This window comes from Glycine soja, chromosome 10 (genome assembly GCF_004193775.1).
Source record: "Glycine soja cultivar W05 chromosome 10, ASM419377v2, whole genome shotgun sequence".
Lineage (NCBI taxonomy): Eukaryota > Viridiplantae > Streptophyta > Magnoliopsida > Fabales > Fabaceae > Glycine > Glycine soja.
Genome location: NC_041011.1, coordinates 44,867,085 through 44,981,730, shown reverse-complemented (window position 1 = coordinate 44,981,730; position 114,646 = coordinate 44,867,085). Strand labels below are relative to the sequence as shown.

At 31.5% G+C, this 114,646-nt stretch overlaps 7 protein-coding genes, 3 long non-coding RNA genes and 1 other non-coding gene across 20 annotated transcripts; 7 read left to right on the top strand and 4 right to left on the bottom strand.

Moving 5' to 3' along the window:
- The first annotated feature begins 2,091 nt into the window (after positions 1-2,091).
- LOC114370847 (pleiotropic drug resistance protein 2-like) lies at positions 2,092-17,369 on the top strand. Of its 2 annotated transcripts, none has more exons than XM_028328238.1 (20): positions 2,092-2,612; positions 2,935-3,055; positions 8,383-8,471; positions 9,073-9,157; positions 9,701-9,991; positions 10,084-10,174; positions 10,312-11,212; positions 11,595-11,755; positions 11,889-11,992; positions 12,072-12,237; positions 12,309-12,404; positions 12,870-13,018; positions 13,177-13,509; positions 14,181-14,471; positions 14,560-14,643; positions 14,713-14,846; positions 14,959-15,186; positions 15,872-16,043; positions 16,149-16,403; positions 16,806-17,369. In XM_028328238.1, the coding sequence occupies exons 1-20, from the start codon at positions 2,206-2,208 to the stop codon at positions 17,073-17,075; spliced, it is 4,428 nt and encodes a 1,475-aa protein (XP_028184039.1). In that variant the 5' UTR covers positions 2,092-2,205; the 3' UTR covers positions 17,076-17,369. The 2 variants fall into 2 exon arrangements, with proteins under 2 accessions (XP_028184039.1, XP_028184040.1); XM_028328239.1 differs by having other exon boundaries at positions 12,891-13,018; positions 16,806-17,075.
- A 2,381-nt stretch (positions 17,370-19,750) lies between these two features.
- On the bottom strand, positions 19,751-25,031 carry LOC114372215. 2 transcript variants are annotated; one of them, XM_028329672.1, is made up of 4 exons: positions 24,740-25,031; positions 22,272-24,657; positions 20,708-21,018; positions 19,751-20,471 (listed from the first exon to the last, which is right to left on the bottom strand). In XM_028329672.1, exons 2-4 carry the CDS (start codon positions 24,527-24,529, stop codon positions 20,104-20,106), a joined length of 2,937 nt encoding a protein of 978 aa, XP_028185473.1. In that variant the 5' UTR covers positions 24,530-24,657; positions 24,740-25,031; the 3' UTR covers positions 19,751-20,103. The 2 variants fall into 2 exon arrangements, with proteins under 2 accessions (XP_028185473.1, XP_028185472.1); XM_028329671.1 differs by having other exon boundaries at positions 22,272-25,031.
- Positions 25,032-28,047: 3,016 nt separating this feature from the next.
- LOC114372216 lies at positions 28,048-30,048 on the top strand. Its single transcript, XM_028329673.1, has 4 exons — positions 28,048-28,556; positions 29,187-29,297; positions 29,625-29,705; positions 29,823-30,048. Exons 1-4 carry the CDS (start codon positions 28,314-28,316, stop codon positions 29,904-29,906), a joined length of 519 nt encoding a protein of 172 aa, XP_028185474.1. The 5' UTR covers positions 28,048-28,313; the 3' UTR covers positions 29,907-30,048.
- A 16,009-nt stretch (positions 30,049-46,057) lies between these two features.
- On the top strand, positions 46,058-49,216 carry LOC114372679 (RING-H2 finger protein ATL38-like). Of its 2 annotated transcripts, none has more exons than XM_028330364.1 (3): positions 46,058-46,690; positions 47,175-47,369; positions 48,410-49,216. In XM_028330364.1, exons 1-3 carry the CDS (start codon positions 46,641-46,643, stop codon positions 48,840-48,842), a joined length of 678 nt encoding a protein of 225 aa, XP_028186165.1. In that variant the 5' UTR covers positions 46,058-46,640; the 3' UTR covers positions 48,843-49,216. The 2 variants fall into 2 exon arrangements, with proteins under 2 accessions (XP_028186165.1, XP_028186164.1); XM_028330363.1 differs by having other exon boundaries at positions 46,063-46,690; positions 47,272-47,369.
- Positions 49,217-54,522: 5,306 nt separating this feature from the next.
- On the bottom strand, positions 54,523-56,475 carry LOC114369565 (cytochrome P450 77A3-like). Its single transcript, XM_028326793.1, has one exon. It carries the CDS (start codon positions 56,447-56,449, stop codon positions 54,839-54,841), a length of 1,611 nt encoding a protein of 536 aa, XP_028182594.1. The 5' UTR covers positions 56,450-56,475; the 3' UTR covers positions 54,523-54,838.
- Positions 56,476-62,006: 5,531 nt separating this feature from the next.
- On the top strand, positions 62,007-65,682 carry LOC114370566. Of its 4 annotated transcripts, XR_003657869.1 has the most exons (9): positions 62,022-62,384; positions 62,468-62,512; positions 63,337-63,385; positions 64,198-64,350; positions 64,448-64,599; positions 64,822-64,881; positions 64,958-65,016; positions 65,154-65,243; positions 65,498-65,682. It is a non-coding gene; the product is annotated as an uncharacterized LOC114370566 (long non-coding RNA). The 4 variants fall into 4 exon arrangements; XR_003657867.1 differs by having other exon boundaries at positions 62,010-62,384; positions 62,468-63,385; XR_003657868.1 differs by having other exon boundaries at positions 62,011-62,384; positions 63,337-64,350.
- A 4,030-nt stretch (positions 65,683-69,712) lies between these two features.
- Positions 69,713-72,722, bottom strand: LOC114370514 (trihelix transcription factor PTL-like). The gene is made up of 2 exons (XM_028327875.1): positions 72,140-72,722; positions 69,713-71,156 (listed from the first exon to the last, which is right to left on the bottom strand). Exons 1-2 carry the CDS (start codon positions 72,703-72,705, stop codon positions 69,995-69,997), a joined length of 1,728 nt encoding a protein of 575 aa, XP_028183676.1. The 5' UTR covers positions 72,706-72,722; the 3' UTR covers positions 69,713-69,994.
- Positions 72,723-86,957: 14,235 nt separating this feature from the next.
- Positions 86,958-87,031, top strand: TRNAR-UCG. Its single transcript has one exon. It is a non-coding gene; the product is annotated as a tRNA-Arg (tRNA).
- Positions 87,032-89,610: 2,579 nt separating this feature from the next.
- LOC114372199 lies at positions 89,611-95,400 on the top strand. Of its 4 annotated transcripts, XR_003658172.1 has the most exons (6): positions 89,611-89,850; positions 90,358-90,455; positions 91,531-91,600; positions 91,689-91,758; positions 93,712-94,113; positions 94,676-95,400. It is a non-coding gene; the product is annotated as an uncharacterized LOC114372199 (long non-coding RNA). The 4 variants fall into 4 exon arrangements; XR_003658170.1 differs by having other exon boundaries at positions 91,531-91,758; XR_003658171.1 differs by lacking the exon at positions 91,689-91,758 and having other exon boundaries at positions 89,612-89,850; positions 93,701-94,113.
- Positions 91,292-103,021, bottom strand: LOC114372198 (transcriptional activator DEMETER-like). Its single transcript, XM_028329649.1, has 20 exons — positions 102,337-103,021; positions 100,430-101,133; positions 98,476-100,044; positions 98,050-98,394; positions 97,215-97,305; positions 95,663-97,091; positions 95,504-95,583; positions 95,029-95,113; positions 94,843-94,934; positions 94,698-94,766; positions 94,575-94,611; positions 94,364-94,446; positions 93,663-94,100; positions 93,403-93,439; positions 93,258-93,315; positions 92,908-93,044; positions 92,743-92,808; positions 92,518-92,632; positions 92,385-92,423; positions 91,292-91,738 (listed from the first exon to the last, which is right to left on the bottom strand). The coding sequence occupies exons 1-20, from the start codon at positions 102,357-102,359 to the stop codon at positions 91,635-91,637; spliced, it is 5,601 nt and encodes a 1,866-aa protein (XP_028185450.1). The 5' UTR covers positions 102,360-103,021; the 3' UTR covers positions 91,292-91,634.
- Positions 100,044-101,292, top strand: LOC114372200. The gene is made up of 2 exons (XR_003658173.1): positions 100,044-100,215; positions 100,415-101,292. It is a non-coding gene; the product is annotated as an uncharacterized LOC114372200 (long non-coding RNA).
- Positions 103,022-114,646: the final 11,625 nt, after the last annotated feature.

The following is a 114,646-nucleotide window of genomic DNA, read 5'->3' as shown; positions in this document are numbered from 1 at the left end:
TTTATAGTGCGATAAGTAGAAATCCTTTGTGTGCACTTGTGTTGTTATAAGGGAAAAAAAAAAATTGGCTATTCAACGAGTGCGGATTTTTTTGTTGTTGTTATAAATAGCTAAAAAACCAACAAAAAAAAAAGCAACAAACTAGAAACTGCAAGTGAGGAAAACAAATGTGAAGATATTTTTTTATATGCAAGCGTTAAATATTTAAACTAAAAAATATATATTATTATTTATAATAATTTTATGTATTTTAAATAAGACTTCTTCAATGAAATATCTAAACTAAAAAAAATAGAATTACATTTTTTATTCTTAACTTTTAAATTCTTGACAAATTTCATCCCAACAAATTAATTTAAGTATTTTATCCCAACTTTAAATATCGAGACTATGAATTTAAAAAAAAAATTGATTTTTTTCACTAACATTATATTCTGTCATATATTTTGGAAGATCTACAATGAAAATAAATTGTACAAGATCTATCCGTGTGTGATGTACGTGTTTTTTTTTTAAATAATTGGTTTACCTAATTCAAATGAAATAAATATATTAAAAATATTATTGTAGAAAATTTTGATCAGAAATATTGTAGAAAGCGAATTAGATAGTGTAATTGATATGATAATTTCAATAGTATGTATTAGATGACTTGTAAAACTAAACAAAAACAGACATTTAAAAAAATAAATTATCATATTTTAACTACTAAAAAATTAGAAAATAACTTTAGCCTTTGCTACGGGATAGTGGATAGTCATTGTACACTCTTTTTTGTATCCTCTGTTGTGATTTTTGGAACACATCCTGTGGCCCAAATCAAATTCAATAATATTTTTTATTTCAAGAAAAAAAAAAAAAAAACTTTAGCGTCACGTGATGTTCCGGGAGTGGGTGGGAGTGTGGGACTCCTTAACCTTACAAGATTGAATAGATTGTTTGTATGCTATGTAAGCCACTACGCATCACTTTATCTATAGTAGCGTTCAGATCTCAATCGTTTACATTTTTTTTATCTGTAGTAAGATATCTATCACAAGTTTTATAATAACTAACATATATTTTTCAACTAATTGAATTACATCTCTTTAATTTTATTTTAATGATAAAATAATAAAAATCACATAATTTAAAATCATGATTGTTGAATTACATTTCGGTCCAGGATAAAATCGTACCTTACATTTCAGTCCGTTAATTTCATTTTTGGTTTTTGGTATTGGTGTCTGTAATTTTATAAAGATAATCACTTGTTAGTGTCGGACAAATTAGTGATATTTTTTTTAGTATTTAACGCAATTATATATAGTATTTATATTTAAAATTAATTGTTAAATGAAAATAACTGTTATCTATATATTTCATAATAATTTTATTCTTGGTTTATTCTAATAAGTTTAGTTTTTATATATAAATATTTTAAATTAGTACTTTTAATTTACTAGAAGTAATACATTTAAAAAATGATCTTACTATTATAAATTTGTTAAACATATATTAGTTAATTAAAAGTATTTTTCTTAAAACAGAGAAGCAAGTCACGTATAAGACTTGCGAACCACTTGTTTTAGTTTTGTATGGACAAAGTAAGGAAGTTTCGTTGAAAAATCTTCCTAATTAATTACTAAAACCACCCGTACCCTGATTTGTTTTGTTTGGGACTGTGTGAGAGGGGATCGAAGGGTGTTATGCTTGTGCCTTCAAAATTAATGTCCATTTAATTATCGACATCTAAAACCTAATTTTTAAAATCTTTGAAAAATATTTTTCGTCATATTTTTAGTTATAAAATATCGTTTTATTCTTTTTTAAAAAACTATATAAGAAAAATTAAAATAAAACAAATATAATTTATTTCTTATTATAACTTTGAAAATAAGAAATGAATTAAAAGTACTAAGATACTACTTTTATAATTAAAAGAGAAAGTACAAAATAAGAATAAAAAATATGAAGTATATTTTGAAAAGAAAATTTCCTGTACAGAGTGCAAGAATTACAAATCAAAAAAAAAAAAAAATAGTTTGATCTAAATTTAAGTGAAGGGAACCAATCATACAACTTAGCTATCCAAACAGTTGGTTTGAAATTGAAACAATACACTAGAACCCTTCAAAACTTCCACACATAAATAAATGATTTGGGACTTGTGAAAACTTCCCATCATTTAGCTTCTCACACAAGAATTTTGAACTTCACTCTATCATGGAGGAAGGGGTGGAAGCAGATGAAGTGGTAAGGTCATTGAGCAGCTTGAGGATGAACATAGGGTCTTTGAGCAGGAGGAGTTGGGTCTCAGAAACTGTTCCAGAGATGTGGGGTGCTGGTGCTGGACATGGTGGAGATGTTTTTGAGAGAAGCACTAGAGTGGATGATGATAATGATGAAGAGGAGCTCATGTGGGCTGCCATAGAGAGGCTTCCAACATTTGAGAGGCTAAGGAAAAGCATAGTCAAAAGGGTCTTAGAAGAGAGTGGAAGGTTCAATTATGAAGAGGTTGATATATCCAATCTTGGTTTCCAAGGCAAGAAGAAACTCCTCCATGCCATTTTAAGGAATGTTGAAGCTGACAATGAAAGATTTCTTCGTAGAATGAGGGAGAGGATTGATAGGTTATTTTATTGTATTTCATTTTATTTATTATTGTCTTATTTCCTCTGCTTCCTATTATATATCACAAAATCTGGTATTCATCATGTCACCAAGAACATAAACCACTTAGTATTTGTTTATTTGTTCCTGGTTTTGGTATGAGGCATGGACACATGACATGGCAGTTCTTAATTTGCATGTTTGGACTACCAATTCAATTCATATTCATATTTTAATTGTGTATTTGACTCTGTTTTGGATTATGTTGTGTGATCTAATCATCTAAAAGGCTAACTGATGATGATTGTGGAAGTTTCATGTTTAATTTGTTTTGTTGATTAGGGTCGCTATAGAGATTCCAAAAGTTGAAGTCCGATTTGAGCATTTGTTTGTGGAAGGAGATGCATTTAATGGAACCAGAGCACTGCCAACCTTAGTGAACTCCACCATGAACGCGATAGAGGTATTCTTTTATTCCTATATATGTGTGTGGTTGAATATGTTAAATTCCAGGCTACCACCCATTAATATCTGTCCTTTTAGTTTCAATACAAAGCTTGCTAACCCAGCTTTTAAAATATTAAATAAAATTAAAAACCGTCCACAATTGTGTATTAAAGGCAAACAAATGTTTTTTTTTGTTACAAGGCAAACATATGCTAATGAGTGGCGTTTTATATTTAATTGCTACTATATTTATAATATAAGTATTTAACATTCATTAACTTAGGTATACTTATGGTGTTTTTAGCCACCATAATTAAGATATTTAGTTGCTTGATGAGATTTTGAGATATTCCTTTAAACTATATATATGTGATCTCTAAGTAAAAAAAATAAAAAAAAAGAAGCTAGAGCTTACAATTAACTATTAGGTGGGAGTGCACCATGTTAAAAAGAATTGATGTCTGATATAATTCCCCACAAATTAAATTTTATTACTTCCATACAATATATATTCTTTCCACCCCTGAAAAGAAAAGAAGAACAGAGTAAATGTGATTTTTCTTCATATAAGGCCAAAATATTCAACTTTCATATTGCAGGTTAATGATTGGTTTCATGCTACATATTATTATGTTTTTGGTAGTAATAACAATAATAATGGACTGATATGATTATTCTTTTTTTTTTTTTTTTGCGTGCATGTAGCCACAACATTACAGTATGACTTTTGACGTTTGCAAAAGGTTGTTGAATTTTATTCTTCCCATTTTGACTTCTCAATCTTGTGAACAATAATATTCCATATTCTTGTGTAATAAATTATAACCTGCAATATGAAAGTTGAATATTTTGGCCTTATATGAAGAAAAATCACATTTACTCTGTTCTTCTTTTCTTTTCAGGGGTGGAAAGAATATATATTGTATGGAAGTAATAAAATTTAATTTGTGGGGAATTATATTAGACATAAATTCTTTTTAACATGGTGCACTCTCATTTTTTTGCATACAAAGATTAATTTTCAATTTAGGATTTAGTCACATTTAAAATTTTATTTCCCTTGAATGATGTATTTTATGAAAATTTAACTCTGATCTTACTCTATAAATTCAACCTGTGTTACTAACTAAAATATATTCACTGGGTCGTATACTCTTGCTTCATACTATTAATTATATAAATTATTTTAATAAAATAACTTTTTTAACTCAATTTTTTATTTATTAAAAGGGTTAGAAATTAATTAAATATTTAGGTGATATTATTAAATGGAAAATAAATTTTTGCTTTTGAAGTGATAAATATTTTTAAATAAATAAAAATCTTAAAATGATAGAAAATATGGGACCAAAGGAAATAATTAAAACCTTAATAATATGTAGTTGATGTTTCTCAGTTAATGACATTAAATTTAAAAGTCTAATCAACACGACACCTGATTAAATAATTAATAAATAAAAATACAAATAATATAATGAAAAATGAAAATGCATTGCTAACATTATTTTTTGTTACTTACAATTCTTTATTAAGTATCTTCAAGACGTTGTTTAATATTCTCATTAAATTAGTGAAAAATGCTCGATACACACTGTTTTTTAACACTTATTTATGAGAGAGTGATTTTACTCGCTATATATCAAATCTAACACCACAAAATATATCAAATTTAACACCACAAAAAGAAAATCTAATTCAAATGATTTTACTCTATTTTTAACAGTTGACTGTAAAAAAATGACATCACAAGGTTGCTTGAAAGTTTTGTTTCTATCTGTCTTAATAAATATATTAAATAATTGATATCTTACAAATATTTAATATGGAGAGAAAAGGATATAAATCAAACTTATATATCTATTGAATTATATGAAAGCATATATATATATATATAACATCAATTGATGTAAATGAAATAAAAGTAAAAAGGTTTTATTAAAAAAGAATAGATAATTTTATATATAGTAAATTATTTTTTGAATAAAATCTTTTATTTTTATCTTCTTAACATAAGTCGTTAAGACTGACTTAACAAAGATATATAAAAATAAACAAATTTAAATAAAATTATTTAAGGGAAATAAAATGTTGATTATGTTGGAATTATAAAACTAATGCAATACTTATTTTTAAGACAGTTAAAATATTGAATTGAATATATTAAAACCTTCTTAATTTCTACTATGATGAAAACATTCATTAACAAGATAGGCTATTATTAGGTGATAAATTCGCATTGAACCGAAAAGAGTCTGATCGTATTTTTTTTAATGGGATTTGCATAAAGGACAAAATTAGTTTTAGCATTTTTTTAAAAATTAAAGTTAGAGTCTCTTTTTGATAATTTTTATAATAAATATTACCATATAAAATGTTTTTACATTCATTATTGTAGGTGTTTTTAATATTATTTTCTAATTTAAATTAAATTTTCATCGTTGTAATGTGTACGATAAAAGTTAGTACTACCATTAAAGATCAATATATATTAATTGTCAAGGTAAATCTTTATTTACCAAAAATATTTTAGGTATTGAACTTAAATTTTGTCTTTATATAAAAGAGTTTTTTATTTGTTTACTCATAGACATTTATTAGTGTGAAAGACACCAAATATAATCATTTCAATATTTTAAATTGCTTTTAAAGTATATGTACTGAACGATTTTTGTGTTTATATAATAAATATTAATTTTTCCAATAAAGAATAATTTTTAATTTTTTATCAACTCATAATATATTTTAAAAAAATCATCTAATAACAAATAATGGGTTTCATATAAGGCGAATTCTAATCAGTTTGATAAGTAAGAAAACGAAAGTAAAAACATTTTATTAAAATTTTCCATTATATAAAATATCCATCCAAAATGGAGAAGAGAGAGATTATTAATAATATCTGATAGAGAGAGTTGTTCATAAAAAAAATCTAAATGAGAGAGTTAGGAAAATGGAAGTTTTATTTTAAAACTAATAAGTATATGCATCTCATGTACGTGTATGGTTGAAGTACGTTGGGTGTGCAGTGTTTTATTTAAGTACTTGAACATTACTTGTTCCTAACATTGAGCTATCAGGTCCTCCAATGGGACCCACGTGCACCCGAACATCTGTGTAGTTGAAGACTTGTGGTGGTAGCTACCTACCTTGACACTTTATTTAATACTCGGTGCAAAAATACGATTTTGATAAAATTTGGGGGGGAAAAGAGAAAGAATATGAAATATACTAACTATTCATTGGTTAACTTGTAAGAGTTTGTTTGTTTTGCGTTAACAATCAACTATCTATGGCTACAATTAATTAAGATACACATCTTAATTTTAGTATTAAAAATAAATCATACTAAATTAATTTTGAACATAGAGAAATGGGTTGACTTGAGTGAGGTACTTGATTGGGCTTAAAGTCACTACCCTTTTTTTGTTGCCTTCAAGTATTACTAACTTGTATCATAATAAATTTTTTAGTTTTAATTTTTCATTTTTGTACTAATATAGATAGGATATTATAAAAAATTGACGAATGCTAGTCACTTGAATATGCAATGACTAATATTGCAAACGAAAAGTCTTATCGCCTCTTCCTTCGAAGTCTCAATCATGCAATATTTTTTCTTCTTCTTTTGACAGCCTCAATCATGTAATAGATAAACTTTGATTTTTTTTTTATTACTAGATAAACTTTTTTTTTCAAAAAAAATGTACTAGATAAACTTTGATTTTAGTAAATTTTAAGAAATGCAACGTTTCTAATTTAATTTCTTTAGAGTAAAAGATGATGCTTATGCATCGAAAGAGATTAGTTCCTATGGATTAGGAAATACCTTTCTGTACACCAAAAGCAAGATATTGTTTACTACTTTATATAGAGACGTAAAAAGTTTTAACTGTTAATAATAAAGTAATATTTTAACTGTTAATATTGTTTTAACTTTTAATAGAATAAACAATTACAGTTGCCATCCATAATAATTTTATTATTTTTTAATACTTATCTTAAAATTTATATTATAGATAATATTTTATTGATGAACTGTAAAAAAAATTATTCTGAAAATGTATGTCTATTAAAATTTAAATTTAAACTATTAAATTTTCTGCATTATATGGATATTTTTAAATTTAAATACAATTTAAAATTAAAATGAAATAAAAACAAGATATAATATATAAGAGATAAAAACATATTAGTAGAATTACATGTTTTAGGAAAAAATATAAGAAAGAATTTTCATTGTCAATAATGTAACTTCTATTTTATTATACAAAAAAAATAATTTAAAAATAATTATTTTGAAATTAAGAAATATATTATTTTTTTAAAAAATATAATGTTTATACCTATCAATCTGATATAGTATGTAAAAAATTAAAATTTGAATTTAAATTGCGATTGAGTAATTTAAGTAATAAGATTTGCTAGACAAAAAAATGGAAAAAAATGTTACCTAATGCAAAGTCTTGAAACACTCAAGAATTTATAATATATCGATACGGATGGATAATTTACAGGGAAATACTATTAGAATTACAATGTCTGACACACTTCTTTTTATTAGATGAAATTTATTGAAATTATAACATTTTGTAATTCTTATATCTTATTGGTGTCTCTTGAGATTTTATTTTGTAATTTTGAATAAATTTTCAACGATATAATGTATTGTTAGTACTCCTTATTTTTACAATATAATGTACAGATACACGTTATGTGACAATTAACTTTTGAAGTATAGTGAAACAACTATTAGTATCAATATAATGTCACCTTACCAAAGGATTTGTGACGCAATCAATCTCGATATTTACATTTCTTCTTTAAAGTTCCTTAAGATGGGTTTGGATAGAGAAATTTAAAATTCTGAAAAATTTTAAATTCTAAGAATTTCAAATACTTCAATTGAAATTCTTTTATTTTCAAAATTTTGTGTTTGGATAAAAAAAATTAAAATTATGAGGATGAAAAAAAAAAGAATGAAAAAAAAGAGAAAATATGATTGGTGTGCTAGTTATACGTGTTCCTCTATGCTCACATCCGATCAATATTTTAGGAGCTCGGTGTTTCTTGAAGAAGACGATAAGAAGAGAATTTCAATTTCTCACCTTTTAGAAGGAAATTGAAATTCCAGATTTTTAGTTGTTTAAAATTCTGTTTTAAAATTCCAAAATTTTAAATTCTTCATAAAAAAACATCCAAACAATAAATTTTAAATTACAGAAATTCAAATTCTCTGATAAATTACTTTTCTCAGTTAAAATTTTCTATCCAAAAAACGTAATTGTTTAAATTTCTATAGAGCATTTGTCTAATGATATTTTCTTCTTGGTTTGTGGCAAACAGAGAATTCTTGGATCAATTAATCTTCTTCCATCAAAGAAAAGTGTTATCAAGATACTCCAGGATGTTAGTGGAATTGTCAAGCCTGCAAGGTAATTGATAGAAGATATGTTTGAGTAAACTTCTACAAAAACATTTCAAGAAAAAAGTCGGAAAAAAAAAGTTTTTTCATAAGTAAAATTGAGGTTATGATAACATAATTTGTATAAACTATTTCATATTAATTTTTGGTAAAAGATGATTTTTAATATATGCATAAGCTAATTTTAGCTTATGATTTTTTTTTCTCCTGAAAGTATTTATAAAGAAGTTTATCTAAATATACCCAATTTTTTTTTTATTAAATTGGTGTTACATAGTAAATTTAGTAACTTAAAAAGGAGTATAAATTGGGAATGTGCCTTTAAGATTGCTTGGAGGAGGGACCAAGTCTCAATTGAACCTTACCTCATAGCAAATAAGAAAAACAAAACAAAATTGGTTATATAAATGCCATCAGAGTTCAATAACAAAGTTTCAGTTGTTGACCCTGGTTGAACTCTGTACAAAATTACTTGTGGGAAATGTATTCTTTTTTGTTTCAAATGTGAGAAATGCTTTTTCAAAAATGCATCAATGTATTATTTTAGGTATGTTGCTAACTTGTGTTTTTTCCTTTTCCCTATCTATTTATCTTTCTGAAACACTGTTCAGATTGACCTTGCTTTTGGGGCCTCCAAGATCAGGAAAAACTACACTGCTGCAAGCACTTGCTGGGAAACTGGACAGGGATTTAAGGGTTGGCCATCCTCTTGCTCCATTTTTAAGGAACGATGCAATGATATCTTCCTACATGTATTTTTTCATTAAATGATAATTATGCATGATTTAGGATTTGCTTTTAACTAACCAAAAAAAGAGAGAAAAAAAACCTTGAATATTTCTCCACATTTGGTGTGTCAGTCAGTATCAGTACGTATAAAATAGTGATACTTCACATGTTAAGTGAATTTAAGAAACTTATCATCATGTCAGACAGCATATATTTCCTATCATATCTGTCATATACTAATGCTTTCAAGTTCTCACTCGCTGCTTTTGAGTTCAACTCATTCCAATCATGATCATGTTAGGAATATGGTGAATTGGAGTGTTCATTCTTCTATCTTTATCTCAGTTGCATTATTTCTAACATGGTGAATATGATTCATTTTCCATTATTGTGATTATAGATTGTACTTCTCACCTAAGGATCATAGACAAGGAAGTTCGGTAAAATGAACAATATAAAATCCAAGTTTCCTAGTTTTGATCATGCATCATCAAATTTATACATCAACAGGTATCCGGAAGAGTCACTTACTGTGGTCACGAATTATCAGAATTTGTTCCTCAAAGAACATGTGCTTATATTAGTCAGCATAATCTTCATCATGGAGAGATGACAGTCAGAGAGACGCTGGATTTTTCTGGGCGCTGCTTGGGAGTTGGAACAAGGCATGAGCTACTATTAGAATTGATAAAGCGAGAAAAGCAAGCAGGACTCAAACCAGATCCAGAGATAGATGCTTTCATGAAAGCCACAGCAGTGGAAGGTCAAGAAACAAGTCTCATTACAGATTATGTTCTCAAGGTTTGATGCCTCTATTTCAATTTGATTACTGTCCTTTCAGCCGCTATACCAGGTTTCTTGCCATCTTGACATATCAAAGAAAATGAATTCAGGTTCTTGGATTGGAAATATGTGCTGATACTTTGGTGGGAGATGAGATGAGGAGGGGAATATCTGGTGGAGAAAAAAAGAGGTTAACTACTGGTATGGGAAAATGGTTATAAGAATTTTTTTTATCTTACTAAAGAAAATGTTAAAAGTCTCCTTCGATTACTGCTTTCCATTTCCAAATCTCCTGTTTGTTTAATTCTCAAGTAGTGACATTCATATCATGGATGCAGGTGAAATGTTAGTAGGACCTTCAAAAGTTTTCTTAATGGATGAGATTTCAACTGGTTTGGATAGTTCCACAACCTTCCAAATTGTCAAGTTCTTGAGGCAGCTAGTGCATGTCATGGATGTTACAATGATAATCTCTCTTTTACAACCTGCACCAGAAACATTTGACCTCTTTGATGACATTATCTTGCTTTCAGAAGGCCACATTATCTACCAAGGTCCACGAGAGAATGTTCTCAATTTTTTTGAGAGCGTAGGCTTCAAATGCCCCGAAAGGAAAGGAATTGCAGACTTTTTACAGGAGGTTACTTCCAGAAAGGACCAAGAGCAGTACTGGTTCGCAAGGGACAAACCATATCGATATGTCAGTGTGCCCGAGTTTGTAGCTCACTTCAACAATTTTGGCATTGGCCAACAACTTTCCCAAGAGCTTAAGGTTCCTTACGACCGTGCCAAAACTCATCCTGCTGCATTGGTTAAAGATAAATATGGGATCTCAAAACTAGAACTCTTCAAGGCATGCTTTGCAAGAGAGTGGCTACTGATGAAGCGCAGTGCTTTCATATACATATTTAAGACTACTCAGATTATGATAATGTCTTTGATTACTATGACAGTGTTTTTTAGGACAGAAATGAGAAGTGGTCACCTTGAAGATGGGAGAAAATATTATGGTGCATTGTTCTTTAGCCTCACTAATATAATGTTCAATGGAATGGCTGAGCTTTCATTGACTATTTTTAGACTTCCCGTTTTCTTCAAGCAGAGAGATTCATTGTTTTTTCCAGCATGGGCTTTTGCAATTCCTATATGGATCTTTCGAATTCCTCTCTCTTTTGTGGAGTCAGGGTTATGGGTTGTCCTTACTTATTATACCGTAGGATATGCTCCAGCTCCAAGTAGGTATGAAAGTGCACTAATTTCTTAACTTATATAAAGAAATCAACCATTCCAAAAGTTTATACTGCTACATGTAGATCTACTATAATTTGTTTTTATTCCTCGCGTGAAAATTAATAAGTGAAGCATTGCATGTTTATGGTTTGTTATCTGAGTGTGCGTGTTTTATAAAAATCTAAGCAATCATCAATGAGCATTAAGTATTAGCCCCACCACCTTGCATGGTACAATAAGGTGCATGCGTAGGAATAATTTTTTTATGAACAGTTTTGTATTTAGGGAGTAATTTTTTGCTAGTGTCACTTCCATAGTTCATTTGTGTTATTGACTTGCAAGTAGCAAGGAATTAACTGTGTTCAATAATAAATTTAAACAATTATTGCAGATTTTTTCGTCAGTTATTAGCATTCTTTTGCTCTCATCAAATGGGTATGTCTCTGTTCCGATTCATTGCTGCTCTTGGAAGAACACTAGTTGTGGCGAACACATTTGGTTTCTTTGTACTGCTACTTGTTTATGTGCTTGGGGGGTTCATTATTGCCAAAGGTGAGCCTCAATTATTCTTTTGCACTCTCTACTCAATTGGTAAAATTAAATGCATGACAGAAAGCAATAATTCATTCACTCAAAGCAACTGAGTCAAAAATGGTTCATGCAACTTCAATAATTTCCTTTACAGAAAACCTTGAACCCTGGATGAAATGGGGCTATTATATTTCTCCTATGATGTACGGTCAGAACGCCATTGCCATCAACGAATTCCTCGACGAGAGATGGAGTGCTGTAAGATCTTTAACATGTGGAAATTTTCTTTCTCTATTTAATTTTCTTGCAAAACTGCATTCATTTATCTTCTTTGCAGCCCAACACGGACCATAGAATTCCTGAGCCAACAGTTGGGAAGGCTCTTCTCAGGATTAGAAGCATGTTTACTGAAGACTATTGGTACTGGATTTGCATTGGTGCTCTCCTTGGCTTTTCTCTGCTTTTCAACATTTGTTTTATAATTGCTCTTACATTTCTGAATCGTAAGTTCCCACACTGCTGCTTGTTTCTCTTATTGACATAAAACTGTATCTAACAAGATCTTAAATTGCAGCATATGGAGATTCTAAATCTATTATTCTAGAGGAGGAGAATGAGAAAAAGGGAACTACAGAAGAGAGTTTTGCTTCAACTGATAAACCATTTGAAGGTATTAAATCTTACCTTCTTCGTTCTTGTTAATAATATACTTTAGAATTTGAGAAAACCTTTTCTATTTTCACTTTATTTTCTGTTTTCTAGATTTGTACAGGAAATAATGAAAATAACTTTTATTGTTTTCTTTTTTCATATTCTTTTTTCAATTTTTCATGTATAAACATTAGAAATCAGGAAGCAAAGTGAAAATAAGAAATGTTTTCTCAAATCAAATGGCCCCTAAACTTTCTTCCTGGTAATGTTCAAACACACCAACTTATTTGGTTTCTTCACTTTTATCGGAATGTATACTTTGCCCTGGATGGTTTGAAATGATTTTTCTATTGGTGATCTGCTAGGACTTTGTCGTGTTTTCAACCTTAATTTCTTTGCTTGAATGTTAAAATTTACACCAAATATCTGTCAGCTATTATAATGTATTCCTTTTCAATTACAATTTACAAACTAAAATGTTTAGATGCCGACATTGACATGGCAGTAAAAAACACCCGAGAGAGTTCAACTCCCAAAGCAGGCACTGCAACAACCAAGAGGGGATTAGTGTTACCCTTTAAGCCTCTATCACTTGCTTTTGATCACGTGAATTACTACGTCGATATGCCAACTGTAAATTCTACACACTCTAGTCCTAATTTAATCATCTTCAACTGTTATTTCAGCATTGTTTTTAGCCACTTTCTTTTCCTGTCTGTGACAAGTATCTCTGTTGATTAAGTTGTATTAATCCTCCCATGTATGATGTCTTAACAGTTTTTTCATACCAGGAAATGGAAAAACATGGAGTTGAAGGTAGTCGGCTTCAACTACTAAGAGATGTCAGTGGTGCTTTCAGGCCTGGAGTACTAACAGCATTAGTAGGTGTAACTGGTGCTGGAAAAACCACATTGATGGATGTTCTAGCAGGACGGAAAACTGGTGGTTATATTGAAGGAAGCATCAGCATATCTGGTTACCCAAAAAAACAAGCAACTTTTGCTCGGATTAGTGGATATTGTGAACAAAATGATATTCATTCTCCACGTATCACAGTGTATGAATCTATTCTGTTTTCTGCTTGGCTGCGTCTTGGTAAGGAGGTCAAGAGAGACATAAGGAAGGTGTGTTTTGTTGACCAACTCATATTGCACTTCAACCCCCCTGCCCCCTCTGCCCCCTTTTTCTCATGAATTTTTTCTCTATTTACAAAAACATTGTATCGGCCAATCTCCACAATCTGAAACATGACAGTGACCTTTGTTTTCATGAACTCTTCATCCTTTAAGAGCATGTATAAAGCCAAAACCATGGGCCCAAGTTTCCAACATTTTTCCATTATTAATGCCCAAGTACTTCGCCCAAAACCTACCTTAATCATTCCAACTGCCTGAGCTTATAGTCTAGGTGTCTCTAAGAAACCATTGAATGGATAGCCAGTCATTCTTGTAAGTTGGAACAACCATTTAAGCTGAGATTTCAGTTGTTTAGTAATAAATGAATATTATTCTGGAAGAGTATGTCTAAATGTAGACTGATTGAACATGGTTTTGATCTGTAAGAATCTTATATTTTCATTAGAAAATAAATTAGATCATATGATGTTCATTTGGGCCAGAGCCTCATATAACTATTGTGACTGGTTTAAGCAACTGTAGAACATGCCTAATCATACCATTTTACTGATATTTCAATTCTAGTGCCATGCTTTACCTAATGAAGTATGTAACTAAATTATCTCCATCAATGTAACTGTGACAAAGAATTATTCTTAGAACAGCCTCTCTTATGGCAGATGTTTGTTGAGGAAGTTATGAACCTTGTTGAGCTACATCCAGTGAGAGATTTTCAAGTAGGCCTTCCTGGCATAGATGGTTTATCAACTGAACAAAGAAAGAGACTCACCATTGCAGTAGAATTGGTTGCCAATCCTTCTATCATCTTTATGGATGAGCCAACCTCCGGCCTTGATGCTAGAGCTGCAGCAATTGTTATGCGTGCTGTTAGAAACACAGCGGATACAGGGAGAACTATTGTCTGCACAATTCATCAACCAAGCATTGACATATTTGAAGCTTTTGATGAGGTAAGACTTCCCAAGATTTGGAAGTTGAAATTATTATTTCTGAGAATTATCAAGACAAAATTCTCTCTCAACTTAATCTTTCCTTCAGCTGCTTTTGATGAAGAGAGGAGGACAAATCATATATAATGGTCCCTTAGGTCAACAATCTCAGAAGCTTATAGCGCACTTTGAGGTGAGTACGACTTCTACACTGCAAAATGTATACATTCTCAAAACCATTAATCTTGTAAACTATTTGCAGACTATTCCGGGAGTTCCTAGAATCAAAGATGGTTATAATCCAGCCACATGGGTTTTGGAGATCACTACTCCAGCAGTTGAGAGTCAGCTTAGAGTAGACTTTGCAGAATTCTACACAAAATCAGAATTGTATCAGTTAAGTATTGATTGAAGTTGCATTCCCAGAATACTGTCACTGTTCCCCTTTTTTTTATCTGAAATTAGACATGGTCTTTATCTTTTCATTTTTGACATCAACTCTTTTCAGGAGGAATCAAGAACTTATTGAAGAGCTAAGCACACCTTTAGAGGGAACGAAGGACCTTGATTTCCCTACTAAATACTCCCTTTCCTTTATTACTCAATGTATAGCTTGCTTCTGGAAACAACACTTGTCCTACTGGAGGAATCCACAGTATAATGGCATCCGGTTATTCATGGCAGTAATTATAGGTGTTATTTTTGGACTCATTTTCTGGAAAAAAGGAAATCAAACGTAAGTTCACATGTTCTCCTTCTACGTATGGTACTTACAGAAAAAGTAATTTAACTTTTGATTGGATAACCCATGAATCAAATAAGATCAAAAGTACCATACTTCCTGGTTGGACAGTATTGGAACAATTTAAAGCTTTGTTGATATTGGATGATACTTCCTATTGTAATTTTAAAATTAAGTAGAAAATAGGTCAAGTTGAAATATTTGTAAGAATCATCAATATCTTGTCAACTGTTATTTAATGCAACATAGTTTACCATAAAACTGCAGAACCATCTACAAGAACTCTTTGTTGATCTTTTTTTTTTTTTTGAAAAAGACATCAACTATGTATTTTATGAACATAGTCAAAAAGAAAATATCATAGCTATTTTCATGATCATGAAAGGTGACTTCAGTGCTGTGCTTACAGTAAGGCCAATTAGGCCTTTGCCTTAGGCCCATAACAGATGATTTATATCAATTTGTTGCAGTTGAAAATATTAATAAGTAATTGTCTCTATTTCTAGGTTATTTCACCATTTTCTCTTATTTATTTTTTATTTATAATTTATATTGAATGGATTAACTATTTATCTATTGAGTGCAAAATAATTGAATTACTTGGTTATAAACAATTAAACACTGCTAAACCCTGGATGACTTGGTGACTTTGGTGAGGATAAATTATTTTTGTCTGCAGAGATACGGAGCAAGATCTTATGAATTTAATGGGAGCTATTTTTGCTGCTGTTTTCTTCCTTGGAGGCTCCAACACTTCCAGTGTTCAACCCATAGTTGCAATAGAAAGAACAGTCTTCTACCGTGAAAGAGCAGCTGGAATGTACTCAGCTCTACCTTATGCAATTGCTCAGGTAAATGAAGATGTATCCTTTCACAGAAAACAAGGCAAAAACAATTGATAATTTAATTCTCAATGACTGAGCAAATTTATGATATTTGTATGCATTGTGTTGCAGGTGGCAATTGAATGTATTTATGTTGCAATCCAGACATTTAGCTTTAGTCTTATCCTTTTCTCAATGATGGGGTTCCTTTGGCGAGTTGACAAGTTCTTGTGGTTCTACTTCTTCATGTTCATTTCATTTGTCTACTTCACACTTTATGGCATGATGACTGCGGCTCTGACACCAAATCCCCAAATTGCTGCAATTGTTATGGCCTTCTTTCTAGTGTTTTGGAACATATTCTCAGGTTTCATTATCCCAAAATCGGTAAGTATAGCAAAGCAATAATTAAATACATTTATAGCCAAGGAGTAACATAGCAAATCGTTCATTTGCCTGTATGCATTAAATATAGTTCACACATGACACATTGAGTGCACTTATTGAAATCTTTTTGCAATCCATTCTATAACTCAGTTTGGATAAAAAATTTAATAATCACTTGTAGGAAAAGAAAATAAAATGCATTTCTCACATGAGGACCATATTGGTTGACAGTTGTTGAAGGCAGGGAATAAATTTGCCTTTCTGTTTTGTTGTATTAGGGAATAAATTGATTGTTGGTGCTAACTTTAGAGACTTGATTGATATTTTATTTGTACTAAATCACAATTGCTTCAATAACAGCTTAAACAAACTATAACTATTGGCTGCTTCTCACTTTTGTAGCAAATTCCAATATGGTGGAGGTGGTTTTACTGGGTATGTCCAACTGCCTGGAGTTTATATGGCCTAGTGACATCCCAGGTGGGTGACAAAGATACTCCAATTCTGGTACCTGGAACAGAATCAATGACAGTAAAAGCATTCCTTGAGGAAGAGTTTGGCTATGAATATGGCTTCCTTGGAGTTGTTGCTGTGGCTCATATTGCTTTTGTTGCATTGTTTCTTTTTGTTTTTGCATATAGTATCAAGGTCTTTAATTTCCAGAAGAGATAAGTAACACATAATAAATGAACAAAGTAAGCACAAATAATAATAATAAAAAAAAGCATAGAGAAAGAAATTGAAAGGTTTCTGTAGAATCTGGATTTTTCACTTGTGTAGTTTTGGTCATTGTTCAACATCTGAAAGTTGGCATCAACATATCCTTCCAAAGTGTACAAATGATACCGACTGTTGTGCATATTAGCAAGAGCAATGGACCATATTTAAGAGAAGCTGATGTTCTTCCTATTCAGGAAAAATATTTAACCAGTGAAGAAGAAATAATTGATTTTTGTCCTTCACCTATCTCTCACTGAGTTTGAATATACCGATACTTTCATTTGCTTCATGCATCCGATACCGGTACCCTTGGATATTTTTCATTGAGACATATTTGTGAAGTATCCAACTATCCAAGCAGTTAAATATTTTTATAAGAAACTATTATAGAATCATAGAAGTATTGTCCCTTAATAAATAAAAATTGAAAATTGTCCCCTTTATCTATAATCTCTATAAGGGAATGAGATCAATATTATTCCTTTATTTGTAGACAATAGGAAGTGATTTATGATGATAATGATTTATAAGTTTTTTTTTGTTTTAGAATAATGGCATAGGATTTAACAAGCAAAATGTTAATTATGAAACTGAATACAAGGGGGGTATTCTAATCCATAATTAGAGTCTTGCAGGCTAGATCAGAGGGATAAAGAGAAGCAAACTAAAGGCTTATTGCACCAATTGAAAAAGGAACATTCAACATTATTCATCTTGGCCTTAAACCATGTCCATGATCTAACTTTTATCAAATCTAGAGCACGGTGGAAGTTAAAAGTATGACCCTGGAACACAATACTGTTATGCATAATCAAAGTAGACCATACCACGGAGTTACAAATAAGATTTCATACAGAACACAACTTTTTTTTCCTTTTAAAGATAAAGCTAAGATAAACTAAACATAATGAACAGAAATATCATTTAGCAGAATTCCATAAAAACCAAGCAAGCATGGTCTACATTCCAATTTTGATTTGTCACTGGACAGGATATTAAATGTGATGACTATCTTCCTCAGAGGAGAAACAAAACATGCAAGATATTCCCTGTATTTGAGATAGAATTCCTCTTTTATGCAAATTAACTCTAGTTGACAAGCTATCCAAAATTACCCCCCAAAATAAAGCAAACACTTTGAGAGAAACATAACACTTCAAAATAAAAATAAAAATGGGGGGGTGTGATTAGAGCAAGTTACCTGCCGGCAGTTGAAACTATATGCATCATATCCTTCGGCTAATTCAAAGCAAGGAGAGATTTGTCCCTGTCAAAGGATTCAGTCCCTTTGGTCAGTACCGGTGCAACCCACGGGACATAATTTTGTAATGAATAAGAATAATAATATGTACATAAATATTTCTTTTGTATTATTATTTGTAATAATTGTAACCAAAAAAAATATTTGTATAAAATAAACTAAATTAATTGTTTATATCTTGAAACACATAATGTTTATAGAAAAAGACTACAATAGTCCATTACAAGAGCAAGACATCCTCTGTGCAATTAGAATTATTCAGATTTGAAGACCAGTGGCCACCATGTTTTAGATATTTTTGTTCTCTTGAACTTTTGTGTTTCAGTTATAAAAATCAAAATCATGAAATCGGATAAGAAAGAAAATGACGCCGATTTCGCTTTCTTCTCCGCGTTTGGTTTCAATAATCATTGCGTGGAGGAGGCGCTGCTCCTTCGAGCCGTGGTTGCCGCATTCTCCCTTCAGGGAAGTGGACGCATATGCCGACGAGTTTGGAGACGACGGTTCAGGGGAGTGGAGGAAGGTTGGTGACTGACGGTGGCTTTTTGTGGCGGTGATCGGTGCTAACTGGCCTCAGATGACGGTGGAGGGAGCGACCGGAGAGGGACGGAGATTAAAAAGAGTAGAACTATGGCGTGGAAGGTGTATAATAAAAATGTATGTCTTAGATTTTAATCTAATGGCTATTAAAAATGCTTGGATCACTTAATAATGTAGGGACAAACATGTCAAATACCTAACCACGATTATAAAACATTAAACTGTTTAATAAGGTCCCGAAGATGCTATCTGCACACGTTCAATATTAAATTCATGTATCTAACCGTCAAGGTCACTGTTCATTTTTGTTTTTTTACCATCAAACACAAAGAAAATTCCTTGATCAAATTCCTTGACATTTGATCACAGATCATCATAATATATGTTAAATTTATTGACGATAATAACTATTTTAAAAGTTATTAAACTTGATTTTTAATTAGTTGATAAAGTAAAAACTTTTATACAAATAGTACATACTCATCAAACTCTTTGACAATTTAAGAAATTGAGTCTATGAACATATTACTGGAAGTGAAAATTTGGTACAATGACCAGAATTTATCTCACTCAGATTATGATGAACCTGAACAAAGGGAAATAAAGACCTGCTATCTTTGGAAATCTGAATTCTTTGTTTACCTAATTAGAGGCAGAGGTCCCACATGGCACATGACATTGTTTCTTTGAAACAAACTCAAGTCTCGCATTAATGTCTATATATTGCTTGTAATAAGTTGAATCATTTACTGAGAGTTATCTAAATATACTATAAACGACAAGCAGAAGCTAATAAGCTTATAAAAAAAATATTCTTAAAGATACATTTAATGTAAATGCCAAATAACTTTGACAGCTTACCTTCACCTTTATAGTTCGATAAAATATTAGTATTTCAGAACATTGGTGACATTCATCCTGAGCAATCATTATAACAAAAGCCTACATTGCTCATTACAAAAGCTCAGGATTCTGCATCAGCTTTGAGTCAAATTCAGTCAAAACATTCAGAAACTGAAAATATATCTCTTACAAAGGACTTTTAAATAAAATTCCAGTTCCTGAACTATATACATAACATAAACTAGTAGCAAAAGCATAGGGAAAAAGAGATTATGCAATTAGAACACTGAATATTAAGCATCAAGGGACCATGAAACTCCTGAAACGATACTGTAACTATCGCTTTTCATCGGTTTTAACAGGAGCTTTATCTAGGTCGTCGATCTCCTTCCTACTCTTTACCATACTCCATTTCTTACTATTGAAATCTAGTTTGTCCAAGTCCTCTGCGATCCCCACGTAACCATAAAGAATATTCTCCACTTTGTCTCCCTCATCTGTCTCTCCCGTGTTGCAGCTTTTAATACCTTCAGATTTTACTCTCTCATATTCAGCTCTACTGCAATTATTATCTGAAAGATATTTATGAAGCCTCTCTGCATCTCCCAGCCCACCAAACGTGCCAAGGAATTTCACCAATACAATACTTTGATCTGCAGGTTTCCCTAAGCATAATTTAATTCTTCCTCTCACAAAACCTTTGCCTGAAAGTTTAAAATAAATAAACAAAAATTGCCCAATGCACAGTTTTAACAAGGCAACAATTAATGAGTAAGTTCCAAGGAGGAATAAAAGTTTCATGATGTATAAATTAACATGCATATTCCAGTGGTTGATTTATGCTTATAATCAAACTAAGTAACATTTGGTTCATTATAAATTATGTTTTAAGTTGAATAACTACTATAAATAGTATCACAACATCTAAAGACAAACTCACCTCTTAGAAAAGCCTCAATTGTTTCCATGCTTACAACCTTCCAGTTTTGCGGATTGTCATCAGACATCGATATGTTATGGATGATAACAATAGGAGGCCAAAGAATCAAATCCTCCTTTTGAGCCAGAGCTTCTGCCTGAGGCAAGACCTGGGGAACCCAAGTTACTGTATCTTGAGGAACAACAGTATCCCATCCCATCAAAACACAAATTGCTTTGTGAAGACCCAAGTGCTTTGCTCTCAACCCAGTCTTATGGGACATAAAAGCATGAGTTACTAGGCGTTGAGTGTCCATGAATTCTTTCGACGAGCTGTTACCATTAAGATAAATGGGACAAATAAAACATGTTATGAGTTGCAAAGCATAAATTACACTTCATCTTAAAAAACAAACTTGCATTATGATTTTTTTACTCAAACATAAAAGAGTACAGAAGGAATTCAGAAAGATAGCAATACACTATTTTCATCAGAATGTAACAGACAAAAAACGGCAAGCATTAAAATAAAATAAAATTTGGTGGTAATTTTCAAGACTAATTAACCGAAGTCAATCAGAAAAAAAGATAAAGAACACACGAGAATATCATAATATCCAACAGTTATCAGAGAAATGGTAGCATATACCCACTTGCATGCCATTGACTTGCTAAGAGTACTTCAGATTAGGAACTTTTTTTTGTTCAATCATAAATTCCCTAAAACATTAAAATAATTATAAATTTAAATTCCCTAGATTAATGTCTACAAGAAAAATCATTAAACCTCATTGTATAGAATTCCAAATTCCTAATCACTACACAAATGCAGCTTATCACTGTGAACACTTGAAGCCTGCATCCTCTTCCTCTAAAATCTAAAACCCAAAAATCACAGCCTTAGTTTACCAGGAAAATCTATCTTCAAAGCCAGTAGTCCTCAAAGGTCTAGACAATTTTAAGCTACCAGTGTTCTCCTATAATTACTATGTCATGACAAGTCAGAGCAATCCTTTTTGTGGCTGTAGATGTTAAGTCAATAATTCAAAATCATTTACCCTTTGAAGATCAGAATTCAGAAGCCACACAAATTATCTTGTCTCAGGTTATCATAGCAGTCTTCCCTTTCTTCCTAAAAGCTAAAATAAATACCTAAACAAATTATTTACATTTTGAAAATGCAGTTAGATGCCAGTTCTAACAAAGGTTCTAACCTAAGGTACCTAACTTCAAAATCATGCAACATGGAAGAAAATTTTAATTATAACTTTCACCATCATTCAAAAGCAAAGACACCAGTTCAGAGCTTTGAGACTCATGTTCACCCACAAAGCAGTTTACCATATGTTTGGTCCTATTGTCATGGGATTGGTGCTATTCAAACCGTCCACATATCTGCCTTAATAAAGTACAACAATTATACAACCAACATGTTTTACTTCCAAAGTTTGGGAACCTAAAACATGATCCCTGGAATAATAGCACATGTACTTGACTCCACCTGTGAGTTAAATACTAGAGGACTCCTTATTCAATATGTGAACAGAAGTGCTCCATTTAATAAAACAGCATAAAAGAAAACAGACCTTCTGCCACATACGATGCAGTACAAACTACCCGCTTTTCCCTGGTCCTGGTACCTTCTTTGCACATATAAGTTCAGATTTAACTTCTTGGAGTACATTAAGAAATTTTCATGTACCATTTGATTAAACTCCTCGGAGCCCTCAGTTGGGTCAGATTCTGCAGCACTTATCCAATCTTCAGATGATTCATCATTAGCTGCATGTTTATTCTCATCATATCCATGATACTTTTTCCAAACTTTAGGCTGCTTTTGAATTGCATTTCTCTTAGAAAAATGCTGGGGTTTATACCAATTTGAAGAACTAGACTTTGGGTGATGCTTTATATTTTGATTGGAATACTTCCGAAATTGAAATGAATGCCTTTGTACATGTTCCATAGAACCTTGAGGTATAACCCACTCATCAGATGGAAAATCTTCTCCATTCTCCAACTCATCATATTCTTTCTTATACTTCCTGTATATCTTAGGGTTAAATTCAACATTACCAGATGAATACAACATATCCATATCTTCGTCATCTACCCACTCTTCACATTCATATGCATCTTGAAATTCTTCAGTTGCACCCCATTTACTTGATTTTATTGTTCTCAAATCATGCACATCTATTTCATCATTTGCATTGTATTTTCTTTTCATAAGTCTATCTGAATGGTCATGAATGCCAAGATCCTGTCTCATTTCCTGCACCCTGACACCTTGTCTGTAGGTTTCTGAATTATGTTTAGACAAAGGTGGACTTTGAAATCTTTCTTGCTGGAGCCCAGGACCTCCATCTCTTCGAGATTCATATTCTGTTCTTAAATTTGGTAATCGATCAGCCTCAGGTGCACCCAAATGTGAAACTTCATAGTCTTGTGGCATTCTCTTCCCATTTTCAAAATGACTATATCCAGATCGCATATAAGCCTCACCTTGAATCGATGCAATTGATGTTCTTCTCACATCATGATAGTCAAAATACTTTGGCTTCTGTAATGCAGAATGATTGTGTACAATAGCCCTTCTTTGATTGCCATAAGAATCTTCACTCTTACCTGTTCTATGTAAATCTGGATGTGGAATATAAGGTCTGGAAAATTCCCTATTATCATATTCTGTTACAGATTGCTCATAGTCCAATCGACCATGAGGAGCTATCCTTCTAGGTAAATCATCATACTGATACAAACGCTCATCCTGTGTTGCTCTTACCTGTAATTTGTAATTAAGATAATCCTCACGCTCAGTCCTGGTAGGACTAAACTCACATCGTTGGTGACATGTCATATTCCTTGGCCCAATTTCAGGACCTCTAACAGTGTCTATAATTGCCCTTTGCCCAGTAAACCCTACAGGTTCTGCAAGTTTCCTGCTGTTCCTTGATAGATCATAAGATGCAGGTATACAGATGCCATCACCATGTGAACATAGAAAATCACCCCTTGACATTTCTACGGAGGAGCCTCCATAATCCCTCATGTGAGAAGGGCCTGCAAAATCCTTAGCATAAGAGGGAGATACAGCAGAATACGAAACATCCCTAGCATGTAGTATAGTTTTTTCAGCCCCACTGTGGGATTCTGTGATGGGCATCTTGTCCATAGGTGGACCATCTCTGTGATGTAGTCGCTCATGCTCAAATCTCCCTGCTGGCACACCCCTTGGCGGTGGAGGCAAGTGCTCACTAGCTTCTTCATACCGTGTTGTCACGCTTACACCCATATCTGATGGAATAGACCGATATCTATAGGATCCTCCAACTTCATTTTCACGTACCACAAACTTCTGATCCACCATACTACCCTGCCCACCACCCAACCTGCCCTCATTCAAGTCCTTCTCTCTATCAAGGTATACGCGCTTTCCATCCAACTTTCCATCATCAACAGAGTAATCCGTGGTTTTTGACAACTCATATCTTGCTCTCAAGCCTGGTGGTGGTGAGCAACTTCTATTATGGCCAACCCCATCATCAAAGTGTGACCTTTTCCTCACTGGTTCAGCAGGAGGTGACCTTGACCGAACCCTAGCACTCCTTCTACCACCACCCACGTGCTGCCATTCATAGTCCCTCCCTTCAAACCCATCAGAAGCCCCTTTGTTCCCACCACCACCACCAACCCTTCTCACCCCATCCACCTTCAAAGGACTCACCTTCCTCTGCTGCACCGGGTCCGACCCATCTCGACGATTTCTCCGAAACGGGTCGGGTCCCGATTCGAATCGGTGCGGTGCACCGTGCTCTTCCTCGCGCCGCCTATTATATTGCATGCTTAAATCAATAAACAAACGTAAACCCTAAATACCCTCTTGGTCGAATTAGGTAATTCCCAAACGGGTCTTAGGAGAAGCGAGAAACCCTACCGATGCACAAACCCTAACCCTAGAAATATGTTGACCTGAGATTATTGCAGATAGAGATCAAGCAAAAATCTATGAAGCGACCAATGAATGAGATGAGATTTATTGTTGTTGCCAAACCTTTTGGGGAGAAGCGCGAAGTTGCATCGACGCAGAGACAAGATGAAGAATCATAGCCAGTGTTTGAGTGGGTAATTTAGGGATTGCTGTTTGTAATAGTAAGTAAGAAAAAGGAGAAATTGAGGATTAGAATTGGAAAGAGGAGAGAGTGTTATGGATAGCTTCTTGCGTGAAGCACTGAAACTGAAACTTCAAGGTTGATATTTTGGATTTATGGTCTTTTCGTTTGTGCTCGACCTGGTTATGGTCAAATGCCAAATTTGATCATTGATATGGTCTCAGTCTGCAGGGTTTAATTAAATTACTAACTAATTATTAATTAACAATGAAAGTTTATTGGGTTAGTTCAGTGTATGACAGATTTCCATGTGGACTTAGATGGCAGTACATGGTCTACTTGCAAATTAACTACTCTAATTAGCTAAAATATACTTTGTATAGTATTTAGTGTAAGATACTTTTTTTAACAAATATTATTTAATTGGATGTCACATCATGCTATGCACTGTACAAAAGTTGGCATGAAGGTTAATTACATTTTTTTATTCAAAATTTTTAATTTTTAACAAATTTTATCACAAGTTAATTTAACTTGAAAAAACTTATAAATTTTATCATTTATCATTTTATTCTAAACACAATTGTATTTTTTTCTCAATTTTTTTTTATAAATTTTACATGAAACTTTTTATTTTTTTGCAAATATTATTCCAATTTTTTATTCTTTTAAAAATTTTATTCTCAATTTTTATATTTATTAATGGATAAATAATGAGATTAAATTCACATTTTCTTAAAAATTAAAAGTAAAATATATCAAATAAAAAAGTTAAAGATAAAATTTACCAAAAATTAAAAAAAGCAATTAAGCTTATATACAGTAATGCTGCCAAGTTTAATTAGGTATTTTGCTGATTACCAAACAAATTAAACAGTTATTTTTCTATAATCTAGTTCGTTTGTTGGTGAGATATGTTAGTTTAATCTTATCTTACACTAGATAATAATAAGATGTAATATGAATTATGTTTAAATGCTAAATTTTAAATGATGTTTCGTTAAAATCACATAATTTTTTAAAGGTTTAATTATTTATTGGTTTTTATAATTGTACAAAAATTACTTTTTAGTCCCTATTAGTTTAAATGTTAGGAAAAGAGATAAATGATATGAAGAAGGATTAAAACAGATAATTTTTAAGACTATAGTAACTAAATCTTTTCTAAAAAAATGACTTTTAATTTTTTTTTAAAAAAGTATGAAGTTAAAATAATTAAATACATAAGACTTTAAAATTATATTTTTTATTCAAAGGATTCTTAAAAATACTTGAGCAATAATTATTTGATTTTGAATAAAAATTAATTTATATTTAAGTGTCAAAATTATTATATATATCTATAATAATAATAATAATAGGCTGAATAAAAAATTATAATATATATATATGTGTGTTATATAAATTAATACATTGCTATATATTATGTTATTAATTATTATATATATAAATTAATATATTTCTATGTATTATATATAAATTTAATACTTGTTGCATAATAATATTATATATAAGTTTTTATAATATTCAACATATTATATAGAGAGAGAAAAGAGAGCGAGGAAAGTCTGACATATTATTTTTTAATCCAATTTCTCTCTTAGGATAAAAAAAATAATATTCTAGACAGATAATAAGATGAGAGATTATCAGATAATAAGATAAAAGATATAATAATGTTATGATATTCTATTAGTTTAATAATAAGAAATTATAATATGATATAATACTTATAATATTTTATATGGACTACCAAACGAGTCTCTAAAAGAGTAAAGGTTCTATTTTAAAATTAATTGGTTTTAAATGAAGGTGTTGGTTTTAAATGAGGCATGAAAGATTTTACAACAACACCCCATTCACATATACCTACAGAACTATGCAATATACTGTAGAAACTATGGGAACATTGCAAAATCCTTCAACAAACCATGGAATCAAATAGCATAAATAGGCTGTGGGTTTTGACAGTAATTAGCTTTGAGTGAAACTGTTTAACAAATATACTGATCCTACTGAATTTTTAAGGACTAATTAGATCCTTGTGGTTAATTGTTCAAAATTGCAGTTAGATGAAAAACCTAATTAAAAAAATATAAATTCAAAAATAAGTAATAATTTAGGAACCTAATTGAAAATTGTCAAATAGCTAGGAACTTGTAGAGTAATTTGAGCAATTGAAATCAGTGGCAACTTGTAACACATTTTTATTAAAAGGAAAAAAAAAACTACATGTAAAATGAGAGACAGAGAGCAATATTTAATAGTAGCATTGAGTGAACTATTTTGAAGGAGTGGATTGTTAGAATCTACACAACCCATATGCTTCTAAATTCTAATGGAAATAATGATCTATATTCAACAAACATGACAAAGTTTGGTTAATAACATAGAAGAGGATCTAAATCCCAACACATCCAATTAACAAATTGTAAGTAATAATTGAACGACTGCAGATTCATTAGCCAAACACCAGCAAAACCTTGCCAACTAAATGGTATTTGTGTTCCAAATTCTCTTTTTGTCCAGTTTAGAAAACGAAAGCTGTTTGCATAATGCTATTTAGCTATATTCTTTTATTTATTTACAATTGTGTCTTGTTTTATCATAATAGTTTTAAGTGGGGCTACCTTAATCACTTGCCATGTAATTACCATTATTTCGAGAGATTAGTATATAGCTCTTTATACCTTGAACCTACACACATAAAAAAACATTATTCAGTGCATGTTTATTTTATTGTTGCAAACAAACTTTTGGGATAAAATGAGGTTTGCAAAAGCATTCAGACCTTTCCTTTTGTAAAACAAAATTTGTGGACTATTAGATTTGTCTTGAAATTTGTGCACCGTATTTTGAACGGAAATTCAAACACAGCCTCAACCATAGAGTTTTAATAATTATGGTCATTTCTAAGTTCAAATTTACTTAACCAAAATGAAAAGTGATTCAGAAAAGTTACATGGTATAGGTTTCCCAAATGTATCTTATGCATGAAGGAATGTAAGTTGGCATCCCAAACACGTATATTGCTTTCCCATTCAGTCTCCACTCTGCCTTGTCCATTATCTGACTTTGGATATAAGATTGCAACTTTGCAAGTGCCTTTTGAAAAAAGCAAAGATTCTAAAGCATATCCGTTTGACAAACAACACAAAACCACATCATAATCCATCATCAAGTGTTTGTTCATTGTGGATGCAACATAATATTAATTATTTTCAGTTTTACTACAAAAAACTTGAGTGCCATTATCATTTTATCAGTGGCTCTCTTAAGGAATCCCCGGGAAATAATAATAATATTCCTCAAATGCATCCAATATTTCTATTAAAGAAACAAATTTCTCATAAAAGCAAGGGGCTCCTGGTAGTGTCTTTACTGCATTTAGAAGCCAAGAGAGAAGCAGTTGTTGAAATGGGAAGAAAGAGTATTGAAGTGAAAGCAACACAAGCAAGCCTCAGGTTGAAATAAACACAACACAATAATTGGAGGAGCAACTTTGTGTGGAAGCATATGGGCCTAGTTTGTAGCAACAGAGAGGAAATGCAGAAAATGAAGAACCTTGGTAGCATTGGAAGCAGTGGGAGGCTATCAGCAGAAGAGTATGAGGATGAGGAGATTTCAAAACTGGCCATCTCCACATTTCAATCTAAGGAAGAGGAGATTGAGAGGAAAAAGACGGAAGTGAGAGAGAAAGTTGAACTTCAACTTGGTCGTGCTGAAGAAGAGACTAGGCGCTTAGCACACATTTGGGAAGTAAGTTTCATCACAAGGACAACATCATTTTCTTTTTCAATGTTATAAATAGAGATAATTTATAAAAAAAATTTGGTTCGATAAAGTGAAGGCTAAGTGATCTAAGTGGATTCTATTCCAAGATCTAACAATCCCCAAAGTAGCTTGGTGTTACTTAAGCTAAAGTTCTTGGGCATGATCATCATTTTTTGTACAATGTAGACCTTAGTGTTACTTCTTAGAGTTACTATATAATTTGATACCTGAAACTGACATCTTGTTTATCTTTAATCCTTGAATTTGTTAACTTGATCATATTTTAGTATTTTCGGAGACTAATTAATCCTCAAAAGTGTAAATACATATAATTTGATCCTGAATGTAATACTTTTTTCTCACATTTTGATTATATATTTGTGATGAAAGGACTAAAATAAGAACAAGTTAACACATTTGAAAACTAAATTATACAAATAAGCATTTTCAGGGACGAAAAATAAACATGATGTTACGTTCAACGATCAAATTATATTAACTCTACTTATTACCATGCTGTTGACAGCAGAGAGCTTCAGTTGTTGAAGTTAAATTCTAACATCAGTTATGCTAACCATCAATGTCACGTGTTGTTTTTGTCATATACAATACTAGGAGCTTGAAGTTCTGGATGATCCCATGAGGAAGGAAGTTGCAATGGTACGCAAGAAGATTGACTTGGCTAACAAAGATTTAAAGCCACTGGGACTTAACTTCCAGAAAAAGGTATAAAGTACCCATTAATTAGAGGCTCGGGGTACACAAGATTTTATCCCTTCGTTATAGTTTTGGAGAAAATAGTTTATACACTGATATTAGAAAGTTTTATACTATCATCTAATAACAAATTAATATTTATATTAAATTTTTTTACTTTTGTAATAACTATTAATTAGTTGACTGATTAGTACGTCGAAATTAAACTCGTAGTTTTGAGATAGAAAACTAATCATGAATCCCCAAAAAAAACACTTTGAAAATGCATAATTCGCGGTATACCAAAGTGTTAAAAATGACAAGAGTGAAAACTAATCTTTGATATTTTTCTGATAGGAGAAAGAGTATAAGGAAGCCTTGGAAGCTTTCAACGAAAAGAACAAAGAGAAGGCTCATCTTGTAGCCACACTAGTTGAGGTATAGTACTTGAACAGTTCGAATTTCAACGTTTTGATCTTTTCAGTGTCTTGTTATCGTTTTTAACTGTCTTGGTAACAAATGTATCTCTTGTCATATTTGAAATTTTATTAATAGATGCTGACGGAGAGTGAAAGACTGAGGATGAAGAAACTGGAAGAGCTATGCAAGATCATAGAGTCTATGTCACTGAAACAATAATTTATGTGTGATGAGTTTACTAGCTTGGTTTATTAAATTTTCAGTGGCTTGTGTTTAAATGTACTTACATTCTTATTTTGCAAAATGCCTTGTTGATTGAAGCATGTGAATAAAAGAAAAAGAAAAGTAAACTAATTTTTCACATTGGATTAATTGAAAAGAGGCAATCTGCAGCCAGACATTGCTAGTGTCTCTCATCTAAATCATTCGTCAAAATATAAAATCAATAAGTTATGCATGAATCTAAAAATGTTAGGATGAGATTATTTTGCAACATTATAATGAGAGGCATAAAAAAGTTAGCGGTGATAATGTTCAAATGTGTTTGGTATTTTAAATTATAGTCTACAATTATAAACTTAACAAATAGAATATTTTTTATGATAAACAAAATTTTAGATATTATGATTAAAAGTTAACAGTTTGTTTTTTTTAGTTAATTTTAGTTTTTCTATTTTATCTTTAACAATTAATTTAAGTACGAAACCAACCGCTAGATATCATGATACACAGGGCATACACTCGCAATTTTTTGTAGAACCAAATTCCTAACTCAAGCAGATAAAAAAAAATCTTAAATAGATATTCAAAACATAATATCCCAAAACATAATTTATAATAGAAGAAGAAAAAAAAATGCGGCGAAGCCAATTGCTCTCTAGGTTTTGAAATTTGCTTATATCTTAACTAATCATGAAATTGTAGGTTCGAACATGGCATAAAAATGTTGAAAATAGAAAAGCTACATGTCAGGATATTAATGAAGGTCGATGTACAATGAATCATGTATTGTTGGGGAATCATATAGATAGCTGTTTGTACTCTGCCAAAAGTTTTGGAATATCATCCATGCGCAACTGCAATAGGATTAACGGGAGACCATGGGAAAAAAAAAAGGTATTGTAATTAAACATAAAAAAACGGTATCAAAACTACATTTTCAGAATATCTTCTTTTTTTAAAAAAATGAAAAAACATATCCAAGAAGAAACAAAAAACACAGGTAAAAATGAATATGAATATCCATTTAACCACAAATGTATACCTGAGTAGCATTTTTGACATGGTAAAGTTGATGCATCATTTTTTCACTAAATCCAGGTTGTTGAGCAGATGCACTCCTTTGTCTAATGAAGTTGAAAAACAAGCAACATAAGCCAAACTATTCACCAGTCAAGTTCATAAAGAAAACGAATTATCCATAAAGTGATAAAAATATATATATGAAGCTTCTTTTGTCGAATAAATTTTCCTTTTCTATAAAAAAAAAATTCTTTTCCGCAATTTGTTACAAATCCCTCCAATTTTATTTCTAAGAAAAAGGTTTATCTTCTATAATTAATTGACATCTACCAGAGGGTTCTAAACCTTCTGCTAAGATCTCCAAGTTCCACTCTCTTCAAAGATTTGCTCAAGCAAGCTAACAAAGATTGCCAAATGCTCAGTGGATCAATAAACTTTAGAAAATGCCATCTAGCAACTTTGATGCCAACAAAGACTGAATTAATGATAAAATTAATTTTATAGAATTAATATTTTCTTTTATTTATTTATTAGTTTTTATTAGAATGTATAAAATATGTTAAGATAGCAATTATAATGAAACAAAGATAGACTGTCATATTTTCATGATGATATTTGTCAATTTTTAAGTATTTTTGTTTATTAATTTTTTTACATTTTACATACCAAAAAGGACATCATTTTTAAGACTCATTAGCACTTTATTACACATTTTAGTAATAAGTGAAAATTAAAAAATGACAGTAAAATGCGAAAAAATAAAATTCATAAAATTATGATAGCTGGGGTAGTTTGGGTCTATGGTGTCCTAGAGGAAGAACTTTCCATCGTCTCTTCAGTTCCTCATTCCTCAACTCACCACAACACAACACCCCACCCTTTATTTTCTGTTTGTTCAAAACTAGCTTCTCTTCAATTCACTCCCAATTTTTCACCATATTAATCTTACTATATTTAATATTTCTTTCTTTTTCTTCAATTTCTGAGTTTTTTTGCTCCAGCAGCTTCGTCTTAAGAAGCTGGTGTTGGAAGTTTGCTCGCGATCATGCAGAACTGCGTGCTCGATCCACAAGATCAGAGGTATTTTCGATTTGCCCACTAATCATTTTCTGAATTTTTGGTGTTCTTCGTGTTTATTATGCTGGTTTCACCGATGGTTTTGTTGGTATACTTTCTTTTTCTGGTTTGACTGTATTGAAGTTCTGTAACAGTGTTTTCTAGCTTGGTTACTTCTAGTTTGCTTCTCGTTGTGGAGTGTTTGATGATTTTTAAAATGTTATGTTGAGTTGAGGTTCCCTTTTTCATTGTGGTTTTGTGTTTATAAAAACAATTTTGTTACATATCAGATAACAAGCTGTGTAATTTATTGTTTTACGGTAATTGTTATCTGATGTGTGATAAAATTGTTTTTATTTGTTTTGGGATTTAGTTTGACCCGACAGTACTTTTTTGGGTTGGTTCTTCTGACATGTTTTTACTATTCAAAGTAATCCAGAGAAAGTTAAAGATCTATTTGAGATTTGTGAACCTAACTATGAGATGGTTCTAGAGAGACATGTCGTGTCTGTGTTTGAGAATACTAGTCCTCTAATTCTGGAACCAGGACCTAGTTTAGTTGGGTTTGCACTTTTGTTGGCTTGTTGAATTGTTAATTGTTTCTGACAGATGGGTGAGAATGTTCCCTTCCCTGGGATTTCAAGTTAGTTTAGAACTCTAGGACTAATTGACTTCAGCTATCCTTGGAATTCAATTTTCTGGACGTCTATTATATTATGATTCAAATATGTAAGGAAAGCCAATGTCAAAAGACTAGCCTATTGGGCAGGACTGTGGGAGAATCACGTGGCTTAAATACCACATTGAGCTTCCATGTTTACTTATTCTGGGACATAAAATTACATATCCCTTCCAAATCTGGGATCCACAGTGGTCAACTGTAGCTACCCACTCAGAGTAGTCCTTCCCCTGGTCATTCCTTTGCTAGTTGCCTCTTCCACTTTGCCCAACTCTCTAGTCTCAGCAAAAGCACCAACTTTTATGACTCAAGTTGATGTAGGACAAGGCTTCTAGATGGAGTTTTACCGAGTAGTAGATAAGGATTGAGAGATGACTGGTTAAACACAACCAATGGGATGATTCTTCAGGTGTAACTAACCAGGAAAAGAAAGTTATTAATAAATTATCAATTTATGATTCTGGAAAAAGGTCTGCCATACAACTGTTGAGGTTTTGCTTTTATAGCGCAGGCTAAGCCCTTTAAGGTTACATGCTTTCCTGCGTACATCTCTTATGATTTCCCGGTTGCAATCATTAAAGTGCAACTTCCTAAACAGAACATACAATCAAGCAAGTTACAAGAACTACCAAATGTGATCCTTGACTCTTACTACTAACCCAAACACGTGAGGAATCCTTGGACTTACAAATAAGCCACTAGAATACTAAATCAACATAAATATGATCTAAATACCACCCAGTACCCATAACTTGAAGCTACAAAAATTGAATAAGGGCTGGTTTGCCTAAGTTTAATAAAAACTGATTTTATAATACACCTTATTTTAGAGGCCCCCCCTCCCCCCTTTCCAGAACCTTTAATTATATATAAATCCATATTCTGTTTGAACAACACATATTCACATACATATACACACTGACACACATGAGACACTGTTCAACCATAGTTTGACTTCAGTTGAACCATCAAATTGTAAACCCAATTATTTTATCGATTCAATAACTGATCCAGCTTTAAAAACATTAAGATAACTCTGCTAATAATTATTTACTTTTTTATTGCTCTTGCATCACAAACCTGTGAAGAGAGCTCATCCCTCCAAAATGCTAGCCTCTTTGGTGGGTGATAGATCCCGTACTCAAGAGGAGGGCCCTAATGAAGCCTTAGCCCATCACCATTCCACTGTGGGCCCAAAGGTGTGGTACGTTTATTCTAGAAGGAAGAAGAATGTTGCCAATCCAAATGACAGTTAGAGCCAAGCTGACGTGGAGAGCAGAGATTGGTTGAATGCAAGAGCTACTCACGTTTTTCCTCAATAAAAGGAGGCTAGAGTACGAGGGAAGATTATCTGGTTAGAAGTTTGTTAGAAATGATTAGGCAGGTGTAACCTGGCCTACGGAGCTGAGCTCTGGTTGTAATTTTCCCTTTGTAATCCTCTTTATTTCAGAATATAACAAAGCTCTCAAGCATTCTTATTCACAATCCCTTATAACATTACTGTTTTATTACATTGGTTCCTAACAATTTGGTCCGACCTGCCGGATTTAGACGAGACGGAAAACCAGTGAATGCCACCTAAATCAAATCAAATTACCTTGATACGACGGATGGACGAAAGAATCGCAGCTCTAGAAGGGGAGATGGCCGGAGTAAAGGCTTCCTTGTCGTCGTTAGAACAGGGCCAAGCTACGCTCATAGCCATGTTCGAAAAGAGTTTAGGCAAGGGGAAGGAGGGAGGAGTCATTGTTAATGGAGAAACGCCGGAGACGGAATCTGGGCAAGGATCGAAACCTCATCCTGAAGCCTCAAAAACGGGACCAAGCAACGACGAAGCCTTGTTGGAGTTTCGTCAAGCGGTGAAGAAGGTCGAGTTACCCATGTTCGACGGGGATGACCCTGCAGGATGGATTGCTCGCGCAGAGGTGTACTTTCGCGTACAAGGGACAAGACCGGAGGTGAAGGTTTGTCTAGCTCATCTCTGTATGGAAGGAGCAACCATTCATTTTTTCAACTCATTAATCAATGACGAGGAAGAATTGACATGGGAGCAGTTGAAGGAGGCGTTGTTGGAGAGGTATGGAGGGCACGGTGATGGTGACATTTATGAACAATTGACAGAGTTAAGGCAGAAGGGTAGTGTTGATGATTATATCACTGAATTTGAGTATCTCACAGCTCAAATTCCTAGATTACCAGAAAGGCAGTTCCAAGGGTATTTTTTGCATGGGTTGAAAGAAGAGATAAAAGGGAAAGTACGGAGTATGTCAGTCATGGGAAATTTGTCCCGTGCGAGGCTTTTACAGGTAGCAAGGGCGGTAGAACGAGAGACGACGCGTGATGGGTCAAGTTCGTCCAGATCTAACAAATTGGGCTATGGGTCAAACCGATTTGGGTCGTCTGGGCCCAATAAGGGAGGGATTTCTGATTGGGTATTAGTGAAGGGGAGTAAGGAAGCAACACCCAGAACAAATGGACCTGTGCCTCGTGGTGAAAAGCCGGGTCAAACCGAAAGAAGAAACGGGCCAAGAGATAGAGGATTTACCCATCTTTCTTACAGCGAGATCATGGAGAGGCGAAGGAAAAATCAGTGTTTCAAATGCGCCGGTCCGTTCGGTCCAACACACCAATGTCCTGACAAAAACTTGCGATTGTTAATCACCGAAGATGGAGGAGGCGAGGAGAGTGAGCTGCTAGCGGTGGAAGTGGAAGAAGGAGATGAAGAGGTCGAAGGAGAGATAAGCTTGATGAGTTTCCACCAACTCAGTCAGACGCAACAAGCCAAGCCCCAATCAATTAAGCTGAAGGGTACTATCCATGAGGTACCAGTGGTGATTTTAATTGACAGTGGAGCTACCCATAACTTCATCTCACAACAATTAGCCCAAAAGATGAATTTAGTTACCACCAACACTTCACCTCTCAACATCAGATTAGGTGATGGGTCCTTGTCCAGAACGATGGGGGTGTGTGAAAATTTGGAGGTTGATTTAGAAGGATTGCAGATAAGGGTTGATGTTCAATTATTTGAGCTAGGAGGAATGGATGTAGTACTGGGAATAGAGTGGCTGCGTACACTTGGAGATATGATCATCAATTGGAAGCAACACACCATGAGTTTTTGGTTTGAAAAGAGGTGGGTTACTTTGCAAGGAGTAGATGGTAATATGAAGGGGATGGAGACTTTGCTTAGTGTCATTAGCAAACCAAAAAGAAGTCAGGAGGTTTGGGGGAGAGAGGTTGGTATTAAGGTAGATGGTGTCTATCTTCATGCCTTAGAGGTGGAGCAGTCAAGGAAATTGGAACACTTGTTGAATTTGTGTGCAGATGTGTTTCAAGAGCCTAAAGGATTGCCACCCAAAAGGAAGAAAGAGCACGTGATTACCTTGAAGGAAGGGGAAGGGCCAGTCAATGTGAGACCTTATAGGTACCCACATCACCACAAAAATGAGATTGAAAGGCAAGTTAAAGAGATGCTAGAGATGGGTGTCATACGGCCAAGCACTAGTTCTTTTTCCAGCCCAGTTATACTTGTAAAAAAGAAAGATGGATCCTGGAGAATGTGCATAGATTATAGAGCTCTAAACAAAGCCACTGTACCAGACAAGTTCCCAATACCAGTCATAGAAGAGTTGTTGGATGAGCTGCATGGCGCTAAATTCTTTTCAAAGCTGGACCTTAAATCTGGCTACTACCAGGTGAGGGTCAAGGAGGAAGATATACACAAGACAGCTTTTCGAACTCATGAAGGCCATTATGAATTCATGGTGATGCCATTTGGGTTGATGAATGCCCCATCAACCTTTCAAAGTTTAATGAATGAAGTTTTTAGGCCATGGTTGAGAAAATTCGTTTTAGTCTTTTTTGATGATATATTGGTCTATAGTGATGACTGGCCAACTCACTTACAACACTTAGAAGAGGTGTTGAAACTACTGCAGCAACATGGTTTGGTGGCTAACAAAAAGAAGTGCTTGTTTGGCCAAAGTACAGTAGAATATTTAGGCCATTTGATTTCTGGAGAAGGAGTAGCTGTGGACCCCAGCAAGGTAGTGAGTGTGACACAATGGCCTACCCCAAAGAATGTGAAGGGCGTAAGAGGCTTCTTGGGACTGACAGGATACTACAGAAAATTCATAAAGGATTATGGCAAAATAGCCAAACCTTTGACGGAGCTTACCAAGAAGGATGCTTTTGTTTGGAGTAAAGAAGCACAACTAGCCATGGATAAACTAAAGACTTGTCTTACCTCTGCCCCAGTATTAGCACTCCCAAATTTTGACAAGGATTTTGTGATCGAATGTGATGCCTCAGGACAGGGAATTGGAGCTATTCTTATGCAAGAAAGGAGACCCATAGCTTATTTCAGTAAAGCCTTGGGAGTTAGAAACCTCACCAAATCAGCATATGAGAAGGAGTTGATGGCTGTGGTGTTAGCCATACAGCACTGGAGACCTTATCTGTTGGGAAGGAAATTTATTGTCTCTACGGATCAAAAAAGTCTGAAACAATTGCTGCAACAAAGGGTGGTGACTGCTGAACAACAAAATTGGGCTGCAAAATTATTGGGCTATGATTTTGAAATTGTGTATAAACCGGGGAGCCTTAATAGAGGAGCAGATGCCTTGTCAAGGGTGAACGAGGATGGAGGGCTGTGTCAGATACATACAAGGGTTCAATGGGAGGAAGAGGAGTTAGTGAAGCAGGAGGTAGCAGCAGATCAGCATCTCCAACAGATAATCAAAGACTTACAGGAGGATGAAACGTCTAGGCCTGGCTATGAATGGAAACAAGGAGTGTTGTTGTATGAAGGGAGGTTAGTATTATCAAAACATTCTACATTAATTCCTAGAATGTTAGAGGAGTTTCATACCACTCCACAGGGCGGCCATTCGGGATTTTATAGAACATACAGGAGGTTAGCAGCGAACTTATATTGGGTAGGTATGAAAAACACTGTCCAAGATTTTGTGAAGGGATGTGATACTTGTCAGCGGCAGAAATACATGGCAAGCTCTCCAGGGGGACTGCTTCAACCCTTACCAATTCCAGATCGTATTTGGGAAGATTTGTCCATGGATTTCATAACAGGGCTGCCAAAATCCAAAGGGTATGAGGCCATTTTGGTGGTGGTTGACAGGTTGTCTAAGTACGCTCATTTTGTCCCATTAAAGCATCCTTATACAGCAAGAGTAATAGCAGAGACATTCATCAAGGAGGTAGTTAGACTGCATGGGATTCCTTTAACCATTGTAAGTGACAGAGATCCTATATTTATGAGTAATTTCTGGCAAGAATTGTTCAAGCTCCAAGGAACCAAGCTGAAGGTCAGTACTGCTTACCATCCAGAGACAGATGGACAAACTGAGGTGATCAATCGTTGCTTAGAAACATATTTGAGGTGTTTCATTGCTGATCAGCCAAAAACATGGAGTGTGTGGATGGCTTGGGCAGAGTATTGGTTTAATACTAGCTTTAATGCCAGTACGGGCAGAACTCCTTACGAAGTGGTATATGGAAGGACCCCCCCTTCTATTACACGTTGGGTACAAGGAGAGGTAAGGGTAGCAGCAGTACAAAGGGAGTTAATTGATCGTGATGAGGCGTTAAAGCAGCTTAGGGAACAGCTATTAAAGGCACAGGATAGAATGAAACAGCTGGCGGACAAGAAAAGGTGTGATAGGAGCTTTGAAATAGGAGAGTGGGTCTTTGTCAAATTGAGAGCCCACCGTCAGCAATCTGTGGTGAGCAGGATACATGCCAAACTGGCAGCAAGGCATTTTGGTCCTTATCCTATCATAGCTCGTATAGGAGCAGTGGCCTACAGGCTCAAACTACCTGATGGGTCTCGAGTGCACCCGGTTTTTCATGTGTCTTTATTGAAGAAGGCTGTGGGTAACTACCATGAGGAGGAAGCTTTACCCGAGTTAGAGGGGGAAAGTGGGGTATTGATTGAACCAGAGGAGGTACTTGCTAGCAGGACTGTTCAAGTACAAGGAGAAAAGGTGAATCAAGTACTCATAAGGTGGAGAGGGCAGATGGTAGATGAGGCTACTTGGGAGGACAAGATTGCTATGAAGAGTCAATTCCCAACATTTTGTCTTGAGGACAAGACAATATTTTCTGGAGGGAGTATTGATAGATCCCGTACTCAAGAGGAGGGCCCTAATGAAGCCTTAGCCCATCACCATTCCACTGTGGGCCCAAAGGTGTGGTACGTTTATTCTAGAAGGAAGAAGAATGTTGCCAATCCAAATGACAGTTAGAGCCAAGCTGACGTGGAGAGCAGAGATTGGTTGAATGCAAGAGCTACTCACGTTTTTCCTCAATAAAAGGAGGCTAGAGTACGAGGGAAGATTATCTGGTTAGAAGTTTGTTAGAAATGATTAGGCAGGTGTAACCTGGCCTACGGAGCTGAGCTCTGGTTGTAATTTTCCCTTTGTAATCCTCTTTATTTCAGAATATAACAAAGCTCTCAAGCATTCTTATTCACAATCCCTTATAACATTACTGTTTTATTACATTGGTTCCTAACAGTGGGAGAGTCTTATGGCTTAAGTACACATTATGGCTTAAGTACACATTGAGCTTTCTTATTCGTTCAATGTGGGGCATGCCATATTTTAGAACATTTTCCTTAAGGAGAACACTCTTAAAATAAGTGACATTTTCTTAAGTAGTGGGTCAGGGATGTTTTTCTTTCTTTCTTTTTTAATATGTATGAACTCCTCTATTTCCATTTCGTTATTGGACTTCATTGTTATTTTTATTTGGCTGGAGGGAGAGGTTGGGACAAGGTAAAGCAGTAAGAGGAAAGAAAAGAAAGGAAGAATATAATGAAATCACCATGTAGGTCCTCCCTCCCTCCAAATTTTTTCAACATAAATTAAGTGAATAAGTGATAGTTGTTTAGGATTTTTCAACTACCAATTGGCATTAGTGTAATATTTTTTTCCTTTTCCTTTCCTATCAGATCTTCTTTTAAGCTATATTAATTAGATGTGTGTCTATCTTAGGGTTACTTCCTGCATGGAGGATTCCTCTGCAATGACTATTGAATTCCTGCGGGCAAGGTTGCTTTCTGAAAGATCCATCTCAAGAAGTGCTAAACAGAGAGCTGATGAACTGGCAAAAAAGGCATGTTAAGTTTATGTTTGCTAGATTATGGAGTCAAACTTGCTTGATCTTTCTTTATGTCCTCTTTCTAACTTTAAGGTTTTTCCTCATGTATGTCAAGCAGGTCATGGAATTGGAGGAACAACTTAAGACGGTGATTCTTCAGAGGAAGATGGCAGAGAATGCCACTGCTGATGTTCTTGCCATTTTGGAGAGTCAAGGGATAAGTGATGTATCTGAAGAATTTGATTCAGGCTCAGACCTTGGAAATCCTTGTGATTCTAGCGTGAGTAACGAGTGTGCAAAAGAAAGTGGGGAACCTATGAGCTCAAAAGGAAGACAACATGGGTCAGATGAAATGTCTGGTTCCAATGTAGATTCTTCACCAGTATCCAGTAAAAGTTTGTCTTGGAAAGGACGCCGTGATTCTTCCCATTCTCTTAAAAAGTATAAGACTTCTAATTCGAGGAGGCAAAGCAGTTTTTCATCTATCAGTTCTTCTCCAAAGCATCGCCAAGGAAAGTCATGTCGCAAGATAAGACATAGACAAATCAGGTAAGTCTAAAACCTTTTTTTTTTCCTCATAAATTTTGTTTTTATCCCCATTTATGTTACCAGGTTCCGTGGAGAACAATGATCTTTTCCTTCTTCTTGTTCTTATTCTCTCAATGCAAGGTAGCCAACAACTAAAAAAAATCTGCTTGTTTCTAGTTTGAACTTGGTTCCAACTCTTAGGCTTAGGGCCTCTGGCTTACCAAGGTTATACCTCTGGCTGCTGACTTGCTGTATTGCTATAAAACCTAATTAAAAAAAGTTGTGCCTTAATTTCTCAAACATGTGATAAATTCAAAGTTGTTTGAGCTCATACATTTTTTATATATAAATTTTTTAAGTTTCTTACTTTCTTTTGATAAGTTCTTGATGCCTCATTTTCGTTTTACATGTTTTGAGAAAGTGTCTCTCTCAGAAAATCATTAATGTTTGATGAAAAGTGAGAAGCTGGACAAATACTACTGAATTAGGTTTTTATGCTCCAGAATGGAGTGTTTTAGCTTTTTACTTCTTATAGTCTTGTTTTATCTGCTCCAATCCTTGATATGCATAACCAACAACTACAACAACCAAACCTTATCCCACTTGGTGAGATCAGTTACATGGATCACACGCCGCCATATGATATGTATGAGATTATGTTTTGATATTAGTCCCGATATTATATTTATTATTAGAATATTCTATTTCCTATTAACCAGTAATTGATTGATCCTGTAATCAATATCGATTCCCTTTTCTATACTATAAATAGCATGAGGTGTGGTCTAAATTGACACATAACATTATATTAAATAATTCTTATAATATACATAACCCTTGATTGTAATTTATATGTTTGTATTTATATTTATTTTCTCTTGTAACACTTATCTTCCTGGTTGCTTGTGAAGTTGATAAATAAGTTGTGTTTTCCCAGGTCGGTAGTGGAGGAGTCTAGAAATAAGTTTGCTAACCATGAAAATGAACTTGCATCCTCGTCTGAAGGATTTCCAAATTTCTTAGATGGTGGGTCTAACATGCCGAAAATAGAATCTGAAATTCAAGAAGAGGGTGGATCAGAGGCAAACCCACTTAACAAAAATCATCATGTAGATGGATATGTAAGAGAGAAGGACATGGAAAAGGCACTTGAACACCAGGCCCAACTTATTGACCAATATGAAGCAATGGAGAAGGCTCAAAGAGACTGGGAGGAGAAATTTAGAGAGAATAACAGCACAACACCAGTATGCTTCACATAAACTTATCATTTACTAAGTTCTTTTTCTTGAAACTTGATGTTTGGTTGTTGCATGTATGAAAATCACAAGAAGGTTAAAATGTGATTTTAGGCATAGTTTGATTTTGATTTTCATGAAACTGCTTCTTTCATTAGACACAACAGGTAAGAGTTGTTGTCCTAGGATCTTTAATTGTTACTGTTTCAGATTATTAGGAGTTTTGCAATACTATGTTCTGTTGCACCTCGTCTATTCTGCATAACAATGGTATTGGAGGCAAAGGTTTGTAAAATCAAGAAGTTAGTTGAGCAAATAAGAAAGCAACTTTTCCTGATTCTTAAATCTTTTAAGAAACTCTGCTTTGTTTTGGAAAGTATCTGTGTTTCATACTGCTTTGAGGGTACTATACTACCACTTTATTGTGTTATTTAATGTTTATATTCTTCTTTCTTACAAGAGTTTGGTTAAGGGAGGGAAGGACAGAGTAAATGACAACATGCAAATTGCAATATACTAATTGTACAGTGTTAGACTGTTACTCAATGTTTATTAAAAGTTACTTTTTGTTTATTTTGACCTTAGTAGTTAAAATACTGGAAGTATGTGCACAATCCTTATATTATATTACATAGAAATAATATTTGATACACAAAACAAGAGGTACATTCAACAATCCTTTAGGTCCTAAAACTGTTATTTGTTGAAAAATACATATATTTTTATAATTTGATTTGCTTTCCCAGTTGAATTTATTGTCTGTCAAGGATCAACTCTCCTGAAAACCATCATTGGAGTGCATATTAAAATTAAAATGAGGACAATTGACAATGCACAGGCTTATTGTACCTCGTGTTAAAAGTCAAATTTAATTAGAAAAATCTAGTTGACAAGAATAAAGCTCGAGTCTTGACTGATTAGTCATGTAGATGTTTTAATATTATGTTCAAGACTTAGTCTTAAAAGTTAAGCTGAAGGTTCAAGATTAGTCTTATATCTTTTGTTATTACCAATGTCTTTTGTAGTTGTTGCTGTCGTTTAGAGTAAGTAGTGAAGCAACTTATTTGAGTAGCAAATTAGGAAAATTGTTTTTGATCCAAAGATTAAAGTTAGCTCACATGCAAGAATTTGTAAGATCTTTCTTTTTCAAAAGGGAAGTAGAGAATAAATTGAATGAAGCACTTATATGAAGCTCGGTTTGAGCCAAAATGTTTGAGGTTAAGTGTTTTTTGTCTATTATATGTCAGCTTTTTAATCTTTGCTTCCACTATATTGAACAAGTAATAATTACATTCTCCTGATTATTCTGTTAATATAGTTCAGGTTGTTTTTTCTATTAGCTTTGTACATCAAATGGTTTTATGATTCAAAATAGGTTTTTTACTGCTTTTCTATTCCATGTAAAATCACCTGAAGTCTCAAACTTAGTTTTGGGTCATAAATTATCCAGGATTCGTGTGATCCGGGGAATCTCTCAGATATGACTGAGGATAAAGATGAAAGCAAGGTTCACATTCCATATGCTGCTAAGGTGGTCACCTCAGATGCTCAAGAGAATAAAGGAGGACCAAGAGGTGTTCACTTATCTGAAGAAAAATTCAAAGCTGAGGCCAGAGATATTATGCCAAAAACTCATGATGATACAGGAGGTTATAGCAAACAGAAGAATACAACTTTTAGCACTTCTGATCTGCTTGGTCAACAAAACTCGCATTCCCCACTGAAGGGAAACGAAAATGAGAGCTCAGTAGACGGCCACTTTCAGTCTTCTGATATGAACCGTCAAGATCCAGGTAGGCATGGTTACCATGATTCAAAGCCTACTTATTCCTTTACAACTGATATCCATGGTGTTCAGCACCAAAATGATGCCTCAAGAAACAAAAATGACCTCTATGCATTAGTTACTCATGAACAACCTCACAAGTTCAATGGTGTACTTGAATCACTTAAACAAGCTAGGATATCCCTACAACAGGAACTCAAGAGATTGCCACTAGTAGAGGGTGGGCACACTGCTAAACCCTCTGCTTCTGTTAGTAAAAGTGAGGATAGATTTGAAGTTCCTGTTGGGTGTTCTGGTCTCTTTAGACTACCAACAGATTTTTCTGGAGCAACTGCTAGTTTCAATGTTCATGATTCAACTGCTGGATTTGGTTCAAACTTTCATGTTAATAGAGCCATGTCTAGAACTTCTGATGGTCACTTTTTCTCCAGTCTTCCTTACTCTGGCACACCATTGAGCTTGCCTGCTGATGATCAATCTCTTGCCATCCAATACGTGGAAAACGGGTCAAGATTTGATTCTAACAAGGCCCTTATTGATCCTTTCTCAAATGGAGGTTCACTCTCTTCCAGTAAATACACATATCCCACGTTTCCCATCAATCCATCCTATCAAAATGCAACACCACAAATGCCATTTGGTAATGAACTTTCAAGACCCTATTCAAGTAGCACAGCCAGGGTTCCTCTTGCAAATCGTTTCTCGTTTAATGGCGATCATTTAAGATGAAACATGTATATATAATATCATTAGGTTGCTAGCAGCTACTCTTGTTGTAAAAGTAATGGTTTTTATTTGTCATGTACTTTAAGGTTATTCTCTCTAGTTGTGTTGGGAAGAGATTTTTTTATGACAAAATACACTGAAAGTTCGTCCTTTCATCTGGACTGTGTTTACTTTAAATGTCGCACTATCAATCTTGGTCATCAAGATTGCTTCTGGACTGTGTTTACTTTAAATGTCGCACTATCAATCTTGGTCATCAAGGTTGCTTCCATGTCTTAGATTTATCTCTAGATTGATAATTTTAAACTTTGAGATTGACTTTGAAAATGTAAAATATGTTTCTCTATTTTTTTAGCAGGAAGGATCTAACATGCAATCTTTTCTTCCTTTCCCACCTTCTTGTGTGTTGTTGGTCTTGGGTAATTTGAAGAAAAAATATTAAATAAGTATTATCTTAGTGTTTTATTTGTTTTTAAATCTGGTATAATTGAATGTAATTTGGGATGCGTGTTAAATTAATCTCAATCACAAAAGGAAGACTGTCATTACATTTATCTGGTTTTGAACTAACTCTTAGTCATTCTACAAAGTTGTTGAAGAGTTTCTTTAGATAGAATGCATATAAAAGTATTATGACGTGGTGGAAATTGTCATGACAATAATTAATTACCGCATCTATATTCAAATTTTCATTACCAATTTTCTAATCTATGAAAGCAGTGTGACTCGCTTCTAGAAGCATTATTTCCTTTAGACTTTTTTTTAAGCCGTTTGTTTTAGACTTGTTAAGCAAACACGTTTCTTCAACATTATCTAGCCTCTTATCCATCACTCCCCCACCTATGTCTCGGAGAATTTCAACATCCTTCTCAGCTTTGCTTCCTCCATATCATATGATTCTTCCCACTAGCAAGTTTGTAATTGAAGATTTCGGATCTACTGCCAAAAGTAATAAGACAGGATTTGTTTTTATTCACTTTTCACTTCTTTTTTCGCTTTTATTATTGTTTCACACCCTGAAGTTAAGTACAAAATAAAATAAAAGATTGTTTTGGAAATATTCAAAATTTAATAAAGTTTAAATAAATATCCAGTGCTGAGTAACATAAAAAAAAAAGTAATTCAAGATTTTTGGTCGTAACCTTCCAATAATAATTCAAGATTTTCTCTCTTAAAAGTCATAATTTCATACCTTACAAAATCATTTGAAATTAATACAAAATCTCCTTATTTCCTTTTTTTACGAAAAAATCTCCGTATTTCCTAAATAGTAATACTACTATAATGACAGTGCATTAGAGTGTCGTATCAATATTTTCATTAAATATCATATATTAAATTAACATATGAACCAAAATTGTACAACAAAATAACGAGAAATCAAATTTATAAAAAAAAGGACGAAATACATCAAAATGAAAAGGTCAGAGGACAAAAGAACAATTAATTATTACATATAATTTCCGAAAGAGGCTTTCGATTATTAAATTTAAACTTGATTCTCACGTGATCACCACTGTCTTATTAAATTAATTAATCAATCTTCACTTTCTAATCCATTAGCTAATTATTTAATCACTAGCCTCTGCCTTGTTTGGATCAAGAAAAGTGAAAGAAAGAAGAGAAACATCTTATTTGATCCGAAAAGAATGGAGAAAAATATAAGTAATATATTACAGTACTAACTTTGATTTTAAAGTTTGCAAAAAAAAGAAAAAAAACCTTTAATTTAAAAAAATATTTAAAATAATTTGATGCGAGAATTTAAAAATTACAAATCATTTCTTTTTCTTCTCTCTTTTTCCTGTAATCAATGGAAAAACAAAAATAAGAGAAAAAACTCTTCATTATTTTACTATTTCTTTCAAAATTTTAAACTAAGTTAAAATTTTAAAAAAATCTTATATTTTTTTATTTTATTTTCCTACAACAATATAAATTAGATGATAATAATATCATCGCAATATTCTACTAAAATCCAAATAAAAACACAGCTAATGAAATAAAAAGTCTACTTCCCCATTGAGAGAGTCATCCCTCATCTTCTCTGTTCTATAGCAAAAAAACAGTAATCATAACTTGATTTAGATCTCAAAAATCTTGATCATCACCATCATTACCTTTAGATCTTTCTCCCTTTTGCTCACTATCACTCTCAGTCTCTCACCTATCCACCCAACATGCCTTCTAGGGTTTCCATTCTCTGTGTCACTGGGACAATACAACAGTCCCAATTCTCACCCTTTCACACCACCATTCTCTGATTCACCCTCCACCCTCATATCCACCAAAAAAGCATGCATCTTTGGTGCCACTGCCTCAAACCCACTTCAGATTCTCCTCTGAAACCCACTGAGGGTGTTGTTGGCGGTGTCTCTTAGTGTTCATTGGTGTTCACTGTTCAATTTGGGGGTTTTAATCTGGAATCTGAAATTGGATCAATTTGGAGTTTATTTTTGGTTGCAAAATGATTTCTTCTGGGATTAACTTGGTGATGACTGTGATTGGGTTCGCGGTGAGCACCATGTTCATTGTTTTCGTCTGCACCAGGCTCATATGTGCACGAATTCACCTGAATGCTGCAAGGAGATCCTTTCCTATTGCCTCCAGATCCAATCTCAGCATGGTGAACATTTTTTCACTTTTAAAGTTATTCTTAATAGTTTTATTGTTTGGGTGATTATTTTTTGGAGTTCAAGTTCTATCCACTGTCAGTGTATTTTCACACTCTCGACCAATTAGAAATTATGACTTTTAAGGGACATATACTGTAAAGAGTTTAATTTCTATGCAATGGTGTTCATGACATGACTTTTATGGTTTTTATGGTAAAGGTTAACAAATTTACTGTGAATTTGTGATTGGGACTTTACACTGTATGCTGCATAGACTATTTAATAAAAATAACAAAAAATAAGAGAAAATACAAAATAGTCTATATACACTCTCGTCTAATCACAAATTGTCGTATGTTATAAGTTTATTTATTTTTACAATAATTATCTTAAAAAGTCATACCAATTATGATCCCTGATTGGTTGACAATGCAAAGATTTTCACACTTTACATTAACACTGTATAGAAACTAAACTGTTTTTTTATATACGCAGGCTGATTGCAGTGCAAACTTTGTGTTGTTTACCCATTGAATATGATGTCATTTTGTATGTTGATTTATCAATTGGACATTTTTTCATCCATGTTCAGATGGAGCGTGGTTGCCATGGTCTTGAACGCGTAACTGTAGCCAAATTTCCAACAAAGAAGTACAGTGACAAGTTTTTTGCTGCAGCAGAAAATTCTCAGTATGTTCACATCTCTGTTTCTGATTTTTTTTTTTTTATCCAACCTGTCTATGACGTTAATTACTGTTTAATACTCTTTTGGAGGCAAAATAATATAATGTAGACGTAGTTTATGCCTAATTCTCTTGTTGAGTTAAGAAGAACTTCACTGTAATGAAGGTGTCAACCCCAAATATTGAAAGACATTTAAACTAAAGAAGGTTGTGCATCTTATAGGGAGGTTATGGCCATTTGTTTTGTGGCTTCGGATGGCGCATTTGATCCCATGTTCTTTAATTTGAAAATGTGTGTATCTCACATGAGAAAGTGTTATGATGATATGTTACTTTGGCTTAGGAGTTAGGACTAACTCTTGTCAATGTCTTGATTGGGTTGTGCTATCTTCATTTGTTTTGTTGATTTCTTGCAAAAAAAGCTTATATTAGAGTGGATTTCTTTTGCACTATATGTGTATGCCATGGGAATGGATCCTCTCATGTCTAATTTTTTCATGACATGGCCAAATTTTGTGTCTATCTCTTTCTTGGTAGACAAAATATGTGGGAACTATCTAATGTTTGTTAGGAGGGAGAGAGACACAAATTTTAACATGATCTATCATATACTCCATTGAGGGTCCTTTAATATTTTACACATACCCCCTTCATTATAACCTTCCAGACATTATGACAAAGAGGTAGTTATGCAGGCAAACCTTGTGGGAGATCAGTGCAATTTATTCATGTCATAAATGTATTTTTTTTTGTTCTGTGTTGTTGCTTCTAAATTAATGATGAATATGATAGGACATGTTAAACTTTGTTCTTGTTGGAAATTTGAATACAGCTTGGAAGTAGTTGGGACCATTGGTTTCTTGTAATTCTTATAAAGGATACAAAATCTGAAGTTTTTATGAATGTGGTTTATGTTGTCACTTGTCAGTAACTTTATTGAGGGGAGTGCTTTAGCTATTGCAGTTTTCTCACATGATCATTTATGACAGTTCCCATTCAGATAGTTATTTTCCTTGTTTTGAAGATTCATTTTCATTGTATTTGCAGATGCACAGTCTGCCTCTCAGAATACCAAGGTGAGGATATGCTGCGTATCCTCCCCTATTGCGGACACTCCTTCCATGTGACCTGCATAGACTTATGGCTGCAGCAGAATTCCACTTGTCCTGTTTGTCGAATATCGTTGCGTGAATTTCCTGATAGAAAGCGGTTAATGCAACCCCTGTTCAGCTCTGCTTTGCAACCTCACTATGACATAGAATCCTTTGACAATCGTCATTATCACTGTATGATAGCTGATAATGGATTATCATCAAGAACCCCTGACAACCATGCGGTGAATCCTATAGAAGAAGATCATTTTCCATCCGAGGGTGATGGAGCAGTTGCTATGGACAATATCACCTGTTTAAGTGAGGGTGACTTCATTAAAGATGAAGGGAAGAAACATGTAGAGAGCCCTTCAAACTTCCGGATTTGATTGGTTTCATGGAAGTTGAAGCCTCAATATGATACTTTGAAATCACAAATTGAGTATAAAGTTAATGTTCCAAAATTGGAGTGAAAATGTGAAATGCATTAGCATGCTGAAGGATGGTTGATATCTTTTACTGTATATATAGCTGAGAACACCCCCCACCCCCCGAACTGCACTTTACTGTCTTCTCCTTTGTTCTTTTCTTGATCTTCAATACTAGATAGTATTTGAAACTCTCTCTCTCTCTCTCTCCCTTCCTAATTGTAATTGTTGTAAGACTAGAATTAGTTGAATACCCCTTCAAAACTTTGTATTAATGCAAATCCGTACAGTGCAATTAATGTATCTTGTTTTTTTGTCCAACGATTGGCTTTTCATAACACGAGTTATTTTAACAAGGTTCCATTGGTGCTTATTTTCCCTTATTTTTGAAGGTATGGTCCATAGTTAGCTAGTTTCTTGTGAAAAGATATGGTAGTTATCTATTTGGGATTGGGGAAAATGGAGCCTAGAATAACGGTTTTAAAAGAGGAATGTGATATTTTTCATTGTTTTCATCACTTTTGGGGTCCACTTCTCTCCGGTAGAGAAAATCTTTTGTTACGTGACTTCGTTGTTTTACTTCTCTCTTTCATGAAATTTTGAGTCTTCTTCCATTAGAGAAAATTGCACTCCGGAAAGAGATTTTCGGAATCCAATGGAAAGTGTCAGAAGTAATAGTGGGAATGCAGAAAGTTTTTTTTTTTTTTTCTTTCATTCATAGGACTTGAATTCAAACCAATTGCCTAAAGTATTTAGGTCCACCATTATTTATACTAATATATTTGTATATTTTGTAGAGTAAACATTGATATTTCATATTTTTAGGATATTAATTAAATATATTTATTTTTATTTGATATTTTTCCATGGGTACTTGATGTTTTTAGTCCCTCATATTTAAAATTAGTTTTCATTTCTGTTATCTTTTTAAAATACTCACATTTTAGTTCCTAAACATAGCAACCTTTTTTTTTCATCTATACAAAGACAACGTTTAAATATTTCAAATCTAAACCTAATATTTTAAAATAATAGACTAAAGATACCATTAACGCTAAAAAGATTTATAAAAAATAATATTTCTGCATGTACATTGTAAAAAATATTTAAAATAATTTATTATAAATTTTAATTATATAAATCATATTAGAAATAAATTTGAAAAAATAAGTATTTTTTGGACATAAATTATATCTTAGATTTATTATAAATAACTTATATTATGATATAATGTTATTTTAATTATTTCTATTTGAAAAATATTAAAATTTAAAATAAAAGTAAAGATATTAAAAATGATAGGTCGAAAAAAATAAGATATTAAGAAAAAATCTTAAAAAGCCTCTCATTAAAGAAAAATCATTAAAAATATCTCGTTGAAAAATACTAACAGCTAAACATATTTTCTGTGATTAGTTTAATTTATTTGTACAGAGGAATATATAGCATTGCTCAATTTTAATATTTGGTTGCACATTTCTCTTAAATACGAACGAAATCCCTAGACCACCCTATCATTTAACAAGATTAAAGAAACTTTTGGATAATCAATTTGCAAAAATCATTATTCTGAGAAAAAGAAAGGAGTTAATGCCGCCGCCAAAGTTAGGAGAGTATGGTCCACATACTCAATGAACAAGTTTCTTCTCGATAATTGGACATAAAATTAAAATCACAAATATAGACTCACTTACGCAACAAAAAATAAAATGGAAAAAATAAAATTCGAGAGCAAATAAATTCTACACAAACTCACTCACACATAAGAGAGGAAGAGACTTGAATTTTACAAACTAAAATTGATTTCACTTTACAAATATTACATGATGGTGGCCTTTTATAGGAAAGCAAATGGTGGTACAACAAAAAATAATGACAGTATTACTAGAAAGTAAATTTTTAACATTGATTATTCAAAATTTTCAGCATAAGTTATTAATCAATGTTGAAACTTTCTTTTTAGGTTGAGTGGAAAAAAATCTTGAAAGTAAAATTACTAGTAGCTTAGTAATGTTATTATTTTTAAAAGCTTGATTTAAATATATTGTTTTAACCAAAATTTCTTCACTCTTTGAGCATTAATTGACTGGTAAATGGCTCCATAGCCATAGGTTAACAATTGCTATGCCATCGCTCCGACCAACAAGAAGAGCAAAAGGGATGGAAAACTTCATTGTGGACAAAGTAGTTCCACAGCCCACAGAATTGTCGTTAGTTGTATAACTTGTATTAGAGTATTTTTAATGCATCAGTTATGGCAGAGTTGGTTTTTTTATGTATAAGAACTCAACACAATACTAGTATTAGATGAAATTATTAATCATCAGGTCATTTATGATCTCAATCAATAATTATGTAATAGGTAGATAATAATATTTTAAATTGATTAGTATCTCTTAAATTAAGAAATAATACAATTAAAAATTAAATAATTGTTAAATATATCTTTAATTTAATAAATATATCTTTAATTATTCATATGTCACATGATTATTGGTTAAAATCATAAATGACAGTTGGTCCCAAATCACCTAATAATTTTTCCTAGTTACAATAGTTGTTTAACTCAATTTTAATTGTCCTAATAATTCTAAAGAAGGCAAAAATTTCTTAAAAAATTGTTTGCTATAATAGTAAAATTGTATAAAAAAATTAAAAATTAAGTAACTCACATTAAAGATGTTCTAATAAATAAAAAATCAGTAATCTATATTTTAATGATTATGATTGATAAAATAATAGTGTGACTTTAGTGTTAGAAACTACATTAAAAATTATAGTGAAATGTACTGTATATAAATTATTTTTTGTTAATTCCTTAATTAATGGTCTTAGTTAATATTTTCTTATAATAACACCCTATTCATCCGTTAAATACAGATGAAAGAAAAATAAGGAGAGAGAAAAAATTAAAATTTCAATTTAAGAGAAAAAAAAATCATTTTTGAAGATATTTTTTCTCTTTGTAATATATTTTATTTTCAACCAAATAATATATATATATATATATAATTATTTGTATTCTCTCTGTATTTTTTTTTTCTTTCCTTTCTTCCAAACTATTGAGTGTGCATTAAATTTGTATGACACCATCTTTTGATTTGAAATTTTGACTAATCTTAAATATTTATGTTTTTTTTCTAGTCACATTTTATTGACCTTTTTCAACTAAATGCTACCTCGACCACAAGTCCTCAAACGTCCTGTGAATAGCCTAATACAAAGCATACCACTCCTTCCATTTTATCTATTTTTTCTTCTTCTTGAAAATAAGTTATGCTTATATTCATACTCAAAAGTCATGTTATGAAATTAATTTCTTGAAACACAAATATCATTAAAATCCCTTTTAATAAAAATAATTTCATACACATAATCAATCAGAAAATCACATCTATTGGAACACAGTGTTCTTCTTCACTCAATTACACGAAATGTAATTCACTCCCTCACACATTCATTCATATATCACTCACTATTTCAAGCAAGGAATTGCATACCTACACACTAAAAATAACACTAGAGACAAAAAAATGATAGAATGAAAAAAAAAAGTGTTATTAAGATATATGTATGTCATTTTATACAAACAAAACAGAGTAATGATACTTTACACTTGGGCTAGACACTTATAACAAAATTTTATGTTATATTAAATATACTATCAAATTTACACCACACAAAACAAAATTAAACTCTCATACCATCTTTAACGATATAGTTTAAAAATTTAACAATCTATTAGTTTAATAAAGATATTTTATTAAATTTGTTTAGCATTCCATTACAATAAGAAAAAGTGACGACTGTCCACTATTACATTTACGGTTATTTATTTCACATGTTTACTAATTTCCAATCAATTCTTACATTTTTGTTTTGTTAATGGTGTCGTAGGTTATCAGTTAAGAAACTAAAACAAAGAATTATTTAATATTGAAATCATAAAAAAAGCTAGCATAAAAAAATCATAAACAACATAATTTTACATATTTTAATTAAAATATTTATTATTTTAATTTTTATCAATTTCTCCAAAGACACTAATTAGCATTTCCTTTTTAAAAAAAAAAAGAAAATCAATTCTTGCATTTGAATCATAACAATTTATTATATCTTCGGTTCTCCACGTGACTTTCATAACAATGACACACACATGATTCGAAAAAGAAAAAAAAAACAATGACACGTATTTTTCCTTAACTTTTTCACCTATATCACGCTAATCACTTATGTGCTCGAAATGAATGAGGTTATACATGGCATGTTTGTCTGATTCTAACATGTTTAGTGAATTCTGATTTATAGGGCGGGCACGGATATACATCGATTCCATCACCCCATAAACCTGAGAGTAATAACGGTTTGGTTCAGATTATTACTCTTAACTTAAATTTTAAAATTATAATTTCGGTGATAATTATTTGAGTATCACTATATCATTTTTAATTTTTGCTAGTAATTTTATAATTTTGATTTTTAAGACAGTTCATTAAATTTCTTTCATCTAAACATAATTTCTTACCAATCCTTTTTATTTTATTTTATCGGAGGAGTCAGGTCTGGACCATTCTAATTCCATTTTGTAAAAGGTTTTATTATTCAGCAGTGGTATGGTATGGTATGTTTGTCCACGTGTATAAATGAAAATTTTCTCTTTTTTTATATACAATAAGGTCAACTATGTTTTAGACTTCATAAAAATTACGTACTTAAAATCTTTATTGTGAATGTCATCTTTAATATTTCCTTGGTCTTAAAATAAATGTTATTTTAAATTATTTTACAAGATAAAAAAATAAAAAAATAAAAGAATAATTTTATAAAATTAATTTTATTAAATAAATAAAAAATAATATTTAAAAATTAAATTAATATTTATTAAAAGTATTAATGGAAAAAAATAATTAACATTACATCAAAAAATTAAATATAACATTTATTTTAACATTTTTTTCCAAATATAACATTTATTTTAAAATCAATGTGATAGGTATATCCGTGTGAATTTGGACCAAAAATGATATATACTACAGAACTTACAAGTTCTGGATATAATTGTAATAGTAAAAAAGTTACATTTTTTGTAAAATTCATTTATTTTAAATACTAAAAAAAATTATTTATTTTAAATAAATGATTCTGAATTAATAAAGAAAAATTTCAACCACTCCTTGTACATGAACGCTATTTAAGTTATATTTTTCCTGTATATAGGAGTATTATTTTTGTACAGTAAATTTTGTTTGTTAAATAAATTTTACAAAACTCAAATCAATAATGTGATGTAAAAGGAAAAAAATAATGACTGCAAAGACAGGTCATTAATTATGTGCAATACTGTTTGTGTTACGTGTGTATGTATATTCGCACAGAGTTACGTACATCACATCTCACTGCAAAACCTTTAACATGCGAGTTTAGATGTCATCTTCAACGATTGCTATCGGAGTCCATTTTTGTCTCAGTATTATAGTATATTTATTTTTTTGTACATCACTTTACAGGCTAGCCGACACGAAATAAAACAAATGATGTGACAAATATATAAATATGCATACTTTGCCTTCCTTTGCCATTTTTTTCTTTAACAGCAAATTAGAAAAAACAAGAAGAAGAAAACTAATTAATTCATTCCCAATAGAAAAAGTTATGCCTACCACTAGATATATATCTATGGATTTCTTCAAAAAGGGATATGTTCACATAAATAAACAAGATAACAGAAAATGTCCAACAAATTAAAGATCCATTTTTGTCATCAAAACAAATATTTCTCCAACAAACCGGACCAATTAAGAAGGCAATATAATGATGTGATGAAACTTGCAGTACTCTGTATGCAAATCCACCACAAACCACGATGATGTATCCATATATAATAATAACAATAGCAACAATAATATTTATGTTATCTGTGAAATTAAAAACCAGAAAGGAGGAGGAGCAACAAAATTTTACAAGTGCACTTTTTCTCCTCCTCCTCCTCTTGGTTTGATGGTTGCTCTTAGAGACTCTTTCATGACCACAGTGAACTCCCACTTGCCAGTGAAATCCAACTTCTTCTCTGGTGGGTAAGCATCCCACTCAAACTCCTGCACCATCCTAGCCATCATGAGGTGAATATGCACTGTGGCCATAGCCAAGCCAGGGCAAATCCTTCTCCCAACACCAAAAGGCATCATCTTCACCCCAGTTACCCCGGTTATGTCTGCTTCCTCACCCCCAGAGATGAACCTCTCGGGGTCAAACTTCTCAGGGTTTGACCAATTTTTCGGGTCACCAGCAATGGCTGGTGTGTACACCTCAACACTTGCATCAATTGGTATGTCATAACCACCCAAAGTGGTGGGTTCAGTCACAGCATGTGTTAGCACAAAGTGTGTTGGAGGGTGCTTTCTAAGAAGCTCCTTCACCACAGCGTGTAGGTATGGCATTTTCTCAACATCCTTTTCATCCACTTTCTTCTCTCCCACCGTCCTCTTTATTTCTTCATAGAGCTTTTTCTGAACGTGAGGGTTTGCTATGAGCTGTGCTATGCCCCACTCAACCGCTGTTGCTGTTGTGTCTGTGCCACCGTTGAGAAACTCTGAGCACAGTGAAACCAATTCTGCATCAGAAGGTGCTGATTTCTTCCCTTCAACTTTGAGATCAAAAAGTGTGTCTAGGTAGGAAAACGTTGTGGCGGTGTGATCTGAACCCGGGTTTTGGATTGCTCTTCTTCTTTGTTCTATAATTGGAACTAAGAACTCAACTTGTTCTCTACGAACCTCCAAGGCTTTCTTTCTTTGCTTTGAGAAAAACGGACTTAGAATTGGAAGATAGTCATCAATTCTCGGATCCAAGGTGATGAGAACACTCTTCATAACCTGATCGATTCTCTCAACTGTCTCCTCATCCATCTCAAGACCAAAACACATAGCCACAAGTATGCAAAAAACAGCAAACCTAGCATCTTTGAGAACCCAAACCGCACCATTATTATTCTCGGCTTCGTCCTTGAGCCTGTTGATGAGCTTGTCCATCGCATTGTCGCGAACGCTGCGAAACTCCTTAAGTCTTGTTGAGCTGAGCATGTTCTGCACCATGTTCCTCCTGAGAGACTTCCACACGGGGCCATAGGTGGCAGCATTCACGGTGAACTTGTTTTCGCTGAAGATGGTTCTGGTGGGATTCTCTGGAGGCCTGGTGGCGTAGGTTGCACCCTTTTGTATCATGGCCTCGTGGACCAGTTTTGAGTCGGTGAGGATGATCATGGTCCTTGTCCCCATCTTGAGGGTGAAGATTGAGCCATATTTGAGTCTCACATCGTTCACGTATTCAAAGAAAGGTTTCCCGGAACGAGCAACTTGGAAGAGGTTTCCAACAATAGGCCATCCAGGGGGTCCTGGAGGGAGGTTGAATTTTTTGGATTTGGATTTGGATTTGTGTTTGAGGAAGAAAATAAGGCCAGATAAGAAGAAAGCTAAGGCAGTGAAGATGAGGTGGTCGTAGGAGGGAAGAGTGGCCATTTTAGGGAGAGAGGGAATGAGATGGTTTATTAAGTGAAGTGGATGAGGATGATGCATAGAGGCTATAAAAATGGAAGGGAGCGTGAAATTGTAGGTGGGGTTAATTAAAGCATTCAAGAGAGAACATATATAAGAAGGTGGTTGTGGTGGTGTCACTACTTTTTCTTTTGATAGTTAATAAGTTATCTCTAAAATGTAGTGCAGTGATAAATCAACTTTTAAAAGCTAAAAAATATATATTTAATAAAGTATAACAAATTAATTTTAGGGAGCACTAAGTATAACAAATTGATTTTATTTTTAAATTTGTGAAATTGTTTTTATTAAGTTATAATATTTAAAGCTTAATTTAATAATATTTTTTATTATTTTGGAATCAATTTGACGTTAAATTGTAACGTTTAAAATCATATTATTAATTTGGTATACTTTTTACATATTTTTGTAAATAAATTTGAGTTTTTCATTTTCTTTAAAAATTAATTTATCAACACTTTACATTTAAAAAAAACATTTATCCTCTTTTTTTTTCAATGATCATAATTATATTTTTTAAATTTTCAATAAAAAAATAAAATATTCCTATAAGTTTTCGTTATTTTGATTGATTGCCTATAAAATTAATTAATCGTCACATTAAAACTTAATTATACTTAAAATTTCTCGTTATATCTAAAAAAAATGTATTATGTTAAAATAAAAATCAAATTCAATATGTGAACTACACCCTAATTGGATTGATGTGAGCACTTTTTGGTTACTGCTACAATTGTGTTGAGGGGGGGTTGAGAGAGGGTTCTGATGTTGACTGCTACTTAATGGACTCAACTACTTTGGTTGAAGAACTTGGCCAACAAGATGGCATGCATTTGAATGAGAGGTGATGGGGGAAAATTTATGACTAACCACAAGAAAACAAATGGTGCGGCTCACAGTTAAGAGGTTAAAAAACATTAAATGCATCATCACTGACTGACCATTATAGTAATTGCGTTCCATGCACTGAATATGAAATTTGAGAAATGAAGAGTCAACGACAGCTTCTTTGCTTTTAGGCACATTATACGTAACATGGTCACCTTCAACACTTTTAAGTTAGTAGGGTCGGCTTTGGGGTCTGAATAGTTCACATGAAAACTTTAGGTTTAAGCTTCATTCCAACCATTACACCAAAAAAATAAAAATTATACTCCCTTAAGATCACACTCTTGTTCTGCGGGGACCATGGTCAACGAGAAATTTTGCTCAAACACGGTTCTTAAGATAAAAGTCCACGACATCTCGTCAATCATAGCATGTAAATGTTAAGATTGTTTGCTTTGAAAAATGTTAGTATTGATCGATCAGAAAGAGTAAATTAACTACTATTTTGATACTCAAAGTTTTTGCCAATTTAGATTTTTTCCAAGTGTTGGAAGCATCCCATAGAGACTGGCCAAATTTGGATTTCCCGAAATCATATTTTTAAAGTTTGGAGTTGATATACGTCACTTGTTCAAGTAATAAGGATTTCCATGAAAGGTCAATTTGAGTTCATGTCCAAAGCCAAATAAATAGCCAAGTCTAGTGAAAAAAAATTACTACGTAGCAAGTAAATGAAGATAGCTACAAGCTAATACCGAGTGGCTATTGTATCGAATCAAACCTCAACATCTTAAATAGTTGATCCTAAACACCTCAATATGTGATTAAATTTGACTTTATGATAGATAAAAATATGAATCTAGTTAACCACTGTCTTAGGGTATTAATTAAGAAATTAAAAAGAAAAATATTTAATGTGAAAATTATAAGAAAACATAAAATGATTATGAACGATATAATTTTTTGAATTCTAATAAAAATATTTTTACTTTGATTTTTTAACTTGTGTCATGAGGATACTACTGATTAACATTTATCTAAAATTATATAAATGGAATTCTTTGTAAGCCATTTTCGTTATTAAAACACGCTATACAAAATACTCTGTAACACCTACACGTTTCTCACATCAAAATTACTGTTGATTCAAAGTTTAATAAATGTCAATATTTAATTATAACAAAAATAATATATATAAAAAATTACATTTTTTTTTGCCGATTTTTCTATTTTTTAATTTGTTTATTTATCTTTCAGAAGTTTACTTTTTCAAACAATTAATTTCTTGTACTTCTCCTTCTTTTCATTTCTTTTTTCGATTTTATATTTTTTTTCATTGTACAGTTAATTTATTTTTATTTCCTTTTCAATTTTATATTTTTAGCATCATTTTGCATTCATTTAGATTTCAAGTCATTTATATTCATGCAAATTTGCTTTTACAGTTCAAAGAATTTTAAAGTTTTGTATTCTTTAATATTCCAATATTTTTTATTTTGAATTGTTTTTACATTCTGTTTGCACATTTATGATTCTCACTTTAAATTAACGCTTTCATTTACATTCATGGTGCTTTTATGTTTCTTATGCATTTAAATTCGTCGTGTCTTACCTTTTATCAAATTTTCTTAAATTTCATTTTATTTGAAAGTTTCAAGTGACTAAAGTCTATTCATAAAGTAGTCCTTGTTACATCAATGGCTTTGGACTCTTTACGGATACCGGATTTGTCATAAAATTCGATTCACAGTGAAGAATAATCAAATATTTTGCGCACAAGTTTTTTGGTTACATATTTTGTACACAAGTTAAAATACTTGTTAAAAATAGTAAAGTTAAGGTAATTGCTAAAATCAATTTAAATAGATCTAATTTTAAATCTTACTCGCTAATTAAGTTCTTATTTATTTGAATCTATTGAATTGGGATTTTGATTCAATATAATTTTGATTCAATAATCTAGTTCTTTGATTCTAAAAAGTGATCCAAAAATCAGACCAAACCAATTTAGTTGTTAGATAAAAAAAAACTAGTGAACCGGTCAAGTGTCTAATTCTAATAAACCATAATTGACTTAGAAAAAAATCGATCAAAGAACTGAAAAAATTAAAATAGTAAAAAAATAGTAAACCCAAACAAAACTAACTTAAAAAATTAGTCAAAATTAAAAAAACACAGGCAAAAAATATAGTTCACAACGGGCCAATGAAAACATGCTCAAAAGAATGCCATTTTGATTTTAAAAAAAACCTAAAATATATAATATTTTCTGAATAAACTTTCAAAATCTATACTACCATACAATTTAATTTTCGTTAGACAGTGACAGTACTAATATAAATAATCCTAACACTTGATAATGATAATTATTATCTATTAATAAATAGTATTAACAAAACAAATTGTGAACGTAAGAGGCTGAAGGATTTGTAAGAAAATTCCTTTGTTTCCTTTTAAAGAACTCCCTAGGCCCGAACAATTAAAATGCTGATCATAAATCTCTTCCTTTTAATACACTCAAAATCAATTCTTACCTGTCTCAAAAGTTAAAAGCATATAAATTCTGTGCTGATACACAAAGTACTCCTATTTCATGTTAAGTGAGTTCCCAAATGCCAAATTTGTCGGCGAGTCTTAATTGATCTGTTAAAACGGTTTTATTCCTTAATTGCTTTGATATCAGTCCACCTCCATACTCAATTAAAGTCACCAAGTTTGGTCCCAACACAACTTTGGAACTAAAATAAATGGTAATGTAAGTCACCGCTATATCATTGCTCTTTCCCTAGCTAATTCCATTTTGCTTTTTTTAAACTTCATACTTAGTACTATAAGAGAGACTTCTTTAAATGCTGTTCTATGAAGCAAAATTACCACTCATAAATCATTTTCTAGACATAAGAAACCGCTTTACATTTCTTAAAAGTATAAGGACATAAAAAAATATTGTTATTTATAATCATTAAATTTAAAAATACTGTCCTATTTTTACTTTAATTCTTAAATTGTAAGACTTATAAAAACATGAGAAATAAAATAAATTATCAATAGCATAAAACAAACTGAAATGCATTTTGTAGCGAATTCTTTTAACGTCGGAATTGAATACTTGTTTTTTAGGTAATTTAAAAAATTAAATGAAATATATTTAATATTTCCATACTATTAAAACAGAATGGCCAGTTGGACCAAAAATTTAGTAGCTGGTTTGTTAATTCTAAAATAGTAGTAGCTCATCTCAAAACTAGTGAAAATCAGCAAAGAATCGATAATTCCAAAGCCAGTGCAAACTAGAGATTTCATGGGCCTAACTTGACCCGTCTAGCCTATTGGGCTAGGTCAAATAGCTCAGCCTCCTTTTTTCGGGACAGCACAAGGCGCAATCTATTTTGTCAAAATAAAATAAAATCATTTTTTCAAAAATAATAATAAACCCTGTCAACATATAATCTAACAATGCATACCTATTCGGTGAAAGCCGCCAATAATCACGCTCAATTGAAGAGACCTGTCCGTGTGACCCCTTCACTTGGACTGGAACACATAATATATTACGTGTGGGGAAAGTATTTAATAATCTTGTAGCTCAATTATTACGGACTAACTAATAAATAAATAAATTTTTTAGTTACTAAAATTTAATGAATAAATTTTTTATTTCCTAAAATTTATATTTTAATTCTTAAAATATTATTACCATTAAAAAAATTAACTGTTAGTTAAAAATTTTTAACAACACTGATCTTTTAAAAATTAAAATATAAACTTCAAAATTTAAAAATTCACTTATTAATTATAAAAATTAAAAAATTAATTTAAAAATTATAGAAACTAAATAAATAATTAAACTTAAAATTTATAATTTATAAGGCTTTGGATTTTATGTTAATGCTGGAGGTCTTACATAGGAGTAGTATAGTATGCTCCAGCCGCCTTTTTTTTCTTTTCTTTTAGAATAATCACATAGGAAAAGTAAGCTAAATTTTGTTGCAGTGATTTGTTTCACGGGGATTTGAAAATCATTATCATTTTATGTGTGTCTGTACTGCTATACGGTATTCCTCTGCTACTATTGGGTTGGATCTATTGAGAAGAAAAAAAATACTCTCCTAATCTGGTAACTAAAGTTTGAATCTCAGTGGAAACAGAACTATTTCCTAAGAAAAATACCTAGGAAAAAAAAATGGCTATTCCTCCGCTTGCTTAATCTGGTATAAGTCATACATACCCCTTTATTTTATTTTTAAACATGAATCAATCAATAAATTAATCATGTAGTAGTATCAAATTTCTTGAAGCAATAGTAGATCTCTATCTCTCTTAAGTGTGGGCTTTGGGTGATTGAGCATTTTACGACATGATGGATCCATGATTTTACCCATTGTTGTAAAGACATATGTGACAGTTTTTGCATCTAGGACGCGAGATCCCGTCTGTGTGAATATTTAAATGTTATAGAAAGTTGTTTCCTAGTTACACGCCCAAGATTTATCACCGACACACATGCATGTTCTTCCTAATTTATAGAAGAACTCTCATATGTAATCAGGAGTACAATGTTCGATGGATAGAACAAAATAAAGTTGGCAACCATATCCTCTGATTGGAACGATGACCCACTACTAAAAAATCATGTTTGTGGTAGTTTTCGAAAAACCGATAAAAAAAAAATAAAAGTAATGACATTTTTTAAATTAAGTTTTTCAAAATTCGTTTTTGATAAAAGGTTTTAACTATGATTCTTATAAAACCTTCTTTGATTGACAGTTTTTGCAAAGTCATTTTTGATTTTATGCTAACAAGTAGGGTTTTATCAAGACCGTCTTTAACTTTACACATATACTCTAGAAATTTGATTCTCTACGCACGAACCCCTTACTCTCGTGCTGCGACTTGCAACAACCAGACCTGGAGAAGACCCGGTTCAGAGAAAATAAATGACCCGGTTCACAACCCTATTGGGCCTAACCCTATTTCGACTTCGGCTTTGGGCACTCAATTTTAACCTTTGATGTTATATTTATTGTATTGTATCTCAGTTGTCAAATGGTAAGGTCTTTCTACAAGAACAAATAGGGTGAAATTGCGTAACCTTCTTGCTGCTGCAGAGGGTGCAGATCTTTTGAAGGTGATTAAAGAAAGTGTTTTTGGTATTTTTTACTTAGAGCATATGGATGCATCAGATTTCAACTATTTATTTTCATTTTTCAGGCACGAAAGAAGCATTTGCGTTTTCAAAGGAGCAAGATTATTTTGGTTGGAGAAACCTAATAATTATTTTGCTTTGAAAATTAGGAAATAATTTATTTTTAATTTTTGGAGCACTATTATTTAAAAACAAATTTGTATTAATAGTTGATCGTGAATCTTAATTGGTCTTCTTATTTGCGTTTCAATTCTTGATTTGACTACCATGCCATGGTCAATATTGTATTTTGAATATAGTTTTTTTTATTGGATCAATTAACTGATATTATTGTTTCTCACTGATATACGTGAACGTAAGTATGAGAAGATGGGAATTGGAAGCAGTTACCTTTTTAGACTTGATGATGGTTATGTGGTTAGTATATATTGTTGTAGTATTTAAATTTTAGATTTTGGAAGTTTCACTTATCTTGCTTCTCTAAGGTAATTATAGAGTCATTGCTATTTGAAATGTAATGAAGTTTATGGTAAAGCCAACATTTCTACGAAGGGGCTAGTGGATGGTTAACTAAATAGATAGTTGTGGTTTTCTTAATATGATCATTGGGTGATTCATCAAGACATCATCGCCACTTGACTTTGAGAACTAAAATAGATAGTTGTGGTTTTCTTATTTGGCTCGCACAGACTCTTTTTGTAAGGCAATCTAGAGTTCCAGACACATGATAACTGTTTTATGACTGGTTAGACCACTACATAAGCTTAAATAAGACCTAATAAACAAAAATCTTATCCAAATGAAGTGTTAGATTACATTTATTTTTGCATGTCTGCTAATTAATATTCTCTAGATAAAGTGTATATTGATAAATTCGAATCCAATGACAACTATTGAAATGCTACATTTGCTTTCCTTGTTTGAGTATATGTAGGTTGATGCTACTAAGAGAGGTAGGATTGCAAGATTACCACTCTTGTGAGGTACTTGTGTACTTTTAAATGCATTTTTTTTATCCACACATTTAAGGAAGTATTTTGGGCATATGCATGTGTCACTTCTATTCTTCATTTCACGTTCTTCCTGATTTGAACTAGAGTTTTTGGCAGCCCAACTGCTATACAAAGGTTATATCTGTTGAGGGTCAAAAGAAAATTTTCATATATGCGAAATGGCATCGCTAAGTTTGCTTGTGATATTTTATTTTCAGGTAGGTGACAATTTTATAATTATATTTTAACATTAAATAGTCACAAAAAATGTTCTCTCAAACCAAATAGGCTCTAATATTGGGTGCCTCCAGCCATCCTCTGTAATATGTTTTAACTGTTAGTACTCTTCTCTCTGAAAACAATAGATGGATCTTTGTCTTCTGATGCATCCAATGTTTGATGGGATTGATTTTAGTTTTAGAGGCCTTTGTATAATATTTGCTAAAAAGATAGTGGCTAGAAGGTTTGGGGTTGACAAACAAGCAACTCTTGATGAATGAAATTTGTTTCCAATGGCCACCAAGCATTTTGCCTTCAATATTTCTCTGCTATTCCCTTGTTTATTGTTTCCATGATTTTCCTGAATCCTTGTCCCTATCTTATAGGAAAATGCTAAACAATATGATTTGTGTCATAAGGACACTAATTAAGGAAGTAAAAAGAAAAAATATTTTATTAGAATGTGTCAAAATGCGTTCTCGCTCTCACATGATGTTCAATAAAAACTTATCTTGTATATGCCATGGTTTGACTTGGGATACCTTTTGAAATTAACCCTATATATATGTATGCAATTGGCTAAGGTAAGTAAGTAATATCCAAGCCATAACTCAAGTACAGCGTTGATGACCTTAATAGCAGCAATACAAGCCATAGTCTATGCCTTCTGTTTTGAGACAGATTTGAGTCAATGGAAGTTGGGTTCAGGTATCAGGCTTCTAATAGCACTTTATACGGTATGTTAATTAATTTCATAATTAGTGTTGGATGGTGAACTAATGTTATACCAATAATTAATGGATGATTTATCATGAGACTAAACTTTTGTGGCAGGGAATTGTGGCTACTGGATTAGTGAACATTGCCACTTCATGGTGTGTACCGAACAGAGGTCCATTGCTTGCATCTATTTTCTACCCCCTTTGCCCTGTGCTCGTGGCTTTTGCTAGTTCCCTGTTATTACAAGAGCACCTATACTTAGGAAGGTATGCACAATGACCTAGCTTGTTCATTTAAATATGAATATCAATGTGAGAGCACCTATACTTAGGAAGGTATGCACAATGACCTAGCTTGTTCATTTAAATATGAATATCAATGTGACAGTAACTTGCAAGAAATATATATTTCTCTTGCATCATTTTATTTACATAATTATTTCACACCTAGTTCGGAAAAATTGTTGGTAAGTGATAACTTTTGTATAGAAGTACCAGAAGTACAACTGCAGTGCAGTGGAGACCACCTGTCCAATTAACGACACTCAGGTAATTAAGTCTTCTCTTATATCAGCTATTAATTACAAGAAATAATTTTCTTATACAAATATGCCACTGTTGACAGAACTATCAGGAATGTTCCAGATTAAAAGCAAGGGTAGAAGTTTTGCAACGTTCTCAGAGGTAATTAACTTACCTGCTATGTTTTCAGACTTAAAGTTGATATTCTATATATTCTGTCTTTATATATACTATATGTATATATTGAACATTAAGATTCTATTGTAAAAAAACACATTAAGATTCTAAATAATATGTAGGAACCTATCCGGGGAAGATCTTGCCCAAATGACCTAGAGCAACTTGAGAATCAACTGGAGGCAGCACTGAGGAATATTAGGTCAACAAAGGTAAGCTTCAATTTCAATAATCAGCAGTCTATTTTAGTTTGCACTTCTCAAATATCAGTTTTAGTGCAAAAGAAAAAGGAGGTTTTGGGGATGTTTAATTATTTCTAAAGTATATACACTTGTTAAATTTCTTGACTAGCCGGCTCGGATTAATTAGTGTTAATATCTCTTTACAAATGCTTTTACATCTCTTTTCTGTTTTCTCTTTTAATTTCTTAGATAGATTTTAACATATATTTTACAATTTTTTTCAGACTCAATTCATGCTTGACCAGCTTTCTGATCTTCATCACCGGGTAGATGTGTGTTTTTTCTTCCTTAGAACATTCTGATACCGTCCTATTCTTTGGTGTAACCTTGGCTTTTACAAATTCAATGCTGGAAACATTGCTTATTGAAACCAATAATGTGTTAAGGAGTAAGGTAATAATTATTTCCAGATCAAATGCAAATTTTTATTTAAAGTTTTGATTAGATTATTAGTTGTACCTTGTACGTACTCACGCGTATAGGTGATCTGATCAAACTCCAATTATTTGCTTTAAGCATTCTCGATATTGGCTAGTAGCTAGCTAGCCTGGCAAGGATGTGAAGTAATTAGCTTTTTATTTTTTTTATCGATATTTGTATATTATCTAATTTGGAGGGTTCGACATTATATTAGTTTCGTTAATTTCAGGTTTTTATTTTATTATGACCTTTTCCCCCAAGTAATAGGGCCATAGTTACCATGACAATAGCTAACAATCCACGAATATTGATTCTTATTAGCTTGGAATATTGGTTCTTACCATTATGAAATCACTTCAGTGGAATTTGTATAAATTAGTTAAGTAAATATTGAATAAACAACGAAACTTTGCTAAATTAGGGTATAGTAAGCTAACCGGAGGGTAAATTTATGTTATAAAATCTTTATATGAATGAGGATTGTATATAGTAGAAGGGATTACACCCTTAGTGTTTATTGCCTCAATCAAATGTTTCTCATAAAAGACGTGTAGAAAAAAAATGAAAATATGTGATATTTACTGTGTCTTGTAAAGGTTATTTTTTAAGATGATTTTTAAAAAATTGTCTTTAGATCCGTCCTTTTTTAATATTAAAAAAAATACATTGTAAGATAGTGAAATGACAACTAATGTAAAATTTGACATATTAAAATGATTTAAAAATCGTTGTGGAAAACATAAAAAAATCAATTTTGAAAGACAATTTTATAATAATGACCTATCAAATTATCAACTATTAATTTCCAACTCAGTTTATTTATTTGAAATCACAAAAAAATTTGACTAATTTTATGATAGGATGGTTCTTTCTAGGCCCAAATATGATGTTTTTAAGAGTAAATAATTTTGATTTTATCTTTTTAATTAATATTCAGTTTTATTTAATATTTCTTAAAATATTAGATTGTGTTACATATATGGTTGGTATTCTTTGTAAAATCCTATTTAATAGGATATGTATTGTGCAAGAAGTTATCAATAAAGAATATCAATTTTATGTTTATATCTTAGTTTTAATAGAATGATAAGAGTAGCAGGGATAAAATAATTATCTGGTGTCTATCATCTTAATTATTAATCGATGAGTTTTACTTATAATTTAAAGTTTCAAATAAATTTTAATTAATAAAAAAATGTATTTAAAAAATGTATTACTGCAACATGATATGTCACATCAAAATGCAACCAAAAAAAAAAAAGATCAACTAACCGTATTAATTATATATCAAAAGAGTTTCAAAAGTGAAAAAGTATCTAATTAACCTCAAGTTATTGAAACAAAAACAAAAAACTCAAGTTAATAATTCTAGCACCCTCTTATTTTTTTTTAATGTTTTTGGTACAAATACATAATATGCGTATGCCCCTCTTCTCATCAACTATTAAGTTTGTAATTATTAATTCTTTCTAAATATATATTTTTCTTATTTCTTTTCTTGTCTGGGGGTGAGGGGAAGTGGTTACACAGGAACAGTTTTAAATTAATTAGTAGCCTTTCATCTGTAGTAAGTTATTTTTTAAGACCTGCCACAAGCCTAAACAAGATATATATAGAACTAAAATATAATATTACTGATTATGTTATGTTTTACGGGAAAGATAACCAATTAGGATTCACATGCAAGCAGAGTCATATTCATAATTAAGTTATTTTCTCGATCCATAAAAGAATTTTTTAAAGTGTGACCTACTTTATGGCAAAATGCAGAAAGAATAATAAAAGTTAACACGAAGTGCTACAGAATTTAGTTTCAACTAGCAAAGTACATTGGTTTAAATTAGTATTCCTAATTTGCCTCTAGATCATTAACTATTTATTCCCTTCAACTTTCTAAAGTTAGCTTATGACTTCTGCCTGGTTATCTCTAGTAGCTGTAGTTCCTCCCCACGCTTCTTTTCTTTCTTTTTCGCTTTTCCCTTCTCGGTTGTTTGATAAACTTAACCACATCTACTAGTTTTTATGTAGATATATTGTGATGAAAAACTATTTGGAGGAAACTTAAAATATAGCAAACTTCTCAAACTTTTCGTTTTCCCCTTCTTTTAATTAAATATAGCAAACTTGGAATGTTTGGAGATTTATTTAAGCCTACCCTATCCTCTGAGTTTGAGCTTACATGCATAGTACTTAATTTGGAGGAAATGAAATAAACGAGATGGGAGCCGACAAGTTATGATCTTTTTATTTAGATCAAATTTTTGAAGAGGAAAGAAGCTGAATAAAATCCTCTACTCTTAATTACTCTATTTTGACTCTTCCCAAATTGGGGTAATTAATTTGAAAGGTATATAATTTTTTTTACACTAATTGGACTTAATTATTCTTCACTTAATAATTGTATTTTTATTTTTTGTTACATTGGATAATTGCATTAACTATTATAAGTATATAACGACAAATTTATTTATTTTTCTTTGCATGGTTTTTCTCTTCTCTCCGAGGAAAACAAAGTGTTCCTCCAATTCATTAAAACCTCCTTCCTTATTTTGATCCAAAGAATATATTAGTGTTAGACGGAATATATGCACCAGCTTAGTAATTTGTATAGGCAGATAAGTTTTGTTCTTCAGTTCTTTGGTTCAGCTAATTTTTCCCCCTATTAGCTAATTAAGCAGGTTTTGGTTTGTAAGGTAGATGGATAAGTTCTCTTTGTATAGGCATAGCTGTAGCCTGTAGGCACTCGTAGTGACGTCATTTAACATTTTTAGTGATATCAAAACTCAGAAGGCTATATAGCAAGTAAATTGCAAAAAGTGTTTTAGCCTTTAATCGTATATGCTGTGAGAATTAAGTTCATCTTCAGTGTACGTAAGACAATAAGCATAGCGTTATGCACTAACGCGCTTTTTTCTTCTTTTTATTTCTCACATTCATTTGCTTCAACAAAACATATATTATTTATTTCTTTTTGAAAAAATAAAGTAAACCTCTCTCTGTATAATCAAGAGACTATCTTATAAAATTGGTAAGTGTTGCGCTGGTTTCTCAATCCTTCATATATGTAACTCACATGGAAATGCCATGCACAGTGATATATACACCAATTAATTATATACATAAAGATCGATGATCATACCGCTGATTCTAAAACAACTCTCGGTACTTGCTGGCAGTCTCAAAAAAATTGGTCATGTTATTGAACAAGTATAATTATATACCTTTGAATAGATATTCTAGACTTCCTAATTTACACATCCTTTATAGTTTATTTATTCTATATCACATGAACAAGTATAATGGCAAACATAAATAAATGCGTACAGAAAATAGTGATAAAATCCAAATCGAAATACCCAATTCCTTGCTTGAGTGTGTAAAAAAAAATATCTATTCAAAGGTACGTTTGACGTTTCCATATAAATTGTGACGTTGCAATTTTTATAATTAATTTCCCGTGTTTATTTCATAATTTATTTCCTAGCATGATATTCAAATGTTCAGTTACCTGGCGGAGAAAATGGCACAGGAAGAGCAGGCGCGATGAAAAGCTTTAAAACATGAAAATAATGAAACACAAAACCATAACCATTTATGAAATGATATATTGATAATCCTAATGCAAATGATTTTTCATTAACCATTTTTTTTATTTCTAGCTAGCTTCTTCTTTTCTGTTATCTTCAACTTGCTTTTCTTCTTTAATTTTTTTGTACAAGTCTAAAATCCTTGTCCAGATATACGAACGATGTACCTTTTGACAACAACTTGAAACTGCAATTTAAACCCTATCACATGAATACACAAGATACGTTTATTAAGTGCATGTGTTACAAGTTACACAGATGCATACACAGAGACATTTTTTTGACAATGCATATACACATGCAAATATACATATAGATAATAAACAAAAACATCAGAATAAGCAAAAAGTTCGTAAATCATAGTTAATAACTTAACTCTAGCATTTGATGCATGCATGAATAAAATTAATAATAAACAAATTAAGCCAATGCTTACACTCAAGCATAAGTCCTCATACGTTATATTAATTAAATATATAGTTTAAGATAACATGGCCTAATTAATAAATAAAAAAACATAACATTGCCTAGAATACCTTGTGATTTGCGAATGATCCAAACTTAAACTTGCTACGTCCTAATCAATAACCCTTTCGGGCCCTAGCATTGTTTCTCCCACAAGTTTCCTTTCCACGCTCAGAACTCATCAAAAGCAAAGTGTCATATATACTTAACCTCTCTGATCGATATGCCTTCGGTTAGAACAAGAATGTGTCAAAGATCATCATCATCCGTCAGCTTAAGTCCCAAATACCAAGGCCTTCTTTTTGCACCATCATCACACTCATCCACTGTCCTTCTCAGAGAGATGCTAATCTCATCCCATATTTGCTTGCACTCTCTTGCACTCCTATCAAACCCCAAACAAGCCAGTTTTGCTGCTATTTCATCCCAAAGCCCATTCTCCAATAAGTACCCATTATTATTTTCTCTGAATCTTTGCTCAAAACTAGTCCTTAGTTGTATCAAATTTGAAATCTCCATTTCTGTCCACCTACTGCTACTACTTCTATTATGATCCACACCCTCAGAGGGAAACTCATTGGCATCAATATTGTAATTTCCTTGGCTCTTGTTCTTATTTGGTGGTTCTTCTTCAACCAATGGCAATGCTTCAAGTCCTATCCCTATCCCAATGTGTTTCCTCACAACCTCTATCAATGCAGCATCTCTTGCTTCAACCCATGCTTTCTCTTTAGCCCAAAGTTCATGAACCTGTTTGTCAAGCCACATTGACTCTTTTCTCTTCCTTTCTTCCTCCCTAGATGCCATCTCTTGCTCTCTTTGCTCAACAACACTCAGCATTCTCTCCATCCATGCATCTTGAGTCTCTATGATCTTCCTCATGTGGGAATCCACTATCTCCTCCACTTTTGCTCTCCAGCTTTTTCTCACCCTCCTATATTGATCATTTTGCCTATGAATATGATCATCCAACCCTTTCTGCTTCTCATCCCTTGACTGCTGCTTCATCATGAATGCAATGGCTGAGAGATCCTCATCATTGTTCTCTGATGAGGATGTCTCGAATTCAGATGAATTTGAGATACTCAAACACTCTGAGCATTTGGGGTTATTGTTAGAATTATTACCATTATTGTAGTCTTGGTTAATTGTGCAGGTTTGATTTTGATTAGTAGTAACAGTGTTTCCACCAGCACGATGGGTTTTATCAGAAGTTGAGGCATGAGCATGATGAGCGTTATTTGCTTGATCTCCACATATTGCTTCAAGCTGCCTGAAGAACCTGTAGTGCTTCCCATCTTGTCTACTAGCTTTACCTTCCTTTGTCTTCTTGTAATACTTGTACAAATTCTCAAACTTCTCTTTGCATTTCTTTCCACTTCTTTGGTACCCAAATTCCTCAGCCATTATCCTAATTAAACACGTGGATCACACAGCTATTAATATGAAGGAGGGAGAGATTAATTAGCACATTAATCACAAATCATATTTCCTCTTTTATTTTTCCCACCTATTTCTCTTAGATAAAAAATTAGGGGTGAGAGAAATAGCACAGACAATATTATCTGGTTAAAAAACCGTACTAATTAATTTATAAATCATAACACCACATAAAATTTTATTTTTTAGTCATGCATGCATGGACTTAACATTAGTATAGTTATAAACCAATGTAAGATCTCTCCATTAAGCATTCTTATATTTATCATTCTCTCTTCCTTAAGAATATTTGTATATTAAACATGCTGTGGTGAAGGATTAAAATAAAATAATGGAAACATTCTCTCTTCATTAAAGATGTCAGAAACATCATGAATACAATTATCCGAGTTTGAATCAACAAAATAAACTCCAACGTATAGCCCTAGCTAGCTGAGCAAAATAGCTAGGTAGGTTTAATAGTAGTACTAAAAACAAGGACAGGCTTTCAGGGTGCTGAAAAAATATCCTTGCACCCATAATTATTTCCTCACAGAAAAACAAGTGCATGTATACACACACATTCAGTCAGTGGGATATCTTGGACAAAACTAGAAATGGATAACAAAAGCCACATGGATCTCTCAGTTATCTGTAAGTAATGGCCTGTCATTTTCAAACGCAAAGAGGATATTAGCCCCCCCACCACCCCCAAAAATAAATTTTGCTAAACCAGCAAGACAGAAAGAAAAGACAGGCCAGGAAGCCATCTATTTCTTCACTCCTCACTAGTCACCACCACTATACATTTCCCCTACTCTTTCTGAGTCTCAAGACAAAAACAAAAAGCAAAAACATGTACAGTGGTTCGCTTTTTTTTTTTTCTTTCTTTTTTCATTTTCTTTTAAGTATATAAGTATATGTGAGTGTACATACATATATATATATATATACATGTAAATATATCATATATACCTAGAAATCTCATTCCACAAGGGTGCTTTCTGATTGTTCTCTCTGAACTTGGAATCAAGACGAGATCTGATCTCTAGAAGCGAAAGGGTCTCCTGTCTAGGCCACCTGTTGTTCCCGGAGTCAAACCCAAACCACCCTTTCTCTGCACTCTCCATGCTGCAGAATGCATGATCCGAGACAGTAGTAGTAGCAGCAGCAGTAGCAGTAACAACAGGGTTTACACCAGAGGAAGAAGAATAATCATGATGATGAGCAAAGTGGTGAGTGAAACCACGAGGGAAGAAAACGTCCCCAACCATGTTGGGGTCAAAACTAGTGTGTGGAGTAGTAGCAGAAGAAACAGCACTACTGAGACCATGGTGAAGACAAAGTGGCTCAAGTAGGTGTGTGTTTGAAGGGTTCAAATGGGTACTTCTGGCTGGTATAAGCCGCCGGAGATCCTCCGGTAGCCCATAAGGGTCACCCATATCTTCACCCCAAAGACAGTAGTGAGAGAGAAAAAGGAAAAGAAAGTGTACAGAAGACACAGGATGAGATGAGAAAAGGGTCTCACTTGGTTCTGTCATAGAAGAAGTGAGATTTTTTTATTTTATTTTGTTTTATTTACCTTTTAACCCTCAAATTCATCTTCCCCGAATTTAACAAATGTGAAAACTTCAACTGAGGGTACATCTTGAATTATGTCGAAATACTAAACATTAAATATCTGCATGTTTAGTCTTAATTGTATCAACTAATTGATTTTTTTTTATCGAAAATTGTTCTTGAATTAAAATAATTTTAGATAGTTTTTTATTAAATAAAAAAATTATATTGAACCAATAATAAAAATTGATCTAATTGATGATAAGGATAAGATTCATTTTCTGAGAAAAAGAATTTGCATTAAGTTATCTACATTAGAATGAGAATGGTGAGTAATCTATAACAAATATATTAGTAAACACTTTTTAAGTCTTCAGATCTATCTTAGTTCTAATGAAACTCAACTTACCCTTCAATTTTTTTTAAAAAAAAAATATACTAAAATTTACTATTAATTTGTTTTTAGAATAAAAAATTAGAAATAAATTGTTTAACTTTAAAATCAAATTTAACCTAAATTGATTTGTAAAATAAATTCTATTCAATCAATTTCGTAAACAGTTAAGAATAGCAAATATCAGTAGAACTATAGTATCTATTCTTTAATGTATTTTATATTTGTTATTTTAAAGGATTAACGTGTGAATTTTATTTTGTTAGAAAGGGAACAATCATTTTTGTAACTTTTTTACAGCTGTTTTTATAGAATAGGGAAGAGAAAAAAAAAATTGAGAGATGAGTGATCTGACGTAAAAAGAGTAAGGAAAAATAAACAATTAGAAAAAGTGTACAGTAATAACATGACTATATTAATTGTGAAGGACGAATTGGATGTTGATTCTTTTAGTAACTTATTATTATTATGTGAGGAGAGGGGACAGGATCCGAGTCTACCGCAACTCTTAAAAGTTAGACTCAGCTCATCAGAGGATGAGAGAGAGATAGAGAGACTGTAAGAACTGAGTAAGAGAAGGAAATTAAAAGAGGTGATTTAAATAGTAAGGATTGAAGTACTTGGTTGAGAAAGCATGAATTATAATCTCCCCTTAGAGGCACCCTTTCCTTTTTCCATACCTAGGAGATATAAAAGTTGTATCATGAAAATGGTGTAGCTTATTCTGTTGCTGATTATTTTACAAATATAAGTGAAGTGATGTTGTAGTAGAGACCCAAAAGAATTGTTGTTAAATTCTCTTAAGAAAAAGTGATTAAGCAGTATGCCAGTAATGTAGTAATAATGCTTTAGCCAGTGAGAGAGAGAGAGAGAGAGAGACAAGTGGCAGAGAATCACACGATGAACTTCTAAGCCTTCACTAGTCACTACACTGCCTGGCCTGGGTGACGGGTGCACAGTACTTGAGACTTAACCTTTTTTCATTACTTTTACTTGCTTTTTAGCAGCAGAAGCATCTTTGTGGAGGGTAGCATAAACTTAGCTTAAAGCCAACACACCTATCTTAATCATAGCAGTTAGGTGAACGTGCTCTCATTTGTTTTCGATGTAACATGTTTATTTCTTTAAACAAAAAATTCCTAGTTATTCATCCTTAGCTATTTGTCAAGTGTCGTGTATAGAATAAGTATAAAAACATGAGCGACGCTTGACGGCCTCATGCTATATTACCACGAAGTAACATGTATATAGCGGGTATCAACAATTATTTGGATAAGGAATAACTATATGTGTTTTTTAATTTAATCAAAAATAATTTATAATTTAAATTTGATTGGTTTTTAGATATAAAATAGATATTTTTAAAAAATAATATCTATTTTGTGTATGTTTATGATCCTTGATCAAATTTTTCTATCAATATATGGTAAAAAAAATATGTATATACATTACTAGAAAAAGTAATTTTCACAACACGGTAATGACATCGATAAAAAATAATCATTCTAGTATAACACACTGTAACAATTTCGTAATTATCAATTAAAAAATGACAAATAGTCACATGAATGTTGTAGAAACCCATACTTATATAATAGGTTGTTTTAAATTATTTTTTTCTGATATAAAAATATGTACTAATAGTAGTTTGAGTTGACATTTTCTAAGAATATCTTAGATAAGAAATTGTTGCATATACTGAGGAAAAAATAGGTCTAAGCTAATATAAAAATATTAAAAACGGTGAGACATGGAAATGTGGGATAGCTTATAGAGTTTCTTTGATACATTTTTTTTTAGAATTATACGCTTAAAGAGAAGGGTTGTTTCAATTATATATTTATGAAGAGAAGCAACGTGTTATATACTGAGACCAGGTATCTATATATATTATGATATATACTTTAATGAGTATCATAATTAAAGGTGTTTCAAAGAAGTCAACTTATAATTGAGCTAAAGACTAGAATATTAGTGGAGAATTCCAAAATTGGATTGTTGCTTTTACTTTTATGGTATGTTTAGTTGAGGAAGGAAAGGTGAGGAAGAAAGTGAAAGAAAGAAAAAGAGGAAGGAAATAAAAGGAATAGAAAGCGAGACGATTTTCTAATAAATTAGATTACTGTGTAAAAAATCATTCTTTTCATATAAAATAAATAAAGTTTGACATTTTTTCTCGTCTTACATATAAAAAATGAATACAAAATAAACAATAAATAAAATTTTGTGGACCATGGCCTCCTTTGAACTATAACTTGCTCCATATAGGTGTAATTTCTTGCTTAGTATATAATGATGATATATATAGCCTGTTTATAATCTAAGCCATTTTAAAATGTTTATAATTATTCTATAAATGAATTTTGTTTTTATTTTATTTTTTATTTCAATATATATATATATATATATATATATATATATATATATAATATTTTTTATCTCATTCAAATTTTGCATAGGATGAGAAAAAAGTACTAATGTGATAATATTTTGTATACAATAATAAATAGCATTTAAATAAATGAAATGAAATTTTCATATATTTGAGATGGTATATAAATCTTATTTAATTAAATTATTTTTAATAATACCTTAAGTAAATATGCATGATAGGTCTAAGATTCAATTGCACCAAAATAAAAGAAATAAAATATATTTAAAATTGAGAATTTGATCAAAATTTTAGATAGTCTAAAATAGATGACCAAAATTGTGAAAGAAAATATACATGAAATAAAATTATGGATTAAGAATCAAAGAAGATTAAAATTGTAATTTAGTCTAACCATGACTTAATTTATATCCCAATTTAAATTTTTATTGTAAATATAAAATATAATTTATGTTTAAAAACATATAGTTGTTATAAATTTTAATTAAATAAAAATAATATAGAAGTATATATATATATATAAATTTACAATCATGATATGGCTAAGGATCAAAGTGAAGTTAAACATAATATAATAAATAATGTGAGGAGATAAAAAGGAAAGAAATCGAAGATAACGTAGAATGGGATAAAAGAAAAAAAAAAGTTTAATAAACACATCAATTTTAATGTGTATGAGTGAAAAAAAGATATAATATATATAATTAATAGGTATAGTATATATATATATAATAAACAATGTGATGAAAAATATATAAAAGAGAAAATGATTATTCGAAGAAAATAACGTTTATAAAACCTCGACCCAAACTGTAGCGTCCTTTCTGAAAGAAAAAAAAAAAAAAAAACTGTTCCGTCCTTTTCACGCGGGAATCTTCTTTTCTGATTATTATCTTGAATTAATTCACTTTGGTGCTGTATGCAATCATGAGTAAAACAAAGATGCGACTTAACTCTTGGATTTTTATCTTGGGCTGTCTTATTGCTTATAGCCCACCCACGATCAACAATTTATGATTAAAAATTGATTCTTTTTTAATTTGGCCAATCCTATTTAAACTTCTTTCGACCAGAAACAGTCTATCGATTTTTACCAGCTTATCTACCCTATTAATAATTTTTTGATTTTACATTCATTAGTGTTAATTAGTATATGAATTAAATATGATTTAATTATTTAAAAAACATTGAATAATTTTTTTTCAAACTTTTAATAGAATAAATATTTAAACAATATATTTTCTTCAACCGGTATCTTAAACACAAAAAAATTTCTTTTTATGTTTATTATTTGAGAGCTACTAAAACAATTTCCTTGCATTCCATTTTAAAGTTTATATGTTCTCAAATTTATTAACTGATTTTTGTTAATAATCAGCCGATCATACATATTAAATGCATGGATCAACTGTCACTTATAATATTACGCAGTTCAAATCAAATTAATACAATATTTAATGAGAAAAATCATTATATGTATAAAAAAATTTATACGTAATTCAATCATAACATAACTTATCGTATATAATAAAATTATTAAATTTTATGATAATTATTTTAAAAGTCATATTAATGATGATTTGTGATTAAATAACGGTATAAATCTAATTTACACTGTTCATCATCATTAAACTCATATTAAATATAATATTCAAGTATCAATATCATAACTATTTAATACATATATCAATTAACACAAAATTAATTTAATTTAATTAGTGATTTTTAGTTTACGTTCATGAGTATTAAATGCAAGCTCGTTAATACTTACCAGTGAAGTAATCAACTAGTTCAATATACTAATTCATAGAATGAAAATGGTTGCACTAGTACTGATCCAACATTTTTTTACCCAATTGATACAATTAATTATCGTTTGGTATATCATTATTTTTTTCGTAAAAAGGTAAATCAACTGTTGGAGAAAGAAATAGAAGTGAGATTTTTTCTAGCGGTATAGAATCGAACTTATTATCTTTAGTGTGTTTTTGAATTATCGGTGGTAAAATTTATTTTAAATGAAATTAATTTTATAAAATGAATTATTGTATAATTGGTTTTGGAAGAAATAGAAGCTACTCATATACTTGCTTTAATTCTATCATAATTTTTTTTTCATACACAATTGATTCTATCATAATTTTAAAAACAATCCAAACATATAAAATTTGATCAAAATCAGGATTGACTCACATCATGATGATCTATTATAATTTTAGAGACTATCCAAATACACACTTAGTTTTTACAACTTAATTAAATTTGAATTTAGGCTGATCTGAGGCATCAATGGAAATGTTCTTGCCTTTGCTTTCCAGGTTTCTACCATGCTTAGGACCTAGGTGGCATAATGCTTTCAAGATCGAACGATCGAAAAGTGTTTTAATATTAGTTTACTTATGAAGAAGTGTTTTGTGCTCAGCCATTCTGGTAAAAACTGGCGTGAAGGTGGAAAGGAAGCAATGGTATGTTGATCAGTTGAATTAACTAGGGCATAAAAGCCATGTTGACTTGAGGATAATTAACGGTGTATTTGAGTAAGTAATTTAGTTAAACACTCATTCAATATTTTTTTGTTACATAAACACTCATGTTAATTATAAACTTAATTATTGAACATTGAAATTAATTTTTTTAAAATTCACAAGAATCATAATTATTTTTCTAAGTTTCGTATCATCTTCTTTAATTAGCTAAACGTTCTTATCTTGAAAAAAAAAAGTTCTTTAAAATACCATTTTTCGTTCAAATATAGTAAAAGATTAATATTGTAAAGAATATAACTATCTATATAAAAATAAAAAAAAATAAAAAATTGCTTAAAATTTAAATTACATTAGTTGTGTTCTAATTAAATAACCAGGACTCTTACTATTGAGTGGCATCCTCCAAACTGTGTTTCACAAAAGGATCAAAGGGATGTCTTTTTGTTGAACATGTTGGATTGGCCTTGGAATGTATTCCACCACAACTACAGTGGAATCCAAACAAAACTTAAGTGTGTGTTTAGGTAGAAGGTCACATACGTACGTTTAAGGTAAATATACGTTTCCAGAAGCATCATCATCCTTTGTTTTTACTTTCAACTTACTTTATCCATTGGATTTGCATAAAATCACACGCACTGCATTTCCAAATCCAAACACACACTAAATCTAAACCTTAACCGAGTTTTAGATTGTTTGACCAAAGTGAGTTTCCTTTTTTTTTCAAATAGTAAAATAATTATTAAAAAAGAAACCTGACTACAAGAAGCACAAGGTGTGCCAAGCCAGTGCTAAGTTTCTACAAGATGTAGCCTAAAGAAAAAGTCTTGATCGAGATCCGAGATGTATGGACATCAGTGTGGCACTTCGACACAATTGATCATATATTATAGACAAGGGTGAGTACACGTATAGAAGACATTCTAACATCTAAGTCAATGGAGTTTTTATTAGATGGAGGATATATAATAAATATTTATCTAACATTGTAGCGTAAATCTATAGGTGTCTCGTATTTATAGAAGTTTTATTGTTCACATGTGTATTCACGCGGTCGACTCAAAGATAAAAAAACAATTGAAAATCGAGTTTTAATTAAGTTCATTAAAAGAAAAATATTTGTTATTAATTAAAAAACAGAAAAATCACATATATTAATAAAAAAAAGTTTAGCATGTAACTTTCTTATTTAAAATGGGAATAAATATCTTAAAATTTATTTTAAGTTTTATTTACGGTTGGATTGAACTCGATATATTATAAGAAACTTGGACGTACATGAGTGTGACATTGATTCCAACCAACACTTTAGCGAGCGCAGACCATTAGTTTTGACCGAGAGGTGGACTTCCCATGTGAATTGAGGTTCCAGAACAATGATGATAATTATTCATATTTAAATTTTAATAATTAACTAAAATTAAATAAAATTGATAATGCATACATCGATCCTTTTGCTTTACGTACAGATGATTCACTTTAATCCGAAAATAATAATTGGTGGAGTAATTGATTGAAGAAGAAAAAAAACGTTTTCCCTTATATGAAGGCAAATGCATTATATATGGAAGAGGGAGAGATAAACGTTGGGGGGCCAGAATCGGGAATCGTGATTGCTGGAGGCATTTACATGGAATAGACTACGTACCTAATATTTGACTCTTGGATCCCCTCCTGGCTCAAACTTCGAAGCATTTGTTTCTGAGTTATTATTGTCAGCCAGGAGCATCAAGCTCATTGCCAATAATCATAATCATGGCCAACTTTTAAACATAGTATTTGTCTTTGTTATTACTTGTTAGTACTGTATAATTTTTAAAAATCAAATTTAATTTTAATTTTGAGTCCTGAGTTTAATTTTTAGAAAATTTTGTTGCAAATTGATAATAGATCAAATGAGTTCACTTTCTATTTTTTTTTGTTTCACTATGAAATAATATAATATTGTTGAAAATAATCCAAGTCTCGGGTTGGTTAAAAGTAATGAGGAACAACTCTCACATTTAATTTTTGAGGTTGAGTTAGGTCTCTCACATTATACATTCTAAGAAATATAAAAAAATATATTAATATATAAAAATAATTAAAAATAATTAAACCTATGACAAGAATGATAATGATGATGAGATGTGATAATCATAATAGTAAAAGTGAAATAATGATGATGATAATAAAAATAATCTTAATAGAGGTGACAATGATGGGAGAAGGTGATAATTAATATATTTTTTATAATTAAAAATTAAATTTACAAAAGAAAAATACTATTAAAAATAAACATAAGAATGCCTGAAAACAAATTAAAAGTCGTTTCAATTATATTTTATTAAACATATTTTGTTTTTAAAAATATATTTAAAAATAAAAAATCAAAAAGTCACCATCACTCTAATAGTTCCTAAATTATTAATATAATTTGTACTATACCAATATGATATATATATATATATATATATATATATATATATATATATATATATATATATATATATATATATTACACTAATAATAAGCAATTAATTTCATCAATATAAAATATTGGCATATATTATTTATACGTGATTAATTAGTATTACATATCATATAGTTAGTATTCATACACAACAAAGGTTCATTAGACCAATCAAAAGAGAAAGCAAAATCCTTCGTTTTTGCTCTTAACCATGGAAAAGATCTAAATTTAATTAAGTCCATCACATTTATGTTTCTTTTATATGAATATTGAATTACCAGCCAACCGGTGAATTCTCTTTGATATTTCCTTGTACTTCTTTTGGTATATCTGGTACCATTTTTATAATACTTTCTTTCGTGTTAATATATATATATATATATATATATATATATATATATATATATATATATATATATAGTTACAAACCACACAACCATTAAGCCTTGAGCTCTTTCCCTATCAGCCACCAGCAGTATTGTAGAAAAATGACTCCTAAATTCCTCTAGCATAACCACATGCATCCCCAACCATTTGTAGCGTATTGTTTCCAAACAGATGAAGAAAAAGAGAAGGATATAAAGGGGAAATATTAAAAAATAAATAGACAACTCATATGGTAAATATTATATAAGAATATACTAAAATATAATTTATACTAGAGAAGTCTTGCATGGCATAATCAAGTAAGTAGTAATAAGTTCACCATAAAATATAGTGGGAATAATATAAAAAAAATCATGCTTAAAATTAATGGATAGGATAACTATATAAGTTAAAAAAATTAAGAACATGTCTCAATAAACATGTGGTCTTAAAACAATGTTTCGTTTCTTGGGAATGTCATGTGTACTATGTGCAAATGCAGATAAAAAAATGTACTATGTGCAAATTATACTAGTATATAACATTTTGGTTTTATTGAAAAAAGAGAGGCAAACAGGTCTTTTTCTTAAGACACTTGCATTGTGAAACGAAAATGTTACGTACTTACATAAATAAGACATTTTGAAAAAAATCGAACGATGTCTCGAGTTATAATGAGGAACAATAGGGCAGTTTTCTCGAGAGTTTTGGAAGTTGGTTCTAAGACCAAACAACCCCTAAATGACTTCTACCTTTTCACTCTTCTTATTTTCTTTGTTTTCCATGTGTAATTAAAACCATTGAGGTATGAATCAATGAACTTAACTTTGAAGTCAAGCCCCTCCATTTGATCAAATGCTCAGTTCGGGTCAACTCAACTTATTTTGTTACTTCTAATTTTATCCAATAGCATCACATAACGAGATGATTATTCATTAGTAACATGTTCTGTTTAACATGCCGGATATAAGTTATCTTTTCTGTGCACGTCTAACTTCTTATAACTTGAGAAGTAAGTCATATATGACATATATAACAAACCGAATTTTAATTTTTAAAAAGTATAGTTGCATATGTCATATGCAACTTATATTTTAAATTAAAAAAAGTCATATAAGGCATGCATGATTTAAGAAAACACTTATTTGGATATATCATCATAAGAATAACTTCACTTTTATTTAATATATATATATATATATATATATATATATATATATATATATATATATATATATAAGTCTAGCATGCGGCGCTACATATAGGATCAATCATATTTTCAATTTTCAAAAGACAGTCTCAAAGGTAACATCAGCTTTTAGACAAACACAACACAGTGTCTTTTGATCGATTATTCAATTTTTATTGGATTAAATCGATTTTAAGTTAGTAAATATTTATATTTTATTTTAATAACATTTTCTCTCCTTTTTTTAAATACTTTTGTACAAATCTCTATAAAGAAAACAAAATAATTTTTAAATGATTATAGTTCTATCTTATTTCATCGGTTTTTGTTCATGCATGTCACCATGTCTTTTTGTTATTGTTTATCTTTTGAATTTATATTTCAGTACAATGGTGCAAAGGATAGATGCATAAATTTAAATCTAGTCGAGATGTGTTCTTATTTTGATGAATATGGAATTCAACATTAGAGGATTTATAATATTTATGTACTGATTAATTAATTGAATTAGATGCAGTATTACATTTATGTAGTTAAAAATTATAATTGTTAACTTCCAAAAATCAACCACACCAAACACATTATAAGTCATTCTAAACTCATTCCAAACGGAGCCTTAGGTAAGTCCACTCACATTTGAAAAAAGTAAATACTGACTGAATCACTGTGACAACTGATTGCTTAGTTCAGAGGTTGCAGGCCCCAGTTTCTTGCCGTGTAAGTAGGCCACGTTCCTCTTGCTGCCATGCACATTGACGTAGCCGCGATATAATAAGAGAGAATCAAGGAGTGCAAATTGACAAAAAGCAAGTGACTCATCGTATATATATCACGTGACTCCCATACTGATGTCACATCATCACATCAACATTCTCATTTTTGCAATGGTATGTTTTTTAAGACTTTTTTAAAAGGTAAGTAAGAAAAAAATATGTATTTGAGCAGTGTGATTTTGAAATTATTTAGAGTTGTTTTTTGCCGTCCACTTTAAATAAAGTTTTGTGCTTCTTTTGTTTCATGTATTTAAATAGAGTGATTTTGAAATTATTCATATGATAATTTTTTGTTTCAAAAAAAGTAAGAAATTAACCGAAACAAATGTTTAGATTTTGTATTTATTTTATTTTATTTTATGTTTTTCTCTCTCTTTTTTCTGTCTACCTTATAAAATATAACATACATATTTATGGAATGTAAAAAAATGGAATAAAATTAGAAAATAATATTGGAAAAGTGATGGTTGAAGAGAAAACTTATTTCTACTTTTTTTTTTCAAATGTGTGTAACTAAAAGAAAAAAATTCCTCTTTCTGCGAGAAAATAAAATAAGAGAAATGGATTTTTTTTATTCAAATATACCCAAAAAAAAATAAATCCCAAAATATCACATTTTTCTATCTACTACCATTCACTATTCTTGTTGACCTATCCTTGACTTCCCACCTTCATTTTTTTTTTCCTTTCATGTTGTAACAAGTCCGGACTGGAGGGCCGACTTCTCAATTATGTTTTTTTTTCTTCATTTTTTTTTATTTTGCAGGTTTAATTATATAATTAAAAAAATTTAATTATTTTGTTAAGTATGTGTTAGTTAATTAACTTTAATAAGTAATATTTATTTAAATTAATTATTAGAATTTTTTAAGTATAATTATTATTTTTAAAATTAAACTTAATTAATACATTTAATGAACAAATTAATTAAATGAAATAATTAACTTAATTATATAAACATTTAAATCAAATGAAAAAAAGGAGAGGGCGAGGGGAAGTCAGGGTTACCAGTCTCGACTTCCCGACGGGCAAAAATGTGGCATTTTGGCGAATAATGTAATGGAGGTGGCATTTGTGGATTCAACTGTTCTTAAGATTATTGAATTAAAAGAAAAAAGATTAAAAAATCGTTATTTTTTATAGTAATAAAAAAATGATAATATTTTTCACAAAAATAACCTTTAATCAAAATAATATAACTAAAAGATAAGGAAAAGTCTCCTAAATAAGATATTTGAATTTCCAAAAAAATCTAAAACACATACACGATAATACTTAAATAAACATGATTAGGAAAATCAAACTTTATGTTGCTTATATCAAATAAAAAGACAATATTAACCGTGAGAAATTTTCTCGCATATTGTTAAGGTTATGCCTCGGGTATAGAGGGAGCCTTTTTATTTTCGTGCGCTTTTTTATTTCATCACTTGGACTTATATAAAAAATTGTTAACTTATTTTTGTTTCTAAAATTGATCTAGGTCATCATTGTGCTTCTACAACCAACCAGAGATTAGGTTTATTAGTGAACAGTTCAAATAAACAACGGATCGAACTAGAAAGTTCAGCACATTCTTAGTCCACCATCTAAATTTATTTTTCAATCTTAATAATAATTGATGTTCAAATTATTTCTATTAATAGTAAATCTACTGTGACTATTTTTATATTTTTATACATGAGATTAAAAATACTAACAGACTGACGTAATTATGTATTCATTTGTTCTCATAGGAAAAGTGCTATATTTAAGTATATGGATCGTATGCATGATTTAAGGGTTAAGAAATTCTCAAAAGAAAGTGAAAAATGTTCCTTTCTGGTTTATGTTGGTAAAGATATGTTTGTTCCTGCCTAAATAGGAAAGGTGATTATAAAAGGCCAACTGCGCAACATGGTTTGATCATAACAAAAGTACGGACACTTGGAGAGGGATGGGACCATGATGGGAAAATGTAGGACTGTGATGGGATTGCATGATCATTCTGTAAAACATACATGATTAGTGGCAAATAAATAAATAATAAGGTCAAATATTTCCATCCCGGTCCGTCCTGCCAAATAGATTAGTGGCAATGGGATTGCAAGAGAACGTCATAGTTTTAAATGGGTCGCGTACAAATTAAGGACCATTGAGGGATGAATATATAGTGTTGGGTTTGACTAAACTTAACCCAGAACCTGATCATTCTTTTTCGAATGATTTAGATTTGTATATTTTTCTATCATATTTGAATCTAATCAATCAACCTGATCAGTAATAAATTGGGTTGAGTTAGTGCTATCAGGTCTAGAATCTTAAATACAAACTTAAGTTAAAAAAAATTATTAAACAAAATAAAATAATAGTATAAAAAGAGAAGATACCATTTCAACTGATTAGGTTATTGGGTTTATGGTTTAAAAATGAAAATCCATCAAATTAAAACAAATCAAATTCGACCCAAGCAATTCTAGAATTCAAACTAATATATATATTTGGGCTAGGCTAGGTTCACAAGTTATTCAAATCAATCCATGAACATATATTTAAAATAATCTATATTACTTTTGTACCTATATTAAGTTGACCATGACCTTTCAAAGGTTCCAGGAAGTAAAGCACTCAACAGGGTGTCTAACAAAATATTGGTAAAAAAATACACTGTGCACTGCATGGTCATAAAAACAAGACAAGAAGAATAAAATTTCATGCCCCAACATGGTGATAGAAATATCATTTTGGATCAACAAATAATAATAAAAAGTGATTAAACATATATATAGCGTGACTAACTACTTGATGTGACGATAATAACATTATAATGATAGAACTGTCGTGACATCACGGTGGTTAGTCTCATTCAGCTGGAATCTCCTTATGGGCCAATGTTTCCAAGGGTAAGTCAGGCTCATCCATTGCTGACTACAACATTCTGAATTTTTTTGATATCTCTATTCATCCTTCCAAGACCACTTTGGTCTCCCATGTCATCTGACATCTCTTCCTCCTTTCACGCGGAAATCCTAGCTGCCATGAGAGCCATTAATATTGAAATTGCTCGGAGTAAATGTTGGCCCAATCTTTGGCTGGAGTGCGACTCTATGTCAGCGGAACTTGTTCCTTGACAACTCAGAAACAGATGGAGAAACTTTATGTTCATAGCTTCCCAAATGCATGCAGTTTAATTTCGTGTCTCACATGTTTTTAGAGAAGATAATATGTGCACAAACAGTCTTGCAGCCTTTGGTATGCATAACACAGGTTTCTGTTGGAGGGACTTTCTCCAACCTTCGTTTTGTCTGGCCATAGTCATAATGATATGACCTTCCTTCTTTCAGGTTTCATTTATGATCCTGTTTTTGATATCTTTGGTCATCATGGGTTTGGCCTAAGTCTCCTAGTAATTTTGTATTGCTTTTGCTATCTTTTTAATATATTTTAGGGTTGTTTTGAGTCCGGTAGGCACTCAGATGTCCACCTAGTTGGGATTTGATCTCCTACCATAGTTTTCATTTCCTCATTTCAATAATAAAAAAAAACTAGGATAATATAACTAACATATATTTTGAAAAAGTCTGATTTTTTTAAAAAAAAATTATATTAGCAATTTTTAATATGATTTGATTTAAAATATAAAAAAGTATACAAGTTTTAATAGAATAATATTAAAAAAAATCACAAAAATTTATCAAAATCAATCCGTAAAAATTAGTTTAATTTGATTCAGATTTTATATTAAACCATTTATAATTTTTATGTTTGGTTTAAATAAGTAACTTTTTGATGAAAAATAAACTATACCGCACTACATACATAACTTAATACGCACTTGGAACTCATAATTATTTTCTTAGTCAAAAAGTATATTAGTAGCCTCAATGGTAGATCCAGACATAAAATTGTGGAATAAATAATATGAAAAAATAACGAATAAAAAACAGCTAGTTGTAAATTGATTTATTTCATTTAGATTATTCATTTACTTTTTTAAAATATCTAATATTTTTTATTCATGGTACAAATAAAGAACCTCTTTTGATGATATTCTTAAAAAACGAATAAAAAATATGTATGAAAAAAAATCTCATTAGTGAACTTAATGAAACAAATATAGATATTCTAAATAAAATGAATTAAATTAGAAGTTACCTTAAATAGTGTTAAAAACTATTATATAGCAACCGTAGACATATAAGGACCGCATAGCGCAGTGGATTAGCGCGTTTGACTTCGGATCAAAAGGTCGTGGGTTCGACTCCCACTGTGGTCGCTCTAATTTTTTCATTTGGTCTCTGAAGGTAAGTTTTTTCCCGTAACTTGCGTAAATTCAAAATAGAGGCCCATTAAAATGCCCACAACGGCTCAATCTTTCTGTTGTCTTTTTTGTTTTTTTTTTCTTTTTTTTGGGGGGTACTTTACTTCGTGTAATATTTGTCCAATTTTCTTTCTTCTAAAAACTAATTTCGAAAAGTAATGCGTATATGTTTCATATTTTAGTTTTTGAAATTTATTTAATAAATTCTATAAACTCAATTGTAGTATTGTTAAAATGTAATCACTTTGAAAATTTAGTTTCGGAAAATGGTGAACTTTTAATTCTTATGGAAACTAAATTCCAAAAGAGAAAAATGAGAAGTCACACCTCTACAGTTACTTTGCTGATAATCAAGGAGTCTAATCAATTAGTTAAATAAAATATGTAAATATTATAAATCTTTTAATATTTTATTTAATTTCTAAATATAAGTTTTTTGTTGATTATGAAAACATTGTCTAACCATATGATCATGATTGTTGCAATAGTAAATGCCAATGTGGGACAAATGTTCATGGATCAATGAATTCAACTGATGTATTGTACAATCAAACTTTCGATTGGATGGGAAATAGAGTGGCTTGATCATATAAAGGATATCATATCTATCTCTAAGCCCTTAGGCAGTTAAGGTTACTTATAAGTGTTGCTCGTTTTTGGCAATGAGGTGGATGATATAATCATTCATGCCAATTTTTTAAATGTAAAATGTCCAAGTTCGTGTAGTGTTATATTGGGTTGACATTCACTCAATGCCATAGTATGTAATATATTGTTGTAGAATATTTGTTATACATTCAACAATTCAATAACATTTCAAATATTTGTGATTTCGATGGTTATATATCAATGTATTCAAATAATTATGTTAATATTTTTTATATTTTATATAAACAATTAAACGTTACAAAATATTTAGTGTCATCAATTATTTACATATGCAATAAAAAGTAGTTTTTAAGTAGTAATTAATTCAATATTTATCAATTTTGCTGAGCAATTTGGATGAATTAACTGTATATATATTTTTTTAGCGGAAACTAATGATTAGCAAATTGATAAATACTAGATACTAATGTTATGGTGATAAAAAAAATTATAATGAGAAAGTGTTATCTCTAATAAAATCTCTCTCTTTGCTAATTGTATAATAATTAATTAATATATAATTAAACATTTTTATAATTAATTACTTAATGTCATTAAGTTACCCACATTTTGATTTGAGACAAAAAGAGGTAAGTTAATTAATATATTAAGTAATTGTTAGATACGAATAGGATCAACATAGTGGACGACTTTTTCTATCTCAAAAACCACGTGCTTAATAAAGTCAGTTCTTTATATAGGAATATAGATTTAGCTAAAATTGAATATAGTGACGCATAATTATTAATTAATGCTCTCTCTATTTTTATTTATAAGATAAAAGTGTAATATAATATCCAATTTATAATGTTCGTTATATTAATTACTCTTAGATTAAGATATTCTTAATTAAAAAAGAGATAGAATATATTGACAAAGAATTAAAAAAAAAAAGTATTAATAATGATAGTTTTGAAAAAAATTATAAATTTTGGAAAATGTTATTGCTATGGACTAATTAACCATTTTTTTAATCTTATGAATTAATCAATTGAATATTATAAATAACAACAAATGAAATACAAAATCTCTAATATCATTGTAACCCACTAGGATCGATCTAGTGAAAGAGGTTGAAATAAAATACATAAAGTTGTACATTTAAATCTGAATGCGATCATCCTAAAAAAAACAATGGTATTAGTGTATAAAAAAATATCATAACATTGTTAAAAAAAGATAAGATACTGTTTTCTATTTACATTAACCTTGAATAAAATTTGAGTTGAATATATAATTTTAAAAGATTATAAATATGAAGAGATAATCCCAATAAATTGATTATGATTTGATTTAATGCATGAATTTATGATGATTAGTTTTCAAAATAAAATTATTATACATTGATTTAAATTTGTCACCTATCCAACATAAGATTTTATCAATCTTAGTTAATGTAACTCGAAAAAAAAAACATTTGCAACGTCATTATTTTGTAAAATCAATCAAGTCTGAAAGTTAAAAAATCAATCAATCAATTTTGTAAAAGAGAAATATCAGTGACTCTTATTTAGCGTGTATATACGCACTTTAGATTTTGTATGGTTTATTTTTTTTTATCAAAAAATCATTTCATTCTACTTTTTAAAAAAGATTTTAATGTATTTATTTGAATTTTTAAAATATCAGAGTTTAAAAGAAAAGTAAGATATCTGACAATTTTGAAAGGGGAGGGATCTAACAAAACACAATTTTGTTTTCCATAAGATCTCTAAAATCTAATCCAAATTTTTTTTCATACATTCCAAAAGCTACTTTTCTTATAGGCTTAAATAAATGAATATTTAATTTGAGGAAATAAATGTTAATTTTATTATTTTAAAGATTTTTAAATAAATACTTTTATTTTAACTTTTTATTTGATATTTAATTAATTCTCTCTGGTCAGATTATATCTATTAGCGAGTAAAATGGTGCCTACCTTGATTAAGGGTTTTGATTGCAGATCGTCGAAGTTTTAGGTTGTAATTGCGCTTTATGACGGCTATTGCTGCTGTATTCTTTTACTTAATTGGAAAGCCACTTCGATGATTGGTAGCTGCAAGAAAGGAAAGCCATAACTTGGAGTGCCCCGAGTCGATTTATTTTTTTCAACTCAATCTGCCTGTGCGGTGTGTTGGCTCATGGTTTGTAACTCATTTTGACAGCTATAATGATTTTCTATGGAAAAACACCTCTGCCCTGTTTTGTTTGCATTAATTTTATTGTATTTGTTCTTGCACACTGTCAGATGCGTGTGTTAGGGGAAGGGATGAGTGGGAAAGAAAACATTGCTCGCATATGCCAGTAGTAATAGCTGCAATATAATCTTGAATACAATTTCTATGTTGCTACTCTTGCTCTAAATGTTAAGTTAGGTTTCCTTTTGCTGTATTGAATCTTTGAATGGACCTAACCGATGGTTTTTCCATGTAAAAATAAAAGACTGTTGCGTTGAATGCTAATTCAAAGATTTATCTAACATCAATATATATTTTTTTTTAAAAGTCTGGTAGCATTAGTGTTTGAAGGACTGGGTTTTGTACTTGTAATACAGTCTTTGGTTGTTGAATTGAATTCGTGCATAATTAAGATGACCCAAATTTATCATTAATTAAATGTCTGTGCTTCAAAATTATACTTGAATTTTGTAGATGATTATGGCCTTAGTTTGTATTGGTCGCACTTAACAGTCTATGAAGCATGGATACAGATATGAACACTGGACACCCATGGACATGTACACGCACAGGTAATCTCCAAAATATAGGGCACCACGACATAGATTTTTATATACGCATGTATATATTTCTTTATATTAATATGGTATGCATACAACACACACCATGACAAAGAAACTACTGATCTCTATATTGTAAAATAAAAAACAGCAAGATAGAAAACACGTATACAATATAATATTGATGGTGTTGTCTCTATATTATAACACCAAATACAAAGCAGGGAAAGAAAAAACCAAAGGAACAAGTGGAAGGTTAGAAACATACTGGAGTCAAACGAAACCTATAGCACAAAGTCACATAGAGAGTGTGAAATAGAAATAGAGCAAGTCATTGGAAAGCAATGGAAGTCAAGAACGAGAAATTGAGCTGAAGTCAGGAACCAAATTTCACACCAGAGATGAAGAGGGAAACTGGGGAAATAAAAAAGGCATACACAAGAAGTCTTTTGTGCAACTGTGTATCTGTCTAAAAATTTGAAATTTGTTTTTTGAATTTCTTAAAATAAAAATTGAAACTTAATGCCCTAGCCATGCCTTTTTTAGCTGAAGCCATGTCTAAATGTGTTTAAGCCGCAATATTTTTTTTTTTTGAAATCCAACACTGCAAGTGTTTGACAATTGACACCTGTTGTATGGGTGTTGGTGCCCAACACGGGGACATGCCTGTGAACAGAGGTGTCTGTGCTTCTTAGATCACTGTCCTCTCATAATTAATATCTCAACTCGAGTGCTTAATTGTTATTTAAATACAAGGTACATTTATTGTTCTTCTGGTTGTTATATTTCCTATCATACATGTGTATGTGTGTGTGTGATGTATAATGTATAAAAATGATAAAAAAATCTATGTGAAATGCAGTAATAAACTTTTGTGATTGAATTCTGCAATTTGTGTTCATTTTCAGTGACAACTTCTATTGATAATAATGAAATTGTTACAGTTGATTTTAATAAAATGAATGACTGTTTCATGCTTGAATAGAGATGATTTACAGGTCAATCCCACTTGTTATGGGATTTCATATCCTAAACAGAAAATTCTTCTACTTTCTTTGTAACATGCTGTATATTTGTTTCATGTCAGATCTCCTGTCACTCAGGCAGCAATCACCTTGGACCTTAGAAAGTTGGATCTTCAATATTAGCTTTTGCTGGTAAATATCTCAACATGTCCCGTTAATCTTGTTTTTATTTTTCTGTCTTTGCTAACCTGCTTGCTGAAAAATGCAATCTGGCCTGAAGAGGACGGGGTGCGCGTTCCTTTTGATCAAATCCCCGGACACAAACAAATCCTGAAATGAAGCATCAAACTGTTAGTAGCCATTACAAGATTGAACACTGATACTTGTAAATGAAGATGTGAACTAATCACTGATAACATGAAGAATGATGCTATAATTCTTGGATATGATGATACACAGATGCATTTGGGTTAATCTTTTGATTGGAGAGGGAAATCACACACTTCTGGAATTGTTTGTTGGTCTAGGTGTTGGCGATGGCTAAATATGTCATTATAAATGTTATGTCAATTGCTTATGACTGCTATTTGTCATTTTTGTTAATTGTTGACATTTTAACAGTTATGGAAATTTTGCTAAACCTAGAGTTACCCTAGTCTGGTCTTTTTTATTTTGGTCCCTGGTGAATTGGCTTCTGATACTGAATTGCTGTTCAATTGAAAGAGATAACTGGTGTATTATTTTTTTAGCATACCCATTGCAAATCTACTGCTTGTTTTTTCTTCTTGTGTAAAGATATAACCACTGAACTGATACTCATTTGCAATTCTTGATAAGTTAGGTTTGGTAAATTTAGATTTTAGTTTACCAAATTTATTGAGGCAACTAGTGAAAGGTTTTATTCTTTCCTTTGTTATGAAAATGTCTAGCAATGCAAAAGAAGAAATAAACAAACATTTTAGGGTGGTCTTCTTACCTCTCCAAAAGCAATGCTGAATTTCTTGGGTTGAAAGGTCTGGTAGACATGAGTATTTTTGGTGAGTACAATTATACCTTATGTGATAAACTGGTCTAGAATAGAAATGTATGAGCATGTAGAGTTTTTCTACCTTTAAAAATAGATGATACGGAGGTCCCAAAGTATACTGTCCTCCTTGGCAAATTCCATATCCATTCCCTAGGAATATCAATAGGTTGAACGCTGGATGCATGATCCGCAAATAGCTTCATGATGTTAAAAAGGTTTATGAAATTTGGCGGTGATTAGTGAAATTCAAAATCAGGGTAGAGTTGCTAAGTTTATTGAATGTTATCTAAGCTTTGATTACACATACCTCATTAACTTGAAAGTAAGTTCCATTCAGTGGAAAGCTTCCTCTAGTTGCTGTCCTACAAGGTATCTGTATACAGGGTAATCTTTGTATAAGTTGTTAAAGAAAAATGAAACTCAACATAATCTAGGGTCTTTCATCTTTCTGTATCCAAAAATAAATCTTTACCAGAAGTGTTCCTCTAACTGTTTGTGAATTGGCTTCCCTAATGCTGTTGCATGAAAAACATGTGTTGTCATTGCACAGGGCTGAGTCTTGGGATCCACACCTTCTTTCTGGTGGTTCAACAGAATTTGGAGTCTCACCTAATGTTCAATGTCAAAAATATAGATATGAGTGATTGATTGTGAGGTTATTTGACTTTAACCTATCATAGAAATAATAATAATCTTGCATGTGCTTCACTTTTATTTTCCAATCTGCCTGTTGTGCATTGATATTAGTAAAAAGGTAGTTTTTGGAGACAATTGCTGACATATGTCCAGTAATTAATATTATTTCAAGTGTATTTTGCTAACCTGGTGTCCATATTGCAAGAAGATACGGGCTTGGATCATCAGGTTCCCGTTTATCCATCTGTAAATTTTAGTTAAGAAAACAACATAAGGAAAATTCTGCAAGCTGATAACTGAATGTTTCATTACAAATAAAAGAATAACTGACCTTTTCCAAGAGAGGATGTGAATCTGGAAGTTCATATCTGCATTAATCAGGGAGGTGTTAGCTGATCCAAAAAAAAATAATCAGGGAGGTGTTAGAATTTAGAAAGCATCATTTCGATTTCTAATTATACTACAAATTGATTTTTCTAGGCTTGTCACTTAAATAGTTTTCTAAAAAAAAAACAAACTATTTTAACTATTTAATTAAATGTGTTTTTCTGGCAAGATTTATGCTATTACAAGCAATGGCAGAATACTTACACTTGGTGTTCAGTTCTTAGCCGACTCACATTCTTCAGTTTTGGCGTAGGGATAGAAGCAGACCGTGGATTCAAGGCCACAAGTGCCTTAGACATGCAACCTTCATTATGCTCATTGTATTCTTGCAAGTAGTTCTGTACATTCACTGTTGACTTTTTTGCATTGAGGTCAATGGAAAGAATTTCATCAGAATCCTCCTTAAAAAAGTCCTCCATGTCACTTTCTTCTGCCTCTGTCCACTCTCTTTCTGGTGTTGCTGGTTCTTCAATGATTGGTTCACACTGCCAACTTTGAGGACTTACTTGTCTGCTCAAGTTGTTCTCAAGGAGAGGTAGGACCATGGGGTTCTCATTGACAAAATAGTTTCTCTCAGCTGCAATGGGAACATGCATACTAACGATGTGCTTCTCTTCTGGTCCAGGCAAGGCAAGCCGTGCACTGTACTAAAAGGGTTAGTTGCCTTATAAAATAAAATAAGTCCCTCATGGCACTATGCTAGAACTATGCAGTGGAAAGAAACACTATTTTTGCTTGATTTATCTGGTTGCTTTCTATGATAGGTTTCTTATTAGCCTCAATTTTTTTCTCTGTACTCTTGATTCTTGTGTCTCATAAATCTAAATGGTTTGATATATAGCTTTGAATGCATTTTGCATTATGTTGATTAATTTGTATAATGCAATTGGCATAATGTAACTAACCTTGCAAAAGCACTTGCAAAGTGCCTGCACTCTGCTCGCATTGGACATGCATTGCATTTTGGTTTTTTCTTTGTGCAGAAAACCTGCATATTTAGAGCATGAATTACTTTTAATCTTGTATCTCATGCCTGTGAAGCAAAAACCAGTTCTAGAAAAATTGTTATGCCTTTTTCTGAATGTTGTACTAAATGTGAAAAGAAATTATGCATACCTTCCCAAATGTAATCATCTGGTAGTGCAGTTCATACCTGCATTCCATTTATATATCTGTTAGAGATTTATCTATCATTAAAGCTGTTATTTCTAATGCAGATTTTGGGAGTTATGATTTTACAAGGTTCTTTGGTCAAGTTTACACAATCTGGGCCAGAGATACTTCTGAACAGCTTCCAGCACTGGATACCTACGTGGCAAAGTAGTTAGCACTTGTTATATATGATATATTTATGTCTTCTCTGGTTGAGGCATACAATACTTACAGTTCAAGGAGGTGTAACTGAAGTGCTTCAGGAAGTGGTTGGAGAGGGACCCATCCAAGTCTAACTGCTATCCTTCCAACATTGGTGTCAACCTTAAAGATATGATTCATTGCAACATGTTATTGCATGGTTTTTTAGTGATTTGCGTTGGTTATAAGCAGTTAATGGATTCTAAATGAGGCTTACAGGGAAAGCAATATTTTGAAGTGTCAGAAGCCGTACGCATTCCACACTTTTTAACCCCAATCCTCGAAAGCTCAGAAGAAAGTCTCTGCATTTGATATTAAAACATATAGAAAGGACATGGTTAATTTGCATTATATACTGGCATATGCAGTCACTGGTCGTCAAATTTATCATCAGCTTTTGTATAATAGTGGGGGGGAATAGAAATAGCTGCAATGGCAGCAATCTTTTAATGTTTTGTTCTTAGTGTCTGGTTCCCATCAAGACTGATTTAAGTCTGACTTTGGAACCAGTTCACTGATATATCATGCTATTTGTATCCTTAGTACCTCTGGTACTTCGTTATTAATATATATTATCTTTGCTGATAAAAAAAAATACTGGCATATGCAGTCAATGTCTGCTACATGTGACCTTCTTGGGATATGGATTAAGGACACTAGCAAATGTTTATAGAAGAAATAAAATGGCTTACTTTGCTTTATCTTGGGGAACATGCCTTAACCATTCAAGATCGATGCTTCCATGTTCTGTAACCAATCTGTCCAGGAATTCCTGAAATATAACAGAAGTCATTCTGTAAGCATATTTTGGCAAAAAATCAGTGTTCTACATAAAGTTGCTTTGAACATACTTTGATTCGTTCTGCTAGCAAGTTGTTCATCCCTCGCTCTTTAATAGTTTTAGATATCTCTTTAACAGAGGCACATCTTACTGCTTCATAGTCCAGTGAATCCATTGTGTCCATACTTCTTTCTTTCTCTGTCCCATTTACCTGTACCTCCTTTCTTAGTTTGTCCCAGTCGCTTGCAAGCTTTTTCTCAGTCTCAGGTTTTTCTTTCCTTGCTTTTGAAACCTTTATTTGGCTCTTTTTATTGATAGGGTTGGGATAATAAACTTGCTTCTGAGGATTTGATTCAGCCCTACTATTTTCTGAGCATCCCTGGCTGTTTGCTGCAGATATTTTTTTACTGTCAAGACCTTCTGCATCCTTAGGAATATTGTAGCTATCATTAACTACACCATCTTGGTATCTACCCAATATACGAGAAGCATTTAATGAGTTTGTGAATTCCCTGCTTTCTGATTCTAAGGATTTCTGGCCTACAATATGATGATTTAGTGAAGGTTGACTGTAATTTGTATGAGATCCAAATTGAGAAGTATCTTGTGGAAGGACTAAATACTTGCTTAATGGTTCATAAGGGTCAATTGTTGGTATCTCTGGAGACCCTAGTGTTCCATTTGTGTACTGGATTTCTGTGGGTTTATCTGCACTATCTCCCTCTTTCCTATTGCCAGAATTGTTGTCCTGAAACTCACTGTGAACAGAAACAGTTTCAGTCCAAGAAAACTTTTCACCATTCATTTGAATAGTCTTCAGCCCTTGTGTGTCTGAGTAATATAGTCCATAGTCAGTTGAAGGAACTACAGGTAGTTGCTTTGGTGGATAAGCAAAGTTGCTAGGATGACTAAATGCTGAGCAGACATTGGGACTGCTGTTTCTGCCTATGCTACAATTTTGTTTCACTTGTTCTGCTGGATGCAGCTGTCCATCTTTATTTCTCTCCTCAAATAGTGACACTCCATTTACACTGTTGTAAAATTCCTGGAACATAGTGGTCTTTCCTACCTGTAAAGAATTTGTTGAAGTTAAAAACTGAGTCTTTCTGTGTTCACACCTGCAGTCAAGACCTTCTGATTCTGAATTAGATCCTGAGGAATATCTATTTCTGGCATCTTGAGTAATTGAAGAATCAAGAGAATCTTGTGGTGATAAAAATTCTTCCACTGAGCTCTGATTATTTAGCTTTATTAGGCTCCCTTTTGTCCTTGAGGTTTCACAGTCTCTCCAAAGCTCTTTTGCATGATGGGGTGTCTCAAAGCCTAGATGATAGGTTGGTTGATTTAATGTCCCATATCCATATGATGTTATTGTATCAGCTGGATTTAGTATGTTGAGTCCTGCTTCTTTAAACAATGTGTTCGTGTCAACATCATATGTTTTCTTGCTGCTTTTTGACTGAAGAGGAAACCTTGATGCTAGAGACATAAAGGCAGAGCTGCAAAGAAAGGAAAGAAGCATAAATTTTTCTGTTGGGTTGCTCATCATCATGTTCTAGCATTGGCAATTTTGATGAAGCATCCTGAGTGAGGAAAACACCTATATATGATATTTAGCTTACCTTGAAAGATGATCTGAAACATTCTGAGTGAGGAAAACACCTATCACTGAGTCAACAACAGATCCTTTCCACTTTGAAAAGCGTCTATCTCCTGCAAAGTAGAGGTATAATTGATTTTATAAATATATGTTGACAGGTGAAAAGTTTTAGCAATCAAGTGAATAATTTAATAAATCATTGGTTTCTGTTTTTGCCATTAATAAATATGCTGAAGGGCTGTTACTGAAAATATTAAGGATTTTATTGTCTATTCATGGCTGGGTGCCTCTAGATGTTTCTATTCCTTTATGTTTAACTGTTCTTTAGAATGCATGCTGTTCGAATATTACAGTTATTAATCCTAATATAAGTAGGTTTGTGCTTGTGTCTTAGAACATGGGTTATGAGCCTAATTGAATCCCTTCAAAACTGTCTTGTAAGCCCCCCTCCCCCAAAAAAATAGCCTCATCACTAGTCGATGTGGGATAAACCACCACCAGTGAGGCTGTAATTAAAGCAGCGAGCTAGGGAGGACAACAATTAAGGTGACTTTCCATCATTGTGGTAGTAGTACTATTACTCAACCTAATTAATATTATGATTGGAGTATTAAGTTAGGGTATTGTATCTGATTAATCATTTTTCTATCTTCCCTACCTAAACCGATAATTCCAACACATTTTGATAAATCCAATATCTTTAGAATGAGAAGTTCAATGCTAACTATCTTTATTTTCAAAGAAAGAGAGGTGTTATAGATATTATAGAAAGTAATAAAATGTCTGTCTTGAGTGCATACAGTATCTGCTTGTTTTGGGCTTCTTGGTACTTGATGTTTGTGTATGATGTATCTTACCTTGAATAAGATGCATCCGTGCAATGAAAGAATCAACTCGTCCGTGAAAAACATTTCTTTCTTTGTCCCACCACTTCTCTTTTTCCTTGTCAGTTTCTTCAAGGCCTTCACTTCCTACTTTGCCCATCAATAGTTTCCAGGTTCTCTCTGTTTCTGCATCAAGATCCACTTTAGGCCTTGGTTTATGTTTTTTAAGTAATTCAAACTCCTGATAGGGTACAACAGAACGATCTCCATTATATGGGACTAGTGCCTTTAGTCCTTCCATCTCTGACATGTTGCTCTCCCTAAGTTTGAGATCATTCGGTCGACAAATTATCTCATCTATCAAATTAGAATGTTCCTCTGAAAATTAAGAAACAGTTAATTATTACTATATAAATATGTTTTCTGAAAACTGCATTCCTTTTATAAAACATGCATTACCTGAGATAGCAAAGCATTCCCCAGTGAGGGTTCCATTGTTTTGCTGCTCTACAAATCTATTACTTTCAATACAGATATATGGTATTTCTTCATTAGACTGTGTATGAAATCCAATTTTCTCTTTAGACATTATTTGGCTGGAAGACCTTCCACTGATTTTTGCATTGTGTCTATTTTGAGTTTTTTTAATCTTCTGTTTTTTAATAACATCTTTGGCAGGAGTTGCACCTCTGAAATTTCCATGTGCTTGTAAAGTCTCTTGGCACAAGGAAGTATCACATGAATTTGTGGCTGAGTCATGTTGCTTCTGAGTTCTTTTGCGATATTTTCTCTTGGAACCCTTTGCTGCTTCAATGGAATTGGAGAGGATGTTAGGCACCAACTGAAGGGTATTCTGACAAATTGGTTCTCTGGTCTTCTGTGAGTTTTCAAAACATGCTTCTGATTGATACCTGTTGGCAATTTGCTTTGTATGAATATATTGATGCATACATCCATTATTTCCTTCCTGACACAAATCAGAATCTTCCTGAGCTGGACCTTCCTCAGCGACAAGAAATTTTGCTATCTGTGGCTCTTGTGTAGTGGCTGACAAGGCTGTGATTGATTTCCTTTCTGACAGGATATTATTAGCTTGCTTTTCATGCAGTAGAAGTGTATTATCTTCTGTGTTTCTGGGTTGTTGGTTTTCTACTGTAAGTTCATCCCATGAGCTGATCAGCAAAGCTGAGTTTTTACCATAGGTCATAGTTGCTCCATCCAGCATCTCTGTGGCCTTGTGGTCTGAAGTGGTATTGAAAGCTTTCTCATTTCTATGGTTGATCTCCTGCTGGCAACCTATGGTGCTCTGGCTTGCATATTTATTATGTTCCAAGTCAAAATTTAGAGCTCTTCTGCAGGATTTTTTAGTTGCAACAATAGAATCAACACTTTCTTCTATAACATCGGTCTGTGGTGTTGCTGCAGTTTTTCGGACATACTTCCTCTTTTTGTGCAGATTCTCCTTCACCTGTGTCTTTTGAGTTGCAGGCTTTGGAGTTCTTTTGGGCTTGGCCTCTTTAATTACTTTTGGCCTATGCTTTCTTCGCTGGGTTGCTTTCTGCTCAGGTGTCTTGTTCAGGTCAAAACCCAGGTCACTTCCCTTGCCACGGATGTTGTCAGAACCCTTTTGATCCCCATATGTTGTAGAAATTGCTGCAGATGATGAATCAACATTTTCCTGTAGAAGCCCATCGCAATGTTCCCTAACTTCATTCTGAGTGGAAGAAACTAAGTCCTTTTGTTTGTCTTTCTCCTGACTTGTGCTTTCAGCTATTATGTAATCTGGTATTGTAAAAAACTGGTTGTCCACAAATTTGAGTTGATCCATCAATTTTGGTACCGATTGGAGAGAGTTGGTAAAACTTGCAGTGGCATCAGCTTCAGCTGGTACTGATTGGAGAGAGTTGGTAAAACTAGCAGTGGCACCAGCTTCAGCTGGTACTGATTGGAGAGAGTTGGTAAAACTAGCTGTGGTCCCAGCTTCAGCTATTGGCACATAATTCAGATTATAATTGTGGTAAGGATCACCTGTAAAAGCAATTTTAGTGACTTAGGAATAAGTTGCTGAAATCATAATGGATGCAAGAAGATATTGTTTAAACAGTCAAAAGAAATCGAGTTTGTGTTTGTAACATCACAATCGTTATCATGTCTCTATGCTGCTTACTACATAACTTGTGTGAGGGATATCAGTTCCAGGTATTCACAATGTAGAAAAAAACGAATAAAATAATTATTAAAGAAAATTGTTGTCTACATACATTATCAAATGTAACATGCAATTGAATAGTTTAATGTGTTTCTGGTTCAGATGTCTAAACTTCATTGTGTTTCAATAAGCTAGAATAACTATATAAAGGCACTGTAACTAAGATTCTTCTCTGAATTTGAATTGCAGAAAAAAGGAAGTTACCATAGGGTATCTCAGAGAAGAAGCCCTCCAGTTGGTTCGGGACTGAACAATGAATGTCATTGTTGAGCAAGCTGTTTGAGCTACTGCCACCAAATTCAGAATTCCTATTTGGAAACAGAAGGCTGTTAGCTTCTCTGAACAAAATGTCTAAAGCTGAATGGATATTGCATCTTTGTACACCTGCATAGGGATCACTCATATCGCTGCTAGCCTGAGGATAAAACATTGATAGCAACGGATTTCTGGCTGCCATGTTATTGTTCACATCCAAATTCCTGTTAGCAGAATCTATATTAGTTATGTCCTTCTTGAGCAGTTGTTCTGAGGTATTACTGTTTGATCCATTGCTCTCATAGTGCCATGGCTGAGTGTAGGAGCCTGGAATGTAATCTAGAACACTGTTTCTATGCATCAATTTGCCATCAAACATTTTGTTCTCTCTAGTTTGATGACCTATTTGTCCCATCAGAGGGAGATTCTGATGTGGTCCTGGGTAATGCATCAGCTTTTCTTTCATGTAATCACTTCCAGGTACAGAAATTTCTTGATAATTTGGTCCGCTCATTTGGTTCACTGGCCAGTCTGATGGTGTATTAGATGTTAGTTGAATGAGCTTCTCAGGGGGGATGGGTACCCATGTATTGTTCATTTCAAATTGTCTGTCATCTTGGCCTAAAAGTTGTTTTCCAAAGTTCATTGAAAGCCTGCAATTTCCGGGAAATGTATTTATGAGGAAGTGTGGAGAATATTAGTCAGATGGATGTGATACAAAACATATATCCAATACACCTATTTATATTAATATTCTGGATCAGGTGCAAATGCACAACTAGTACAGGCCAATAAGATGAATCATTTTCTTACTAAGATTTGGTAACTATACTATATACATTGTTTGGGTGACGGACCATATTCGACAATAAGCAAGAAGCAGCTATAAAATTCATTCTATAAAAAGTGCTTTGCTAAACAACACAGCATTCTGTAAAAAATGCTTTGCAAAATAACACAGGTAGACTAGAAAAAACCTGGCAAAACATTGGCAACTCTGTTTATCTAAGTCTATATGTGTTTCCTATGACATTTTTGTATCGTCGATCATTCAAAACAAGATATGCCCTATAGTTAATTAATTAGATTAACAGAAAATGTTAAGTTGCATTCCCTAATGAGAAAGTTTTGTATACATGGTTTTGTTCGACATCTGAAGTAACACTGCCATTTGCCAAACAATTAGATCCAGGAGTAAAAACATGAAACGTACGTCAATATAAATGTTAATTAACGTGGATGAAATTTCACGCAGTTATCAAACTCATCACTGTTTCAAGCTATATCAGGTTGACGTTTAAAGTTATACCACTTTGAAATGAATGTAGCCCTAAGTGAATCCCAGCATAAATTGAACATTGCGGTTACAAAGACTAAAAATCAGATGTTACTAGAAATGAAACATTGCATGTAGAAAAATCAATTGAGGAAGGCCAAGAATGATACGCATAATAGTGAAGAGGACAAACAAGTAGTGGTAAAATGGCGGGTATGGTCATTTTAGGGTCTACATTATGAATGTGATCAACAAGCAATTCTATTAACACTAAAAAGCTTCCAACCAACTCAATAAACACCTTAAATAGACAATCAACTAGCAGAACATTTCAAGCCTAAAGAAATGTTCATCTGGTATTGTTTGTCATGTATATACAATAGCTAACTTCAAACAAGGTTACTAGTGTTATTCCTATCTATACTCTCCCTTCAACTCAAAATATGTTAAGATACTTGAAGAAAATATCAATGACCATGCTAACAAGCAAGCATTCAGCTCTTTAGAATCAACAGCTGCAGACTGATCTCAGCAAAAAATCTAAAAAAAGGTAAATAAAGAGGCCAATAGAGGATCTCACCTGTCATGTGGTTGCTCACCCATCGGAAGAAATTCCAAATCTTTACTATCTGAATGGAGTAGGCTAAAGCTACAACTACTACAGCAGCTTCAGCAGTAATTCGAAACTGTATTCTTCCTTTGCTAGATTTTGCCTGAATAATAGAAATCCCGAAAGTATTGAAAGAATTTTTAGTTTTAACCCATTGCCTAATCCCAACCTGCCAAAATACCTTCCAACACATTCCTCACCATAGCTACTGCAACATTACAACAACATATTAAAGAATAGAAATAAAAACTCCCCCCATGCGTCAATGGCCTGTTTTAAATGCTGAAATGAATGTCTTCAACATGGAAATGCTGAGAGTAACGAAGGAAAATTTTTACGAGTGACTGTGAATCTGACTATATTGACCAATCAAAATCCGTTTAAATACATGGGATTTTGTCACAATTGGCGATGATAGAACAGAATCTTGAGAATCTTTGAAATGAAGGATACACGTAAAAAAACATGTCTTGATTTTGTTCATTGAATACAAAATGGTATTAAGAAAAATGATTTTCTTTTGCAGCTCAGCTCACCGATCTGTGTGAGCGCCTCACAAGACTTAAAGGTTTAGACAGCCAATGTCGGAAATGGAAACAGAATGAGTCTTTTAGAGAGAGAAACAACGTTGTGGAGGGGCAAAGAGAAAACGATAGATTATAATAACTTCAAATAATAATAATAATATTAAGAATAAAACATGTTAGTTTGGGACACCCTTTGTGTAAAAGAATCTTAATGGAGCACTCACACCCTCCATTAATGTTTTTTATCTCTTGCTTCTCCATTGGCTTTTGCTTCTGTTTTTATTCTCTTACCCATTAATGACTTTACGAAACAGAGAATCGAGTTGTCTCTACCCTTTCAGGCCTTGTTTTATAACATTTATACAGTGATATCATGTTTTCTCAATTTGAGTTATTACAGTATTAATTGTTTTAGCCACTGGTTACAAAAATCTACTATGGATGTCACTACAGTCTCGTATTGATATATTTGGTGAACACACACGAGTAGAATGTTTATTTTCGTTTAGGGTTGAGATAATTTGCGTGACTTTGTTCAATTTTCGAGCCGATAGCTATTTATTTATAATTTTATACTCTCTGAATTATTTCACTATAATTATCTGTTAGCAACACCAGAAACAATAAACTCCAATAAACTTTTAAAAATTTACTTTACATTAACTATTACCACCTTTAGTGCTTTTTACACAAAATAAATATGTACATTTTTTTCCTTTATATAAAAAACATGTTAATTATTAATTTCCTTTTTATGTCATTAATTTATTTCATTAATTTATTGTGAAATTTATTAATGAGAAAACTTCCATATTTTTCGTACAAGTAAATGTATTCATTGACTTATTAACATTGCAAGTCACACAAATTCATTCATGAAAAAAATCATCCCTCAAATTACGGAGTGTTGCCATTAAATATAACTACCCTTTAAATTCTATAGTTATATGGATACTTTAAAGATAAAAAACCTAAATTTTTAACATTTTAACTAACTTAATAATTTTTATTATTCTTGAATTATGTATTTGTTTTTTACATAAAGAAACAAGGGAACCCTTGAAACTTTGTTTCCTTTTATCTTATCTCGCTTACAATTTTTATCACTCGCTTCTTCAAACTCATTTAGGATTTTTTTAATCTTCACAGTTTTCTTTAATTTAAAGTATAGTTTTTTGGGTTTCTCGTGTGCTATTTTCAATGTAAATTTAGGTTGTAACTCACTATTTTTGTGTTTTATTCTTTTTTACTTGTTTTCCATATTCAATCTTTTTATACACGGGATAAGTAACAAAAAAAAAAACTACAACGTAATCAAATGAGGAGGAGCACAACTCCGATTATCTTCTTGGATAACTAAATCTAACAATGGGGGAGCTGTCAAAATGGTAATTAGACCAAAACCAACATAGTGTCCTAAATGATACTCTTTGAGGTTCTTACCATTGTTAGGCCAACTTAAAGGGAAAAGCAAGAGTAATATAAGGTTGTGGAACTCAACAGGAAAAGATAAACAACTTTATTAGAGAAGATCCCATCAGGGGAGTGTTTCCATATCACCAATCTTCAAGACATTCCATGGAAGGAATAATATAACCAATTTGTTTAGGAGGAAAAAGGGAATGGATTGCGTCCCAATGTCAACCCAAATTTAATGCATAGGCATAAACTGGAAGGTTTCTCTCCTAGGGAGAAGTAAGGTGGGGAAATAAATTTTGAAGGCTATCAAGACTAACGATCTAAGAATCTATCCACAATCTGGTTTGATTACCATTTTTAATAGACCAACGAACATGACGGTGTGCATGGTGCCAATCTTGAATAATATTTCTTTAAAGGTGAGAACTCTTATCCACACAGTTTATATTTGGGATGGTCAAATTCTCACAAGAGGTACTTAGCTCTCAGAACACAGGTTCAAGGCTTATCAGGGTCAACTCTCAAATGCTAACCTAACTTCATAGTGTAGCATTGGTTAAGGTTACTAAAATTATGAAACCCAAGACCACCATGATTCTTAGGGGTGGAGATGGTCTCTTAAGAAATAAGGTGGCAGCAACGACTATTAACAATGTTTCCCCATATGAAATCCCAACATTTTTTCTCAATCTCTTTACAAACAGAGACTGGCAAACAAGTAGTTTGCATGAAATAAATAGGTAAAGACAAAGTGGAATGGGTGAAAGCGATTCTTCCCGCTAGAGGTAGCATTTTGGATTTCTAGCTAGATAACTTATTAGAAGGCTTTTGATGGTGAAGCACTGAGAGTCTCAAGTAGTTTTGAATGTCATTTGTCATTGGAATATGAAGGGGTTATTCTAAGAGAGAGTTAAGTCCTAATGTCATTCTTAACATTCTTTGAGAATAAAATCTTATATTTGTTTAAATTTATCTTTTGACAAGAGGAATCATAGAACAAATCAACAACTCTAAGGATCTCAACCAACAAATTATGAGTTTCCTTGACTACAAGGATGATACTCTTGAAGTATAAATATGATGTGAAATTTTGCGTTGGTTAGAATTAAAAAAATTGAACATCATATAAGTGAAGAGTAAATCTATAAACATGAGTCTTAAGTTTACTTATGTTATTATTTGAGATTCATTGGTGTAAATCTTTTTAGTATTTACTCCCTCGGTTACACCACAACAATTGGTATAAAAAATCTTTCTAATAGTAGGTTCAGGCGGGGTGTTCTATGGGTAAAGCAGCAGTGCAAATATCTACATGCAAGATATAGAGACTTCATTCCCTTTGCTAAAATTGGGAGACCTATAAGCCTCAACAATATGGAGCTTAAGAATCATGTATCCTTTATTGCTAAAGAGTTGGTTTGATTCACACTATTGTCAATACTCAATAGTGTGATGCCTATTAGCAAAGCTACTTTGAGTAGGACCAATGATAAAAGGAAGAATATCCATGAATAACCTAGGAATGATTTTAATAATAACTTCTTACCATACATTACAAAGAGCTATGGGTTGAAATAGGGTGACAAAGGAAGGTTTTTTCACTTAGGAATGACGGCAAAAAGGGTCTAATTCACATCAACAATCTGGTAGATCAGTAATGACTTGATAGATGAAATTAAACATGAAAAGACCAATAGTCCCCAAAAGATATCTCCTTGTTAAGAAAAAAAAAAGATCTTCGGAAGAGAAAGTAAGAAAAAAAAGTGAAGAGATTTGTATCTCCATTTTTGGTTGAAGGAATATGTGACATAAACATAAAATAGTAGGGACCTAATTGGTTGAAACCCAAATGGTTTAGGGGAAAAAATATGTCTAAACCAATGGTGATTCTATTTGCACCATTTTTTTTAACTTTTTATATTCCAATTGTCCTTTATGCATAGCTGACTTTCTATATTTCAAAGATTAAATTCAATAACTATTTGGAACTGGACAAAAAAGAATTTGAAACACATTTTATTTTAGATTTTAGAACACACTTTGAATAATTGGAAATAAGTTTCAAGAAAAAGAAAAAAAATGCTTAAGGGGTGATAAGAAGATTAAGAGATGAAAGGATGCCTTGGTTGGAAGTTGTTTTCTCTAGCAAAGCATAATGGCAAAATATTGAAATAATAGTGGTCGAATATTGTTTTCTTTAACAAATTATGACAACATTACTCTGATTTCCCTAAATTGATTAGATGCTTTTAAAGTTGCTTCCATGGCAAGCATGTGGGTGGTCCATGAGTCTTCAATGCCATGGTGTCTTGATGTGAGAACAATGGGTCCAAAGAGGTTTAGTGACGAGGGGAATACATACATAATGGAGCATGGAGATTCAGTAAGGTACTCTAATTGTGTATTTGAACAATGCTTGTACTTCTAGAAACTAAGTTTCCAAAGTGTAGATTCAACACTTTCGAAAATCTATTTTCAAATGTGTTTAAACTAATATGTTTTGTAAATTAAACTGCAAAATGTTTATTTATATTATGAAATTTGACTCATAAATCGAACAAAAAAAAATTGAACACAAGATCTTGCACCACTATATCAATCCTATGGGTTGGCCATGATAAGAGTTTGACTTGTAAAGTTCACAAGATCTTACACTTCAAGCTTCTCGCTCCTCTCTCCAATGATGTATTCTATGAAGATCAAAGTCTTTCTCCACAAATTTAATGTGTGTTGTCAATTGAGTTACATTCATTGAGTAAATAATAATGTTTCAACTAAATTTAATCCATTTTCTAATTGAAAAATAGTTTTAATTTCCTAATCATTTACATTAATTAACATTTTCCTTTTAAAAATAAACAAATTATAATTATATCTAATAGAAAAAAAAAATTAGTCCTTTCACGATATGGCAAACATCATTGATAAATATGTTTTCATTTTGTGAATGTTTCGAATAAAATTATTTCTAAAGGAATATACTAATGAAAACCAAAATAGTTGCATACATCCTCTTACATACAAATTGCTTTACTTGTGTAACTGTTGCATAAATTAGGCATATTTTCTGGACAAGTAAAGCTATAAATCATAAAAAGAAAATGGAATTGCATGGGAGTCGACTCATGAAACTTACATAGAAGTGTTCTTAACACTTGTAATCGAAGAAAAATTAGGATTTATTTTGTATTCAAAATATACAATAATGATAAATAAAGAAAAATAGATTTGTGTATTTAGATGCATGTTCTTGAAGCAATAAAAATTTTCTTTAATAGTATGAAGACTCTATATGTATTCTCACACCGAGACCAATCTCTGCTATTAATTATTTCATGAGTCAAACTCTAAAGAATAAATTCTCCTACTTTAAGTTTAAAATTAGACTTGAACTTTTTTAGTTTGTGTCTGGTGCATTTTGCCTTAGGTAAATGTTTTTATTTATAATGTTAAAAAATATGGATTTAAGCCTTTTTCAAAGAAAAAAAAAGCAAAGATTTAAAATAATTTCATATCTCTTTATCTTTATAAAAATAAACATTATCTCATATATTTTATTTTAAAAGGTTCTTGATATAAGACAAAGATAATTCATAATTAATCACATGTCTATTTACGATAACTAATCACATTCTTGATATGTAGCAATAGAATATTATTCTTATTTTATGGACAACTTCCACACTTATAAAATAATACTTCCCTTTTATATTAATTATATTCTTGGTGTTAGCAAAAAAATATAATAATATTCCACTTGTTTGTGTATGATCTTCTAGGTTCAATACTAAACCGGTAGCATCTAACAACACGTTTGGATAGCATAAAGTAACATATTTTACCTTCAAGAACCAATAAAAAAATAATGTAATATTTCTTTTCATCATTTATAGCTCAAGGTTAACTCTAGAGTATAATATTATTGTCAAACTCTAATAAGTTAACACATTTAATCAATGAATGACTTAAGAAACTATTTTTCTTCTCTCATTTAATTGCTCTGGACAATGTTTTAATTCTATCAAAGAGTTCAAATTTATCACCTAGAGTTGATGAATTGCTTCTTGATTAATCATTAATTCTACAAGTATTTAATCATATCCAATATTTATTCAACTGGTGCCCTAAGATATTAGGTGTCCGAAATTAAAATATAACAAGTAACTTGTTAATTATTATGATAATTTTAGATAAAAGAAAACTATTATATTTACTTGGCCAACAGGTAGCAACTAAATTAAGTGAAAAGAGTTTGAAATGGTATGGACTTTGAAGTAAAAAATGGTTAGCAATTTTTTCTTCTTTTTTGTTTTTATTGTTGTCGAATAATCAACACATTTTTTCGAGTGACAAACTCAAAATGCAATATTAGTTAAATATTACATATTCTTTAAACCAATTAATTATTTACAGTAGGCAATATAACGTGCATTACGTGGTTGGGCCACATCCCATATTAATTGCAGCATGGCTCCAAAGGCATAAGATAACCATTAAACTTTCTAGTCATGCCGATTAGGAAGCCTTACCACCAACTTGTATTTTATCAAAAGCTTTCAAATGCCATAAAAAGTAAATCACTACATACTTTGAGTTGTACCAGTCAACACCTTGGCTTGCATGGCTACTATGCACGAGTTCCATTTAAAACTCTATTTCTTAAGGGAAATAAAACAATTACACGATGTGTGTGTATATATATATATATATATATGCGCGCGTGTGTGTATTTTTATTGATTATATTAATTTGAAAATTAAAAACAAGAAAAACTCGATTGGTTGATGGAAATCATGAAAAATAAGTTTATATATGCTTTCATATTTTTTTCTTACCAAATTCCAGCGACATTAATATCTAGATAGTGATTTGGGTGCTTACAAAAGAAGGAATACATTCATTTTCCCTTTTAAATGCATTCTGTAAGGTAAACATTTTTATTAAATGATTAAATGAATTTTTAAAAAATAATTTATAATTTTAACATATTTAAATTGATATTTTTAAGAAAAACAATATTAGTAAAATTTTAATATATATACACACACATTTAATATTTATTGAACAACTAGTTTTTATTAAATGAAAAGTTATCTTTAGAAAATAACTAAAAGGTGAAAAAGATAAAAAAAAACTACTAATTAAATTTAAAACATTTTCTTATGAATGTGAGTGTATCCCTATTAAAACAGGAGAAAATATGTACGAAAACATTTTATATGACAATAAAATGAACTCATTAAATATATGTATAAAATATTTTATATTAGTAGTATATACTATAAATTAAAACCTGAATTTAATTCACACTTCATCAATTTTCATTCAGGAGTCTTTATTAAATGGTTTTTAGCTTCCTGCAAGAAACATTAATTTCCTCTAGAAAAACAGCTCGTGCAAGAAAGATATGGATGTCTTTTTAGTGAACGAACACGTAAACGGAGTTTAAAAAAACACACAAAATGCAATTGAAGATTTTATATAACATCTATTAGGATTAGAATTTAGGAGTTTTTTTTTGGGTGAATATTAGAATTTAGGAGTTAAAAGTAAAAGTACTGCAATATTATAAAAACGGATTTAGTAATTAGTTTGTTTTTTGTTATCATTTTTTTATACCAACTTTTGGTAATAGATTTAGGTCCTCTGGAATGAACACTTGATCCAGAGGATTAAAAAAATTCATCTGATAATAAGAAATCAACTAAGGATATTATATACACATAGATAATAGATAATAAATATTAATATATCAAAATATCAATCATTAATTTTGTTCATCAAACGCCTTTGAAGAAATCAAATCCATAAAAACATGTCACGTGTGCAGTTACTTAGAAGTACAAGTGTGGGGACCGAATAATGCGTTTTTTTTTTTACAGAATAATGTGTTTGTTTCTATCTTGAAATTAATTTAATTTTTTTATCAATAAATATTAATAATTACAACTAGTATGTTATGTTAGTAAAATTTGAATTGATGACTTTCTAATCAATTCAAACCTTAACTTAAGGGTAGGTACCCAGCATCTATAGTATTGTTTACCCGTTTGAAAGCGTAAGAATTGGTGCTGACTGAAGAATAAACATTGCATATATAATTTTTAATGATAAATAAGAAAATAATTATTAAGTAAATAAAAAGGGATTTTTGAAAAAAAAATTCCTCTCGTGATGGCTAACCGGGAACAATTTCGGACAATAATCCACACATTTCATGGTAACAGACTCTTTGGTTTTGGATTATTTCATAAGCGAACTTAATTTGTAAATTTTACTCAAATATGGATAAGAAGAAGAAAAACTAAATAAACGTGTAAAAGGTGTCAGAAGGTGTCCCAAAAATCTAAACTAATTGAAAATAATACATTTATAGAAATTATTCTTACAATATTTTATAGGTTTTTTTTTAACTTGACAAAATTCGCTAATATATCTTTGTGTTTTTATATTCTGCAAATAAAAAAAAATATTTGTTTTTTTATTTTAAAAATCATTTATTTAGCATAACTTTTTAAACATATTTTAAGTTTTTTAGAAAAATTAATACTAATGGACTTTGACTTTGACGAGTCGTTTTTTTTTTCCTTAACGTTGTCTACACGAACTATGTTAGCAACAATCTATATAATAAAGATTTATTTTATTATATAGAAGTAAAAAATAAAAAGGTGTCAAGATGTGTCCAAAAAACTAAATTAATACAATTTTTAAATTCAATACCAATAAAAATATTTTTATGATATTTTTATGTTATTTACTTCAAAACTTACAAACACTAAAACATGTTAACTATTTTGTTGGAAAAAATTTAAATATCAGGTAATCTATAAAAAAAAAAGTCAATTTAAAAAATATAAATAAAAGGTAATCTTTATTTCTTGAATTAACTAACATTTAAGTCTCATATCAATTAAAAATAAATTTAAATTAAAATATATAAGTAATGATAATTCTCACCTTTAATCTAATTTTTAGGATTGAGGTATAACTAAACTCATATCATATAGTGAAATCACTTCATTTCATGTATACTTTTCGGCTTAACATAGGCTACACGAGCTATTTAGCAAGCAGTAACACTCTATAAAATAATGTTTCTGTACAAAAAAAAACTATATTATATTTTATTTTATTACATAAACTGGTGAAACTAAATAAATCGTATAAAAGGTCTCAGGGACTGGTGTGCCTAAAAAAGCTAAACTGCTTGAAAGGAACACTTTGTCAGCAACCCACCGCTAGGGATCCATTCATTTAACTTTTGGAAAAGATAATATTTTTATTAGATAATTAGACAATTTGGTTGATTTAGGTCTCTTAATCATTTCTTTTCTTAGAAGTATCTCCATAATAAAAAATTATGAAATTAATCTATCGAATAGTAGAAATTATTATAGTGAATTTTATTTCTCTTAATAATTTCTTTTCATATACATGAATAAGAAATTAAATTTTTTGTTTTTGTAGAAATTTAACTATCTATATAAATTATGCTAGATCTTACTGATTGAGTCTTTGAATTATATTCTTAGTTATATGCATAAAAAAATTGTTGAGAGGGATAATGCCCTGGATGAATTAGTCTTCGATAACCGATTGAAAATATTTTAGTGTAAAAATATATTTTTATAATGTATTTTTTAAAAAATAAAAACTATTTTGATTCGTGAATGTGTGTGTGTGTGTGTTTTTAATAAGATCTATCTTTTTAATTATGTTTTTCTCTATTCATAAGATTTAAATTCAGTTGTATACTGTTTAGTAAAAAAAAATTGAGAGAAAAAACTATTTGTAATAGTTGACCTTTACTTTTTCTTAATTTTATGACTTTGTACCGTTTTTTTTTTTTTTTTGGCTACTTAATTTGTTATGTCTGCCTTAACATATTTCGTAAACCTCTTCACTGATACGTTCGAAATTTTACGCAATTGGGGGAATGAATGCGTTACTCAACTATTATTTAAATTAATGAATGGGACTAATTAAACTATTAATTAAAGAATTCTCAGTATTAGAGTTTACTTTAAAACATATTCATTGAATTGTTGACTGTATTCACTGTTAGGGCGTTGCAGTAGAGAGAATAAGAGTTTCTTTTAAATTTGAAATTATTACTAAGAAGCGAGAATTCAAAGCAAGCTGACACAGTGCATTTCCCATGGTTTTAATTTAATGGTTCCTAGAGCTTAAACAAACGTTCCAACTTTATATATATATAACTGTATGTTCTAGCAGTTTCTTTCTTCTTCTTTTTTTTTTTTTTTAACTACAGGGAACTCTGATAAATAATGGGATTATTTATGATGTGTTTATGCATACATGGTAAGGAATCAACTATTTTTTCAAGTATTTATTATTATATCGAAAACACAATTTATTTACTGCTTGCACGTTAAATAATTTAAAATATTTAGTAATAAAATATTTATATTTTCAATGTACGTAACCATGGACACATAATAAATAAATAAATAATAAGGCTCGGTCCTAACATTGTTTGTAGAGACGACGACACTTAATCCTATGACTGAAGGGATGAAGAAAACACACTCTAATTTGAGAAAAAAAAAGAATTTTTAATTCTTTTGGCAATAACTTACTTTTATTGATTTTTTCAAAAGCTTTTCAATTATTAATTTCAATTAATCAAAGCATTAAAGTTAACAAAAAAATTAATTTCCTCCAAAAAAAAATAAAACTTCTATTTGCATGTAATATTTTATATTTTTAGTAGAGAAAATATTTTATGTAATAAAATAATACATTTTAATGAAATTACATGTCTAGTTTTCTTTCATCTAAAATATATTTATATTTTATAATAGGCTTAAATAAATTTTTGGTATTTTAAATTTGGATCATTATTATTTTTTGTCCCTTAAATTAATTTTTAGTCTCTCAATTATAAAAAAATGTTCCTTCTAGCCGAATTGATTGATTTTTTTATGAATTTGGATGCATAATATGTGGCTTTTTTTTACTTAGGATCCTAGGAGGGATTAAAAATGTATTTCTTTTTATAAATTAAGGGACTAAAAAAGCAAATTTAGGATCCGCTTAAAGTGGTTGTAATATTTTGTTTATTGTTTTTCAGGTATAATTTTCAAAACATATTTAAGCTTTAAAATATTTTTGTCCCGGACCCTTAAAATATCAGAGCCTATCTTATGAGTAAATATCTAACTACAATGAATGAATGATTCATAAGATAAACTTATAAGAGTTATAAAATTAATTTGATGGTTAAAAAAAATCATGAGTTTAATTTCCTTCCATTAAAAAAAAAAACTAACAAATAACAACTACTATCATATAGGATAAACTGGTAGCATAATGAGAAAATTGACTCTAATAGTAAGATAGACTTGTAGCATACTAAGCAGGTAATCGCAACATACACACAAGATTCAAGCTCTCGATCATGTCATACCATTAAATTCTGGCACATATGTTGAAGAAAATCTGCATATTTAAAACATATTTAAAGCTAGATTCTTAGAGATCACAAATATTTTGTACTCCTAATAACTTTAGTGATACCAATGACAGTAAAGAGGTACTACTAATAACTAAAATGATCTACATGTAATGATATAAAATGACATACTGTGAAATAAATAATATATCAACAATTTCATCTATGAAATATTTTTTTAAGGGTATAAATATAATGATCGTACTGAAGCTATTAATTTTTTTTTTTGAAGATCATTATAACATTCTTAAAATATTATACTCTATAAATATTTTTTAATGTAAAAATTATACAAGTGATTTTCAAAGTTTTAGAAATTATGTTAAGTAGTCTTCAAATATTATTAGGCTGTACCAAAAAAATATATATTATTACTTTAGGGACTAGAAAAAACAACAGGATTTTTTTTTAAAAAAAAAAACAGGGTTTCAAGATAAGAGAGTTTATATTGAAACTCAATTTTGTTGGGTTTCAAGAGGTCTGTACTCTTCGTCCATAAATGTGTAATAACTCAAAAACTCTTCAATGGTAGGCCCAACTTTTTTTCCCCTTTTGTGTGGGCTTCATGAGGCAACTTTCAAGAGAGGGAAAAAAAAAAACATATTCGCAGAAAACAAATCTCGAAGATTTTAGGTGCACCGTGAACTGTTTATTTATTGTGCAGCACTTTTGCAGACGTGGCTTATTTTTTTTTTCATTTTTTTTATTATAAGTGACTTAGAGCATCTACAACCATAAATTACTCCATTGATTTTTAGCTTACCTTATCTGAGTCCTACGGAGCACATCAAATTTTAAAAACTTCATAAACTTTTTGACACTTTTTTTTTACAAATTTGCAACACTTTTTCTCACC

Bases quoted from the DNA above. Each gene is read 5' to 3' on its own strand.
- LOC114370847 (XM_028328238.1), top strand. From the start codon at position 2,206: ATGGAGGAAGGGGTGGAAGCAGATGAAGTGGTAAGGTCATTGAGCAGC. The intron at 10,175-10,311 runs GTATGGGAAAAT...TCATGGATGCAG, and splicing joins AAAAAAGAGGTTAACTACTG to GTGAAATGTTAGTAGGACCT. The intron at 14,472-14,559 runs GTAAGACTTCCC...TCTTTCCTTCAG, and splicing joins TATTTGAAGCTTTTGATGAG to CTGCTTTTGATGAAGAGAGG.
- LOC114372215 (XM_028329671.1), bottom strand. From the start codon at position 24,529: ATGCAATATAATAGGCGGCGCGAGGAAGAGCACGGTGCACCGCACCGA. The intron at 21,019-22,271 runs GTCTGTTTTCTT...TAATGGTAACAG, and splicing joins TGCATCGTATGTGGCAGAAG to CTCGTCGAAAGAATTCATGG. The intron at 20,472-20,707 runs GTGAGTTTGTCT...TTAAACTTTCAG, and splicing joins AATTGAGGCTTTTCTAAGAG to GCAAAGGTTTTGTGAGAGGA.
- LOC114372216 (XM_028329673.1), top strand. From the start codon at position 28,314: ATGGGCCTAGTTTGTAGCAACAGAGAGGAAATGCAGAAAATGAAGAAC. The intron at 28,557-29,186 runs GTAAGTTTCATC...ATACAATACTAG, and splicing joins GCTTAGCACACATTTGGGAA to GAGCTTGAAGTTCTGGATGA. The intron at 29,298-29,624 runs GTATAAAGTACC...TTTTTCTGATAG, and splicing joins GACTTAACTTCCAGAAAAAG to GAGAAAGAGTATAAGGAAGC.
- LOC114372679 (XM_028330363.1), top strand. From the start codon at position 46,532: ATGATTTCTTCTGGGATTAACTTGGTGATGACTGTGATTGGGTTCGCG. The intron at 46,691-47,271 runs GTGAACATTTTT...ATCCATGTTCAG, and splicing joins CCAGATCCAATCTCAGCATG to ATGGAGCGTGGTTGCCATGG. The intron at 47,370-48,409 runs GTATGTTCACAT...TTGTATTTGCAG, and splicing joins GCTGCAGCAGAAAATTCTCA to ATGCACAGTCTGCCTCTCAG.
- LOC114369565 (XM_028326793.1), bottom strand. From the start codon at position 56,449: ATGCATCATCCTCATCCACTTCACTTAATAAACCATCTCATTCCCTCT.
- LOC114370514 (XM_028327875.1), bottom strand. From the start codon at position 72,705: ATGACAGAACCAAGTGAGACCCTTTTCTCATCTCATCCTGTGTCTTCT. The intron at 71,157-72,139 runs GTATATATGATA...GTGTTTAATTAG, and splicing joins TTGTGGAATGAGATTTCTAG to GATAATGGCTGAGGAATTTG.
- LOC114372198 (XM_028329649.1), bottom strand. From the start codon at position 102,359: ATGGGTGAGCAACCACATGACAG. The intron at 100,045-100,429 runs GTAACTTCCTTT...TTGCTTTTACAG, and splicing joins CTTCTCTGAGATACCCTATG to GTGATCCTTACCACAATTAT. The intron at 94,935-95,028 runs GTAAGCCTCATT...CATATCTTTAAG, and splicing joins TTCAAAATATTGCTTTCCCT to GTTGACACCAATGTTGGAAG.